The following is a 140601-nucleotide window of genomic DNA, read 5'->3' as shown; positions in this document are numbered from 1 at the left end:
GTTACTATTGCTTTGTACTAGAGTTGAAGATCTGGTATTGCGATACCCCCTGCTTCGCTCTTTCTGCTGAGGATTGCTTTAGCTATTCTGGGTTTCTTATTCTTCCAGATGAATTTCATAATTTCTTGCTCTATTTCTGTGAGGTACATCATTGGGATTTTAATTGGAATTGCATTGAATTTGTATAGAGCTTCTGGTAGTATGGCCATTTTGACAATATTAATTCTTCCTATCCAAGAACATGGGAGATCTTTCCATCTTCTAAGGTTTTCTTTAATTTCTTTCTTTAGTGTTCTGTAGTTCTCATTGTAGAGGTCTTTCACCTCTTTTGTGAGATTGATGCCCAAGTATTTTATTTTTTCGAGGCTATTGTGAATGGGGTGGGTTTCCTAACTTCTCTTTCTGAAGATTCATCACTCACGTATAAAAATGCATTGGATTTATGAGCATTGATCTTGTAACCTGCTACTTTACTGGATTCACTTATGAGTTCTAAAAGTTTTCTGGTAGAATTTCTGGGTTCCTCTAAATATATAATCATGTCATCAGCGACCAGGGATAGTTTGAGTTCTTCTTTTCCTATTCGTATCCCTTTAATTTCTTTGGTTTGTCTAATTGCTCTGGCTAGAGTTTCAAGGACGATGTTGAATAGAAGTGGTGAAAGAGGGCAATCCACAGAATTTCTGAAAAATAATTATGTAACAGATGTGTTCATGGGACCTGGTCCAGAGCCACTTGCATTTATTCTGAGTTCAAGGGTATCTGGGAGCCTTTGCACATTTTCATCCAAGGGTGGACACTTGCCAGTGATTTCCCTCCCTGCATGTCTTCTGACAGGACAAGTGACGGGACGGAAAAAACTGAATAAATTCTGATGACGTGTAGGATTTTCTGCATTTATTTGTGTTTTTCTTTTTGTTCATGTTTTTAAATTTAACCATCTTTGTTTTGAGAGAATTAAACATGTATGGAAAATCAACAAGGGAATGAAGCAATATATTTCAATAAGATAAGATTATTGTGGGAGATTACAGATGAGGTTGTGGCTTGTAAGGAAGCCCAAAGGCCTCTAGGTCAAAAAACTGTGTAAGTTAAACACACACATCCACTAACAGTCCAGTTTTCCAGTTGGACTTCTTTACATGTGCAATAAAGCTATGGTCTCCTGGCAAAGTGGAATATTCTATTACTTTATTTCCAAGTTAGTCATCAGAAATTTTTTTTTGTTTCAAAAGGTCATAGTTTTAGCATATATTTTAATTGCATGTGTTTTGTCTAAACATACTGAAGGTAATTTAATTTTTTATTGATGATATAGGATTATTATTCTATTCACAGGAGAAAATTTTATTTTTCTTATATAGGAAAATTCCATCATATGGCTATAAGTGAGGTTTGAATAAAATCAATCAGAAAAAGGAAGACTTAGTTTATATGTAAGGAAAATGAAATGACAGTGTTAGACCTGTGCTGACTGGGAGTTCCACTGGCCCCAGAGATGCTTCCCGATTACATTTCCATAGAATTCTGAATTTACTGTGGGTAATGCCATCAGTAACTTTGTTTTATCTACTTGATTATTGTTTTTTTTTTTTTTTTTTAAATAGTACTAGGGATTGAACCCTGGGGTGCTCTACTACGGAAGCACATCTCCAGGTCTTTTTATTTTGAAACATGGTCTTCTAAATTGCTGAGGCTGGTTCCAAACTTGGAGTCTTCCTGCCTCACCCTCCTGAGTACCTAGGATTTTTTTTTGTTATTTTTGTGCTGTTCCTTAATCTTTTTTAAAGAAGGGCTATGAAAGATAAGTCTATGATCTTCAAACTGAAGAGCAGAAGTCTACATGTGACATTTCTTTTAAACAATAGCACATTCAATCCTAAGAACTACATTTAGAGCTATAATTTATCATTGCACTTTAGAAGTTGGACATGGGCCCAGAGAACTAAATATTTTACCCAAGGACATATAGTTAATATGGAACGATTCAAATGAAAACCCAGATATGCCTGACTATAAAGTCAATATTATTTCTGCTATATCACATTGCAAAGGCAAACCAGTTTTCTACCAGGTCTTGCTTAATATCACCATCTCAATCATAATTTTATTTTCTATTATGACTGTGTTATTAATTATTGGATTTTTCATATTGCCCTTTCTCCTCTTCATCCACAGCTTCCTCCTCCTCCTCCTTCTTTTGTAGTGCTAGAAATTGAACCCAGGTCTTCAGAAAGTGTCAGACAAGTGCTCTACCACTGATCTACATCCCCAGACCTCAAATCACCTTTACCTGTGATTTCTCTCACATTTGTTCATGTGTATTTTGTTTTGCTTCTTTGAGCAAAAGAATGTTCATTTGCAGGGTCACATTTTCTACTTTTCTAATTATACATCTCCATAGTGATTGGTGTATCTCTGCTTTAACTATACAGATGAGGCAAGAAGACTGTGAATTCAAGGCTAACTGGGGCAACACAGCGAGATCCTGACTCAAAACAAAATAATCCATAAAAGAATCTTCACAAAAAAACTGGTAATAATTACTGTATTTCGTTGATTTATTTATGTATTTTGCTATTGGGGATTGAACCCAGGGGCACTTTATCACTGAAGTATATCCCCAGTTCTTTTTATTTTTGATTTTGAGACAAGGCCTCCCTAGGTTGTTGAGGCTGGCCACAAACTTGTGACCCTCCAGATTCAGCCTCCTCCGTTGATGGGATTACATGCATGTACCAGCTACAATGACTGTATTTGGAAAAGGGAGTTCAGGTGTTCAGTGGTAATGTGAGAAAAAGGTCCACGTTTCTTTATATAACTTTTTGTTCCTTTTGAAGATTGTATTATGTGCATATTTTATTAATTGAAAATTTTTAAATATTTGTATTGTGGATTTTTGAGATATGGTTACTAAACACCATTAGAACCTGGTTTTAATTTACAAATTCAAAACAAATTAAAAATTTTAAATTGTGGCTGTTATTTATGCTTTCACTGTGATATCAGACTTCTTTAGGTGCCAGATTATCTGAATTCTTTGGATACCTGGGATTTAAATAAGAAAAGAACACACATATAACAATAACTGCAACTCAGAATTTTAGAATGAAAAGATGTCCTACAGATCATTCATTCTAATGCTTTTATTACTTAGGAAGAAACTTCTACCTTTAAGTGTCAAAGCCAAGAAATAAAACCCCATGTCTCTGGATTCTGTCATAGAGTCTAATTCTGCTATATGGTAAGGGTTTGTATGTGAGATTAATTCATAGGAAAAAAAAGACCTAGAAAATGACTCTTCTACTCTGAATATCAGATGTCTTCTCTTTATCACATCTTTAGGAAAGGATTTGAATGAGGAAGGATTTGCAGCTCGACAATAATTTGCTTCATTTTCTGAAGGTTCTGACTCTGAGGATGCTTTATGTAAACGTTACTAACTTCGGAAGGAAATATTTCTTAGCAATATTGTTATTACCAACCAAGTTAAATGTGCACACATATCTGTACATGTGTACACTTGAGAAGGGTATCATTCTACATTATCGTAGTCACAGTGCCTACAACATCATAAATTGACAAAGGACAGCAATGTTCATGGTGGCTAAAGATACAAAATAGCAATGCCAGTTGTGTATTGATTATTTTTTAAGAATATTTGGAGTCAGAGAATCAGTAAGTGGGAATGCTTGCCCAGATGAAAATTCAACCTATTCACTTTATTTAGCTTAGGTATTTCCTGGTCATTTAAAAACATCCTAATTTCTTTCACTTGATATGAAATATAAAGGCATCAAATGTTTGCAATAAAATACATCAACCTTGTCCTCAGATGTTGGCAGCATGAACATTTTGGTAGGCTCTCTATTTTCTTCTGTGATCATCTTTAATAAGTCATATCCACTATAACAAGAATAATAGCTAAATACAAGAAAGTCATTTGTAGATTCTGCAGAACAGGTTGGTTTATTGACACGGAAAGAAAAAACGAACATGTGCTATGATTTTCACATTTGTAGACTTACATACATGAGTGCTAGGGCCCCACTAGTTCCTCATCTTTGCCCACAGCTTTCCACTTCTGTGTTATGCCACATCCTGAGTTTCCTCACACCTTGGCTGAACTTTCCATCTTGTTTCTTTCTTTGTCCCTGTTCTCACTGGTGTGTAGCCTAACCGCTTTAACAAGGATAGCATGGCAACAATTCTTGACCTTTCCAAAGCCATTTTCTATGCAATTCTAGTCAATGGACTTTAGTTACTTAAAGAAAAGAAGAGGTTCAAGGAAACATGGGCAGCTTTATATTTTGGCAACTATTTATAAAGAGTAGGTTTAGTTCAGTCTAGTTCATGTCTAATTCTTTGACTTTATGTTAGACCAGAGATAGCATATTTTGCAATGACTGTTATAATGCTTTATTTACTAAAATAACCTTGTGAAATTTCTCTTTAAAAGATAATAAGATAATAAGATCCTAAATTGAATTCTATGAGGAATCTCAGTACAGAAAGTTAAATCATTCCATCTAGGGTTTTCTTTTTATATATTGGCACATTCAACTGACTTACTGACTTTGTCAATTTAAGAAAGAAAGCTGGTTTTTAGAAAATAGCTATTTGGCACATCTGTGGTCTATTAAATAATGATTAATTAATGTCCAAAAGGGGAAAAACACAAAACAAAATTTATGGTTAAGTCATGACGGCTCTAGTTATTTTTATCAGCCCAAGTTTTCATACTTGTGACTGTTCTCATTAGTAAAATATTCTCATTATGCTGGCATGTTATTACGTTATCCTCAGAGGTACCTTGGGATGGGAGTCTACAGATGATGTAAGTCATTTGAAGAAATGCAGTACTCCTGGAATATACAGAACAACCTCATTTTAGAAAGTTTTCTTTTTCTAAAAAGCTTTTAAAAAGGGTAACTACAATTTCTTCACCCAGATCATAGCATGCCACTTTAATCCTTTTAAAACCAAAAATGTGTTTGAAGAATCAGCTAAGCCATGAATGTTTTGTGTTATGGATCAAAGTTATATTGGCAGTATTTTCCTCTGTAATTTAAACTTGCTTTTGTTTGTACTTATGATAATTTTAGTAATTAAGAAATTTTAATTGGTGTTTGAACATGAATTATTTTTTAACATGCTAGAACTCAGGGATGAATTCATTGTATTATCCACTTCAGATTTTGTATCACCAAATTTAAACTATCTGATAATTAGAAAATTAATATTTAAATTTTGAACATTTAGAAAATTGGTTTAGTTCTCTTTTATTTTTACATGAGAAATCAGTACCGGAGAAGACTCTAGTACACACACAAACCTACACATTTGTCTGTGTTCTTAGTTATGATTGAATAAGTACCATATTTCAGGCACTACACTAGGTGTTGGTGGTCCAAATAAAACAACAACAACAACAAAACAAACAATACTAAACAAAATATCTGTGTCTTCCCTCAGAAGATCTCCACAACGCAGATGAGAGGGAAACCTCTGCAACTCCATGGCAAAGCTGTTGTTAAATTCAAGAGCAAAGCTCTACAGGAACATCTATGTGAGGTGCAAAGGGAGGGTGGCAGGGATTTACAAAGGAAGTTAAACCCGTGTGAGACTTTAAAACCTGAACAAAAATAGCAAAAAGAGCCAGGTGCCGTGATGCACGCCTGTAATCCCAGTGGCTCAGCCAGCTTGGCAAAAGCAAGGAGCTAAACAAATCAGTGAGACCCTGTCTCTAAATGTAAAATATAAAATAGGGCTGGGATGTGGCTCAGGGGCCTAGTGTCTCTGAGTTCAATTCTGGGTACCCCCCACCAATCCCTTCACAAAAAAATCAACAACCAAAAAGAGCATTTCATGCATGGCAGCACATGTCTATAATCCCAGCAATTTTGGGAGTCTGAGACAGGGGATTGCAAATTTGAGGCCAACCAGGGCAATTTAGGGAAGCCCTGCCTCAAAATACAAAATAAAAAGGTGTGGGGCCGTAGCTCAGTGGTACAATGTCCCTGGGGTTAACCCCTAGTACTGGAAAAAATACCAGTAAAAGAATTTTGGACTGGGAGGGATACCACAGACAAGGCAAAGGTTGTGAAACTACAAAAGAACTCCAAATGGCTCAACATGGTGAAGTTGTGCAATTTGACAAAAGGTGCATGAAGGATGAATTGGGGCATTTCATATACAGTGTCTCATTAAAAAGTCTGGATTTTAGCCAGACATGGTGGCTCATGCCTGTAATCTCAGCAGCTCGGGAGGCTGAGGCAGGAGGATTTCTAGTTCAAAACCAGTTTCAGCAATTTAGCAAGAACTTGTCTCAAAGTGAAAAATAAAAAAAAAAAACTGGGGATGCAGTTCAGTGTCAAAGTGGCTCTGGGTTCAATCTCCAATAGCAAAGAATGAAAGAAAGAGAGAAAAGAAGGAATGAATTTTCTGATGTCCTTGTTTTATACTTTCATGAAGGCTAATTTTAATTTCTACTTTTTTCCATTTAAGTTAAACTAGCCCACTGTAGTCAATAACAATGTATTGTATTCTTGAAAATTATAGGGACAGTAGATTTATTTTACATATTTTCATCATAAGAAGACACGCATATAAAGTAATGCAATGTTAGTTTGATTTAGCCAAATTCACAGTGTGTGTGTATATATATATATATCCATTTTTTTCCTTAAGACAGGGTCTTGCTTAGTTGCCCAGTCTGACCTCAAACTTGCAATCTGAATATATACCTTTTTTATTTGTCAATTAAAAATAAATAAAGTGGTCAGGGTGCAGTGATGTATGCCTGTCATCTCAGTGACTTGGGAGGCTGATGCAGGAGGATTTCAAATTTGAGACCAGCCTCAGCAGTTTAGTGAGACCATCTCAAAAAAATAAATAAATAAATAAAAAGGGCTTGGTGGTAGAGCAAACGTGGGTTTATTCTCCAATATCACAAAAATAAATAGGTAAATAAATAAACTGCCCCGAAAAATAAGAGTAACAAAGAAATTGAACCAGCGAATTCCACATTTGTGAAACTTTTTCTTAGAGTACCTCTTATAAGACCATCATAAGAGATTCTTTAAATGGTACATACTGATTTTCTTCACTAATGTGCAGTTTGAAAGAATTATGCAATCCCTTTTTTTTTTTTTTTAATTCTGGCAAAGTATGACCATGTTTGCTATATTTAATGCTGTGAATAACATCAGTGAATGAAATCCATTTGCTGTCGGTGGCTGGCAATTCGAGTTTGTGAAAGCTGGAATTACTTGGGAGTGGCCAGTCAAATGTGTCACAGAGGAGATAATAACCTCACTGTTTCCCTTTAAAATCTGGTCCACATAAAATGCCAAAATGCTTATGATACATTCAAATGAAGTCTGCTTTTGTAACAGTTTCTAAAATCAGAGAAATGATGGCATGTTGCAAAATTTACTGAAATGGTCTCCGGAATGAGATGAAGCATTTCTATTAAGTACTCAGAACTCCATCGCTCTCATGCTTTTAATTACAGAAATTCACATAAATCCTGAGTTACATATTGTAGGGACTCAAAAGATCTCTTTTCCTTTAAATCAGAGAAATATTTTCCCTTATTTCTCAATACTTTGAATTTGCAGGTGACTGCAATGTCAGGTCCAAATTCCTCTCCAAAGCACAGAAAATATTTTTATATGGAACAGCACTAACACTAAAAATAGAAAAGCTTTTTTGGCATATAACTGCTGAAAATTATAACATTTGAAGAGAGAAGAGTGTATTAAATTGCTATGTTAGCTAAAATCTTACTTTGTCTCTACAAATACGTTATATTTACCCTACAAGGATCTATTTTTATAGATTTTTAAATGAATTAAAAAGCTAGTGCTATTTTTCTTACTCTTTGTGTGAGTTGGCACTAAATATTTTTTTTTTTTTACAAATGCAGGAAAATATTTCCTATAACTTCAAGATGCATCATCTGTTTCGGTTCTTAGTCTTCATAAGTGGGAGTCTTTACATTATTTTTTCTTTTTTTTATGAATAGTTCATTTCTTACCAAATTTCTTTTAATATACTTTTTCATTTCTTATATTTTGATCATATAAGGTTGTGATGAGAAATTTGCGTATCTGTTCTAGCCTACTGATATTTACCTCCTCTTTTCATTTCCTAATCAAGTAGGATAGGTTCCTGTTTATAGAATAAATATTTGCACATTGTCAAAGAAGATTTCCAATAGTCTTAGAAACTTATACACCCACAAATTTTACCTTTAATGAATAAAACTTTTCACACCCCATAAACACCCTTCACATGTAATCATCAGACTGGGAACTGAAATCCTCACACATAACTTTTCAAACTCTGAGCACAAGCAGCAGCCAGGTGAGGAGTAAATTCCTTACAGGGGGACCTTCCCGCACGGGGCGCATAGAGATCCTCTAAAATGGGAAGAGAATTGGGAAAGTACATGCTTTTCCCTTGAGGTCGTTTAAAACTAGCTAAGACAAATTTTAAATTGGAACATCAAGAAATATGAAACTGTTGGAAGTGAAAATGACACACATATTTGGCTCAGAATTTCAATCAAGTGCTCTGGACAAAAGTTCTACCTCTTGCATATTTAAGGTCTATGTGGGAGGGACATTTCGACTCCACAGAAAACAAGCTTGACAAGATTTAAAGAGCCCAAGATTTAAATACTGCATGATTCATTTTCTTTGAGTAACTTTAGCCCATTTGTGAACGTGCCTTGATGCACGCATTGACTAAAGCCCAGTGGGTGAGCTTGCCTCCACACCGCTGACTCAGAAGCGTGTGCAGCAGGGTTGGGTGGATTCTAACTCATTTGTTTTTACATACACTAGGGACTATTATAATGTATTAGTAACAAAATTAACAGGCATCATAAAACAAAGAAATAAATGGCCAGTATGCCAACAACTTAAACAGCTCCTCATTTGCCAATATTGCAAACAGAATCAAAATGCTGTTTCATGAAAAAGTTCTCCAGAAATTTTATTGGATTCTGTTTTGACATAAAACAATCTTTGATGCTTATTAAAACTTAATTTAAACTATGCTAGAAGCCAGTATTTTAATGAAAAACATTCTTTTCAATAATCTCATGCAAAATCAATGATCCCAAGATTTTTTAGTGCAGAACTCTTTTTATGTTAGATTGCCCAGGAACCAGATCTGATATATTTTGGGGAATTTCATGTATAGAGGAATAGTGGCATGTCATATGTCTAATAATCTCTAATTATGTTTACTTCCATGAACAATAAAACATCTTCCTGTATTCTTGGCATCCTATGTAGATGGCAATCAGGATACATCCAAATCAAAGATTTGTTAGAATCCTTATTACCTCAATGATGATTTGAAACTTTTTTTTTTGTATTTTCTTCCCCATTTTCCTACCCCCCCATCATGTTTTTTTTCCAGGTTTCAAATACACGTTTTATGTACTATTTTTGATGCCTATAATTCAGTGTTTCCACTATGAAAAAGAAAGTTAGCACAGTATATTTTTATGATTGGAGAATGGATTTTCTCAAGTCATTTTCAATAGGGAAACAACTTAAGAAAAAAGTCTAAATGTTGAAATTCCATTCTTTATATCATAAAGTCCCTTATGAAAACTTAACAGAATAAAAATAAAACCAAAAGGAGGGGCAGGGCAAAATTAAAAATGAAAAAGGAAAAGAAAAATTTTAAAATATAGTATGTATGCCAGACGTGGTGGCACACACCTGGAATTCCAGCTCTGGTGGCCGAGGCAGGGGGATTCCCAGTTTGAGACCAGTCTTGGTAATTTATGAGACCTTATCTTAATATAAAAAGAGGGGGTATGTGACTGGGGGTGTAGTTCAGTGGTAGAGTGCCCCAGGTTCAATCTCCAGTACCATTAAATAAACAAATAATAAAAAACAAAAATACAGCGTATGTTACATCTACATTGTTAGTTCATATAAACCATAACTAACTGTATTCTGTTCCTTTTATCCACTGTTTAGAGTATTGATTCCATCTAATCATTTGGTTTCCTGAATCTCATTCTTTAACAGATCCATCAAGAAATGCTAGTGGAACACTGTTCTCTGAGTTCTTGCATGTTCATAATAGCTTGCCTGGCTTCTTTACACTTGGAAGTCTGTTTCGTAGGATGTAAAATCCTTGACTCATTTGCTTCTCATGAATATTTCAAATATTCTGTTTCCTTCCAGCATTAGAGTTTCCTGAACTGTCTATTGAAAACCTAATTTTCTTTCCCTTATGTGCTACTTGCTACTTCTGCCATTTACCAAAGCTTTTTCAAGTCCAGTAATTTTACCAGAATGTGTCTCAGTGTTGATTACTTTAGATAGATGTTTAAAAGTATGGATTATGCTCTTTAAATTCAATTTCAATTTTTTCCTGTGAAACATTTTTTTTTTTAATTTAAAAGGTCTTACTTTTTCCCCTCTTGCTTTGCTTTTCTTAACTACAGGCTCCTATCAATTCACATGTCAGATTTTCTGTTCTCAGTGTATTTATCACTTCCTCTTCAGTCTATTTTCCTTCCTTTATTTTTAATTTTGAATATTTTGCTCCTTTTAAAACTCATGTTTCATTTAAGATATTATGTGTTGTTGTTACTTGTTTTGTGCTGTATTTTTTTTTTCAAAAAATTATTCTTTCCTAAATTCTGACACATTATTTCTGATTTTTCTAATGTAAGTTAGAATTTTTTTTCAAGTCTTGGATAATTATTACCTTTAGGTTGTTTGAACCTAGAAACTTATGGTTTTGGTATATTTTGTGGCATGTCTTTCTTGGGTTCTTGCATTTTCTGTACACATTATTCTGCACCTTCTCCTCTTTTTCTTTTTTGGTATTGTACAGAATTTACTTTGATCACTTAGTTGGTTGAAAGTTCCCTCCTCCCCATCCCCAGCTCAATTTATTTTTACCCAGAACCTTAGAAAGAGACTTTATTTACATCTTCGGAGATGTAATTAGGTTGTAATTATAGAGTATCCCTGACTTACGATTTCTTTACTTTTAAGATGGTGTGAAAACAGTAAGTGTTTGCTAGAAAGTTTACTTTGAATGAATTTTGAGTTTTGATCTTTTTCTGAGCCAGTGAAATGTACAATATCTGGTGGCATTGTCGGTGGCGTTCAGTCATGTAGCCATGCAAACTCAAGGGTAAACAATATACTCTACAGTGTAGTGTGTTCCCGTGCTTTGATGTTAGGTGAATTAATGCAGTTTTGACTTATGATATTTTCATATTACAATGGGTTTATCTGGACATAACCCTCTCTTGAGTCAAGGAACATCTCTTATTAAGTACCTCTAGCTGAAACCATCCTGAATTTAAAATGATTGGTGTCCTTATCAGAAGAGAGGATAGCTGGATAGTGACTCAGGAGGTTGAGGCAGGAGGATCACGAGTTCAAGGCCAGGCTCACCTAAACAATTTTTTTTTTTTCAAATATTTTCTTTTTTTTTTATTGTAAACAAATGGGATACATGTTGTTTCTCTGTTTGTACATGGTGTAAAGGCATACCATTTGTGTAATCATAAATTTACATATCACCTAAACAATTTAGAGAGAGCCTGTCTCAAAATTAAAAAAGAAAAGGATTGTGATATTGATCAGTGGTTAAGTGCCCCCAGAAGAAGAAGAAGAAGAAGAAGAAGAAGAAGAAGAAGAAGAAGAAGAAGAAGAAGAAGAAGAAGGAGGAGGAGGAGGAGGAGGAGGAGGGGAAAAAGCAAGAAAAAGAGAGAAAACAGCAGGGCAAAAAGGGAGGCAGATGCTGGAGTGAATAGTCTACAACTAACTAAGGAATGCTAACGAGTGTCAGCAACCACCAAAAACCAAGAGAAAGGCACAGGAAGGTATCTCTCTGATAGTCTCCAAAAACAAACATACAGAGCCAACATTTTTGATTTTAGATTTCTGGTTTCCTAAACTGTGAAAGATTGAATATCTGTTTTACAAGTTATCAAATTAGACAAAATTTCTCATAGTAGCTGTAGGAAGCTATTGCTTATTGTTCTTTTCGTGTAAAATTCATTTTTCTTGAAATTCGGAAAACTTGGGTCACTTTTGTGACCTCACGGAGCTCTTGTTTCTGTTGTTGTGTCTATGTTCAAAAAGATGGCAACTCGATTTCTGAGATTTTATGACTCTGTGGCCTTACTTCTGTTTTCACCTTCCCTTTCCATCACATTCTGTTCAGTTTTGTTGGTCCCTGTCCTAGAATGGAGCTCTGGTGGCTGAATTTTGAGGGTTCATGGAGCTGGCCTGCCTTGGCCGCTTCAGGCCCACTGGGCACTCTGCACTCCGGCTATTGCTGGCGCTTTTTATTGACTGTTTTCTTTTTCTGTCACAGTTGCCAATGGCAGGCAGGACTTGTGACCACGGGATTTTTTTCCCCACCCTCTTTCTTATTCTGGAGCTCGTGAGGATACCTTGTCACATGGTTTTCTATCAAATGTTGTTTGTGGGTTTTGGGTTTTGCTATATAATTGTCCCATCTATTTCTGTAAGAGGGGCTCCAGGAACATTTAAACTGTGTCATCACCCATCACCATCAACTTCCAAGAATTTTTTATGTCTAAATTTAACTGTAAACCGTGTTGGTTTGTACTTTGTGCTTTCCATATAATGAGTATATGTTTTCAAATACTGTTTAATTTTTAAATAGTAACATTCCCTGCACTGGATAATTTCTTAAACTGAAGTCAGTGTGTTTTTTATTTTTATTTTTTCCAATGAGGTTCATTTAATTAAGAATAGTTTAAACTGGGTGCAGTGGCACATGTCTGTAATCTCAGCAACTAAGGAGGCTGAGGCAAGAGGATCAAAACTCAAGGCCAGCCTTGGCAGTTTAGTGAGACCCTGTCTGAAAATAAAAATTAAAAAAGGGCTGGTAATATAAGTCAGTGGTAGAACATCCCTGGGTTCAATCCCCAGTGCTGCAAAAACAAACAAAATACTTTAACTATGAAAACTGCAGTATACCTAAAAGTTGGGTTTAGTGTGGTGTTTTTAAATGACTCACATAATCCTTGACTATTGTTGAACTTAATAAGGATGTCTTTCCTTTCCTCCTTACCTATTTTTAAAACAATATGTTTTTTCCTAAATACACATATTTCCCCAAGGGAGACATAAGGATGGGCAACAGGTATATGAAATTTATGTGTATTTTTGGGAATTGAACCCAGGGGTACATAACCACTAAGCCACATCCCCAGCCCCTCCACCCCTTTCAATATTTTTTATATTGAGACAGGGTCTCACTAAGTTGCTTAAGGTCTTGCTAAGGTGCTGAGGCTGGCCTTGAACTGGTGATCCACCTACCTCAGTCTCCTGAGCTGCTGGGATTACAGGTGTGCATCACTGTGTCCGGTTGGCAACTGGTATATGAAAAGGTGCTGTTATGGTTTGGATGTGAGGTGTTCCCCAAAAGCTCATGTGTGAGACAATGCAAGAAGATTCAGAGGAGAAATGATTGTGTTATAAGAGTCTCAATCCCATTAGTGAATTAATCCCCTGAAAGGGATTAACTGAGTGGTAACTGAAGTGGTAGGTGTGGCTTGAGGAGGGGGGAATTGGGGCGTGGCTTTGGAATATATATTTGTATGTATGGGCCAGATACATACAAATATATACATACAAATACATGGAGTCTCTTCTCTGTCCTGTCTGCTTCCTGATGATGTGAGCTGCTTCCCTCTACCACACTCTCCTGACATAATGTCCTATCTCTTCTCAAGCCCCGAGGAATGGAGCCAGCCTTTTATGGACTAAGACCTATGAAACTGGGAACCTCAAATAAACTTTTCCTCCTTTACTACTGTTCTGGTTGAGGTCCTTTGGTTACAGCAGGAAAAAGCTGACTAAAACAGGTGCTCAACATCCCTAATCATCTAGGAGATGCAAATCAAAGTCATTATGAAATAACACCTCATACCAGTCAAACAACAAGAAGAGTTGGCAAGGGTGTGTATAAAAGCAACAATTGTACCTCGTCAGTGTGAATGTTGATTGGTGCAGCCATTATGGAAAACAGTTTGGAGGCTTCTAAAGAAATTAAAAATAGAAGTACTACGAGACTCGGCAATCCCTCTGCTGAGCATGCACCCAAAGGAAATGAAATCAACATTGCATGAGGATATGCTCTCCTGTGTTCACCGTTGCATTATCTATAACAACAAAGATATGGAAACAACCTAAGTGTCAGTGGTAAATGAATGAAGAAAGCATGGCATATAAATAGAGTATTATTCAGCCTTAAAAATGAAGGGGATCTACCATTCACAACTACATGGATGAATCCACAGCACATTATGCCAAGTGAAATAAGCCACACACAGAAAGAAGACTATTGCATGATCTCACTTACATGGGGAATCTGGGGAGTGTGGGGGGGCGAGAATCGAGTACAAAGACTGGTAATAAAACAGTTGTCACCAGTATTGGGAGTGTGGCAAGTAGGAAATGGGAGCTGCAGTTCAGGGGATACAAAATAGCAGATATGTAGGGTGAGGTCAAATGTGAACACGAGCACTGTAGGAACTAAACGTGTACTGCATTTGCGATTCTTGTTTTAAATGAGTAGATTTTAGCTGCTCTTGTAACAAAAACAAACAAGGGTAACTGTGAGATGATGGATGTGTCTATTTGCTTCACTACAAGAACCATTTTACTATCTGTATGTATCTCATAATATGCTGTGCATCTTAAATAAACACATTCATTTTAGAAATACATTTTCTTCTTCTACATGTGAAGTTTTGGGAAAAAAGTCGTAATTTTATAATGCTATTTAAACATCATTCTCTCCTCATTCTCATTTTTACCATTCTGGAAAAAAATAATTTTTAATCTATTAGAAGATTTTTAAAAATGTTTTAAGTTGTTGATGGGTCTTTATTTTATTTATTTATTTATTTATATGTGGTGCTGAGAATCGAACCCAGTGTCTCACACATGCCAGGCAAGCGCTCTACCACTGAGCCACAACCCCAGCCCCAGAAGATTTTTATCTATTGGCTTCCATGTCTCTAAATTCTACACTTCCACTTTGGGCATTTTCTCCTGACCTTCAGACAAAGTGTGAGCTGATTTTTATCACTCGGTGGACTCCTTCATCCCCACTCTCATATTGGCGTTCTTCCTGTTTCCTTACCCTCCCTATTTAATTATATGATACTTTTGCTGGATTGAATGTTTATTAGATCATTGTCTACATTATTATGGCAATTTAAATACTGTTCATAACTTCCTCCCCAGAATTAATAATTGTCTTATTATTTTCTTTCCTGTCCTTATCAATTATTTAAACCAAGAGCATATCAATTATCTAAAGTGTTCAGATTCATTAGGGTGTTCATTATTCTCAGAGACCTTTAACTTGGAACCCAGTATGCTCGGTGCACAGAGGTAGACCTGGGCTATCCCATTACCATTACTCTGGAAACCCTATTCTCTCTTCTAAATCAGATCTCTTAGTTCTGGCATCCACTCAGTCTTTTTAAATTTGCTTTCAGGTTAAGTGGCTTAAGATTTTCTGCTGACTTTTTCAGTCATGAAGCATAGAAGATTAAATATTTGATTGGATTTTCTGACTTTTGATAATGTCACTTATTCATTACACTCCATTAATAGTTTGCCTGGGTATATAATTGTAAATTGGAAGTGATTTCTTTCCACAGTATTGACGGCATTGCTATACTCTCTTACACCTTCTGGTGTTGCTACTGAGAAATCTAAAGTAATGCTTACTCTTCAAATTTTATGTATAAACCAGATGTGGTGGCATGTACCCGTAATTGCAACTCTCAGGAGGCTGAGACAGGAAGATCACAAGTTCAAGGCCAGTCTAGGGCAACTGAGTGATACCATGTCTTTGAAAAAAAAAAAACAGCACTGAGGAAGTAGCTCAGTGGTAGAATGCCTCTGGTTCAATCCTTAGTACCATACATAAAATAACTGTTTCTCCCTTAAAGTTTAGGATCTTCTGTTTGCCATCAGTATTCAGACAATTCACACATGTTATTGGTATACTAATTCATCAAGCAAGCACTTAAATGTTTCTTTGAATATGGGAATTCATGAATTTTAATTCTGGGAATGTTTTTTGAATTATTCATTGATTCTTTTCCTCTCATACTTAATTTTTTCATTCTCCTGCTGGAATTTGTAGACTTCCCTGCAACTTTCTTTTCCTTCTAATAACTCTTTCTTTTTACTGTACCATACACAAAATTTCATGAGCTTTAACTTTTAACCTTTCTATTGATATATATAAATATATATATATATATATATATATATTTTTTTTTTTTTTTTTTTTTACTTTCTACTTTGTTTTTACTACCCCAAACTCATTTCTGTCCTCTGAAATTGTCTTTTTCATAATAGTCTGTTCACAAGCCAGATGTGCTGGCACACTCCTGTAATCCCAGCAAATTGTGAGGCTGAGGTAGGAGGATTGAAAGTATGAGTCCAGCCTCAGCAATCTAGAGAGACCCTATCTCAAAATAAAAAAAATAAAAGGATTGGAGATGTAGCTCATGGAAGAGTATCTGTGGGTTCAATCTCCAGTAAAACCCTCCCCTCCCCACAAAAAATTATGGGAGGCCACTGCTTGAACTAAGCTAAGCCCCTGCACTACACACCAGTAGTCCAGACTGAAAAACAGAATTGAGTCACTCATACTTGATTTCCCAATCACCAAACTAAAAGTAAGTTTTATTTGACCTTCCTAGAAATTGGAAGAGAGCAAAGTAGCCAAATTTCTTGATAGACCAATTTCAATCAGCATTATTTGAAAGTTCCTTCTGCTTTAAATCTTACGAAAAAAAGGTAAAGTAACCTGATATTAAGTAATCAATTATTTTTCTATGCTCTCTCCCTGTCTCTGTCCTATAAAAAAGTAACTTTGAAATGAGCAATCTGCTTTTTGTTCTGTTACTGCTTTTCTTCAGCACACTCTCCCCAGCTTTTTCCCTATAAAATTGACCTTTTCTGCTCAACTCATCGGAAAGCTTATTCTAGACTATGCAATGAATGTTGCCTGGTCTAGAATAGCAAGTAAAGACAATTAGGGTTTTTAAACTAAATTTGTCATGTTTTTGTCTTTTGACAATTCTTGAAATGACCTTTTTTCTAATTTGGCTCCTTCCCAGTTGTTTCTTTTGCTTGGTCCCTTCTCTGTGCATGTCGGGAAGTCCTGATGGACCCCTGTGGATGGACAGAGGGACTGAGGAGCTCTCAGTACAGAGGTGGGTCAACTTAGAGCTTGACAAACAGGATCACTTACTTGGGTAATTTGTCTGAACTTTTTATTCTTTTAAAATCTGCTGGAACATTGTACACATTCCTCCCTTAGAGTGTATGTAAATACTTATCCCACTTTTGTTTGAATGTACCTTGTGGGTTCTCTATTCCATCGTCTTTTGAGAATAAACCTTCAGTCTCCTTTTAGAGAAAGGGAGGTCAGTCACCAAAAGACAGGGACTAAAGAAAGCGATTTAGAGATTTAACTGCTTTCACATACTTTGCCTTGTAGCTCTGCCCCTTCACTCTACTTCCAGAGACAGACTCATACTTCTAATTCCCGAGCACTGGAAGATTCCACAGCATAACTGGTGTTGTGTCTCAGTTATTTTCTTTTACTGGCTTGGATTTTACCTTCTCAGATCTGTTATATCAGTTGCTACTCTTGCGTCTGCTTTCTAGCTTCCTAAAATTTATATTTACCTCTACTATTTTGTGGTTATAACTTAATAAAACATTTTTAGCATAGTTTTATTATTTATTTTTTTGTGTGTGGTACTAGGGATTAAACCCAAGAGTACTCTACCACTGAGTTACATCCCCAGTTCTGCTCTTTTATTTTTTTAATTTTATTTTTTTTATTTTTACACAGGGTCTCACTAAGTTGTGGAGACTGACCTCAAACTTGTGCTCCTCCTGCCTCAGCACCCTGAATCTCTGGGATTTCATAAATGTGCCACTACACCTGGTTTATCATAGATTTAACAGATGCTCAGAGGTAAGAAAAATTAAAATCCATGGCCACTAAACCCCCACTGAAATAGTGGCCCTGAATGTTTTAGATGTTTGTTAAACTAATAAAACTTTCCATTTCTGTTATAATATTTCATTTTCTTTCTTGTGGTAAAGTGATTTCTGTCTCTTCTATTCTCTAAAGAAGGTATTGGGTCTTGATAAAAATTTCTTCTATACTTAGCAAATTATATTGCATATCTCACTTAATAACAAATTTGATGAATAAAAATTTTTCTATTATGTAAATAGTCGAAGTTTTCTATCTTCACCTTTGGATATTGGGACATTTAAGTGCCTCCCCTTCTGGCTAACCAGGATGATTTTATCCCCTAAGTGACATTTGGAAATGTCTGGAGACATTTTATTTTGGCCTCAGTTTTGGTTGCCACATGGGAGTGATACTTGCTTGCACTAATTGGATAGATTCCAGGTGTGCTGCTGAATACCCACAAAGTGCACAAGACTGCTCTACAGTTGAGAATTATCTGGTCCCAAACATCAATAGTGCTAAGGCTGAGAAATCTTGCTCTAAACTGTGCATTCTCAACATGGACAATAGTACCCCCCCAAGGTAGCAAAAATTGATTCTGGAGGCGGGAGGGCAGGTGTTGTCTTGGCTATTTCAAATTGAGCAACTCTAATCTAAAATCTGAAATCCAAAATTATCCAAAATTAAAAAAATTTTGAGTGTTGACATGATGACACAAGTGGAATATTCCACACCATGAAATTCTGTTTTGTGCACAACATTTTTAAAAATATTGTATAAAATTACCAGGGCTGGAGATGTAGCTCACTGGTGGAGTGCTTGCCTAGCATGTGTGAGACCATAGGTTTGATTCCCAGAACTCCCCCAAAATAAAGACATCAACAAAATAATGATAATAAAATAAAATTGCCTTCAGGCTATAGGTATGAGGTGTAAAAGAAATCTAAATGAATTTTGTATTCAGACTTGGTATCTGATCATGTAGATGCTAATATTTCAAAATCCGAAACATGTCGGGCCTGAAGCATTTTGGATAAGGGATGATCAATCTGTATAATGATTTGAGGTCTTTCAGGGCCACAGTACAAAAACATACATTGTTTCATTCAGCTGCCAGGTACAGTGGCACATGACTCTAATCTCAGTGACTCAAGAGACTAGGTCAGGAGGATTGAATGTTCAAAGCTGGCAGGGGCAACTTGGTGAGCCCCCATTTCAAAACAAATTAAAAAGTGCTGTGGATGTAGCTCAGTATGTAGAGTGCTCCTGGGTTCCATCCCTAGTACTGTAAAAACAGAAACAAAAACAAAGCAAAAAAAAAAAAAAAGAAAAGAAGAAAGGAAGGAAGGAAGAAAGGAAGAAAGAAAAACTTATGGCAGGGACAATTGGAATAAAAAAATGAGTGAAAATGTTTCTTAGGGGGTAAATAGTAAAAATTAGGTCAAAACACTTCCAAACTGAAGAAGGTCTTGTTATTACTTGTCAATTCTGGGGAAACTACATTTGTGATCCAGAATCAGGAGGGAGGGAGAAGGTAGAAGAGTGATACGATACAGATGTAGAACCCGTGGAAGGGCGTTTCTAGGTGACCATGGAGAGAGAGCTACTGGAGAAAATATAAAAGGGTGAGTGGAATGGAACAGAGAATAACATGAATTACTCTATACCACATGCCCCTTTCATGGTATTTGGAAAATTAGAATAAAAACAGGGAATTATTTTGTTGATATTTTTGGATCCCAGCCCATGCTTTTCGATTATTACATGGTTCTCCTACAGAACTGCATGTGTCATGGAGGTAGTGATGTTAAAGAATAGTAGTTGCTGTTTCTTTTGTCTGTTAAAGAAATGCTTTATTAACACAAACATACACAAACTATAAAACACTGAGAAATCTGCATAGTAACAAACAGGTGGCAATTCCACTTCTAGGGTTGACAGAATGCTTGAAGGGGACTGCGATAGATTAGATGCCCATGGTGGAGATGGCATCTGCATAGGGAAGGGAAGGCCCTGCTGCAACAGTTTTTCAAGTCCTCTCTCCTCGTCAAGGATCATGAAAGGCACTCCACTCAAGGGGAGGTGTGCAAACTGGTGCTTTGCAGGCAGGTCAAAACTCTCAAAATCTAAGGAATTGAAGGGAAAGACGTTTTCCCCTTCTGGATAGGGGTCATCCAAGGCAGGAACAAAGCTTTCTGCTTTGTCTTCATGGTCATCTTTTGACAGAGAAGGTAGGTTGTTTTGTTTGAGGGGTCCATTAGCCAGTACTTGCTTTCCTGTAACTCTGTCGACAGATCCCAAAGCCTTTCTGGCAGTTTTAGGCAAGGTTGGTGGAACATCAAACATTTGCCAACATGCAGTTTGCGGATGGTTCTCCCTGAGGCTTCAACTGCAGGCCCACAACCCTCATCTCATCCTTAGGAGCCACAGGGGTACCTAGGTCTCTGTTTTCCTTATCAGCAAAGATTAGAGTAGCCCTTCTGAATTACTCCAAAACTGCACCAATAGCTATTGTTTCTTAAAGATAAATTTTAAAATAATTCTGTCAAATAGTAAGTATGACCCCTTAATCTTTCAACAAATATGTTCTTTCATAAACCACAGCGATTTCATAGTGTCCAGCCCAGGTTCCTCCTGAGTGGCACAGCCAAGTGAACTTGGAATAAATCTGGCTCTACCACTTATTAACTATGTGGACTTGGAGATGGCACTTGCTATCACTGAGTTTGAATTTATTCATTTGAACAGGGGGATAAGAATCCCATCTTCCTGAATTGTTAAAAGGATTTGCTGGGCAAGGTGGTACATGCCTATAATCCCAGCTACTCGGGAAGCTGAGGAATCACAATTCCAAGTTTGAGGATAGCCTCAGCAACTTAATGAGAATCTGCCTCAAAGTAAAAAATAAAAAGAACTGGGGATGTAGCTCAGTGGCAAAGCACCCTGGGTTCAATCCCTAGTACCCCCACACCCCCCCCAAAAAAAAAGAAAAAGAAAAAAAAATAGAGATGATATGTATGAGATGCCTTACTTAAAAAAAATGAGAACCATAGTAATATCATTTTATGGGCTGAACAAGGTGGCTCACTCCTGGAATCCTGGAGACCCTGTCTTCAATTCCTACTACCTCCCTAAAAATGTTATTTTATGTAAATTGTGCCATTGTTATATCACTTTGAATACTTTAACATTACAAATAATAATATTATCACATATAAAGCTTCCTTTGAGTCTCTGTTTTGAAAAACTGCTTCAGTTTTTAAACTCTACCCTTACTTATTAATTTAGTATTCACATTAATCATTTTTATATACTCTCAAAATTCTACTTTAACGGTTTTCAATATAGAACAGAGTCTGTGTCTTTTATTTCTGTGTAACTTTCTTTATAGCATCCAAATTCCAGGACCATGGTAGATGTACAGGGGTCCAGAGGGGTTTTTATATTACACATTAGTTTTAATTAGTTTAGGACTGTTATCTGGGATAAAAATAATTCCCTGAAGGAGACTGAATTCTTTTTCAAGAATATCAGAAATCAGCTGGGTGTGGTGGTGCATACCTGTAATTCCAGCAATTTGGGAGGCTGAGGCAGGAGGATCCCAAATTCAAAGCCAGCCTCAGCAATTTAGCAAGGCCCTGAGCAACTTACTGAGACCTGTCTCAAAAAAATAGAGCCAAGGATGTGACTCAGTGGTCAAGTGTCCTTGGGTTCAATCCTCAGCACCAAAAGAGAGAGAGAGAGAGAGGAGAGAGAGAGAGAGGAGAGAGAGAGAGGAGAGAGAGAGAGAGAGAGAAATCAAGATTTGTTTAAAAGGCAAAACATTGAAAACACAGATTAAATTGTTATAGTATGATTTAATGTAATATAGGAACCTCATCTGGACCCAATATATCAAGGCACTACAGACAATTGTGTTCAGCTTGCTTTGTTCAATATGCTGATGCAAGTTATATTAGAATTCAATATAGTCTATGGGAGAGTCTTTACTTTTGAAAGGTGTATGTACCTGAAATCTGCGGCATAGCAGGAAGGTAATAGAGTGTCTTCATCAATCTGGGATTGCAATAAGGAAGTGGTTAAGTTTATTGATTCAGGTGATGAATATACAAATAATAATACGGCACTTGCATGGCTCAGTTCGACCTTTCTCCAATTATCTGTGCACTGATTCTGGTTCATTTCCACAAAAGAATTTACTTTTGCCAGTTATGGCAGCACATGTCTATTATCCCAGCCACTCTGGAGGCCAAGGCAGGAGGATAGCAAGTTCATGGTCAACCTGAGCAACTCAGTGAGACCATGTCTCAAAATAAAATTTTAAAAGAGCTAATGTTAGCTCAGTGTAGAGCCTTGCCTAGCATGTACAGGCCCTGGTTCAGCGGTGAGGGGTGGGGGGAATTTGTTTACTTATTTTGGTGCTGCACTGAAGAAGCTCAATGCATTTATATTGTGAAGGACACTTGTGTTAGTTTCAGTTCCACCAGAAGGACAGAGATAACTAAAATCCAACAATCATTGTGTATGCTGCGCAATTGTTTCCAAAGGCTGATCTCAAATCCTTGAAGCTGTGATGCAGCTAGACATGACCTTGATAACTCGAGGTCTTATTTGATCACAGCAAAGCCCAAGGATATTTCAGTTCATGTCCCTTGAGAAGTTGTTGTTACAAAACATTCACCCACATTCCAAATATCCGTGTCAAAAGCCTAACAGAGTTGTCAGATGATTAGTAAGACTTATGCATTGGAATAGCGAAAACCACACACAACAGAAGCTCTAGCTGATCTCTGTTAAATTACTTACTCAGTTCCTGAGATGAGTCAGAACACCTTATAATCATGTGGGAGAATTCTTGTTTAGTGAATCGTTGCATCTCACTATATGTTCAGCCTTTTTAGTTTCATTTGTGCCATCGTTATGTTACTTTGAATCCTTTATTTTTTTTAAACAGTTCTGCTGAGATATTTTAATGTAGTCATTTGAAATTATTGAGTGCCCATTGTATGTAGAAGTTGTGTTTGAGTTGTGGATCATAAAAGTTATAGAAATCATAAAAGTTATAGAAATCTTGATCCCTAGACTGAACAGAAAAGAGAGGGCCCTACTATTTGTGAAGGCTCTTCTCTCCACCAACATTGGTTATTTACGTGTTATCTCAAATAATTTGTACAGTAAGCCCCCCAAACCAGATATTACTCCCCCTGTTTACAAATGGGAAAGCTGAATATCACAAATGTTAGTCAACCAACATCACACAGCTGAGTAGAGGCTAAATCAAGATTCAAACTCATGTCAAAACCTTGCCTTTTCCATTAAAAACAAGGAAAACTACATTTAGACATTTTATAAGATTATAGCTTTCACAGAGCAAAAGATAAATATAGATAACATGAGTTAGCCTGAGTTAGCACTGGTCCAGGGAGACTCTTTGGAGAAGGCATTACAAGCACCTTACTTAAATATTATTTCCCTCCTCTGCCCAGCTACATTACTATTCTGTTACTTGGGTCTTCTTCCTGGTAGAATCTTTGTGCTAATTTACTAATAAAGCTCAAGGATGGCCATTTTTCTGAAATTATAAATGTGAAAAAGCGGTTTCTATTTCTGGAAGTCCCTAAGTATCCACGTTTTCCAATTTCCATTACAACTTTACAAAAAAAAAAAAAAAACAGAAAATCATTATCATTAATAATAAATAGATTATGCACTTTTAAGGGGAAATGGGTTATCACTGAACTAACTCACACCTATCTTAGTGATACCCAGGTACAGTTCATTTCTCTCTTCCTAAGACACATCAACAACTTTGATGGGTTTATATACTTGGTTACTATTATGTGGATTTCTCAAAAATGTTAGCAAACCAAATTTGAAGTGATAATTCTTTTTTTTCTAAATTTTTTTTTTTTAATTTTTACAGGCTACATTTTGATTCATTGTACATAAATGGGGTACAACTTTTTGTTTCTATGGCTGTGCACAATGTAGATTCATACCATTCATGTAATCATACATGTACATAGGGTAATGATGTCTGTCTCATTCTACCATCTTTCATACTCCTGCTCCCTCCTCCCTCTCATTTCCCTCTATGTAATCTAAAGTTCCTCCATTCTTCTCTCACCCTTCACCCCCACACTCCCATTATATATCATCATCCACTTATCAGGGAAAACATTTGGCCTTTTGGTTTTGGGGGATTGGCTTATTTTACTTAACATGATATTCTCCAATTCCATCCATTTATCTGCAAATGCCATAATATTATTCTTCTTTATGGCTGAATAGTATTCAGCCATATATATACCACAGTTCCTTTATCCATTCATCTGTTGAAGGGCATCTAGGTTGGTTCCACAATCTAGCTATTGTGAATTGAGTGGCTATAAACGTTGATGTGGCTGCTTAATTGTAGTATGTTACTTTTAAGACCTTTGGGTATAGGCCAAGGAGTGGGATACCTGGGTCAAATGGTGGGTCCATTTCAAGTGTTCTAAGGAATCTCCACACTGCTTTCCAGAATGACTACACCAATTTGCATCTCCTTCAGCAGTGTACAAGTGTGCCTTTTCCCCTGCATCCATGCCAAAATCTATATTGTTTGTGTTCTTGATAATAGCCATTCTAATATTACAAATGTTCCCACAGACATATGCTAGTTCTTTCATTCCTTTATATCTTTGCTCAGAAGTTATTTCCTCAGCAAAAGCTCGTCTTACCCCTTAATCCAAAATTACAGACTTTTCTAGCACTACATATTCTTTTATTGCCATTTTGTTCTTCACTGGGTAGCATACCCCTCCCTGTGTTTATTTCGTATTGTTTATCACTGGTGTCCTCTGCTAAAATGGGGTTCCCATGAGGACCAAGTTTTCTGTTTCGTTATTGCATTCGCAGTGCCCAGGAGAGTGCCTAGCATGTTGAAGACACTCTGTACCTACTTACTGAATGAATACATGTGTGCTTGATTGATCTTAAAGGAATGGATGAACAATAGGCTTAGTATCACTATTCACTAAAAGCAAGAAAGAGGCAAGTGTCCAAAGCACGAATTGGTACCATATGGGACAGGTACCAATTCATTTATACTGAGCTCCTATGGTGCTAGAAAATCATCAGGACTTTTGTGGCTGTAACACAAAGCGATATCATGTATTTTCATGACCACTGTGGCTGCAACGTCATGTACTTGCCACTGTGGAATTGCCTACAAAACAGAAGGGTGTTTAATCTGTTGGAGGGAGCACACTAAATGTCATCATAGATCGTGCTTTGGACACTTGCCTCTTTCTTGCTTTTAGTGAATAGTGATACTAAGCCTATTGTTCATCCATTCCTTTAAGATCAATCAAGCACACATGTATTCATTCAGTAAGTAGGTACAGAGTGTCTTCAACATGCTAGGCACTCTCCTGGGCACTGCGAATGCAATAATGAAACAGAAAACTTGGTCCTCATGGGAACCCCATTTTAGCAGAGGACACCAGTGATAAACAATACGAAATAAACACAGGGAGGGGTATGCTACCCAGTGAAGAACAAAATGACAATAAAAGAATATGTAGTGCTAGAAAAGTCTGTAATTTTGGATTAAGGGGTAAGACGAGCTTTTGCTGAGGAAATAACTTCTGAGCAAAGATATTAAGGAATGAAAGAACTAGCATGTGTTTGTGGGAAAGGAATCCTAAGCAGAGGTCACTCAAGTACAAAGGTTCTGAGGGGGGCACATACTTTGCAATTTTGAGAAAAATGAAGAAGGTAGAGTTGTTGTAGTGCAGTGAGCACAAGGTAGAGTAAGAGGAGATGAGGTCAGATAGATAAGAGAAACAGATCTGGAGGTCCCTTCAGGCCATAGAAAGGTCTGGTTTTGATTATATCTATTATATTCAAATTGTTCTTTTTCTTTTTACCATTTCTCTAATAGCAGAATCATCCTGGTATCCTCAAGAAGAATTTGTGGTAATTTTAAAAAATTTTAAACAAATTTAACTTAATTTTTAGAGAATGCGTATTGTTATAGTAAGAATGAAAGATGGAAACAGTTTTGTTTATTTTATTTTGAGGCAGAGAAGGTGTTCTGAGACAGTAATAAAGCAGGAATGCAGAGAAAAAGGAAATTAATATTCAAGGTTTTTGTTTTGTTTTACTTTCAAACAAACTCCTGAGTAACAATAGGAAAGACCCTGGGCTAGGAGTGTAGCTCAGCAGTCAAGCTCAGGCCTCAGGCGTGCTAGAGGCCCTGGGTTCCATCCACAGCACTGGAAAAAGAAAGACAGACCTGGAAAGGGAGTAAAGAACCAAGCACCATATAGGCTATTACCAAGACTCTAAAGAAAATAAGTAAGAAACTGAAGATTGCTCTCTGTACCCCAACTCTGGACTCAGGGAGATCAGGGTGGTTGGGTCTGCCCTCATAGGAGTGTGCGTTGGGAGAGGCATAGGAGAGGCCTGTGCTTGTGCAGAGCTGGTGTGTGCAGTAGACTCAGCATGTTGAGTACCCTTGGAGGACACAGACAGGGACACACGCAAGCCAGTGTCTATGCAACCATTGGCCGTGGGCCCTCCATCCAATCTGCCTACTCCCTGGGTGATTATCCAGGGACAGACATTTATGTGCATTCTAAAACTTTGCAGAGCAACCCCCTTCCCCTTTCACAATGTGAAGACCCGAAAAATGGTCCTGTTCACAGCCTGTACTGGGTCATAATCCTGTAAAAAGGAGATGGAGTTGAATTGGGTGTCAGTTTGGACCTCAGAGAGGGAGACCAAGTGGGACCAACAGTGTGGTTATAACTCATTAGATGGAGGGTCAGCTTCTGGTGGTCAGAGGTTCACTCTATCTTAAAAATACTTATGAATGTGAATGTGACCTGTTCATTAATAAGAAGAATCATCCATGGGGCTTCAAAAGAAATAAGGATTATTATGATAGGAGTGTAAGAAGAAGAAAGCAGTATTATTTTATTTAATTAGTCAGTTTAGTTTTTGTGGTGCTAGGGATAGAACCCAGGGCTTCATGCTTGCTAGGCAAATGCTTTACCACTGAGCTACCCTCCCTTAAACAGTATTCTTTAGGGGTGGGCACATTTCAAATTAGTAATACAGAAGAAATGCACAGAGAAAGAAATGATAATTTTGTTGGTCACTAAAATTAGTAATTCAATTTTTCATTTAAAATACAGATAACTCATCTTTTGTCTATGCTATATGGCAGGTTTGTCTGGACAGGATGTTTATTTAGATATGTAGGTAGAAAAGTATAATAACTTTAAAAGATTTTATTGGGAAAATTTAGGAGTTCAGAATTTCATTAGGTGAAGAAATAGCTGATTTGTAAAATTTTATTTACTCCTGTATTTATTAAGTAATATGCATAATACCTATCATGTGCCAGGGACTTTTCTAGGTTCAAGAAGCACAATGGTGAACAATGCAAAGTCATTGCCCTCATACATTTCGATCAATTATTACATAAATACTTCAATGATATAATAACAGACTGAACTGAGTTCTAGAAGTTTTGGGTTTACTAATGAACCTGGATTGTATAAACTATAGTATTTATATGAAAAAAGGTCTAATTAATTTGTAGATTTACACATTAATCAAGGGGTCAGCCCAAGAGACAGCCAGTGAGCCAAATCTGTCTTGCCACCAGTTTCTGTAAAAGTTTTTATTGGAATACAGACACATGTTTATATGTTTATAGGTTATCCACAGTCATTTTTGAGCTACAGCAGTGGAATTGAGTAGTTGAAACAAATATTCTCTGAATTGCAAAGCCTACCATATTTACTATGTGAACCTTTACAAAACATGTTTGCTGACCTGTGATTTAATTCAAATGTAATTTGAGGCAAAGAAGTTTAAAAGTCTCTGGATTAGTCCAGGCCTGATTGAGCATGGTGGCAAACTCCTGTAAGCCCAGATATCTGGGAGGCTGAGGCAGGTGGATCGCAAGTTTGAGGTCAGCTTGGGAAACTTAGGAAGAGCTATTTCAAAATGAAAAAATAAATTAGAATGGCGATTATCAAGAATACAAGCAACAACAGGTGTTGGCGAGGATGTGGGGAGAAAGGTACACTCATACATTGCTGGTGGGGCTGCAAATTAGTGCAGCCACTCTGGAAAGCAGTGTAGAGACTCCTTAGAAAACTTGGAATGGAACCACCATTTGACCCAGCTATCCCACTCCTTGGCCTATACCCAAAGGACTTAAAATCAGCATATTACAGAGATACAGCCACATCAATGTTCATAGCTGCTCAGTTCACAATAGCCAGATTGTGGAACCAGCCTAGATGTCCTTCAATTGATGAATGGATAAAGAAAATGTGGTATATATATACACAATGGAATATTACTCAGCCATAAAGAATGATAAAATTATGGCATTTGCAGGCAAATGGATAAAATTGGAGAATATCATGCTAAGTGAGATAAGCCAATCTCAAAAAACTAAAGGACGAATGATATCGCTAATAAGTGAATGATGACACATAATGGGGGGTGGGAGGGGTTAGTGTTAGGGTTAGAGTTAGGGTTAGGGAGGGGGGCAAGAATGGAGGAAGGAAGGACTGTATAGAGGGAAAAGAGGGGTGGGAGGGGTGGGGGAGAAGGGAAAAAATAACAGAATGAATCAAACAACATTACCCTATGTAAACGTATGATTACACAAATGCTATGCCTTTACGCCATGTACAAACAGAGAAAGAACATGTATCCCATTTGTTTACAATAAAAAAAAAAAAAGAAAAAAGAAAAAAAAGGTCTGCAAATGTAGTTTGCTTGTAAAGCAACCTACAGTTCAATCCCCAGTAAGACAAATAAAAACCAAACCAAACAACCCAAGTATCTGGCTGTCCAAGCAGTATCTTTTCTAAAGCTAAGATAATGTAGGAGGTGAAATTATATTTGTTTTCATTAGAAGTTCAAAAGGCACATAAATGTATGTGATGACAAGTGTATTTGAGGCTTCAAGTTGCTTAAACTCTAAATAAATGAGATAGCAGAACAATTATTGTGTCAGTAATGCATTTAAAAGCACATCGTATTTCTTGTTCTTCAATTATTGGCGCTCACCTATACCTCTAGAGGAATCCTGCTGGTCTCCCAGGTGCTGCGGTTGCTCCACCTTAAGGCATCTTTTCTAGGAACTCTGGCTGCTCCCTGTGGAATGTTATGCTGACCACATTGTTCACACTTAACTTCTTTTCATCCTATTTACCAGATGTTCCTTTCCCCCACATTCCTATAGTACACTGTACATACCGTTAAATTAAAAAAATGACTCATGACACTTGTTGGTTATGGTTTGGATGTGAGGATGTGAGGTGTCTCCCAAAAGCTCACAGGTGAGACAATGCAAGAAGGTTTGGAGGAGGAACGATTGTGTTATAGCCTTAATCTAACTAGTGAATTAATCCCTGATGGGATTAACTGAGTGGTAACTAGAGGCAGGTGGGGTGTGGCTGGAGGAAGTGGTTCATTGAGGGCATGGCTACAGAGTATATATTTTGTATCTGGAGAGTGGAATCTTTCTCTCTGCTTCCTGCTCTTCATGTGAGCTGCTTCCCCCTGCCACACACTTCCGCCATGATGTTCTGCCTCACCTTGAGCTGGGAGCAATGGAGCCAGCCTTCTATGGACTAAGACCTCTGAAACCCCCCAAATAAACCTTTCCTCCCCTACATTTGTTCTGTTTGGATCTTTTAGTCTCAGCAGTGAAAAAGCTGACTAAAACACTTGTCAAAGATGGTAAGCAGACTTTATTCAAAGGAGGACATGGTAATGAGGTATAGGGGCCCCTGCACAAGGTAGCAGAGAGAGATTGAACTCAACTCTGACTCCAAAAAGAACAAGCAGGGTAAGAATCACTGGGGGGAAATTATTAAAGGGAAACCTTGAGGATAAGTGGTTTGTGTCTACACTGACTTGATAGGGTCACTGATGATAAGGGCAGTTCAGGTGATGAGCTATTGAGGATATTCAGGTACCAAGGGCGGGGAGTTTTCACTAAACTGATTTTCACTAATCAGCCTCCGAGTAGCTGTGATTACAGGCCTGTGTCACCACACCCAGTGACTTCACAGAACTCTGGCTTCCACAAGGAAGGAAAAGGAAGCCCAAGACCAGTCATGTCAGAAAGAACTCAGAAGCCAGAATAAAGATTGGGTGAGAGAGTCTTTGTCAGTACCAATTTATATTTTATTATATTATATTATATTATATTACATTATATTAATCATTTTATATCATGTCATATTTAAGAAAAAGGAAGAAAAGCTATTAGTGTTTCTATATTCTTGTGCCCTTTTACTGTTTTTATTCACATACAAAAGTTTCCTTTGAAAATTTCTTGAACTTGTGACCTCTCTTTTGCTTTGGTTTTATTGTCATTCTTCCTTTCATTTCATTATGATATGCTCCCTCATGATCACAGCAGTTCCTTTTAATTCCCGTATATTAGTTATAGCACCCATCATTTTGGTGATACCACACAAAGGCTCTGGGTATGTGATTAGGGAATAGCGGGTGGGAGGGAGTTCTAAGATTACAAAGCCTTGTTTTATAATCTGCCTGACTCTGCAAACTTTCAGTCCACGCTGGAAGTCATTTAATTCCTATCTGTAAATTCAACTCGACCTCTCAGACCAATCTATTCCTTAAGTGATAGGAATTTAGAAGAACTGGACCACCGATGTTACATCAAGTTAACCTAGCTTCATGTTCTCCGACTTTGCCTAACAGAGAAAATGTTATTCTCGTGACTGAATTAGTGCTAAGAATGGGTTTCCCTTATTCTCGAGTAAGTGGTGTGGAGCTCTGTGTGTGTGCTGTTGTCTCTCAGTTCCCCTGCAATCGGGGGCACAGGGAACGTCTTGGTGGTTCAGGCTTTGTCCCTTCACCCGCTTGGTAGCTGAGACTATTCTCCTTGAGGCAAAACCCCCTGACCTAACTGACCCTGCTTTTAAGAAGAAGCAACTTAATCGATTTTTATGCATGTAAGAGTTTGTCAGGATCAATCCAACTATTATACATAACCATAAATCTCTAATAAATAAAAAAGAAGAAGCAACTTAATTAAATGGGAAATAATCTTTAAACATCAATAATTTTTTTTTTTTTTTCTGATGGAATAGGTTGACCCAGGGCCTCCCACATGGTAAGCAAGTGTTCCACCCCCAGCTTTATTTTATATTGAGGCAGGATCTTGCTGAGTTGCCCAGAGTGACCTTGAATTTAAGATCCTGTCTCAGCTTCCACAGTATTTGGGATTACAGGTGTGTGCCACCATGTCTGCTAGTAATCTTTGTCTTCTCTGGATTCTATCATTATTTACAATCTATAAAACCTTAAATAAGTATCTCCAGTTCAAATCTCAATCCTGACCTCTAGGCCTATAAACCTAATGGAATGACTTACACTTCCATTTTGCTGGCTTTTAAAGCACCTCAAATTCAATCTGTTCAAACCCAAATTTATCATTTTTCACCCCAATTACCACCAAAATTGTACTCCTTGCCCTCTGTTTTCTATTTCATTACACACTGACTTGTTCAAGTTGCCAAAATGGGGATTTTTCTTGACTATAGTTGGTCCTTCAGATCCATTGTTTTGCATTCAAGAATTTAACCAACTGTGGATTAAATATATCTGGGGAAAATTTCCTGGTCATTATTACCTAAGCAGTACAGTATAAACCATTTATATAACATTTGCATTTCATTAGCTATTACAAGTAATCTGGAGATGAGTTAAAGTATACAGGAGGGTATGCATAGGTTTACAGAAATGCTATGCCATTTTTTATAAGTCTTGAGCATCCTAGAGTTTGGTAACTAGGGAGTCCTGGAACCAGCTCCTAAGGCATATTTAGGGACAACTGTACTTACACTTATCTCCACACTCCAGCAGGTCAACTTGAAGCTGTGTGGGGAGCCTACCTTGATCACTCAGGTTTTGTCCTTTTACCCAATGTGGTAACAGTGACCACAGACTTTTGAGCAAGACTTCTGTGACCTGACATTGGTTTCAAGGAGAAACAACTTGGTTAAATTGAAGTGAGTCTTTAAAAGCAACAAAACTGTTATTCCCCTGTTAGGATAAATCCGTGATTCAAGAGAATGGCTTTAGAATGAATCTTAAGCCAGAAGTTACCTCCTCACAACTGAGTTTGGAGAAAGTCATGAAACTGCATTTTTTTCTGAGCCTTGGAGCACTGCTTCAGAAATGTAAATCCAGTTTTAAATTTCTCAGTACAATAGAAGAGGCAAAATTGACAGGATTTCTTTCTCTGCCACTGTTGCCACCTGATTTCCTGGCCCTTCTCAATTCCAGACCAGAGCTCTGTGTATGTCTCACTCTCTTTTTACTTTTCATTTTGATTTCCAATTTCCAATTTAAGTATGTATTTTCTTCTACCAATTTGTGAGTTTCTTGGTTAGAAACTGTGTTTTATTCATTTTTATATTTCCAGATAGTTACTTATTTCCCTGCTTGGATTTCAGAAGGAAGTGAATGGACAAGTAAATGACTCTCCTAAAATTCAGTGGTCCGCCTGCTCTGGACTCTTTCTATGCCTGCCATTTAGAAAATCTAAGACTGCCTGACCATCCCATCTCCAGGCCCCACGTATATTTAGTCTAAATTATACAGATGTCTGGTAAAATTGGGATTGACAATGAGGTAGATTCTCAGCTCCATTTTGCTATCATGTATATTCTTTTTTTTCAAACTCTCATACTAGATGCCCATGACCTATGTTTTTGTGTACGTGAAGCCATGAGACACGTATCTTCTGGTAATGTCAGTTTGGGTCAATTCTTAGTTCTTTGAGACATAATATTTATATTAAAGCAGGGATATATTATATAGTCAAAGGCAAAATTTGAAAGAATTTACAAAATATAGGATTTCAAGGCATGAAACTTCAAAGCAATTTCACGGTGGGATAAAACAGTCTGCTAAATACTCATATCCTTTCATTCTTCTGCTTTGGGATACTGACCTTTAGATATAAAGTCTGAGGCATGGTAAACATGTGGTGTGTGTGTGTGTGTGTGTGTGTGTGTGAGTGGTGTGTGTTGGAGAATTTTTTCATGAAAATTCTATAAAAGGGATTTTTGAGTTTCAATGCTAAAAAAAACACATTAAGAAAATCATGAATCCACTTCAGAATTTAGTACCCCAGAACTAGTACTAAACATCTCAGTTTACTTCTGAATCCCTGGCTTTCCTAATTTCAAGACATATGTTTTAATAAAGAAATATAAAATTGCTTAAATTGTCCTTCCCAGCAGCCACAATGGAGCCAAATTCTCATTGCCTTCTTTGCCTATAAAGGAATGTGGGAGTCATCTCTGGGGCACAGAGCTAGAATCTCTCCTGATGTGTCTAGATTCAAGACAATAGATTTTAAATTGTATTGTATTAGCAAACAAGTAAAACCCACAGAGCATCACAAAATTAGTGGCAGTAATTCAGTTTAAGGAATTTCCATGAGGGTTTAAAAATCCCTTTAGAGAAATTAATTACAAGGCATGCTTCTGTGTTTTCTGTCATGGTTAGCCACAACAAAGTTTGCATGTGTCTCATAATTTTATCAAAGGGAACAGATGGAGACCTGAATTTAAGGGCTTTGCTTTTTTAAGGCGACCCCAGTATGAAAATGATTTAGATACCCATATATTAAAAATAATCATTTTCTTCCATGTGAAACTAACCATGAATTTAACTGCCCTTTCAATTTGGGACAGAGTATTTTAAATTTATGCAGTCTTTTTTTTTTTTTTTTTTTTTTTTTAAGGAAGAGCTCTTTGACAGACCATTAGAGTACAGAGAACAATGAGTACCTAGAAATTCTTCCTTCTACTTAGTCTTCGGTTACTGCATTCATTAAATAAGGAACCATGTACATTCTCAAAGTCCTACCTTAAATAGGTTGTGCTACTATTAAGATAAAGTCTGGACTGAGGCTTCCCAAATGTAGATTAGGAAAACAAGGGACAGCTTTTGCTTCTAGATTGTTCAGCAAAGTTTGTGTTGTATATTGTACACAAATTTATCCAACGAGAACATATTTGATATGAGAAAAAATTAAGGTCAATTTCTGCACTTTTTAGTAGTTTCTCTTTTAAAAGAATTTTATTCATGGAATGGAAATGATAGAAGAGAAAATGAAAGACAAATATGGTTCCTAAATCCTTCAATAAAACAGAGCGAAAGTGTTAGAAAAAATCTTTCAGTTCGTTGCTGGCTAACACAAGTTAGTGATTTACTTGAAGGAGGCCCTGTGTTCCTATTTTGTTGTGTCTAGACAGCCAAATTCTTTACTGCAATTCAAAGAATGTGCAGTCAGTGTTGACGCCGTAGTAAAGGGGGAAAAAGAAATGTAATAAATTTTCAAATTTTCCTTTTTAAACTCATTGAAAAAATGAGGCTAAGAATAATTTTTAGAAAAGGTACACACACTTCTTTGACAATATGACCAGAGTGTTTTAAAATACAGAAAAGAAAACCAAAACTCTGATTTTATTTGTACATAATTTTAAAATGAATGCGTGCACAGAAAATATTTTTATGATTGAATAATGACATTAAAGCAGTAACTCTTCAACACTGGCAATGGACTCAGAGGTTGATATGAATTTTGTGGATTAAACAAAAGAAAATTTGTAAAAAAAAAATCAGCGAATTATATATAGTAAGGAGTTAGTCATATATTTGGGAGAAAAGGTTTGAAATTGCATGCACACAACAGATGATGTTAAAAATCTAGTTTACTTAAAAAGAAAACTGTTTGTAAAAAAGTTATTTTGAAATATTATAATGGCAAGAAGTAGATTTTTCTGCAGTGATCCAGTGGGTTTATTATTCATCACTTACATCAAATAGAACAATGCAATAGGAATGGCCTGAACCAATAAAACCTTAGTTCAAGTTCTGAGAAAGCAGTCTGTTAAAGTATTTCCTATGTACACAAGTCTTTCCTATAAGTCGGCTTTTTTTTTTTTTTTTTGTATTTGTTACATGTGACTTTTCTTTCGGTATGGAAGATTGAACCCAGGGTGGTTAATCACTGAGCCACATCCCCAGCTCTTTTTATGTATTTATTTTTATTTTGAGACAGGGTTTTGTTAAGTTACTGAGGCTGGCTTTGAACTTGCAATCCTCCTGTCTCAGCGTTCCGAGCTGATGTGATTACAAGTATGCACCACCAAGTCAGGTATTAGAACGCTTCCTTAAAAAAAAAATGTTAAAGCCATGTGAGTAAAAGGACAGGAACCAGGCACAGTGGTGCATGCCTGTCATCCCAGTGACTCTGGAGGCTGAGGCAGAAGGATGACAAGTTTGAGAACAACCTCAGCAATTTAGCCAAATCTTCAGCAACTTAGTGAGACCCTGTCTCAAATAAAAAATGAAAAGGACTGGGGATGTAGCTCAGTGGTAAAGCACCCCTAAGTTCAATCCCCAATACCCCAATACCAAAAAAAAAGGTAGAGGATCAGATAAAGAATTCCTGTGTCCTCATCACCCCAACCTCCACCATTATCCTGGACATTTTTCTATTTTCTCAGTAAATATTTCAATATGTATCTCCAAAATATAAAGATTCTCCAAAAAATAGCCATCGTCACACTGAAAATTTTGGAAATAGTTCAAATGGAAATACTTAAAGTATATTTAAATACTTAAAGTAAATATACTTCAGATATTTCATTTGGCATGGAGGAAGTATGCCTATAACTTAGAGAAAAACATGAGGCTGAAATAAGCCAGTCCTCTCAGTTCTTTCCAGAAGCTCAGTTCAGTTGCACAGAGACACAAACCAGGTCACTCCAGTAAAACAGTGGTTTCTTTTTTGTTCTTTTATAAGCCTCCAGGTATATGAATGCAGATGTGCAAGAGTTAAGAAGATAGAGTTTGTATATAAATTGGCTTCCCTGAGATTGGCATTTTGATCATTCATACTTTTTTGGAGAGGTGCATGGTGGTACACACCCCTGGGAAGTGACTCTTAGAAGATGGTAGTGAATGTAAAAGGAAGTCATCTTTGTCAGCAAGCTCTAATAAAGCTTTACACATTCCAAAATACATTACAAATTCAAAATTATTGTTTTAGGAATATCAAATAAATTTATATAGCTAGAGTCCTTGTAGACCTATTTGACGAATGAAAATCTTGGAATACCTAGAGAAGAAATCTTTGAGGTTGTACCATTCAGGTGGGAATGCTATATGATGCCAATTGGAAGATAGCATCATGTGGTACCAGTGTTACTCACTTAAGGGTACTATGACAATATTAATGGTTAATTTTATGTGTCAACTTGGTTAGGTTATGATACTGAGATATTTGATCAAACATCAGTCTACATGTTGTGCAAAGATATTTTTTAGATGTAATTAACATTAAACTCTCTTTTTTCTTTCTTCTTTTTTGCGGGGGGCGGGTGCTAATGGGGATTGAACCCTGGGAGTCTACCACTGAATTAGGTTCCCAGTCCTTTTTATTTTTTATGTTGAAACAGGGTCTTGCTAAGTTGCTTAGGGCCTCACTAAGTTGTTGAGGCTGGCTTGGAACTCGTGATCCTCCTACCTAAATCTCCTGAGTTGCTGGGATTGTAGGCATGTGCCACTATACCAGGTTCTAAGTCAGTATATTTTGAGAAAAGTATACACCCTTCCCACCCACTCACTGGTCTGTTTCTCTGGAAAACCCTATCACAGGGATAAAAGAACTCTTTTGTGATATAGAAAAAATTTACCTTTAAACAATGTTATATTTTTAGACTATCCAGAAATCAGAAATCTAGGACCTTGGAATTATAGAAGAATTTAGAACTAATTTCATTAAAATTTCCACCCACATATTGCTAAAAATTATTATAAGGACCAAATGATTCACATGTATTAATTATGTATAATCTTCACAACCAGTCAGGATAATATCCAATTTTATATAGGAAGAGATGAATCTCAAAGATGTCAACAACTTGTGCGTGGCGGTGCATGCCTGTAATTCTAGCAACTTGGGAGGTAGAAGCAGAAGGATCCCAAGTTCAAGGCTAACCTGGGCAAATTAGCAAGACCCTATCTCAAAATAAAAAAAAAATAAAAAGGACTGTGGGAATGTAGAGTGCCTTGGGTTAATCTCTAGTACTGAAACAAACAAACAAACAAAAAAGTAAATAACTTCCCCAAGGTGACTTAGTTAAGCCAATATTGGAAATTAGTTCTATTATATCTGAAATCAATTGCTTTCTATAAGGTTACATAGGTTTTCTTTAAGGCATGTCCTAATTGTTTGGATATTTTTGGCAATACAGAGGCCATTCTATATTTTATATACATATTTGCATATATATATTATATATAAACACACACACACATATATGTATTTTTTTTTCTTTTTGCCATCTTTGTAGAAAGGTCCTTATGGTGCTGGGACTGAACCCAGGGTAATGAGCACACTAGGTAAGTGCTCTACCACTGAGTCCCACCCCTTCCCCCATCCTCTTACCATGTGTTTTGCACTTCATAGCTATATTTGCACATGTCAGCTCTTCAAACACTTGAAGCTAGCCATTTGATACAAAGTAGTTCCTCTTTTATAAAAAAAAGTTTTGTCATAGGAAACAATTTCCAGGCTCCTTCCCTTTTGATTGTTTTTACTGGTATTTCCTGGCTAGCTGTCTGGTGTTAAGTTCCAGCAGCTCTTTCTCTTTTTCTCTCTCTTTCTCTCTTCCTTCCTTTTCTTTCTTTCTTTCTCTCTTTTTCTCTTCCTTCCTTTTCTTTCTTTCTTTCTTGCCTTTTTTTTTTTTTTTTTTTTTTTTTGCAGGGGAGGGTTATTGGAGATTGAACTCAGGGGCACTCAACCACTGAGCCACATGGCCAACCCTTTTTTGTATTTTATTTTTAGACGGTCTCACTGAGTTGCTTAATGCCCTACTTTTGCTGAGGCAGGCTTTGAACTTGTGATCCTCCTGCCTTAGTCTCTTGAGCCACTGGGATTACAGGTGTGCGCCATGGCACCCGGCTTCCAGCAGCTATTTCAAAAGATTGATTCTAGTATCATCTGCCTAGAGAACAATGACATACCTTCCCTCTTGTTCTAGGGACTATGCTGTCTTCATGTGCTCTAAGACCTACTAGCTTTTAAAAGTAGACTTACATCCCTTTTTATAGATTCCTTTTTAAGAACTGGTCTCACATTTGTTTCTGTGCCATAGTTGGTGGTAGGGCTTAGCATTTACCCATATTAAATATCACATTATTAGCTTCTACCTAATGATCAAGACTATCAAGGTATTTAATACTGTATGCTTTGTCTTTATGAACACACAATTTTTTTTTATTGTAAACAAATGGGATACATGTTGTTTCTCTGTTTGTACATGCAATAAAGGCATACCATTTGTGTAATCATAAATTTACATAGGGTAATATTGTTTGATTCATTCTGTTATTTTTTCCCTTCCCCCCACCCCTCCCACCCCTCTTTTCCCTCTATACAGTCCTTCCTTCCTCCATTCTTGCCCCCCTCCCTAACCCTAACTCTAACCCTAAAACTAACCCCTCCCATCCCCCTGAACACACAATTTGTCAAGTATGCTCTGTTACTTTATAGAGAGTTTAGTTTAAGTCTCTTTGTTGTTTTGTTTGTTTGAGATACTCAGGATCAAAGCGAGGGCCTCATGCATGCTAAGCAAGTGCTTTACCACTGAGCTACATTTCCAGTCCTAGTTTTAAATATGTTGAATATTAAATATTAGAGTGACCAGGCGCAGTGGTGCACACCTGTAATCCCAGCAGCTCAGGAGGCTGAGGCAGGAGGATCACAAGTTCAAAGTCAGCTTCAGCAAAAGTGAGGTGCTAAGCAACTCAGTGAGATCCTGTTTCTAAATAAAATACAAAAAAGGGCTAGGGATGTGGCTCAGTGGTTGAGTGCCCAGGAGTTCAATCCCCAGTACCTGTCCCCACCCCCGGAAAAAAAAAAAAATATTAGAGTGACATACTGGCAGAAAACATTTAGTAATACTGATAAAAGAGTGCTATGGTTTGGATAAGAGCTATTCCCCCCAAAATTCCTTTGTTAATGCAAGAACGTTCCAAGATAAATGATTAGATTATGAGAGCTACGAACTAATTGTTGGATTACTTCATTTGGTAGGTTAATAATACAAAAGGACTACTATACTGGGTGGTAACTACAGGCAGGTGGGTGTGACCAATGAAGGTGGGTCACTAGGGCTGTCCCTCTGGCTCCTCTCTCTATTTCTCTTCTTCCTGGCTGCCATAAGCTGAGATGCTTTCCTCCACCATGCCCTTCTGTCATGATGTTCTATCTCACCTCCAGCCCAGAGCAATGGAGGCATGTGACCACGGATTGAACCTATGAAACCATGAGCCAAAATAAACTTCTCGTCCTTTAAGTTGTTCTGGTCAGGTATTTTGGTCATAGCAATGAAAAGATGAATAATGCAGAAAGAAACAAAGTTTTGGGTCTTACTTGAATTGAAGTCCTAGTTGAAAACTCTCAGTTGTAGTTATAAATATAATACTTTAAGCATGACCACCACCACCAACAACAACAGCAAGAACAAAAAATGAGAGAGAGAGAGAGAGAGAGAGAGAGCAGAATGTCAAAGACTGGTCTTTGGAAAACAATTCACTTAACCAGGACTACTTCTTTAGGTAGGGAAGAGAAAAAGCAAATTCATTACAGATGAGGAATCAGCCTTTTTCTGAAACATGGTAGGGGATCAATTCATATTTTCAGAGGTAAAATCAGTGTAAGAGGCAAAGAAGGAGGGATTTGAGAGGAAGGGAATGAAACAGCACAGTATGAAGAAGAGTGTTGTCTACATGACAAAAATTGCAGACATCAAAGGAAACTGCTAGATTTGGCAATCATTAAAAAAAGGTCACCAGTGACATCAGAGATGGCCAGATTTGGGACAGAAGTCAGATCAGGAAGTATGAGGGGTGAATCGAATGAGGATATAGATTACTTTTTCCAGAAGTTTAATCTTCCTTCCTCCCTCCCTCCCTCCCTCCCTTCCTTCCTTCCTTCCTTCCTTCCCTTCCTTCCTTCCTTCCTTCCCTTCCTTCCTTCATTTCTGCTCTCTCTCTCTCTTTCCTTATTTATTTTGCCATACTGGGGATTGAATTCAGTGCCTGGCACATGGTGGGCAAATGGTCTACCATACAGCTGCTACATGTCTCCGGCCCTTCTTAAAAGTTTATTCTGTTTTGAGAAATGGTCTTGCTCAGTTGCTGGGGCTGGCTTCAAACATGTGATCCCAGTCTCCTGAGTAGCTGGGATCATAGGCGGGTATCACACTGCCCGGCAGAAGTTCGGTGCTTCATTGGCAGAAATAGTGAGGATGCTAGAAAAGAGGGAGTCATCAAAGGCGTGTAATCTTGAGGAAGCCAGAGGAACTGCATGAAGACCCAAAGGTGAGATTTGCTAAGAAGGCTGAGTCACCACAGAAAAACAGGCAAGATGGGTTATGGCTCTGTTGCACTGAAGTGTAGATCAAGAGGAGAGGGACAAAAGTAACTAAAATTGGGTCCGGAGGCCAGCAGTAGCTAGATAATGATGGGAGTGTGGTCACGGTTGTCTCAAATATGTTGAAATCGCCTTGGGGAATATGTTTGTGTCTTGAGCAAATATCATACAGCACCTCAGACTAAAGGGTGAAAACAACCTAAGTTTATTTTCTCACACTTCTGGAAGCTGGAAGTACAAGATCCAGCCATTGGCAAGGTTTTTCTCCTTGGCTTAGAGATGACTATCAGGGGGTCTTAACTCTGTGCATGTCTGTGTCCTAATCTTCTCTTCTTAGAAGTATACAAGTTATATTGAATTAGGGCCCATCCACATGGCCTCATTTTATCTTAATTACCTCTTTAAAGGCCCTATCTCTAAATACAGTCACATTCTGAAGTACTAGGGGTTAAGACTTTGACATTAATTTTGCCAGGAGACATAGTTCAACCCATAACAGGAAGAATGCAAGCTGACAACAGATGAAAGAATGTTGTGGGACTGGAACCTCTCCATCTTCACTGTGTGTGGCAGGCAGAGTGATGGACCCCAAAGATGTCCACGTCCCCATTCCCAGAATCTGTGAATGTTACTTACACAGGAAAATAGACTCTCAGATGGAATTAGACAAGGATTTTGAACTGGTGAGATTCTCCTAAATAATTTGAGTGGGGCTGGCTTAATCACATTGATCCTCAAAAGCAGAGAACCTTTCCTGACCGAGTTCAGGATCAGAAGAAGATGTGATCATGGAAGAATGGTCAGAGAGTAGTGGCACTGCTAGCTTTGAAGATGGAGGAAGGGAGCCATGAACCAAGGACCATGGGCAGCTTCTAGAAGCCAGAGAACACAAGGCAACAGATTCTCCCAGGAGGGCCCAAAAAGGAATGCAGGCTTGTTCCCTCCTCTTCAACCCAGTGAGAACCCGGTGGCCCCTCAGACCTATAGAAATATAGCACAATAAATAAATTTTGCTTTCTGTTCCTAAAATGGTGGGGATTTGCAGAGCAGCAATAGAAAATTGTGGTGCATACAAATCACCTGGAGATCTGTTTAAAATGCTGATTCTGTTTCAGGGCTTGACTCTGCATTTCTGGTAGGCTCAGGAGGGATCCCAGTGCTGCTGGATTGTGGGACACGCTGAGTAGCAAGGCTGATATTCAACCCCCCTGGTATTATAGATGGAGGAATTGAAATTTAAAAAGAATTTCTCCACATTTTCCAGATAAGTATTAGTAAAGCTGTCTTCTGTTCTCAGCCCACTACTTTTAATGTCACTGTGCATTATGCCATTACTTTAAAAAAAAAAAAAAAAAAAAAAAGGCCATGTGGGAATAGCAGGCAAGGAGAGGTGCCAGTGTTTGGAATATTTGGCTCCAGAGCGTCTGTGTGTTTATGGTGCTTGCTGAGGTGGCCTGGCGACACTTAGCTGATACAAATTGTTTTTCATTATCAACACCTTAGTAGACTAGCAGCTGTTTGCTGTGAGCAACAGGCCAAAAGCAGTCTTCTTGCTTCCCAGGGGTCTCTGATTTCTTGAGTGTCAGCAAGTTCAAGACAAAATTTTCAGGGCAAATGACTTTGTGTTGTGACAATTTAATGGGATAACTTCCAGGAGGAGGCTCAAAAGCCATAGATTATCCGTAAATTCAGAACTGTATACAAACACAGAGGGAACTGTTCCCAGTGACCTGAAGGGTATGTTCCATGTTTATCTTGTTGCCCGCAGCACTCTGAAATTATGAGAGCAGAATGTCAGCCCATCTCCTTGCAGATGGCAGTCGCATAAGGGTTTGAGAAAAACTATTAGGCTTGTTAAAGAGCATGAAGAGGTCCCACAGAGCATGCAGCCAAGGCCAAGATGGAGTGGGTTCAATCCCCAGCACCAAACAAACAAGCAACAAAAAACCCAAAGGGAAAATCAGAGAGGAAAGGATTCTAGGAATGTGGCAGGGACTTGTGATGAGAAGTTGTTATGTCGAAGATTATAAGGAGGAGTGAGCAGACACTGCCCAACCAAAGCCGTGTGGAAACTTCATGCTCTTCAGAACAACAAGGAGATTCGCAGGCTCTGGAACAAAGGTTTCCATACAACCTAGTACATGAAAATCACATCGGGGTCTACTGAAAATGCACATTGTCTGGGTCCTGTGCTACTGATTTTTTTGAACTTTTCATTGTGGAAAATTCCAAACATATTAAAGAACATTTTATATTGAACCTGTATACACTCATTCTCAGACTCTACCTTCTTAATGCCTCCTTCTTATTTTCCTTCTCTGCTGGATTATATTGATGAAAATCCCATTATCAGGGACAAGCATTTCAGGAAGAGGTAAGAGCAAGTACTGTTGCCTTGAGGGCTACACTTTCTTGATAATCAAGGACACTAAGGAGGCCTATATAGATGGAATGGAGTAAATTGAGGGGAGGTTGGTAAATGAGATCAGAGATGTCACAGGGCAAATAGATATAACAGACATGTCGCTATTAGGTTCTTGCAGTGCCTTACACAACTTCAGCTTTTACTGTGGGATTTTAGAGCAGAAGAAGGGAATAGGAATTGTGGGAAGCTGAAATTGAAAAATGGCCAGGGGATGAGATGGTATTACTGCAGTCACATGAGAAAGCTATAGTAGAGTCAAAAGCTATAGTCATGGTGGGTCAAGCACTTTTCTTCAGATTAGGAAAGAGTAGAATTATCACCCAGTGTCCATGGTAATAAGAATCAGTCTCTCCAACTGATTTCTGCCCTTAGATCAGTGGTAGAGTTAGTATTATCTCTGCTTCTATTTAAGCAAACATGATTACCTTCCTCATTAGGAGGATTTTTATCTTGGCAAATAAGACCTTCAAATAACCAATCCCAAGGCTGGAGGTCAAACATCTAAAACTTCATAATGAGAGGGATCCCACTCCACCCATCAGTTTTTAGATTTGTAATTAGATGATGGAGATGGAGGGAACAGGGCTGCTATTGCTCTTTTTTTTTTTTTTTTTTTGGTATTAGAGGTTGAACCCAGGGGCACTTAACTACTAAGTCATATTCCCAGGCCTTTTTTTTTACTTTTTATTTTAAAACAGGGTCTTGCTAAGTTGCTGAGGCTGACTTTGAACTCATGCTCCTTCTGCTTTGGCCTCCTGAGATGCTGGGATTATAGGCATGTGTCACCTTGATTGGCAGAGCAGTGCTTCTTGGTCGGGATTTCTCCAATGAGATAAATCAGTCATTTAGCCAGCTTGGGCACAAGTATAGGGGAAAGAGGAAATGGTTCTTGGTTTTATTTCCTTGATGTGTTAGGCTTAACACTCACACTGTGGTTACCTATGCATATGGTGATTTATCCCAGAAGAGACAAGAAATATTCAGGGCAGTCTTGCTCCCATATTTCAGAGGCTGCACCCCTGGAAAACACCACAGCATATATTCCTGTATGGTTCAACTTTTGTTCTTAAAAAACTTTTTAAACATGAGTCAGAACATACCTGGTATTAATTAAAAGTACTTAAGGGCCAGGCTATACTCCAGACCAGAAGCTTTCCATGGAGGGGGGGGGGGCAGGTTTGTTCCCCTAGGAATATTTGACAATGTTAGAGACATTTTCTGTTATCACAAATAGGGAAGGGGCAGTGTTACCTGTACCTAGTGGATAGAGGTCAGAATTGCTGCCATGCTTGGTACAGTGAACAGGACATTCCCTTACCCTAGAATTAGTGCTGATGTTGAGAAACCTTACCCGTGGCTGAAGAATTCACTATTCATTTTATTTCCCTTCTGAAATTTTGCCAAGCAAAATGAAATAATGTATGCAATATAATTTATCTGAAACTAAGGCCAGGAACCTAAAGGATGGAATACAATGAATGAAAGACAAAGTTAGCAGTATAAATCTGCTTTAAACTTGAATAAAACTCCTCCTTCTATTATTGTATTTTCAGGGAGAAACTAAAGGCTCAAATTAAACCCTTTACTTATTTATGGTTAAGCTTGTGGAAATTAAAGGTGACGGTTATTTTCTGTCCTGTCTCAGCAACAGAGGTCTCAGTCAGAAGCAGGTGTGTTCAGGGATTCCTTCTGCAACTGATGATGGAAACATCCTTCTTGAGACTTCCAGTTCTTTTGCATTAGCTGTGGTTAACTGCATTACTCCAACCTCATGCTTCCTATGTGTCTGTCTTGTAAATAGTCTGAAGGGTTAATAGAACCCCTAAGGCTGTCACAGTCCATTCCCATGCCCATAAACAAGAAAATCTCTAATGTCCAGTAAATGATAAAGTAAGGATTCATGTTATTATCACCACCCAGGGATCCCAGGAGGTCCCTACTAACTTCTAAATGAAAACCTGGTGGCACCCTGATCCATCAGGTTCTTATCTGAGCCTCCTTCTTCTCCATCTTTCATGTTTAAAATTATCCTGACTTCCTGTTTTTCTTTTAATCCCTGTCTTCCTAGCAGTCCTGAAGGGAAGATTAGATTTCTGAATTGAAGATTAAACTGTTTAATGGCACCATCTCCACACACTCTTTGAGCAGGCTCCGCCCCTCTCATTTGTAGCAAATTTCCTATCCAGACCCTTAACCTCTAAAGCCCGTGCTGGATCCCGTATTTCACAGTGCTTTCCTCTGTCACGGGGTATTCCTCTGGAAATCCTCAGGCCCATGCTATCATCTCTCCAGACTGCTTTCCTGCAGTTCAGGCCAACACACATTTGTGTCACTAAGGTGCCAAATACACTCCTAATTTTTTCTGAGTTTCCTCTTAAATTTCAGCATTTGACATTTTTGCAGAAACTTCATCTTGTATTTACTCTTCGTGTGTGAATATCATTATATTATTTTGGGGAGTGTTTCTGACATCTATAAAATTTTAAAACCTTTGCTTATGGCTCTTCTAATCCTTTTCCCTCTTCTGGCTTTAGTGTAGATGATACATTTTGACAAACTCTTGATATTGAAATCTTATTTTTTTGGCTTAGAACATATATGAAAATTTGTAACTTGTCAAGACTTGAATTTCTCAATGTGTTATCTTTTCTCTGAGATACTTGCAGATCAATGGTTTAAAGACTACAACTAAGAATGAAGGCTGATGTTGCTGGGAAAGAGAATTTGGGAGAGGTTCTCATTTTTTTTTTTTCTTCTCCCCCAGGACTAGAGAATGAACCTCAGGGTGCTTTAGTACTAAGCTACAGTCCAAGTTCCTTTTATGTTTTACTTTGAAACAGAGTCTCACTAAATTGCCCAGGCTGGCTTAAAACTTGCAATCCTCCTGCCTTAGCCTCCTGCCTTGGCCTCCCAAGTCCCTGGGATTACAGTGTGCTCCACCGTACCTGACTCTGGGAAGGAGTTCTGAATATCAGATTAAGTTTGTTGTATGAACTTATTGACATTAACCCTGCCAAGGGCACATTGCAGAAGGACCAGTAATGATGTTCATTGTAGCAAATATTTACAGAAATAGTCAATTTTGATATATTTGTTTAGAGAAAGGAGGATGTAGCAGTTAAAGGAAATAGAGACTCACATAGTGATTTTATATTTTATTTTATTTAGTACTGGAGATTGAACCCAGGAGCACTTTGCCACTGAACTACATCCCTGGTCTGTTTTATTTTTTTTATGTTGACACAAGGTCTTGCTTAATTGCTGAGGTTGATCTTGAACTTGGAATCCTTCTGCCTCAACCTCCCAAGTCACTGGAATTACAGGTGTGTGCCACCACACCTGTCTAATATTTTGAGCATTTTAAATCTGTATGCTAAGTTCTTTTTACAAATAGTAACATTAAGACAAACTAAACTTTACTAAAACCAACATTTATATGACTATGTCCAGTCTCAAGAATAGTAAGCAAGTTGGAGGTATCTTTGAAAGGATATGTGAAAGTTTATTGCATCATTACACATACATGTGGGCACAGAGGAAATGGATGGGTCAGTTTGATGGTCAAATGTTACACATGTTTATACTCATCAAGATAGTGGTTTTTCCAACTTTGTATTGGTTATAAACAAATTTTATATATCTATGTACACATATATATGCTTTTTTTGTTATTGTTGTTGTTGTATTGGGAACACAGGGTCTTTCAAAGTTGTTGAAGTTGTCCTCAAACTTGTGATTCTCCTGTCTCAGCTTCTTGAATAGCTGGGATTATAGGTGTGGGCCACCACATCTGGCTTGTGTTTTTTTGTGACTGGAGATTTAACCCAGGGGAACTTAGCATTGAGCTACATCCCCAGTCCTTTCTCTCTCTCTTTTTTTTTTTTTCAATTTGTTTTTATTTTGAGAAAAGGGTCTCCTTGAGTGGCTTGGGGTCTTGCTAAATTGTTGAGGCTGGCCTCTAATGTGTGATCCTCCTGCCTCAGCCTTCTAAGTTGCTGCGGTTGCAGGTGTGTGCCACCATGCCCAATTCTGGCTTGTCTTTTATATTTAGTAAAGTCATATTAATTAATATTTAACATAACTACAAACCAACTTCTAATTATGGAGGCCTTCTAGAAAAGAAGGGTGCTTGCAAAACTAGATAGGATTGGGAGTGTACGGAGATTTTTGCTGAGAGTGGGGCTGGACAGGGCCCTGAGTCTTTAAAGATCTGACAGATAGTATTCAGTAGAGAAAATGTAGGTGAAAGTCCAAGCAGTCATTCCAGCCAAAGGATTGACCAGAAGGACTGGGCGCGGAAAACAAAAGTAGACACAAGACAGTGGAGTAAGGCAAGTAAACCAAATCAGGGGTTGCTGCTATTGTCCTGTGAGACTTAGGTGCTGGGGTGTTTCACCCTCTGTCACTCCCCCGTAGGTGGTGACAGTTGTTAAGGTGCCAAGATAGTCCATTGTACACCAGAGGTGGCCAGGTGTAGTGTTTGTTTGCTCTGTATAGAACTTACCCACAGAGTCATTTTAAAGGCATTTGCCTTAATTGTCAACATTTTGCATGAAGATATTTTGTTTATTTATTTTGATTTATCTTTTAACGTTAAAAGATGTCACATTACCCGCCACGTTGTCATACAGGATTTCCACACCCTTGTGCTGAGTTATTTCTGCCTCTTGCAATGGGCATGTACTTTCCTGTCCAGCGGTCCCCATCTGGCCCTGCCATGCCCAACCAACTGGATAGGAGAGAGATTTTTTTCTTCTGATTTCATTCATTTTGTTTTACCTGCTTTAGACTAGGATGGAATTGAGATATTTCTTAAATCCATGCTGTAGATTCTATTTCAGAAATCATTTTTCAGTTTTGTTATTTATTTATTTTTCTTGGTGGAGCTGGGAATTGAACCCAGGGACTTGTGCATGCAAGGCAAGCACTCTACCAACTAAGCTATATCCCAGGCCCCTCGTTTTTCAATTTTAAAAGGCATTTTATTATGAACAATTTCAAAAATATACATATATAAAAATAAAAGTTATAAAGTAGACATGACAAACTAACTGAACACTACTTCCCTGTTTTAGTTTTAGCTATCATTGCTTGGTTCTAATTTTGTTTCATCTACACCCTACCCACTTCTTTCCAATAAATTATTTTAAAAGAAATCTCTGAAATGCTATTATTTTATCTGTAAACATATTAGCATATAACAATAAAGGATAGCAACCCTTTTATAAAACCTGCCATGGTAAAATTTAGCACACTCCTCTATGGTCTATATTTCTTATAAATCATCTTAAATGGTCTGTAATTCTTATAAATCATCAATATAATGTTCTAATGAAGACATATTTTATAACAGAGTAAGAGATAAATGACCCAAGTTGTTACTCTATAATAGAGGAAAGAAAAGAAGAAAATAGTTTAAAATCGTGAATGCTTTTTTTTTTCTACAAACCTCAGTTCGATCTGGTATTTATTAGTATCCAACCTTGCAGACACAGTTGATTCACTTGTGATATAAACCATGCTCTTCATGCCCAGGTCTAATTGCTTTATTTACTTTGAATTTCAAAGGATTTCTCTTGAGATTTTCCATGTGGAAACACCCTATTCAAATGGCTTAAAACTAAAATGATGCTATATTTATCTGAAATTTTTGTTTTAAGATAGAAAGGTAGAAAGAAAACTAATAATTATTATCTATAATATGCCACTCCAAACTTTTCCCACAATAACATTTTGGGACTCCAGAGGGGAAAAAAAGGAAGGAAAAATTGTTTTCTTAGTCATCAAAATTAATATCATAAAATTTCTGAGTTCCATTGGTATGGGATAATGCAACCTCCCAAAAGTATTGATTTTTATTCATAAGCAAGAAAATGTATCATCCAAAGAGATGAATATGCTTATAGGGATTGTGTTAGCTAGGAGAGGCTTATGGCAATAATTAGTTAATCCCAGGGATACGGATGTAGCTCAGTGGGTAAAGGGCTGACCTAGTATTGAAAGTCCTGGGTTCAATCCCCAGCACCACAAAAAATAGAAATAAAAATAATAAAATGACAAGTTCATCCTGAAATTAGTGGTTTAACCTAAAGGTTTGTTTGTCTTTCCCTACTGCAGATCCAGTCTAGGTTAATAGGCGGCAGGAATGAGAAGGTTCTGCTCCATGTGGTCACTCAGGGACTAGGCATTCCAGTCCATAAGGTCTCACTCTATAGCTTACTTCAGTCTGTGTTTAACTAAATACCCAAGACTGGATAATTTATAATGAATAGTGATTTATTTTTTACAATGCTGGAGGATGGGCAGCCTGAGATCAAAGTATAGGCATTGGTGTTCGGTGAGAGTCTTCTTGCTGCATCTTCACATGGAATAAAAGGGGAAGGACAGAACAACAGCAGCAGCAGCCTATCTACTTCCCTTGAGCCCCTGTTAAGAGCTCACCATTCTCAGGAAGGCAGAACCTTTGTGATTTAGTCACACTTGATATTATTGCATTGGCTTAGGTTCCAGACATAAGTAACTGAAGCTTATTCAAACCACACAGAGCTGAGGTATCTGAAAAGGGGCAAAATTAGTGAAGAATTTGCATCCACAATTCAATATCTAGGACTGGGAATGATACACATCTGTCAAGATCACAGCCCACTGTCCAGATTAATCAAATAGCTCTATCTAACTCTAAGGACTCTAGAAAGTGTAATTCTTCCATGTGCTCAGGAAGAAAAGGAAGTTGGATATGGTTTTCATGGGTAAGGTTCCCTGGACACAAACTCTGAGATGAAGGTTTATATTAGCTAAGTTCACTGAAAAAAAGCTCACAAAAATACCTGTAAGATAGTGAAGGAGGCAAGTTTAAAATGAGGGAGAGGTTGAACCCTGCGCTAGTTGCAGTAAAGGCTAGAGGTGATGATTTGGGGACCTGTGAAGCTGAGGTGGCCCTTCAGAGTTGTCCTGAATTATGAAAAAAGGGCAGGATCTGTGTACTCCAGCATCCAGTCATTGGCTACAGGCCACCTGTAGCATCAGGTTTAATAGGACTGCACTTTGTTCCTTAACAGGACGTTATATTAACCTTAATACATCAGAATAATCTAACCGATTTTTAGGTTGATTTTCATCTTCTCCTTTGGTGAAAAATTTGGGAACTGATTATATTAGTTGTAATCACTAAGAAATTATAGTACAAAAAATATTAAGATTTTATCGTTACATGTGTTGCAGAAGAGAATTTTTATGAAGTTTAATCTTTTAGATAATAGTTTCTCTTCTTGGAAAGATTGATAACTCAGTGATTTTCTTTTCTTTTCTTTTTTTTTTTTTTGCACCAGAGATTGAACCCAGGGATGCTTAACCACTGAGCCATATCCCCAACCCTTTGTTATATTTTAGAGACAGGGTCCCACTGAGTTGCCTAGGGCCTCATTAATTTGCTAAGACTGACTTTGAACTCATGATTCTCCCGTGGAGCTGCTGGGATTCCAGGCATGCTCCACCTCACCAGGCTAGTGATTTCTAATCTCAGAAATTCCAACAACAGAGATGTTGTGTCATCTACATTTGATGTTGTCTTTCTACTTTTATTTTCAGAGTGCACCTCAATAATCATAATTGGAAGTGTGTTATCACAGCAAATGATGAAGAGAGAAAAATGATGAAAATGATGGAAAAATGCTGCAAACCTAGTGATATATTTCTTATGGTTTGGAAACTAGGTTTTCTGTTTTTTTTTTTTTTTTGGAAATGTATGCTCTATTTTGTCTGTAACTATGGAAAAATAAAGAAGAATGGGGGAACAAGAGTTAGTAGCTTTTTAAAACTGTGGTTTAGAGGTCCTTATTTCATATTCACCTGTTGAATGATTTATTTCCTTCTTCCAAAAGTAAGCAGAACCTTAATAGAATACATATTTTTAAATATATAGAATTTTATGTGATTTTTTTTATTTGGGAGATTTACTGGAAAATTGTGGCAATCTATTACATTATGATTCTCCCATGGAATTATTTTCTTTTATTGTATTTTCTTTATGCAGCTGCTTAAAATAAATGTATGCACATGACAGCCAGTATATTTTTATGAAGACACACACTGCTAGTAAAATAGTCAATGGTCACACGTAGCTATTTTATACATGAAATGTGGATAATCCAAATTGAGCTGTGTGTAAGTAGAAAATACACACTACATTTTGAAGACTGACTAAAAAAAATAAAATAAAATAGTTCTTTACTTTTGCTGATGACATATAGAAAGTGATACTTTATTATGTTTGGTTAAATAAAATATGTTATGATTTTTACCCATTTCTCTTTTTTCATGTGACTATCGGAATTTTTACATTATATATGTGGTTTGAATTTGTGACTCATTATATTTTTACAGGACAACATAGTCTAGATTCCTTAATTTTTCCCCCAATTTTTTTTATGAATTTTTTTTTATTGTAAACAAATGGGATACATGTTGTTTCTCTGTTTGTACATAGAGTAAAGGCATACCATTTGTGCAATCACAAATTTACATAGGATGATGTTGGTTGATTCATTCTGTTATTTTTCCCCTTCCCCCCACCCCTCCCATCCCTCTTTTCCCTCTATACAGTCCTTCCTTCCCCCATTCTTGTCCCCCTCCCTAACCCTAACTCTAACCCTAAAAACTAACCCCTCCAACGCCCCATTATGTGTCATCATCCACTTATCAGCGAGATCATTCTTCCTTTGGTTTTTTGAGATTGGCTTATCTCACTTAGCATGATATTCTCCAGTTTCATCCATTTGCCTGCAAATGCCATAATTTTATCATTCTTTATGACTGAGTAATATTCCATTGTATATATATGCCACAGTTTCTTTATCCATTCATCAACTGAAGGGCATCTAGGTTGGTTCCACAATCTGGCTATGGTGAATTGAGCAGCAATGAACATTGATGTGGCTGTATCTCTGTAGTATGCTGATTTTAAGTCCTTTGGGTATAGGCCAAGGAGTGGGATAGCTGGGTCAAATGGTAGTTCCATTCCAAGTTTTCTAAGGAATCGCCATACTGACTTCCAGAGTGGCTGCACTAATTTGCAGCCCCACCAGCAATGTATGAGTGTACCTTTCTCCCCACATCCTCGCCAACACCTGTTGTTGCTTGTACTCTTGATAATTGCCATTCTGATTGGGGTGAGATGGAATCTTAGGGTGGTTTTGATTTGCATTTCTCTTATTACTAGAGATGTTGAACATTTTTCCATATGTTTGTTGATTGTTAGTAGGTCTTCTTCTGTGAAGTGTCTGTTCATTTCCTTAGACCATTTCTCGATTGGGTTATTTGTAGTCTTGGTGTTGAGTTTTTTGAGTTCTTTATAGATTCTGGAGATTAGTGCTCTATCTGAAGTATGATTGGCAAAGATTTTCTCCCACTCTGTAGGCTCTTTCTTCGCATTGCTGATAGTTTCCTTTGCTGAGAGAAAGCTTTTTAGTTTGAATCTATCCCAGTTGTTGATTCTTGCTTTTATTTCTTGTGCTATGGGAGTCCTGTTAAGGAAGTCTGGTCCTAAGCCGACGTGTTGAAGCTCTGGACCTACTTTTTCTTCTATAAGATGCAAGGTCTCTGGTCTGATTCCAAGATCCTTAATCCATTTTGAGTTTAGTTTTGTGCACGGTGAGAGATATGGGTTTAGTTTCATTCTGTTGCATATGGATTTCCAATTCTCCCAGCACCATTTGTTGAAGAGCCTATCTTTTCTCCATTGCATATTTTTGGCCCCTTTGTCTAGTATGAGAAAATTGTATTTATTTGGGTTTGTGTCCGTGTCCTCTATTCTGTACCATTGCTCCACCTTTCTATTTTGGTACCAATACCATGGCGTTTTTGTTACTATTGCTTTGTAGTAGAGTTGAAGATCTGGTATTGCGATACCCCCTGCTTCACCTTTCTGCCAAGGATTGCTTTGGCTATTCTGGGTTTTTTATTCTTCCAGATGAATTTCATAATTGCTTGCTCTATTTCTGTAAGGTACATCATTGGGATTTTAATTGGAATTAAATAGTATGGCCATTTTGACAATATTAATTCTTCCAATCCAAGAACATGGGAGATCTTTCCATCTTCTAAGGCGTTCTTTAATTTCTTTCTTTAGTGTTCTGTAGTTCTCATTGTAGAGGTCTTTCACCTCTTTTGTGAGATTGATTCCCAAGTATTTTATTTTTTTCGATGCTATTGTGAATGGGGTAGTTTTCCTAATTTCTCTTTCTGAAGATTCATCACTTATATATAAAAATGCATTAGATTTATGTGCATTGATCTTATATCCTACTACTTTACTGAATTCACTTATGAGATCTAAAAGTTTTCTGGTGGAATTTCCTGGTTCCTCTAAGTATATAATCATATCATCAGCAAATAGGGATAGTTTGAGTTCTTCTTTTCCTATTCGTATCCCTTTAATTTCTTTGGTCTTTCTAATTGCTCTGGCTAGAGTTTCAAGGACAATATTGAAAAGAAGTGGTGAAAGAGGGCATCCCTGCCTTGTTCCAGTTTTTAGGGGGAATGCTTTCAGTTTTTCACCATTTAGAATGATATTAGCCATGGGCTTAGCACAGATGGCCTTTACACTGTTAAGGAATGTTCCCACTATCCCTATTTTTTCTAGTGTTTTGAGCATGAAGGGGTGCTGTATTTTATCAAATGCTTTTTCTGCATCTATTGAAATAATCATGTGATTCTTGACCTTAAGTCTACTGATATGGTGAATTACATTTATTGATTTCCTGATATTGAACCAACCTTGCATCCCTGGGATGAAACCCACTTGATCATGGTGCACTATCTTTTTAATATGTTTTTGTATGCGATTTGCTAAAATTTTGTTGAGAATTTTTGCGTCGAAGTTCATTAAAGATATTGGTCTGAAATTTTCTTTCCTCGATGTGTCTCTGTCTGGTTTAGGTATCAGGGTGATATTGGCTTCATAGAATGAGTTTGGGAGGGTTCCCTCCTCTTCTATTTTATGGAATACTTTGAGAAGTATTGGAATGAGCTCTTCTTTAAAGGTTTTGTAGAACTCGGCTGAGAACCCATCTGGTCCTGGACTTTTCTTTGTTGGTAGGCTTTTGATGACTTCATCTATTTCATTACTTGAAATTGGTCTATTTAAATTGTGTATGTCCTCCTCGTTTAGTTTAGGCAATTCAAAGGTCTCTAGAAACTTGTTGATATCTTCGAAATTTTCTATTTTGTTGGAATATAGATTTTCAAAATAGCTTCTAATTATGTTTTGTATTTCAATCGTGTCTGTTGTGATATTTCCTTGTTCATTTAGAATTTTGGTGATTTGGGTTCTTTCTCGTATTCTCTTTGTTAGTGTGGCTAAAGGTTTATCAATTTTGTTTATTTTTTCGAAGAACCAACTATTTATTTTGTCAATTTTTTGTATTGTTTCTTTTGTTTCAATTTCGTTGATTTCAGCTCTGAGTTTAACTATTTCCTGTCTTCTACTACTTTTGGTCTTGGTCTGTTCTTCTTTTTCTAGGGCTTTGAGCTGTAGTGTTAGGTCGTTTATCTGTTGAGTTTTGCTTCTTTTATTGAATGCGCTCCATGAAATAAATTTTCCTCTAAGTACTGCTTTCATAGTGTCCCAGAGATTTTGATATGATGTTTCTTTGTTCTCATTTACCTCTAAGAATTTTTTAATTTCCTTCCTAATATCTTCTGTTATCCATTCATCATATAATAGCATATTGTTTAATCTCCAGGTGTTGGAGTAATTTCTGTGTTTTACTCTTTCATTTATTTCTAATTTCAATCCATTATGATCTGATAGAATACAAGGAAGTGTCTCTATCTTCTTGTATTTGCTAACATTAGCTTAGTGGCATAATATATGGTCTATTTTAGAGAAGGATCCATGTGCTGCTGAGAAGAAAGTGTATTCACTCTTCGTTGGATGGTATATTCTATAAATGTCTGTTAAGTCTAAATTATTGATTGTGTTATTGAGATCTATGGTTTCTTTGTTCAATTTTTGTTTGGAAGATCTGTCCAATGGTGAGAGAGGCGTGTTAAAATCACCTAGTATTATTGTATTGTGGTCTATTTGGTTTCTGAGATTGAGAAGGATTTGTTTGACATACATGGGTGAGCCACTGTTTGGGGCACAGATATTTATGATTGTTATGTCTTGCTGATTTATGGTTCCCTTAAGCATTATGAAATGTCCTTCTTTATCCCTTCTGACTAACTTTGGCTTGAAGTCCACTTTATCTGAAATGAGGATGGATACCCCAGCTTTTTTGCTGGGTCCATGTGCAGGTAAGTTTTTTCCCATCCCAGGCTGAGGCAAGGCCTGTTTGGGCCTGTGTCTGTGGTTTTACTGTCCTTGTGGGAAAACCTCACCTGGCCGGGAAGACTCACCCGGTGGGGAGGTCTCGCTTGTCAGTTCCCCTCCTACAGGTTCCCCTCAGTCCACAACTACCGCCTGGGCAGGGCAGCCTTCCCAGGCAACGTTCCCAGGGGCCCGGACCTACCTCCTGGGCCTGGGAGCCCTGTCCTTCGCAGACGATTCTCCTTAGGTGGCCCCTCCTCAGAGAAGCTGCCCGCAGTCCTGGAACCCTCGCTCCGCCTCTCAGCTTGTCTCTGTGTAGCTCTTTCAAGAAAAGGTGCCTAGGTCCCCGGACCGGACCGTGCTTTGCACCTAATCGCCTGGCTATGCGACCCCTCCTCTGAGCAGTCACTTGGAGCCTCGTACATATGCTCCAAGCCCCAGTGACCCGCCGCTCACCTCTTCCTCCCGGCAGCCACCCGGTGTTCTGTGTGGGTGCTTGGAGACCAAGCAACTCACTGTGCACCTCCACCTCCTCAGGACAGCCCCCTCCCTGTTGTTCAGGCGGTTGCTGAGTCCAAATAGCTCGCTGCCCAACTCTTTCTCTTGCAGCCGCCGGAGCCTCGGAAGATTGCTCCAAAACCAAGCGGTGTGCTGCGCGGCCTCTATGATTGTTTTTAAACAAGTAGAAAAGTTGAAACGATTTTACAGTGAACATCTATATATTCTACAATGTTTTCTTATGTACTAGCCATCTATTCTTCTGTTCATCTACCAATCCATCTTAATTTTTGATGCATTTCAGATTAAATTGCAGACATCATCATACATTCCTCAATGTAGAAGCTTCAGCATGTAGAATCTTTAGTTTTTAATCTTTTAGAAGTTGAAAAGTCCTTTAGACACGTTTCAGCATCTTTAAATTTGCTTGTGTTGGTGTAGCGAGACATAAACAGACTAAATGTATCAAATTAGGTTTAATAATTCAAAGTAAACAGAACACTTAATCTCTGTTGACAGTACAGATCTAGATTACTCAACAAATATTTGGAAACCGTATAGCATTAAATACTGATTAGGGGGAAAAATCGACTTTCTTTTGAGCAAGAGGTACAAGTGCCAGGATGCGTTAGTTCCAAGCCCATCTTGTGCCCGTGGATGGTCATGTAGACTCTCTGAGCTTAGTTTTCAATATGATATTTATTTCACAAGACTGTAGAGCTGAAAGGAAGCAATATTTGTAACTGATTTACTGAGATTTATGGCACTTACTCACTTTTAAACATGAGATGAACTAGATGGAAATCGATGGAAAATGTGCCGAGTGTTCTTTGCAGGTAGAGCAGGGGCTCCTTTGGCAGGGTGGGAGTGTCTGTAAACAGAGAAGCCATCATTCCCAAGGCACATCCTCGGCAGACAGACTCAGAAAGACAGGCTGAGTAATACTCTCAGAAGAAAGATACATTTGTTTCCTCACGTTACTTATAAAGTTCTTAAGGAAATATCCTAAGATTTCTGTCAATGTTTACCAGATAGAACTTTCTAAACAATTTGTGCTGGGGTTGGAAACTTGAAGAGGAGCGTGTTTACACAATCACTGGTGATTCATAACAGAGGATGTACTAATTAAAAGGCCAGCACAACCAGGAAACTGATACAGTAAGAGTTTTAACTGTGTTCTTTTCTACTCTCTGTATCTATATGGTCAAACTATATTAAATAATCTTAACATTTTTTATTATGTTTAGAAATATAAATTTTAATCAATGAAACACATGCTTTTTTTTTTTTTTTTTTGGTACTGGGAATCTGGGAATTAAACCCAGGGGTTCTTTTCCCAGGCTGACCTGGGACTTGTCCTCCGGCCTTAGCCTCCAGAGTCACTGGGATTATAGGAGTGTACCACCACTCCCAGCTACTATCCTGCTTAAGTTTTAGGACTATAGTCTGGAAGCTACATAAAATTATTCAGCAAAGCATTGTGTGGGGTCACTTTCATAAATGAATGAATGAATTAATTAATTCTGGGGATTGAACCAAGGGCACTCCACCACTAAGCCGTGCCCCCAGCCCTTTTTCTTATTTTTTATTTTTGAGACAGGGTCTCTGCTAAGTTGCCCAGGCTGACCTTGAACTTGCGATCCTCCTGCCTCAGCATGTCAAGTCTCTGGGATGATAGGTATGTGCCACAGCTCCCAGCTTGATTATTCTTAATCCTAATCTTGTTTCACAAAAATACAACTGTCTTATTTCAAGCATGTGAATCAAAGTTCCTTCACTATTTCTTTCCCCCCACATCAGCTTAGTCTTTCTGAAGAACATTTTACAGTTTGTTTTTGTCATCATCTTTGTGTTTCAGACTGTCTCTCAATGTTCTCTTATGATCAGTACATATTCAAAAGTGCTACACCAATAAAGAAAGGGCTTTAAAGCTCCTGGGACATGCTGACCATTGGAATGGAGGATTCATTGTCTTTTTAGAGTTCCCAGAACACTCCTGCTTTGAGGCATTTTGAGACTGGGGAGGTCCAGGAACTATTTAACTCAATTTAGTTTGTGTAGTTTTATTAAATTCTCTCACATTCTCTCCATCACCATCCATAAATTGTCTAACATGTTACTGTAGAATTGCTTTGTGTCTTGTTTTCCAACTCTGAAACAATTGAGGCTCAATTCTCTTGGTGGATGGTAGAGAGGAGGAATACATTTTTTGCAGTGCACCAGAGTGTTTAGTTACCTAGTAGCATAGCTGGAGCAAACTGAGAGTCTCCGTGCTCCTTTAAAGATCCCAAATATTCCTTCTACCTTCAAACCCTTGTCATATCTACCTTCAGAGATACCTGATGTCTCCATTACTGAGACTTGAGAGCAGCAGAACAATAAACAAGGTTATTTTGCATCAGGATTTTTTTTTTGTCCTAAGCACATGGATTTGAACACTGTCCTCTGCTAAGTCATATGCCATTAAAACAAATTTGCTTTCTAAATTTAGATTCAGTTATGATGAGATTAAATATCTTAGTTTTATTGAAGATCAATTCATTCTTCTGTTTCTTGTTCTTTGATTTTGGAGGTTGTTTTTTAAGAAATAAAATATCGACAACTTTTTTCTTTGCTCTTTCTGTTTATTTTTTCTTAGTACTTTTTTTTCTTACTTTAAATGTTGCATTATCTTAAATTATTTCCAATTCTTATCAGCTAAATAAATATTATCTCAAAGGAAGATTATGGGTCACTGGTCTTAACCTGCTACCTTCTTTTTCAAAAATAATTTTTACTTGTTCTTTTTAGTTATACCAGACAGTAGAGCATATTTGACATATTTATGCAAATATGAAGTTTATCGTACTCTACTTAGGATCCCAGTCTTGTGGTTGTACATGATGTAGAGATTCACCGTGGTGTATTTATATATGTGTATAGGAAAGTTACCTCAGATTCATTCCACTATCTTTCCTATTCCTGTTCCTCTTCCCTTCCCTTCCCTTCATTTCCCTTTGTCTAATGCAATGAACTTCTATTCTTCCCACTCCCTGGTTGTATGTTAGCATCCACATATCAGAAAGAACATTCAACCTTTTGTTTTTTGGGATTAATTTATTTCACTTAGCCTGATAGTCTCCAGATCCATCCATTTACCAAAAAATGTCATAAAATCATTCTTTTTCTGACTGAATAATATTCCATTGTGATATATACACCACATTTTCTTTATCCATTCATCTGTTGAAGGGCACCTAGATTGGTTCTATAGCTAAGTTATTGTGAATTGAGCTACTATAAACATCGATATGGCTACATCACTCACTGTCACTGTAGTATGCTGATTTTAACTTCTTTGGATATATATACTGAGGAGTGGTATAACTGGGTCAAATGGTCAAAACAATCTGCAGACTGTTTACACCAGAGTGGTTGCACCAATTTGCAGTCCCACCAGCAATGTATGAGTTCAACCTGGTACCTTCTTTTGGACACTTTTCCCAAACCTTTAAGATTTCTAACTAGATAGATTCTATTCTCACATATAGTCTTAATACCATGATAGCATTTACCATGCTGTATTGAAGTTGCTGGTTTATTTGTCTTCCTGAAATTTCAATCTAAGTAAGGGACTGCTTCTTTGTTTGAGGCTCTGCCCCCAGTGTTTGGCTCAGAAACCCCAAATATCATAGGCACCTGAGAAATATTTGTTGAGAGCTAGGTGTAGTGGTATACATCCATAATCCCAGTTACTTGGGAGGTCGAGGCAGAAGGATCAAAAGTTTGAGACCAGCCTGAGCAACTTAGTGAGAACCCAGCTCAAAATAAAAAATAAAAAAGGGCTGGGGATGTAGCTTAGTGGTAGAGCAACCCTGGGTTCAATCCTCAGTACCAAAGAGAGACAGTGAAATATTTATTAAGTTGATGAATATCAAAATGCATAATTTTCATTAGTATAGGATAGTGAAACATTTAGTATATTAGATTTAACTATCATCATTTAGATGAAAACTAAACCTTTTATAGATCATATCCCAGCACTAATTATCTTTTATTGTAATGAATGAAAATGAGACTTCTTGAGTATTCTTGTTTTTAAAGAATACCTGAATAATTCCATTAATACTTTTTACTAGTTTTTTTAATGGTTATTTTAGCCTAAGTTGTTTTAAACTTATATAACACTGTTTTTCTACTCTTAACTGTAGGGCATTTCATTATTTACATATATTACATGCTTGGGCAGAGAACTTCATGAGAGAAGGAAGACAGGTATTATTATATACTCCTTTAGACTGGGATAAAAATAACTGAACAGCAAGATTAATATGCATGACATAATTAGGGTAGAAAGAAGAATTGTATTATCACTTGTAATTATGATTAACTATTCCAGATTAGTTCTAGGTTTCCAAAACAAAATACTTTTTCAGGCTAAACTTTAAAAGTAGATAGGAGTTTCAAAGGAATAGAAACAGCACACAAAACACAAGAAAACAAGGTGACTGAGAGAGGCAGGGGAGGGGGCTCGGGTAGGAGACATGACTGAACACGTGGTATTGGCCTCTGTAAGTTTTATTAGGAGAAGTTTGGAAGTCATTTCAAGAGATGGGATGCTGTCTGAGATGGTGGCTGTGGGGACCCGGGCAGAGCCTCAGGTACGGGCTCTGGAAGCCCTGAGAACTGCGGTAGGATACTATGAAGACAGAGAAGCAAGATTGGGGATCGTGTGGTTGGGTTGTAGTCAAGTGGATCTGTGGGTTTAGGTGCTGATATAAAATATTGAAAATGACCCTTTTTGTTGGGGGGAGGGGAGGAGGGGGTAAACCTTGAGATAGAGGAGGAAGGGTGAGCTGTGGAGTTTGCCTTTGAGGCAGCTGGAGAAGCTATTGCATTAGGTCTTGTTTCTACTTTAGAATTTGGTTCTGTTTCCTTTTTCTTCTCCTGGTGGAGTCAGTGGTGGGCTAGGGATAGAAGAGAGTCCTTTGCTTTGGTTTGTAGTGGGTAAGTTGTGAGAATGGATGGCTCTGAAGTTTTATACCCAAGAAGAGGGAGATCTTGGGTTTAGACCATGTAATTCTGGTTACCACCATTAGGGAATAGATCTCAATACTCTCAGCTTTTTAAGTGTGGTCTTCCAGTTTTCTTCTCTGCCTACTTTTTCCTGTGCCTAAAAGATCTCTTTATACCTTTATATTCTCTTCTTTCAAACAGTACTTATCCTGGCCTCTTAAGAGAAGTCATGAGACTCAGGTGGAAAAAAAAAGTCATTTCAAATAGATTATGATACTTTGGAAAGGAGTAATCAATCACTCATATTTTGTTAATGCTTTGTGTTTTTATACTTACTTGAACTTTTAAATTGAGATGAAAACACAATAGAGTGTATCATAGTCAAAATAAATAACTAGGAAGATGACTCAGATAAAATAGTTTTGGATTTTCACTAATGGAAATGCCTTAAGGGATGTCCAAAAAGATTTTTAAATGCATTCATTTAAGCAACTGGAATATTCATTTCTGATGTTATCAGCACCACAGGCAGGTTGTCTCTTGAATGTTTCAGCAAAAACATAAATAAAATAAAATAAAAAGTTTGACTTAGCTTAGTGTTTTCACTTAGTGTTTTGTTCATTTAAGAATAAAGCATTATTGACATTTTCATGAGTGATTTTTTAAACACCATGAATACAGTTAGCTGTGACCCTTCCCTAAAGTAATGTTTGCCAGTTCCCCTTTGGCATATATATGTACATATGTGATGGCAGTAGAGTGAAATGATGTCTGAATAGTCCAAAACACGTGCTGTGTGTCTCTTGCCACACGATGCCCTGTGCCACCCCAGGACTTTCACAGCTAAAAGGCCTTCACCAGAACTGAGCAGACGGCAGTACCATACCCTAGGACATCCCAATTGTGAGCTAAATAAACCCATTTTCTTCATAAAGTTTACCTGCCTAGGGAATTTTGCCACAGTAATGAAAAGCTGACTAATCTATACACAAATTTGGAAAAATAATATAGCAGGAAATTTAGACCTGAAAAAAGTCTCAGAAAGGTCAGAGGTACCTGGGAGATTCCTCTCCATTCCCCAAATTCCTAAATTAGTCTGATTTTTTTAAATCAATGAAATGCTTATGCAAACACAGCACATTTTTATGGCAGGGGCTTAAGGATTAAGAAGAGTACTTGCCAAGCCCCAAACCATTTATATTCTTCACCTAAAGTTCCACCCCAACCAAGATGGGGATGGAAAAACACCTGGGATTCATTTAATTTTAAAGTACAGCTAAGGAAAGAGCGATAGAACACATTTCAGAAAATTAACCCCCAAATATTGTTTCTATCATACATATACTATATGCTTATTAATAAACATTTATAAAAAACAAATCAAAAAGAAAAAAAAAAAAAAGCCCAAACACTGTCAACATTTTGGCACATTTTCTCTAAATTATGTTTTCTATAATTTATTACTGATATTTATTTTAAACATCTCTTTTTGATTATAAATAAGTATGTTTTAACTATGAAAAAGAGCAACATAAAGAAGAAAAATAGAAGAAGAGATCATGAAGACATGGGTCAGGGAAGGGAAGAGAAAAAATTTTCTTTAGGTACTTTCTGAACACTGAACATTATTTTCTAATGAAAAATCTATAAAATGTGAATTGAGTGCAGAGACTTAAAGCTATGAAACTACTGGGCAATGAAACCTGCAGAATTTAAATCCAGCTTTATTTGGGCTTTTTTTTCCATTAGAACAAAATAAAATGTGCCTCATAAAGTAAAATGCATATCTGAAGCACCATTGACTGACTCCACCTATATTCAACATATCATGCGGCTACACTATTTCTAAATCCATAAGTGTTTATTATTCTACATGTAGTATCTGACCTAAAGTAGTCTCTAAAATAATACTTCTTGAGGAAGTGAGTTATGTTTTTATCTGAAATAGACTGTAAAAATTAATATTTGATTTGAGCTCAAAAAGCTCTAATAATATTGTGGAGAAGATAAGCCAATGCATGAAAATGTGGAATGTGTTGAAATAAGAGTAGAGAGAAGCTCAGAGAAGGCAGTGGTCATTGGGGCACAGAGCTAGGAGAGAGAATTCCCAGGAAAGAAGGATTTAAGATAGGCCGGAGAGCTGAGTAGAATTTTTATTTTTACTTCAGTGAATTGATGAGGCAGAGATACCACAGATGGGAACAATAGTGGGAGCAAAAGTTAAGATATTGCACATGAGGTGTTCAGAAAATACTATGGGAAAAAGACAAATTAAAGAAGGATACAAATGGTCTCCTGATTTAATAGTTGCTTGACCTTTTTTTTTTTTTTTTTTCTTAACTTCACCATGGTGTTAAAGTGACACATTCAGTAGAAGCTAGTTCAAATTTGTGAAGTTCATTTTTTCCCTTCGTTAGAATATGTGGTATGAAACTGTCTCCTTTCTTCCCTCATTCCTTCAATCTCACAAAATTTAATTTCTGCATCCACTGCTCCGTGGGAACTGATCTTTCCAAGGTTACCAACAACTTCATTGCTTCCAAAGAAAATGAATATTTCCCAGTCTTTCTCTTCCTTGCCTTCTAATAAACCTTAACATTGTTGAGCCGTCTTCCATTCTTGAAATGTTTTTTTTTTTTCCTTTTTTCTTCTGTGAAATTACCCTCTGCTCTCTTCAGTAACAAGAGTCACAGCTCTCAGCTAACTGTGAGATAACAAGGGTAGCAACTGATATGCCGCAGTGGACTGTGTTGTTAAATTGTGATGTTCAGTAGGTTGGGTGCATTAAATGAATTTAAGATGAATGGATATAATCAACTTGCCATGGGCTTATTATGTAACCATGAAGAGAGAGAGTGGGAAGAAGGGGCCAGAGACAACATATAACCTTAGGGGACATGACCCAGTGACCTACTTCCTCCAACTAGTCCCCACCCCCTACAACTTCCACCACCTCCCAAAAATCCATTCAATTACAAATCTAGTGATGAATCAGAGCCCACTTAATTCACTCACTTTCCAAAAGTCCTACCTCTAAATATTGCTGCATTGGTGACCAAGCTGGGGCATTCAGACCCAGCCCATAATACTCTTCATTGATGGGTATTGGTCTCACAGCCCAGCTATTCCCAAAAAATCATCTTCAAGCATTATTTCTCTCAGTATGCTTGAGGAGTTAAGGATTCATGAACTGATTTTGATATTTTTTTCTTTAAAATTTTGCATTTTGGATGGCATCTTACCATTTTAAGGGTTTAGCTACTACTACCTTTTCATTTTACTTTTTTGGTAGCACTAAAGATTGAAACCATGGCCTCTAACATGCTACAAAAGCACTTTACCATGAGCTACACTCCCAGACTTATAACTTCCATTTTTAAAAAAATTATTTATTTATTTATTTTTAGAGACTGCATTTTGATTCATTGCCCTCAAATGGGGTACATCATTTCATTTCTGTGGTTGTACACGATGTAGATTCATACCATTTCTGTAATCATACATGTACATAGGGTAATGATAGGGTAATGATGTCTGTCTCATTCTACAATAACTTCCATTTTTAATTCCTTTTCCAGAATAATATATACGAATGGGGCCTAATACAGTCTATAAGAACAGGAACAATATTTCTGAGAAAGTGGAGAGGGTAATTTCACGGAAGTAAAGGGAAAAAAAATATTTCAAGAATAGAAGATGGCTTGACAATGTTAAAGGCTTATTAAAAGGTGAGGAAGAGAAAGACTGGGGATTATTCATTTTCTGTGGAAGCAACAAGGTTGTTGGTGACCTTGGAAAGAACAGCTCCCATGGTTGAAGGAATGAGGCAAAGAAAGGAAATAGAGAACACAATTGTAAGAAAAGGAATACCAGAAAACCTTCAAACTTCAGAAAATTTTGAAGTGAAGAGGAGGGGAGAGTTGGGATTCTTTAGAAACAGGAAAAGCAGAAGACATTGAAATGTAGAAAGGAGTCTGTGGATTAAAAAGTGGTTAAGCCAGGTGTGGTAGCCAGCGCCTGCAATTCCTGCAACTCAAAGAGGCCCAGTAAGGAGGATTGCAAATTCCAGGCCAGGCTAGTCAATTTAGCAAGACCCTGTTTAAAAAATAAAAATAAAAAAGTCCGGGGGTGTTGTTCAGTCATAGAGTGCAATTTCTAGTACGGGGCTGAGGGGAAGGTTCAGAGGTTGGGTACAGTGGAGGAGGCCTGTAATCCCAACTACTTGGGAGTCTGAGGCAGGCATATTACAAATTCCAGGTCAACCTGGGCAACTTAATGAGACTTGTCTCAAAATAAAAATAACATGAGAAAAGGTGTGGGATTGTAGATCAGTGGTGAGTGTTAGCCTAGCATTCACAAGACCTGGGTTCAATTCTCGGTACTGTGGGGAGGAAGAAAATAAGTGTGTCAGGACAGCACAGAGGGAGAGAGAGGGAGAGAGAGAGAGAGAGAAAAAGAGAGGGAGAGAGAGATACACACATGATAACCAAGCAGAGACATAAGTGGGTTTCGGAGGACTGGAAGGACTGAAATCCAAAGTTGAGGTAATAACTAGCTTTGAGCAGGAGAAATGCCTATTAGTTATATATCATGAGAAAATAATTAGAATTTAGGGAAAAGTTGAAGATTTAACATTTGGAAGGTGAAGAATTCATGCCCTGAGATCTGAAAGCTTTTTTTGCTTAATAGAAAAGTCCTGGATTAGAAGGGTTTTGGTTGGGTGGAATGAAAAAAATTAATGAACTTGAAAAGTTCTTAGAAGGCTTTAAATATCCTATTTTGTCTGGATTTGACATGATTCAGAGGAAATTTTTAAAACAAATTTGAGAGTATTTTGATTAATAGTTTTAATTAGTGATAATAGTTTTAATTAGTGTTTATATTCCATAAGAATCTGTGCCAAGCACTTTATAATATACCCTTATCCATTTCTCTATCTCCACTCAACTGGTCTATTGACTTTTGACCCCTTATTGCTCCCACAAACCATTCTCTGAACAGCAGCCAAAGTCAGTCTTTTAAAAAATGCAAACCATACCAGGTACGTTGGCATACGCCTACAATCCCAGCGACTCAGGAGGCTGAAGTTGGAGGATTGCAAGTTTGAGACCAGCTTCATTTATTTAATGAGACCATGTTACTGGCCCTCTTAAGCACTTGTATGATGTCCAAGAACCTGAAGATAAGTCTATCACATTCTAGACCCTGCCAATCCCACTAACCTCACATTTTCCTTTCTTGTGTGGCACATTGTTTTGAAGTGATTGTAAATAGAGCTATTTTAACTTTGCTTACATTGTCAAATAACTTTCTTCCCTGGGATATGTAATAAAGCTATTGGTTTTAATTTCAGACAATGTATAACAAGGTAATTATTTCAGAATGTTATTTAGCTTAAATACTTTGAATGAATATTCACATGGAAGGAATACATTGAAACAGACAAACTTCCCCCAAATCCTAAACTCATTTGTCATATAGCTTGGACTCTTACTGTGATTTTAGCAAGGAAAAAAGAAAGAAAGAAAGAAAGAAAGAAAGAAAGAAAGAGAGAGAGAGAGAGAGAGAGAGAGAGAGAGAGAGAGAGAGAGGGGAAGGAAGGAAGGAAGGAAGGAAGGAAGGAAGGAAGGAAGGAAGGAAAGAAAGAAAGAAAGAAAGAAAGAAAGAAAGAAAGAAAGAAAGAAAGAAAGAAAGAAAGAAAGAAAGAAAGAAAAGAAACTCTGAAAGGTTCTATATTCTTACTACCTATGTAGGGAAAGAGAAACCAGTGCATGGAATTCTGGAGTAGGCTGACACCTTATTTCCTAGTGCCCTATTTATTCACTCTTTCCCTTTGATTTCATTTTGCTTTTTATGCCTTTCTCAGCCCAGTGAATGTGTATTGGGCAGAATATCAAGATAAATTTTCTATTATTTGTCATAGTGGTGCTTTTTGTACCACTACAGTTAGCCTTATTCCGTATTTAAATGAACCCATAAATTTAGGGTAGTTTTACTAAGCCATTAACATTTTCTGTGGGGATAAAACATGGCCCATGAGGTTTTAGCATGGAAATATTTTTTCTTTCTTTCCTTTTTTGAAAAAAAAAAACTGAGCTAAAAAGAATTTGTCTGAGCCTTTGAGTCCTAAGATTACCAAAACAAATAAACAAAGAAGATGATAAAAGACATTGGTTTGGTTCTAGTGGTTCTTTGTATTCTAGTAATTACACAATGAATATGTAAAACAAAATAATTTCTACCTTAATATTTGGGAGAAGATCCTTAGGAGATATTTATTAATTTAACATTATCTATTCAAACCGACAACTTTGGCTATTTTGAAAGTTATGCAGTGGGCTAATAGTTTTCTAATTTACATGTCTTAAATAGAATATTAAAAAAATGTAGACAGTCAAGTAACAAAATATCTCACATGAAAGTATTTTATTTTATTAAAAAAAATTTTTTTTATTGTAAACAAATGGGATACATGTTGTTTCTCTGTTTGTACATGGCGTAAAGGCATACCATTTGTGTACTCATAAATTTACATAGGGTAATGTTGTTTGATTCATTCTGTTATTTTTTCCCTTCCCTCCCACCCTTCCCACCCCTCTTTTCCCTCTATACAGTCCTTCCTTCCCCCATTCTTGCCCCCCTCCCTAATCCTAACTCTAACCCTAACACTAACCCCTCCCACCCTCCATTATGTGTCATCATTCACTTATTAGCGATATCATTCTTCCATTGTTTTTTTGAGATTGGCTTATCTGACTTAGCATGATATTCTCCAATTTCATCCATTTGCCTGCAAATGCCATAATTTTATCATTCTTTATGGCTGAGTAATATTCCATTGTATATATATACCACAGTTTCTTTATCCATTCATCAATTGAAGGACATCTAGGCTGGTTCCACAATCTGGCTATTGTGAACTGAGCAGCTATGAACATTGATGTGGCTGTATCTCTGTAATATGCTGATTTTAAGTCCTTTGGGTATAGGTCAAGGAGTGGGATACCTGGGTCAAATGGTGGTTCCATTCCAAGTTTTCTAAGGAGTCTCCACACTGCTTTGCAGAGTGGCTGCACTAGTTTGCAGCCCCACCAGCAATGTATGAGTGTACCTTTCTCCCCACATCCTCGCCAACACCTGTTGTTGCTTGTACTCTTGATAATTGCCATTCTAATTGGGGTGAGATGGAATCTTAGGGTGGTTTTGATTTGCATTTCTTTTATTACTAGAGATGTTGAACATTTTTCCATATGTTTGTTGATTGCTTGTAGATCTTCTGTGAAGTGTCTATTCATTTCCTTAGCCCATTTGTCGATTGGATTATTTGCATTCTTGGTGTAGAGTTTTTTGAGTTCTTTATAGATTCTGGAGATTAGTGCTCTATCTGAAGTATGATTGGCAAAGATTTTCTCCCACTCTGTAGGCTCTTTCTTCGCATTGCTGATAGTTTCCTTTGCTGAGAGAAAGCTTTTTAGTTTGAATCTATCCCAGTTGTTGATTCTTGCTTTTATTTCTTGTGCTATGGGAGTCCTGTTGAGGAAGTCTGGTCCTAAGCCGACGTGTTGAAGCTCTGGACCTACTTTTTCTTCTATAAGATGCAAGGTCTCTGGTCTGATTCCAAGATCCTTAATCCATTTTGAGTTTAGTTTCGTGCATGGTGAGAGATATGGGTTTAGTTTCATTCTGTTGCATATGGATTTCCAATTCTCCCAGCACCATTTGTTGAAGAGCCTATCTTTTCTCCATTGCATATTTTTGGCCCCTTTGTCTAGTATGAGAAAATTGTATTTATTTGGGTTTGTGTCCGTGTCCTCTATTCTGTACCATTGATCCACCTTTCTATTTTGGTACCAATACCATGGCGTTTTTGTTACTATTGCTTTGTAGTAGAGTTGAAGTTCTGGTATTGCGATACCCCCTGCTTCACCTTTCTGCCAAGGATTGCTTTGGCTATTCTGGGTTTTTTATTCTTCCAGATGAATTTCATAATTGCTTGCTCTATTTCTGTAAGGTACATCATTGGGATTTTAATTGGAATTAAATAGTATGGCCATTTTGACAATATTAATTCTTCCTATCCAAGAACATGGGAGATCTTTCCATCTTCTAAGGTTTTCTTTAATTTCTTTCTTTAGTGTTCTGTAGTTCTCATTGTAGAGGTCTTTCACCTCTTTTGTGAGATTGATTCCCAAGTATTTTATTTTTTTCGATGCTATTGTGAATGGGGTAGTTTTCCTAATTTCTCTTTCTGAAGATTCATCACTTATATATAAAAATGCCTTCGATTTATGTGCATTGATCTTATATCCCGCTACTTTACTGAATTCACTTATGAGATCTAAAAGTTTTCTGGTGGAATTTCCTGGTTCCTCTAAGTATATAATCATATCATCAGCAAATAGGGATAGTTTGAGTTCTTCTTTTCCTATTCATATCCCTTTAATTTCTTTGGGCTGTCTAATTGCTCTGGCTAGAGTTTCAAGGACAATATTGAAAAGAAGTGGTGAAAGAGGGCATCCCTGCCTTGTTCCAGTTTTTAGGGGGAATGCTTTCAGTTTTTCACCATTTAGAATGATATTAGCCATGGGCTTAGCGTAGATGGCCTTTACACTGTTAAGGAATGTTCCCACTATCCCTATTTTTTCTCGTGTTTTGAGCATGAAGGGGTGCTGTATTTTATCAAATGCTTTTTCTACATCTATTGAAATAATCATGTGATTCTTGACTTTAAGTCTACTGATATGGTGAATTACATTTATTGATTTCCTGATATTGAACCAACCTTGCATCCCTGGGATGAAACCCACTTGATCATGGTGCACTATCTTTTTAATATGTTTTTGTATGCGATTTGCTAAAATTTTGTTGAGAATTTTTGTGTCGATGTTCATTAAGGATATTGGTCTGAAATTTTCTTTCCTCGATGTGTCTCTGTCTGGTTTAGGTATCAGGGTGATATTGGCTTCATAGAATGAGTTTGGGAGGGTTCCCTCCTCTTCTATTTTATGGAATACTTTGAGAAGTATTGGAATGAGCTCTTCTTTAAAGGTTTTGTAGAACTCGGCTGAGAACCCATCAGGTCCTGGACTTTTCTTTGTTGGTAGGCTTTTGATGACTTCATCTATTTCATTACTTGAAATTGGTCTATTTAAATTGTGTATGTCCTCCTCGTTCACTTTAGGCAATTTATATGTCTCTAGAAACCTGTTGATGTCTTCGAAGTTTTCTATTTTGTTGGAGTATAGATTTTCAAAATAGCTTCTAATTATGTTTTGTATTTCAGTCGTGTCTGTTGTGATATTTCCTTGTTCATTCTGAATTTTAGTAATTTGTGTTTTCTCTCATCTTCTCCTTGTTAGTGTGGCTAAAGGTTTATCAATTTTGTTTATGTTTTCGAAGAACCAACTATTTATTTTGTCAATTTTTTGTATTGTTTCTTTTGTTTCAATTTCGTTGATTCAGCTCTGAGTTTAACTATTTCCTGTCTTCTACTACTTTTGGTGTTGGTCTGTTCTTCTTTTTCTAGGGCTTTGAGCTGTAGTGTTAGGTCATTTATTTGTTGAGTTTTACTTCTTTTATTAAATGCGCTCCATGAAATAAATTTTCCTCTAAGTACTGCTTTCATAGTGTCCCAGAGATTTTGATATGATGTTTCTTTGTTCTCATTTACCTCTAAGAATTTTTTAATTTCCTTCCTAGTATCTTCTGTTATCCATTCATCATATAATAGCATATTGTTTAATCTCCAGGTGTTGGAGTAGTTTCTGTTTTTTACTCTTTCATTTATTTCTAACTTCAATCCATTATGATCTGATAGAATACAAGGTAGTGTCTCTATCTTCTTGTTTTTGCTAACATTAGTTTTGTGGCATAATATATGGTCTATTTTAGAGAAGGATCCATGTGCTGCTGAGAAGAAAGTGTATTCGCTCTTGGTTGGATGGTATATTCTATAAATGTCTGTTAAGTCTAAAATATTGATTGTGTTATTGAGATCTATGGTTTCTTTGTTCAATTTTTGTTTGGAAGATCTGTTCTGTGGTGAGAGAGGTGTGTTAAAATAACCTAGTATTATTGTATTGTGGTCTATTTGGTTTCTGAGATTGAGAAGGATTTGTTTGACATACATGGATGAGCCACTGTTTGGGGCATAGATGTTTATGATTGTTATATCTTGCTGATTTATGGTTCCCTTAAGCATTATGAAATGTCCTTCTTTATCCCTTCTGACTAACTTTGGCTTGAAGTCCACATTATCTGAAATGAGGATGGATACTCCGGTGTTTTTGCTGAGTCCATGTGCATGGTATGTCTTTCCCCATCCTTTCACCTTTAGTCTATGGGTATCTCTTTCTATGAGGTGAGTCTCTTGCAGGCAACATATTGTTGTATCTTTCTTTTTAATCCCATCCGCCAGTCTATGTCTTTTGATTGATGAATTCAGGCCGTTAATATTCAGGGTTATTATTGAGATATGATTTGTATTCCCGGTCATTTGGTTCATTTTAAAATTTTATTTATTTATTTATTTATTTTTTTGACATAACTTGGTTCCTCCTTTATTTGACAGTTCCTTTAGGATAATTCCTCCCTTTGCTGATTTGTTTCTTTATTTTTTATCTCTTCCTCATGGAATATTTTGCTGAGAATGTTCTGTAATGCTGACTTTCTTTTTGTAAATTCTTTTAGCTTTTGTTTATCATGGAATGATTTTATTTCATTGTCAAATTTGAAGGTAAGTTTTGCTGGGTATAAGATTCTTGGTTGGCATCCATTTTCTTTCAGAGCTTGAAAAATGTTGTGCCAGGCCCTTCTAGCTTTTAGGGTCTGGATTGAAAAATCTGCTGATATCCCTATTGGTTTCCCCCTGAATGTAATTTGGTTCTTTTCTCTCACAGCCTTTAAAATTCTGTCTTTATTTTGTATGTTAGGTATTTTCATTATAATGTGTCTTGGTGTGGGTCTGTTGTAATTTTGTGTATTTGGAGTCCTATAAGCCTCTTGAACTGGATTTTCCATTTCATTCTTCAGATTTGGGAAATTTTCTGAAATTATTTCATTGAATAGATTGTTCATTCCTTTGGTTTGTTTCTCTAAGCCTTCCTCAATCCCAATAATTCTTAAATTTGGCCTTTTCATGATATCCCATAGTTCTTGGAGATTCTGTTCATGATTTCTTACCATCTTCTCTCTTTGTTCAACTTTGTTTTCAAGGTTAAATATTTTGTCTTCAATATCTGAGGTTCTGTCTTCCAGGTGTTCTATCCTATTGGTTATGCTTTCTATGGAGTTCTTAATTTGGTTTATTGTTTCCTTCATTTCAAGGATTTCTGTTTGGTTTTTCTTCAGTATCTCTAACTCTTTATTGAAATGATCTTTTGCTTCCTGTATTTGCTCTTTTAACTGTCGATTGGTGCTATCATTCAATGCCTGCATTTGCTCTTTCATCTCATCATTCAATGCCTGCATTTGCTCTTTCATTTCATCGTTTGCTTCCCTGATCATTTTAATTATGTACATTCTGAACTCCCTTTCTGTCATTTCTTCTGCCATGCTGTCATTGGATTTTATTGATGTAACATCTAGATTTGTTTGGGGCATTTTCTTCCCTTGTTTTCTCATATTATTCAGGAATCAGTGGGTCATTAAGATATTGCAGATTTCCTCTATTGACTTATAATGTCCTTGAAGATTTCTAGTATATCTCCTCTTATCCTTCAGTAGCCTGCAGTCTTGAAGGAAGTTGATAATGTGGTGCTCCACAAGGAAGCTGCCTCTCTAGGGGTGGTGACCCTTAGGTGGGGTATATTCCCTGATAGTGGGCAGAGGTGCTTCCACTTGTTGACCAATGGTCATCGAAAGGGGAAGTAGGCTGCGGGCTGAGGCAAGGCCTGTTTGTGCCTGTGTCTCTGGTTTTACTGTCCTTGTGGGAAAACCTCACCCGGCAGGGAAGACTCACCCGGTAGGGAGGTCTCGCTGGTCAGTTCTCCTCCTAGAGGTTCCCCTCAATCTACAACTACTGCCTGGGCTGGGCTGTCTTCCTCTGCAACGTTCCCAGGGGCCCAGACCTACCTCCTGGGCCTGGGAGCCTCACCCTTTGCAGTCGAGTCTCCTTAGGCTTCCTCTCCTCAGAGAATCTCCCCGCAGTCCTGGAAAGTTCGCTCTGCCCCTCAGGTTGTCTCTGTGCGGCTCTTCCAGCAAGAAGCCGGTCCTGGGACCCTGCTCTGCACCTAATCGCCTGGCTATGCAACCCCTCCTTTGAGCCGCCACCTGGAGCCCCGTACAATAGCTCTGAGACCCAGAGACCCGTCACACACCTCTTCCTCCAGACAGCCGCCCGGTGTTCCAACGCAGTCACTAGGAGTCCAAGTAACTCACTTCGCATCTCCTCCTCCCGCCAACCTCCTGTAGTCCTAGGCAGTCACTTTGAATCCAAGTGACCCACCCTGTTCCTCCTCCTCCTCGGGGTAGCCCCCCCCCAGGTGTTCAGGAGCGGTTGCTTGGAGACCAAGTGACCCACCGCGCTCCTCCTCCAGGCAGGCCACCGGTGTTCAGGAGCAGTCGCTTTGAGTCCAAACAACTCACCACTCGCCTCCTCCTCTGGCAACCACCTGTGGCTCTGATGCAGTCACTCCTAGACCAAGCGACCCGCCACGTTCCTCCTCTTCCTCCGGGCAACCCCCCAGTGTTCAGAAGTGATCACTCTGAGTCCAGACAGCTTGCCACGCAGCTCCTCCTCAGGCAGTCACCCGGAGCCCCAGTAGTTGCTCCGAGTCCATGCGCTGTGCTGAGCCACCTCCTCTACGATGATCCCAGTTGTCCGTGTTTACCGCTCCAGTGGGGGGAGGGGCGTCTCGCCGAGCAACTCTACTTCACAAAGTTCCCTGCGTTCCGGGCTACCGCCCCATGCGGGACGCCTCCCCAACGGGAGAGACTCACCTGGTGGCTTTGAGTTGGTCCCAAGTCTCTCACTATCTCCTCTTTTGAATCCTGCGTCCTGGAGCAACATGAAATGCAGCCGCCCTCTAGTACGCCATCTTGAAAACCATGAATGTATTTTAAATATTCCATGTGTATTTATCTGATTTTATTGGCTATGCTCATTTACATGAGTTTTTAAAAACTTTCTTTCATTAGTACTACCTTCAAATGTTCCTAGGGTTAGGGATATAGCTCATTTGGTAGAGTGCTTGCCTTGCATGCAGTAAGGCCCTGGGTTCAATTCCCAGGATCACCAAAAAAAGTCTCAATCACTTGAATAACTTTTGAAAATAACACTTACACAGTAATTGGTGAGAAAATAAATATCAATCACAAAAGTCAAAAAATAAAACCCAATTCAATATAGTTAATAGTTTTCTTACACTTTTAGAACAGAGTGACTTTTCCCCCTAGTTACTGGGTATTTGCTTCCAAATATATATTTTATTCTAACCAACATTTTCCTATTCTACCTTGGTAGTTTTCATGACCTTTAATGACTCAATGGACTATAATGATAGATGCTTTTGTCTTACTGATTTATAAAAATTGTTTGCTTTTGAGAAAAATTAAAGAATAGAAAGAACCAGGAAGGATGATATAACCAAATATCTTTTAAAAAAACTCATCTGATACATGATAAGATGAGGTCCTAATTAGTCAATTCTTTCATCTTCAGCAAGCTACTCTATGGTTTAGAAAGAATTCCGGAAGACACAGGCATCTTTGTTCCCCTGTGTACTCTGTAGCTAGGATTCCATGCCTTACAATAGTGGCTCTTAAGGGGGGATTTAGGGACCAGCAGCATCAGCATCTCCTCAGAACTTGTTAGAAGTGCAGATCTGTGTGTACCTCCCCAGACTTGCTGTGTTAGTCAGGTTTCTCCAGAGATAGAACTAAGAGAATCCCTTGCTCCTCCCGCTTCCACTCTTTGTTATGAGGAATTGGTCCATGTGATTATGAAAGCTGAGAAATCTCTCTGTCTGCCATCTGTACCCTGGAAACTCAGGAAAGGCCATGGTGTCATTTAGTTTGAGACTAAAGATGGGAGAACCAGTGGAAATGATGGTATAAATCCAAGTCCAAAGACAGGAAAAGGTGAGATGGGATGTGCTGGATTAAGTAGCAAGGTAGGAACAAAGGGGCAATTCTTTCTTCCTTTGTTGTTTGTTCTATTCAGGCCCTCAATGGATTGGATGACACCCAGAGACTTTGCCAAGGAACATCCACCTTACTGATCCATGGATTCAAGTCTAATTTCATCCAGAAACACACTCATGGATACCCAGAAACAATGTTTAATCTAGGTAGCCCATGGCCCACTTGAGTTGACACATAAAATTAACCATCATGCTTATTTAATAAAAACCCAAGGGGGTGAGACCTGGTAACTTGTATTTTAACAGAGCATCCAGGTAATTCTGAGAGTTACTGACCAACAAGCTGCACACAGCTCTGGCATAGTTAAATGTGGGAAGGGCAGTGCTCCTTGCAGAAGAACATGATGGCTTATTACACCTGACCATGTTTGCCTCTAGCTGACTTAGTCATGCATTTTCTTCCTTTGGGTAGTATGACACATAGGACATAAATATGTATCCAGCTCTAGATGGGAGCAGGAGGATAATTCTCTTTCTGCTCCATGTGTTCTATACTAGTTAACATTTGTTGTTGTTGTTGTTACATGAGACAGAAATTCTAGAATAAACAGTTTAAGTAAAAAGGAGTATTTAAATATTTGATTACTAATAATTTAGAGTAATAGGTAGCATCTATTGAGCACTGTGTGTCAGGTACTGTTTTAATTGTTTTGCATGGATTAACTCCTTCTCAACTTGCAAAAAATCTGATTATGGTAGTAAAATTATCTCCATGTTTGAGATGCAGAAACTGAGGCACAGGAAAGTTAAGTTACAGAATAAGGATTCAAGTCCAGACAGTGAAATTGGATTCATGCTGGCCTGGTCAGAGATTAAGCTAGGTCACCAGAAATCTTCCTGCTCCCTGAAGTTAAGAAGTCCTGTGTGTGTGTCATATTGACTCTGTGTAAACCATCTGACCCAATCACTATGGCTCATCTCTGAACCAATCACACTGGCCAGGGAATGGGATGTGTTGATCAGCTAAGAAAGATCAGGGCCCATCTCCAGAGCTGAGGGTTAAGTGAGGAAATCAGCCTCATTCACAGGATGCTGTTTTATGAGAAGAAAAAAGGGTAGTGGCTACCACAAAGGCACAGAGGAGAGTATCAAAAATGCTCCTTTACTACTAAAGACCTGATGGGTTCAAAGAGCATAAGACTCATGAAAACTAACTTTAGCAAAGAATCACATTATTGAATCACACTATTGAGGCACAGGAAGGGGAGAGTCGCACAAAGATCCCAGGGACTGCTGTGATTGGCATCAGGTGGTTGCCAGAACTCTCCCTCCTCCCCTCCCCTTTCCCTGTTGCTCTACCCCTCCCCCATCCAGTGGTGGCTATCTTCAATACCAATTATATTTTCTGGTTCTGAGCTCAAAGATCCTAGAGAATTACTCATATAATCTAAGCTTGGGTGATTAGTCTAGTCCTGAGAAACTCTGCTGTGACCAGAGAACCAAAATCAAACAAGAGCAAAGGTGTGTCTTATAGCAGAAGCCACTGGATTTTCCCTAACAGCCATTCTCCCGCTTTTCCTTTCAAGTCAAACCCTATTTTTGTTCAAGCATCTGCTTTCCTCTGGGTAAATGTAAACCCATCTCTGAGGATTGGTTCCAGCCCCAGGTGGTAAACCACAATTGATAGAAGCTAATCACTCATAGATATTGTTTTAGGCGTGAGCATATGCCTGATATGGGTGATCAAGTCAGCCCCAAGAAATAGAAGTGGAATCTGCTGAAGCCTTTCTAGGGTTGGATTTTCTCACTGGTGTAAAGGAATTTATGGTTCTTGAAGGTCAGGGCAGGTTTTGACAAACAGAGATTTATCAGGTATAATGTTGTGGAACACACTGAAATATTTAGGGAGTAGGTAGTAGTGAATTACCTGGTGCATAATACACCCAGAAGTTGACAGTCTTCATATAAACACTTGATTCATGTAAGTAAACTTCTTCAAACATGTAAGTTTGCTTAGCAAACCATTTATTTATTTACTTTTTTTTCCAACAGGATCTTAATTAAAATTGATGACATTAAAATTATAGAACTTAAATTTAATTATTTATTCTTTAAGGGAATACTTTGACATTTAATGAAATCCTTTGGCAATGTACATAAACCACCCCTCCAGAAATGTCATGAGCTATGCAGTATATTATATGAAATCATCTTAAGTGAAGTTTAAGAACTATAAAATTTTATGCACACAAAGCAGTGATTCTAATACTCTAACATTGACTCAAATAAGAAAATAGTGACTTTTTTTATAATAATCAAATACTTTGTCATAGAATTATATCATAATATTTTTATTACTATCTCTTTATGTTTGCTTCCAGTTATTATTTAGTACATATGGTAATACATGGAAAATCTTTTGATATTTGGTAGCCCTACTTAGCAATAGTCTATTACTATCAAAATTATCTGTGACCAAAGAGTTGGAATTTTATGCTGATAAAGTAAAATTCTAATGTTTGTGACTGTATTAATAAATAATTTCTTATAATAGAATTCTATGACAAAAAATTTCATGCATCAAAGAATTTGATAATCATATAAACACTTGATTCATGAAAATAGAGGAAAGGCTTTTATGTTATCAAACCATTTGTTTAAAAGAATTCCAGCTGTTATCTTTGTTCTGCTGTAGCTCATAGACTTCACTGGTTAATAAAAAAATGGATCCTCCTGCCTTTAGAGGAAATGGAAGCTCAACATTAATTATCAGAGTTTTTTCCCCCTTTGTGGCTCTGAATCATTCTAAAATGAAGGAAAAGAGCCAAGAAATGTGCTTAAAAAAACAAAACAAAAACAAAAAACCAACCCCTAGAAACCTTTCCTAGTTAATGTGAAAATAACAGCTGAAAACACAATAAAGGTGCTACCTGAAGTGACCTTGTTCTTACCTGAATTAGGTATTGCTCTTGATTTGATCACTCAAGAAACTGTCAATGTCTGTTTCTCCAGTGGGTGCTCATTTCTCTTTGCCTTCAAATGCCCTTGTGTTGTGTTTCATTTTAAACTTGTGGAGGAAAGATTCAACAATGACTGTGTGTGATTGGTATTGTTGTCTCCAGGTTCGCCTCCACCCATAGTTCTGTTAGTGGAGTCTGGTACTATTCATGATTTTTCCCCACAGCCATGAGATGCTGGACAGTTCATTTTTAGTTTTTACAGAATTTTCTGTTCTATGAGTAACTGTCACCCAAGACTTAATAATTAGGATGTACTGGTTTAAGTGACCATTCTGTTCCTGTATTTCACCTTTGTATATAACAGCTCTTCTGTGCTTCCTCCTTCATGATCAGAGCATGAAAACTAAGTAACAATAAGCCTGGTGATATCCAGAAATAATTTTCAAGAACATTAAAAAACTGTGAACATTGTACAAATGCTATATGTGTCAAAGATTTAACTTAACTCACTAATTAGGGGAACAGGAAGATAAACTGACCCAGTGAGCATTTGAGGAACTGAATATTGATACGTATTGAATAAAAAGTTGGATATCTAGGTTAGATATAAAGGTGGTTATTATCCTAACGTACAATAAAGTCATATGTTGTGGGGTTATAATTCCAACCAGATGGACATTATTTGATTTTATTATTTCGTCTATACAAGACGAAATGTACAAGGTAGCAGGTAGCATCTTAAGAGTCTGAGCTCTAATCAGTGATAAACATCATGTGAAAAAAATGTTCAATAATTCTTTATTGAGCTTAAATAACAGTGCTCCAGTTTGATATCAAAATCTCATGTACCCATCCTTCTACAATTTCCAATTTTTTCATATTTTTTTTTGTGACTAGCAAGATCATTATGAACCAGTTGTGCTGAGGAACCTGGTCACTGATAACGGTGGTCCTTGTGAAACATACATGAAAGTTCATTATTGCAGTTCTCTTGAGATGTTGAATTCACAAAGTGCAAGTGTGTGGAATTCTTATAACCAGATTCTATAAGTGTAAAGAGGTATTCTAATAACATGGCTAAAAGCATATACTTAGGAACCTAAGCATCAGGGTATAAATCTGGTCTCTCTCACTTAATGATTGTGAATTTGGACAACTTCTTGAAACTTTTTGGTTATGCAGTGTCCTCAATTGTAAAATGAGCTAATAACAGTGCCTGTCTTCTTGATTGGTGGTGAGAATTAAGTGAGTTAATTTGTTAAAGCCCATATAACTGTGCTTATTCCATCAGGTCTGCTGTGTTCACATGTGAACCTGGAACTGCTTCTAGCACAGAAACTTTATTTGGTTTTGGGGGGGATATTAGATTTAGTTTAAGAGGCTGGAAGAAAACCCTATAGACAAATTACAGGGAACTTTTAAATTAATTGCTCCAGAATATGCATATTCTATAAGGGGAGTTAGGGGAAAGAAGATGGAAGACTAAAGGAGAAATCTATAGAAAGTGGATTCCATATTGGTTGTGAAATATTTAGGGAAATGAATAATGGACTGTAAGTCAAAGATCTGGAATTTGGGGTACAGAATCTGCTATACAAAGTTCATCTGTGAGATTTTAAACAAATCTCTTGACTGATCTGGGCCATTTAACTTTACGTTTGCTAAAGACATTGTTCCTTTACAGAACACAAGATGCAAATATAGGCTTAGTTTAAAAAAAATTTTATTTGTTATAATCAGTTGTACACGACAGAATGCATTTATACATTTTGATAAATCATACATAAATGGAGTGTAACTTTTCATTTTTCTGATTGTACATATTGTAAGATCACATCAGTCATGTACATGTACATATATGTACATATGAGGTAATAATGTCTGTATCACTCTATTATCCTTCCTACCTCCAAGCCCCTTCCCCTCCCTTCACCCCCTCAACTTAATGTAAAGTATCTCTATTCTTCCCTAGTGCCCCCTACCACCTTATTGTGAATTAGCATCCACATATCAGAGAAAACATTCACCCTTTGGATTTTTGGTTGACTTTTTCACTTAGCATGACATTGTCGAACTCCAGCCATTTACCAGCAAATACCACAATTTCATTCTTCTTTAAATTTGAGTAATATTCCATCATATATATATATATGTATACTACATTTTCTTTATCCATTCATCTGTTGAAGGACACCTAAGTTAGTTCCATAGTTTCGCTATTGTGAGTTGAGCTGCTATGAGCATTGATGTGGCTGCATCACTCTAATATGCTGATTTTAAGTCCATTGGGTATAAATTGAGGAGTGGGATAGTGGGGTCAAATTCCATTCCAAATTTTCTGAGCAATCTCCATACTGCTTTCCATAATGGTTGCACCATTTTGCGTTTCACCACATCCTTGCCAACATTTATTGTTGCGTGTATTCTTGATAATTGCCATTCTGACTGGTATGAGATGAAATCTTAGGCTAATTTTGACTTGCATTTCTCTAATTGCTAAAGATGATGAACTCTAGTAGTGAGAGAGGTCTGTTAAAGTCACCCAGTATTATTGTGTTGTGGTCTGTTTGATTCTTGAAATTGAGAAGGGTTCGTTTGATGTACATAGATGTTCATTATTTGGAGCATAAATATTTACAATTTTTATGTTTTGCTGATGTAAATTCCCTTCAGTAGAATGAAAAGGCCTTCTTTGTCTCTTTTGATTAATATTGGCTTGAAATCCACTTTATCTGATATGAGAATGGAAACCCCTGCTTGTTTACGCAATCCATATGAGTGATATGTTTTTTCCCATCCTTTCACCTTCAGTCTGTGGATTCTTTGCCTGTGAGGTGGTTCTCTTGTTGGGTCTTGTTTTTTAATCCAATCTGCAAGTCTATGTCTTTTGATTGATGAGCTTAGGCCATGAACATTCAAGATTATTATTGAGATATAATTCATATTCCTGGTCATTTTGGTTTATTTCTGGCTTTTAATTTGATTTAGTTTCTCCTTTGACTATTCCATTAGTGTAGTTCCTCCCTTTGCTGTTCTTCACTATTTTTTTTTTTCACATCTTCATAGAATATTTTGTTGAGAATGTTCTGTAGTGCAGGCTTTCTAATTTTGAATTCTTTTAACTTTTGTTTATCATGGAAGGTTTTTATTTCATCTTCAAGTCTGAAACTTAATTTTGCTGGATATAAAATTTTTGGTTGGCATCCATTTTCTTTTTTTATTTATTTATTTATTTATTTATTTTTTTACGTTTACATAGGGTAATGATGTTTGTTTTATTTTTCCCCTCCCCCCCACCCCTCCCACCCCTCTTTTCCCTCTACACAGTCCTTCTTTCCTTCATTCTTACCGCTCTCCTTAGCCTAACTCTAAACCTAACCCTAAACCTAATGCTAGCCCCTCCCACCCCCCATTATATGTCCTCATCCGCTTATCAGCGAGATCATTCATCCTTTAGTTTTTTGAGATTGGCTTATCTCACTTAGCATGATATTCTCCAATTTCGACCATTTGCCTACAAATGCCATAATTTTATCATTCTTCATTGCGGAGTAATATTCCATTGTATAAATATGCCACAGTTTCTTTATCCATTCATCAACTGAAGGGCATCTAGGTTGGTTCCACAATCTGGCTATGGTGAATTGAGCAGCAATGAACATTGATGTGGCTGTATCTCTGTAGTATGCTGATTTTAAGTCCTTTGGGTATAGGCCAAGGAGTGGGATAGCTGGGTCAAATGGTGTTTCCATTCCAAGCTTTCTGAGGAATCTCCACACTGCTTTCCAGAGTGGCTGCACTAATTTGCAACCCCACCAGCAATGCATGAGTGTTCCTTTTTCACCACATCCTCGCCAACACCTATTGTTGCTTGTATTCTTGATAATCGCCATTCTAATTGGGGTGAGATGAAATCTTAGGGTAGTTTTGATTTGCATTTCCCTTATTACTAGGGATGTTGAACATTTTTTCATATATCTGGTGATTACTTGTACATCTTCTTCTGTGAAGTGTCTGTTCATTTCCTTAGCCCATTTGTTGATTGGATTATTTGTATTCTTCGTGTAGAGTTTTTTGAGTTCTTTATAGATTCTGGAAATTAGCGCTCTATCTGAGGTATGGTTGGCAAAGATATTCTCCCACTCTGTAGGCTCTCTCTTCACATTTCTGATAGTTTCCTTTGCTGAGAGAAAGCTTTTTAGCTTAAATCTATCCCAGTTGTTGATTCTTGCTTTTATTTCTTGTGCTATGGGAGTCCTGTTAAGGAAGTCTGATCCTAAGCCAACAAGTTGAAGATTTGGACCTACTTTTTCTTCTATAAGATGCAGGGTCTCTGATCTGATTCCGAGGTCCTTGATCCATTTTGAGTTGAGTTTTGTGTAGGGTGAGAGATAGGGGTTTAATTTCATTCTATTGCATATAGTTTTCCAGTTTTCCCAGCACCATTTGTTGAAGAGGCTATCTTTTCTCCATTGCATATTGTTGGAACCTTTGTCTAGTATGAGAAAATTGTATTTATTTGGGTTTGTGTCCATGTCCTCTATTCTGTACCATTGATCTACCTGTCTATTTTGGCACCAATACCATGCCGTTTTTGTTACTATTGCTTTGTAGTAGAGTTGAAGATCTGGTATTGCAATACCCCCTGCTTCGCTCTTGCTACTGAGGATTGCTTTAGCTATTCTAGGTTTTTTATTCTTCCAGATGAATTTCATAATTGCTTGCTCTATTTCTGCAAGGTACATCATTGGGATTTTAATTGGAATTGCATTGAATCTGTATAGCACTTTAGGTAGTATAGCCATTTTGACGATATTAATTCTGCCTATCCAGGAACATGGGAGATCTTTCCATCTTCTAAGGTTTTCTTGAATTTCTTTCTTTAGTGTTCTGTAGTTCTCATTGTAGAGGTCTTTCACCTCTTTTGTGAGATTGATTCCCAAGTATTTTATTTTTTTCGATGCTATTGTGAATGGGGTAGTTTTCCTAATTTCTCTTTCTGAAGATTCATCACTTATGTATAAAAATGCATTGGATTTATGAGCATTGATCTTGTAACCTGCTACTTTACTGAATTCACTTATGAGTTCTAAAAGTTTTCTGGTGGAATTTCCTGGTTCCTCTAAATATATAATCGTGTCATCAGCGAACAGGGATAGTTTGAGTTCTTCTTTTCCTATTCGTATCCCTTTAATTTCTTTGGTTTGTCTGATTGCTCTGGCTAGAGTCTCAAGGACGATGTTGAATAGAAGCGGTGAAAGAGGGCATCCCTGCCTTGTTCCAGTTTTTAGGGGGAACGCTTTCAGTTTTTCACCATTTAGAATGATATTAGCCATGGGCTTAGCGTAGATTGCCTTTATAATGTTTAGGAATGTTCCCACTACCCCAATTTTTTCTAGTGTTTTGAGCATGAAGGGATGCTGTATTTTATCAAATGCTTTTTCTGCATCTATTGAAATAATCATGTGATTCTTAACTTTAAGTCTGTTGATATGGTGAATGACATTTATTGATTTCCGAATGTTGAACCAACCTTGCATCCCTGGGATAAAACCCACTTGATCGTGGTGCACTATCTTTTAATATATATTTGTATGCGATTTGCTAAAATTTTGTTGAGAATTTTTGCATCGATGTTCATTAAGGATATTGGTCTGAAATTTTCTTTCCTCGATGTGTCTCTGTCTGGTTTAGGTATCAGGATGATATTGGCTTCATAGAACGAGTTTGGTAGGGTTCCCTCCTCTTCTATTTCATGGAATAGTTTGAGGAGTATTGGAATGAGCTCTTCTTTAAAGGTTTTATAGAACTCGTCTGAGAACCCATCTGGTCCTGGACTTTTCTTTGTTGGCAGGCTTTTGATGACTTCTTCTATTTCATTGCTTGAAATTGGTTTATTTAAGTTGTGTATGTCCTCCTCGTTCAGTTTAGGTAGTTCATATGTCTCTAGAAATTTGTTGATGTCTTCGAGGTTTTCTGTTTTGTTGGAGTATAGATTTTCGAAATAGCTTCTAATTATGTTTTGTATTTCACTCGTGTCTGTTGTGATGTTTCCTTGTTCATTCCGAATTTTAGTAATTTGAGTTTTCTCCCTCTTTCTCTTTGTTAGTGTGGCTAAGGGTTTATCAATTTTATTTATTTTTTCAAAGAACCAACTATTTATTTTGTTAATTTTTCCGATTGTTTCTTTTGTTTCGATTTCGTTGATTTCGGCTCTGATTTTAACTATTTCCTGTCTTCTACTACTTTTGGTATTGGTCTGCTCTTCTTTTTCTAGTGCTTTGAGCTGTAGTGTTAACTCGTTTATTTGTTGATTTCTACTTCTTTTTTTGAATGCACCCCATGAAATAAATCTTCCTCTAAGTACTGCTTTCATAGTGTCCCAGAGATTTTGATATGATGTGTCTTTGTTCTCATTTACTTCTAAGAATTTTTTTATTTCCCTCCTGATGTCTTCTGTTATCCATTCATCATATAATAGTGTATTATTTAGTCTTCAGGTATTGGAGAAGTTTCTGTTTTTTATTCTGTCATTTATTTCTAATTTCAATCCATTATGATCTGATAGAGTACAAGGTAGTATCTCTATCTTCTTGTATTTGCTAACAGTAGCTTTGTGGCATAAAATATGGTCTATTTTAGAGAAGGATCCATGTGCTGCTGAGAAGAAAGTGTATTCGTTCTTTGTTGGATGGTATATTCTATATATGTCCGTTAAGTCTAAATTGCTGATTGTGTTGTTGAGATCTATAGTTTCTTTATTCAATTTTTGTTTGGACGATCTATCCAGTGGTGAGAGAGGTGTGTTAAAATCGCCTAGTATTATTGTGTTGTGGTCTATTTGATTTCTGGAATTGAGAAGGATTTGTTTGACGTACGTGGATGAGCCAATGTTCGGGGCATAGATATTTATGATTATTATGTCTTGCTGATTTATGCTTCCCTTAAGCAGCATGTAATGTCCTTCTTTATCCCTTCTGACTAGTTTTGGTTTGAAGTCCACATTATCTGAGATGAGGATGGATACTCCAGCTTTTTTGCTGTGTCCGTGTGCATGGTATGTTTTTCCCCATCCTTTCACCTTTAGTCTATGGGTGTCTCTTTCTATGAGATGAGTCTCTTGCAGGCAGCATATTGTTGGATTTTTCTTTTTAATCCAATCTGCCAGTCTGTGTCTTTTGATTGATGAATTCAGGCCATTAACATTCAGGGTTATTATTGTGATATGATTTGTATTCCCAGTCAATTGACTCATATTTCTTTTTGACATGATTTGGTTTCTCCTTTATTTGGCTACTCCTTTAGGCTAGCACCTCCTGTTGATGATTTGCATCGTTGTTTTTCATCTCTTCCTCATGGAATATTTTGCTGAGAATGTTCTGTAATGCTGGCTTTCTTTTTGTAAATTCCTTTAGCTTTTGTTTATCATGGAAGGATCTTATTTCATCGTCAAATTTGAAGGTAAGTTTTGCTGGGTATAAGATTCTTGGTTGGCATCCGTTTTCTTTCAGGGCTTGGTATATGTTGCTCCAGGCCCTTCTAGCTTTTAGGGTCTGGATTGAAAAATCTGCTGATATTCTTATTGGTTTCCCCCTGAATGTAATTTGATTCTTTTCTCTCGCGGCCTTTAAAATTCTGTCTTTATTTTGTATGTTAGGTATTTTCATAATAATGTGCCTTGGTGTGGGTCTGTTGTAATTTTGTATGTTTGGAGTTCTATAAGCCTCTTGTTCTTGGTTTTCCATTTCATTCTTCAGATTTGGGAAATTTTCTGTTATTATTTCATTGAATAGATTGTTCATTCCTTTGGTTTGTTTCTCTAAGCCTTCCTCAATCCCAATAATTCTTAAATTTGGCCTTTTCATGATATCCCATAATTCTTGTAGATTCTGTTCATGATTTCTTACCATCTTTTCTGTTTGGCCAACTTTGCTTTCAAGATTAAATAATTTGTCTTCAATGTCTGAGGTTCTGTCTTCCAGGTGTTCTATCCTATTGGTTATGCTTTCTATGGAGTTTCTAACTTGGTTTATTGTTTCCTTCATTTCAAGGATTTCAGTTTGGTTTTTTTTCAGTATCTCTAACTCTTTATTGAAATGATCTCTTGCTTCCCGTATTTGGTCTTTTAACTGTTGATTGGTGCGATCATTTAATGCCTGCATTTGCTCTTTCATCTCCTCCTTCAATGCCTGCATTTGCTCTTTCATCTCCTCATTAGCTTCCCTGATCGTTTTAATTACGTACATTCTGAACTCCCTTTCTGACATTTCTTCTGCTGTGCTGTCATTGGGTTTTATTGATGTAGTATCTAGGTTTGTTTGGGACATTTTCTTCCCTTGTTTTCTCATATTGGTCAGTTGTCAGTGGGACCCTGAGATATTGCAGTTTTCCGCTATTGGCATATAGTGTCCCAGTAGATTTCCAGTGTATCACCTCCCAGCCTTCAGTAGCCTGATGTCTTGGAGGAATCTGATAAAGCAGCTCATCCGAAGAAAACTGCCCCTAGCCCCCTACTGGTTCCACGGTTTGGAACTGGCTCTGTGCGGAAATGCTCTCCCTGTGGGCCTGCACCGTGCAGCTGGCCGTGTGGGAAGAGCCCACTGCCGGAGTGTGGAAGGCTACCTTGGGAAGACTCTAGCTGCCCTGCCCGGCTCAAATAAGCCACCTCTATCTGGGCCTGCCACCCGGGCTGAGCTTTACCCAGTGGGCAGACTCACCCGTGGCTCTATTTCAGTCCGAGTCTCTCAATGCCTCCCCCTCTTAACTCCTGGGTTCTGGAGCGACCAGGGGTGCAGTCTCCCTCTAGGCCGCCATCTTGGATCGCCCTGTGAAGAGAGCCCACAGCCAGAGTGGGCAGAGCCGCCTGAAGAGGTCTCTGGCTGCCCTGCCCTGATCCCTGAGGCTGCTTGCAGATCAAGGCTCTCCGCTGGTTCGTTGCCGGAGTACACTGCGCTGCAGTGGCTCCGGGACTCGGAGCCTGCTCTGGTCAGAAAGGCTCTCACTAGCGGGCCAGTTCCGTTCTGAGAACCTGGAGAAGCTGGCTGTGTGGGCGGGGCCCACCGCTGGAGTGCGCAGGGCTGCCTGTGGATGACTCTAGCTGCCCTGCCCGGCTCAAATAAGCCACCTCTATCTGGGCCTGCCACCCGGGCTGAGCTTTACCCAGTGGGCAGACTCACCCGTGGCTCTATTTTAGTCCGAGTCTCTCAATGCCTCCCCCTCTTAACTCCTGGGTTCTGGAGCGACCGGGGGTGCAGTCTCCCTCTAGGCCGCCATCTTGGATCGCCCCGTGAAGAGAGCCCGCAGCCGGAGTGGGCAGAGCCGCCTAAGAGGTCTCCGGCTGCCCTGCCCTGATCCCTGAGGCTGCTTGCAGATCGAGGCTCTCCGCTGGTTCATTGCCAGAGTACACTGCGCTGCAGCGGCTCCGGGACTCCGGCATCCATTTTCTTTCAGAGCTTGACATATGTTGTTCCATGACCTCCTAGCTTTGAGGGTCTGGGTTGAGAAATCAGGTGAGATCCAAATTGGTTTCCCCCTACATGTAATTTGCTTTTTTTTTCTCTCATGCCCTTTAAGATTTTATCCTTCTTCTGTATTTGATTCATTCTCATTATGATATGTCTTGATGTGGGTCTGCTATAATTTTGTACATTTGGGGTCCTGTAAGCCTCCTGTATTTGATTTTTCATTTTATTCTTCAGGTTTGGGAAATTTTCTGATATTATGTCATTGAAAAGATTGTGCATTCCTTTGGTTTGTATCTCTGTTCCTTCATCTATCCTGATAACTCTTTAATTTGGTCTTTTCATGTTATTCCATAATTCTTGGAAGTTCTGTTCATGGATTCTTACCATCTTCCCTGCATGGTCAACTTTATTTTCAATACTAAATATTTTGTCTTTATTGCCTGAGGTTCTATCTTCCAAATGATCTAGTCTGTTGGTGATGCTTTCCATTGAATTTATAATTTAGTTTAATGATTCCTTCATTTCAAGGATTTCTGCTTCTTTTTTTTTTTTTTTAACAATCTCTCTTTATTGAAGTGACCTTTCACTTCCTGCATTTTCTCTTTTATTTCACTGTTTATACCATCCTTTGCTTTACAGATGAGTTTATGTACATTCTAAACTCCTTCTTGGACATTTCTTCTACTGTGTTTTCAGTGTATTCTCTTACTGGTGCATTTTGGATTGTTTGGGACACTTTGTTCCCTTGTTTCTTCATGTTGCTTGTGTGTTTTCCATCTTATATGTATTTGAGGCAGTACAGATTCTACCCTGTAGACCTATATTGTCCCTGAAGATTTCCAGTATCCCACCTTTAAGAGGGAGATCCATATCAACAGCATCCAATGCAAATAATACACAGCTTCGAATCTAAGAGTTCCCACCTAGGCGTCCACTGCCCTCTTGCTATAAACAGCAGTGATGAGTTCAATCACTATCCACAATGTAAACAGAAAATTTGCAAAAAGGATTTACAATCTCAAACAGTGAACAGAGAGAACAGAAATAGTGCAGGACATGATGTTCATGAGGGAGAAAGAGAGAAGTCAGAAGCAAAAATCCACAGGAAGAGCAGAAGAGGAACTAACAGAGATTGTCTGTTAGGTGGAGAAAAGGTAGAAAGGGAATCCAGGAAAACAGTCAAGTGAGAGGAAGAATACACTTAAAGAGGAAAAAAAAATTAAAAATATAAGACTATATAGCAGAACTGCAAAACACCATGCATATATCATCGTCCTCACCAAACTGATGCATGCAAAACACCCTGCTCCAAATATGGTGAAGAGAGAGGTCAGAGAAGAAAAATATAAAAATAAAATAAATCTCTGTGGAAAATTGAAGAACTGACTGTTGGCATCCAAAAGCTCTAGCTCTGACTTCCCACAAGACTGCCTAGCCCAGACCAGCCCTGGCAGACCCAGTCACTGTCCCCGCAATTTGGGCTTTGTATGTCCTGGGATTGGCCACACTGCAGTCCCAAGATCTCAATGCCACTGGAATTTGGAGAGACACCACCAGGTATGAGCAATCCTGAGAAACAGTATCTAGATAGCAGCAACCAGCACTCCCAGGAGGAAGACCCCAGGTGCAGCCAAACCCTCAGGCACCCTGACACTGAACCACTAGGTTCTAGCTGGTGTCCTCAGACAGGAGTGGTTGTGCCCCAAACTTGGTGTGGTGGCAGCAAACCTGCTGGTATCCCAAGCCCCAGGCTCTGGCCAGCTTCTCAAGATGGAGGCGGCCACATGCAACCAAACCTGTAGACTCCCTGGCAGCGGACCTCTGGGTGGTGGGGAAGTGATGCTGGCAGGGGTCGTTGGCAACAGGCAAGGCGTCAACAGCAGCAGTGGTGGTGGTGGGTGTGGCCAGTGGCATCCAGAGAGAAGACCTCCAGGTGACCTCAGGGGCAGCTGTGCCCCAAGAGAAGACCACCATGTGATGGCAGTGGCATCTTGGACAGAGGTGTCTGCTAGGCTTATTTTGTAAGGACATTCACAGGTTCAAACTAATTCAAAGCAGAGATAATCATAATTCCTGATTTACCTACATCTCAGAGTCATTATGAAGATGAAATAAAATGATATGCATGAAATACTTTATAAATCATAAAATCTCAAACCTAAAATAATGTTTTTGTATATTATTACTTTAACTGTATAATCTCCCAAAGACAAGCTTGACACAAAGGAGTCAGAGTTAAACTTTGTATTATTTTCCTGGAATCCTAAAACAAAGATATTGGTGCCTCCAAACAAAGCATAAGAATGAATTTATGTCCACTGAGACATTATATGCACAAAACAGTCTTTTATTATCTTGGGGGAAAATGTTGCACAATAAAATAGAATAAAATTAAATGAAATTAAATTGTGTTCCTTTTTTTTCCCTGGTTTAAAGATGATGTTTAGGAAACACTAAATTTACTACTTTATAAACTCAACAAATAATGTGTTGGCCTGGACTAAGTGCTCTGTGTGTCCAACCATGGGGACAAAAAGGGAGGAAGAAATTCACTCTCTCCATAAGGATCCAGATTTATCAGCAGTGGCAACAATAGCAAAAATAACTACAGTATAATTTTTTTCTCTTTTTCTTTCTTTTTTTTTTCTTTCGGTGGGGGGATTGAATTCAGGGTGCTTAACTGTGGACCCATATCCCCAGCCTTTTTTAATTTTAAGGCAGGGTCTTGCTAAGTTGCTGAGGCTGACTTTGAATTTGTGATTCTCCTTCCTCAGTCTCCTGAGCTGCTGGTCATAATATCATTTTCTATTGGAGCAAAGAGAGGAATAATAATACTTTGAGGGCAACATGAACATTTTATTAATTTAAGCACTGCTTATTTAATTATTTGTATGACTAGTAGCACTATTTCCTGAGTTTTACTGGATATTAGTTATACTGAACTGCATAGGAAATTCTCTACTGCTCTGTTTTTGTATTTCATGCTTTCTTTCTCCTTTCCTCCTTTGTTCTCATGTTTTCAGATATAAAATAATTGAAGAAAAATAGCAATTAAAAGTTTCTCTGTAACATTTCTGAATTTTGGGGAATAACTTAAGATTTAATAAGTCTAACATAAATGTTACCTTGTTAATGCTCAGCTTTAAAAAGAAGAAAGACCTATATTTGAAGGACCAAACTGAAATGCCTTCATATCTATAGATTTTTCCAGTGATTATATAAAACTTTGAGTGTAATAGTAAAAACAGTATTTTTTTACTATAAGTTAATAGATTAATATTAATATAGTTAAACTAAACCAGAGATATAACCACAAAAGAGAAGTCAAGCTATTTTAATGAAAACAATGAGAAGAAAGGAGACTTTCTGAAATGCAGTGATTCTTAAAATTAAGTGGTTATCATAACTATGTGTTTCCTTTGTATTTATGAAGCCTCCAGTATATCTTTTAATGTTTTTATAGAAAAATCTTTAGACTAATAATTACTTGATATTTCAAATTAATTCAATTCTGGTTATTAAACTACACTATTTGGAAAGGCCAAGAGCTGCCTGGAGGAAGGAATGCAAGGTTAATCAACTCCTTAAACTCCAAGAAAAGGAATACCACATACTGTTTATAGTTTGCCACTGTTTGTTCCAGACAGACATTTGTGTATTATTGCTGTTTACAAAGAGAAACCCTTAAGGCAAACAACTGGTTTCATCATTAGAATAAAGTTCAACCTAATAGATTTCCAAATAGCTTTAGTGAAATACTTAGATGCTATCTGTACTAGAAGGGTAAAATTGAAAATTCTCATTCATCAACACTGGTAGTTCCATGTGCTGACCTGAGATGACTGCCAAGAAACATTATTTAGTCAAAAAGCAAACTCTTGGATCATAAATATATACTCAGATATCATTTATATTCAAACCGTAAGTGTTTAAACTTATATACTATATATGGAATGGAAATTGGTGTGCTTTTCTTTTACTCTTTTTTCTTGGGGGTGGGTACTAGACACTGAACCCAGGGGCACTTAACCACTGAGTCTCATTTCCAACCCTTTTAATTTTTTAAGTTTGAGACAGGGTCTTGCTAAGTTGCTTAAGGCCTCCCTTAGTTGCTGAGGCAAGTCTTGAACTTGTGATCCTCCTGCTTCAGCTTCCTTACAGTTGTTCATCACCATACGCAGCACCAGAATGCTTCTTTATTATCAGCCAGAGGCAGTGGAAACACTTTTCCCTGTCTTTGAATTCACAGCATTGTAAATACCTATGTACCTACCTACACACACACACTTGTATGAGTAAGTTTATGTAAATAGATAACAGGAAAAAGAGACAGATCAATGGAAGGGGATTCTGACTTTGCTATGTATGAACTTTTGTGTTGATTTTAAAATAATGAGCGTGTAATTATGAATATTTTAAAATTATAAAGTAGAAAGACACAAGAAAAACTATTTTTTAAAAAAAGTGAGCTATACATACTGGCATGGAAAAATATATATCAGATACATATATAAATATGTATTTTATATGAAAAAAGACAGTCACTGAATAACAGTATTGTCTTAATTATGTTAAGGAAACAAAAAAGAAAATTGTATGTTGAGACACCTTTTCTTATGCATACTCAATGTTGAAGTTTATGCTGTCAGTATATACCATATGTGTTATTTACTCAAAATAAATTTTTTTGTAGAGAATTACCTGATCATTTTCTTTTTGCTCAAGGAGTCATAAAGAAAAGTTTGAGGAACCATCTAACTGTATTCAATGACCAAATAGGAATGGAATTTCAATAGTAATGGAATTTCAATATTAATCAATGGAGCCACTTGTGAACTTTGTGGAATCACTTTTGATACTTTCTTTTCTTCACCTCCCTAATAAATTAAGTCCTTTATTTCAATATCACATTTTTCATGTCTATTATCTCTAATTAGATCTTCTCAGCTGATTTATGTTTAACAATATTTTATCCTTGGCAGGAATGTTATTATGAGTCTTTTAACTGAATCTGTTACTTTTTATTCAGTCTGGTTATTAATTTTTCTTTTTCATGGATAAATTGATTTTTTTTTCTCATAGAGCTTGCACTTAGGCTCTTCAGATGTACTTTTTTTGCTGTGAGTTCTTATTTGTGGAATGTTCCCTTCCTAGGCTTCTGATGTGTCCTGGAGGGAGGGATGACTGTTTAGATCCTAGTTGACCTCCTCTTGGTAAATGTGAAAGGTGCTTGTATGGTGGCTGGTGGTTACTGTAGGGAGAACAGCCTCTGGTGTTGTTGCCTTTAAGGAGACACCAGCCCTGTCCTAGGGATTTCTTTTCCCAGGGCAGCTTCTTCCTAGGGTAGCTGCCTGGTAAGTGCTTCGTGGTGGTGTTAGGGAGCCACTTAGTCCTTCTCACCTGGTGGCTATTTCATAGTTCTACTCACCCAGAGTCCAGTGTGTCCTGATGAACTGACTGGACTGAAGCTTGTTTTCTACCAGGTGTAGCAGAGTAAGCACCCCACTGCCTGTGAAATGTGAAGAGCAAAAAGTTCCAAAGTAGAGTATGTTCCGGCTCAATAGGGCCTGATCCATCTTCTGGTTCTTCATGGGCTTTTCCAGTATTTAGTTTAGGTGCTGAGATCTACCAAATGTCATTTTAAGTCTGTGGCATCTCTAGGTTTGGGTTCACGGGGGAGGACCAAGCTATCCTTTCTTATTTGTGATTCTGACCACGGTACTAAACTTCAGTTTGGAATATTCATACCCCCAGATTCCCATCTACATCTGGCTTTAGTTTTCTTATAATTCAGATCCCAGCCATGCCATTTCCTAAGGGAAGACTGGACTTTCAGTTTAATGTGTATCTACTTATACTTTTATAGCATGACAGTGACAATTGGAATTATATAAAGATTTCTTCTGGTAGATTTCATCTGGCAGATGCGAAGGTTCTTAGGAGAAAAAGATATGTCTGTTTTTCTTGTTTATGGCTTTATGACATCTAGCACAGTGCCATGAATATTTTCAAAGGAATAAGGAACAAAGGAGAGAGAAGTAGATCTGTTTTCGTTAAGCTGTAATGGATGTATATCTATTCAAGAGTAATCTACTTCTGAATTATAGCTACATCTGTAATATATAAAAATCATGAAACCACAGACTGGCTTTATCCTAGATGCTAAATAACATTTGACTTTCTCATTTTATGAATATCTCAAAATAGACCAAAAGTAGGTGAATTTTCTGGGGAAGAAATATTACAATATCAAATAAAAACTAATTCCATATTATTCACTGGGAATGAATAAGTGATAACTCTATAGTAAATTATTATTAATGAGCAAAAGACTGTAAGATTACCCAGATTTGAAGCATTCCTTACTTAAAGATTTGAAGATCTCTGTGAAATATTCAGCAAAAATTAAATATTCCTTCCCGAAAAACAAAACAAGCAGAAGAGGAAAACCACTACAGAAAACCAGTGAAGGTTAAATCAAAATGGAACAATAAAGAAGAAAAGGAAATGACAGGCACACTTTCAAAGTCCTTATTTTAAAAGCTTTGATAAATATGTTCTCCTCCTGTCTGTTGTAATGTGTAAGTGAATTATTGGACCATATGTGCATGTTTCTAAGCCATACATTTTTGTTCTGGGTATATTTCATAGGTCCTCAGGTTCTATTAGGCAATAAGGTCTTTCAGATATTGTACATCATCAGGACATCAAATGATTCGCAAGCTCAAATTATTTTTTATCTAAGGTACCAGGATATGTTAGAAGCACTTGGTGTTTGCATATTATCTTTTTATTTAATCTATTTTTTCCCCTTCCTGGAATAATAATTTATCTCGACAACACATCTAGTTATGAATGTATGGAACTTCACCTGTTACTTTGGGACTTTTTTTCTTTTCTTTTTTTTTTTTTGTGGTATAGGGGATGAACTCAGTGGTGATTTACCACTAAACTACATCCCCCACCCTTTTTATTTTTTATTTTGTGACAGGGTCTCACTAAATTGCCAAGGTTGGTCTCAAACTTGCAATCCTCCTGCTTCAGCCTCCCAAGTTGCTGGGACTACAGGCATGAGTCACCATGCTTGGCTTCTCCTATTACTTTGAAAAAAGAAAAAGAATCCTCCTATTTCCCCCTCCTTTTTCTCTCAAGTTCTTTAGGGCTGTCATTTTCATTTGGTAATCTATAATTAGAAGGTAAAGTTAATTGCTTTACAATGAAGCAAATAAGAAACATTTTATTTACAAAATCTCAGCTTTGCACAGCATTAGTCTTTCACAGTTTCTATTTAGTGCCAATTTGTTTTGTTCCTTTTTGCTTGCTCTTGGGCCAACTTTCACTGTGCTCCTTGTGGAAGTTATCAACTACCAATTAAGGGAGTTCTAAGGGGTAGGAAGGAAAACCAAACAAAGCTCTCAGCAGGCAGGGCTTATGCTGATAACTGGAAAGCACCAAATTAAGACTAATTCACATAACTTCAGTTCATGACTCAGATAGAGAGATCATGAGTCATGGCCTTCCATTAAGATCCGGCTGGCAACACACATGGAAGAACTCAGTTTATGCACAAAAGAACTAAAAAGTCCTGGACAGATTATCCGGTTGCAAAGATGGGCCTGGGACTGTCAATAAAGGATAACACACCTGTGAGAAAATCAGTGTTCAAGCCATTCAGATGCTCTGTAAAATAGATGTTCTGTTTATATTGAGCTTGTCACTATGGCTATGAATTTCCAGTCTGGGGAAAGTTTTTCTAGCTTTATGGAACAAATAAGCCATAGTTACTAGGGGACATGCCAAGAGGAGAAAAGCAAAGCAGGACTCTTCATGCCACGTCATCTGTGCTCATGGGCTTGTTCACACTCTCTTCCTCGCCATGCAATTGACCCACAGCCATGGTTATCAGACTCATCCTGTCCCCACTCTGTGTACCTTGGAAGGCTTTTTCCAATTCTTCTCTTTGTCATGCTATAGACCATGTTGCTCATTTCCATCTTTAGTTCTATTGTCTGCCAGCCTTGTTGGGGATGTTAGTGGAAATCTCACTCATGCTGGGGTTTGATTTCCATTTTGGTTTGCTGCTTGCCTGCCACACTGCTTTTACCCTCTAACCTTTACAGGTACACAAACACTTTTCACTTTACCTTCCATGTGCATGAGGTGTGTTACCTCTCAGCCAGAATCAGAGGTGAATTTATTACAGGTCCCAGTGGACAAAAGTCTACTGGTGGGAGAAATGAACTGAAGGGCATTGATTCCTAGGAGACCAAAATGTAAAATATGAATTCAGTGCAATGGAAATAGTGACTCTGGTAATTGGACATGGAGATAAGGAAGAGATATTTTTAGAGTGTAATGGGTTAGATATGACATGTCACCCTGAAAATTCATGTGTTAGACAATGCAGGAAGGTTCAGAGGTGAAATGATTAGATTATGAGAGTTGTAACATAATCACTGGATTAACCCATTTGAAGATTAAGAATTTGAATGGACAGTTGAGTGAAAACTATAGGCAGTTGGGGCAAAACTGAATGAAGACTTTCACTGGGGATGTACCCTTGGGGATTATATTTTGTCCCACACAATCTCTACTTCCTGGCTTCCATGCACTGAAGAGCTTTCCTCTACCACATCCTTCTATTATGATGTTTGGCCTCACCTCGGGCCCAGAGTAGTAAAGTCAGCCAACCATGGATTGAACATCTGAAACTTTGAGCCAAAATAAACCCTTCTCCTCTAAGTTGTTCTTGTCAGGTATTTTGGCCACAGCAGAGGAAAACTGACTAACACAGAGAGGAAGGAGACACATGAGTGATGATAAATAGTTACACAGAGAGGTGACAAGAAGGTTGCTGAGAAATGGCGCTAAGAAGTGAGAGGAGAACATACGTTGTATGAAGCTTTAGAAATATTGGTTTGGATTCTTGGTAGGAAAATACAGAAGACAAGTAATAAATGGTCACCTCTCCTCCAGGCTGCTTCTTTCAATGAATTATTATATCTGCAAGGAGAGCAGATTCCAAGAAGTACAGGGTAATAGGGAAGAGGGAAGACTAGATTCAAACAACCTGCCTTCAGGTTCCAACTCTATTGTTACTATTGTATGACCTTGTACAAGAACAAAACCTCCTCTGGCCTGGTAAAACAGACATTATAATTGTACCTCTGAAAGACCTGTCTATGCTCAGAATCTCTATCTACCAAAACCCCTCCCGTTGATTTTTGCTCCCATCGTTCTATTCACTGTTGCTAGGGTGACCAATAACATTCATGCTGCTAAATGCCTTGCTCAGTTCTTGGGACTTATTTTACTTGGCATATCGGTTGCATTTGGCTGTATAGTTAAAGATTCCTTTTTATAGACATAATTCTTTTCTCTGATTTTCAAGGCCACCATACTCTTCTGATTTTCCTTTCATGCCACTGGTTGCTGTCTACCTTCAAAATATCTTGTTGACTTTACCTTCAAGAAACACCTGATGACTTCTTTTTTTTTTTTTTTCATATTTCTGTTTTTTTAAGCAAATGACAAAGACTCAGTTTACCAGCTTTTTTAAACCTAAGCTTAACATTACATATTTAAACAATTGTCAAAACTTTACTAAGTTGCCAGCATTCATGCACAACTAGAAAACATTCTTAAATTTATATTAAACCAGAAATGCATTACTATTAATGCACTTATATCTTTTATTACTAAATACTGAAAAAAAACCTAGTTCTATAGGAAACTCATCCTGGCAATGTTAACTCACAGCAGGCTGACACTACTCGGCTCACATGTCAAACACAATGGAAAGCAGATTCATGCTGGTGTTAGAATACAATCTTTTCCTAGTACTACTTACAGAGCTCACCTTGGATTACATTAAAAAAAAAAGCAAAGTACATACAGAAATTACAACAATTTTAAAGACACACACAAACAAGGTCCTATTGTGTGGTCCCATAAACTTAAAAGCCTATGACAAACTGGGGCTCCAATGAACTGTATTTTTAAACGGCTTTTAGTTTAGGTACGATTATACTGAAAGTTGAATTCAAGTTTGTCTGAAATCATCAAAAAAAAGTTCCTATCAATCTTTAAATGGTACTTGTTATGTTTGCATTTCTGTTAAATGCATGCATTGAATTACTTGTTATACAAGTGTAGCAGCTGCTCTTTACCAATTATCCTTAAGGACTTTAACTGGCCATGTTCTTCAACTTCTATTCTTTCTTGACCATTCTGGATAATTATTTTTGTAGTGATTTTTCTGCCATTTACTATCTTGGTAGAAGTTTCTATAGATTTGAAGTTACCCATCCCACTACCACAAAATGATGTAGAAGAGAATGAAGTGAGTCCACCATGATCTAGTGACCCAAATGAAGTAAATCCTGTATCAAATGAAGAAAACACACTGCCAAATGATGGAAATCCACTGAAAGCAGAGAAAAATGAACCCGCACCTCAGTTTCTGCTTCCTGGGGAACCCCTTCGGTTCCCAAAATGTCTTCAAATGGGTCTTTGAAGAAGTCGAACAAAAATGGGTCCCTTCCACCAAAAAATTCCCTGAAGACATCATCTGGGTTCTGGAATGTGAAATCAAACTCAAAAGGACTGTCAAAATGACTTCCACCTCCACTCCCACCATTTAAGCTTTCTTTGCCATACTTGTCACAGATGTCCCATTTTTACTTGTTTGAATTTTCTCTCTGCTTCTTTATCCTCAGGATTTTTATCTGGATGCCACTTTAGTGCTAGTTTCCGATATGCCTTTTTGACATCCTCAGGTGAGACATGTCTCTGCATGACTAGAACTTCATAGTTATCCACCATGTTTTAACAGATGTTAGAATAAGTCCGAGGGGACCAAGCGGGTTGCTGAGTGTTCACAGTCCAGCATGGCTAAGCGGGTCTCCTGATCACTTCTTACCACTTCCTGTGGTTCTACCTACCCCTGCCTGAAGACCATCCGTATTCGCCTAGATTAGTGCATAATTTCCTAACTGGTTTCTCTAATGCTATCCTTACCTCACGATGGTTTAGTCTTATGAAATGGGCAGAATGATCTAAGTTAGAGCATGTTGGTCCTCTGCTTAAAACCTTCCAGTGGCTTCACATCTCTCTCAGAATCAAAGTCAATGCCTACTAATCCACTCCATCTGCCCCTCACCCCATCATCTCTCTGATCTTGTTTCCTTTCTCTGCCTCACTCATTCATTTACAGCCTCACTGACCTCACTGTGCTTTTCGAAATGCCAAACATGTGCCTTAGTGTCTTTGATTGGTTGTTCATTCTACCAAAAACACTATTTTCTCCAATTTCCCTAACACTTAAACCTTTGCACAAATGTGCCTGCTCAGCAAAGCTTACCCTCAACCTATTATTTAAAATTGCAACCTGTGGCATACATGTGTCCCTGTGTTTAATCTCCAGCAGAGGAAAAAAAAAAAAAATTGTAACCTTCCCTGACTCTGACATGCTTGATCTCCATCTTAAATCATCCTCTTTTCCCATGATGCTCATTATCCTCCAAAAAACAAAACAAAACAAATGTTGTAATTGATTTAATTTTTTAAGTCATTACTGTTTATTAGTTTCTTTCCCCCTTAGAACGTAAGCTTGAACACAAGAAATAAGAACCTGTTTAGTTCACTGATAAATCTCAAGCATTTTAGAACCACTGCTGCCTAGCACACAGTGAACATTTAATAATACCAGTTCATATGAATAAATAGATGCTGTATTGGTTTGGGGGTATTAACATGCTTTGGACTTCACATTAATACAGTTAACGGGCTAAAAATAATGATAGCTGTAAGCAAATCTGTAGGGTGAGAAACCTATGCTCACACTCTTCCGCTCAATAGGCTGCTTAATTTGCCTTTCTTAAAACTTATCTAGTCAGAGGCTCCAGGGGAAAAGTCCAATAGATTCAATCTTCAAAGCATTTGTATAAAGTAGATGATCTACTCATTTTTTTATTATGTGATAATGTTTGTAATTTTCCACAGGCTTTTCCTTTTGAGAGATAAAAGTAATCTTTAGTCAAACTGCATATAGGAGCTTCAGTAAGCTCAATAAAAGGTATGCTGGGACAGTGATGTTTTTATAAGATGTCTATAATCGTGTTATGTTTGTAGCAGGAAGGGCCTGTTTTACTTACGGCAAGAATGGTCTTAAGTATGAAAAATAACTTTAAAGAACATTGATCCAAACAGATTACGTAATTATAATTATAAATACTTTATCTGTTCATATATAGCCTGATAAAATTCAGGCAATTTTGAATAAGCAGGTCTATAGTTTGGCATCTTCTCTATAAAATACAATAAATTAAGATGCTTTTTAAAAAGAACATATGGGAAGATATACTGGGAAGAAATTGATCCATACCATGAAAAATTTATTTTCTGTGAACAATTATCTTCACTCTCTATTGGCTCAAATCCATTTCACTGAATTTTAACCTATATAAAGATTCCAGATGGGTAAAAACGATGGGTAAGACTGGGTGCAGTGGTGCCTGTAATCCCAGTGGCTCAAGAGGCTGAGGCAGGAGGATCAAGTGTTCAAAGTCAGCCTCAGCAACTCAGTGAGACCCTGTCTCTAAATAAAATATAAAAAAAAGGGCTGGGGATGGGGCTCAGTGTTTAAGCAACCCTGGGTTCAATCCCTGGTACCAAAAAAAAAAAAAAAAAAAAAAAAGTAAGCACTGTGTGTGTCCACTGAAATTGTTATTGAACATTTCTTGAGTTCTATTATATTATAAGCATTGTGTTAGAGAAGTAAGAGATGGCTCTTGGCCTCCTGTATATACAAGGTGCAGCAAGTTAAATGTGCGCTGATATATGGACATGAAGACAGGCCATGGTTGCCTCTGATGAGAGGTTAGAGAAGGTGTTGATTAGCTGAGTGCAGGAACATGACAGAATTTCACCCAGGACAAAGGAAGGAGGGCATTATATCTTTAGGAAAGCAGCAAGTTAACTCTACAGAAAGCATAAGGAAGAAGTTCATATAAAAAAGGGTAGGAGTAGATTTCTGATGAGAAATCAGAAAATCATAGAACAGACAAACAGATTGTTTAGTACTTTGGAAAACAAAGTATATGCATTTCATATCTAAATTTAATGGAGAAGTGGGGAAAAGCACATGTGCTCCAAATATGGAACATAGAGGAAATAAATACAAATAAGTGGAAATGGAAGAAATCTTATGAGGTTATTTTGTTCCATTCTCAGTTTTATTCAAATAAATTTGAAAATCCAGATCAATAGGATAATTTTTGGAAAAATATCATTCACCTAAAGTTATTCTAAAGAATTAGAAAGCACTTGTATTATCTTCAAAAACAATTGAAAACTACAACAAACTGCATTCTTTCTGGGAGGGGTTGAACTCAGGAGTACTCCACCACTGAGCCACATCCCCAGTCCTATTTTGTATTTTATTTAGAGACAGGGTCTCACTGAGTTGCTTAGTTTCTCGCTGTTGGTGAGGCTGACTTTGAACTCACAATCCTCCTGCCTCAGCCTCCTGAGCTGCTGGGATTACAGGAGTGCACCACTGCATTTATCATAAACTGCATTCTTGATAAAAATTTTGAAAGCAGAAATAGGTGGCTGCTTTTATGACATGTAAATACTTTCTTCAACACCAAAGCCAGGATATGTTTAATGGACTAGGAAAAGTTGCATTAGAATCAGGGATATCTGCTATTATTGCCATTATTTAACATTGAACTAGATATCCTAGCCCAGCTCTTAGAGAAAAGGAAGGAACTGGAGTTATACATACTGGAAAGGAGGAGACAAAGATACCAATATTTATAAATCATTTGATTATCCATCTGGAATGCTCAACTGATTTGATAAAGATCAAAATCTTTAAACTCCAGTAAGTTTCTCAAGAAAAATTGATAGTTATCATTCAGACAACTATCAGAAAACATATTTTAGAAGATTTTTTTTTTACTTTAGTAGCATCAAAAAAGATTAAGAACCTAGGAATATATTTTATGCAATATGTATAAGATTGATATAAAAAAACTTCATATCATTGAGGAGCTCTTAAAAAATTAACAAGTAGAAAAACATAATATATACTTAGATAATGAAATAGAACATCAACTGAAGTAGAATCCATGAATTTTCTATAATTCAAATAAAAAACAAGTATTGATACTAGACAAGATAATTCTCAAGCTTACTGAAAAAAACATATAAACATTGCCATAAATTATTAGGAGAAGCTAGGCTGAAGCAGGAAGATTGCAGGTTTGAGATCAGCCTGGGCATAATAGCCAGATCCTGTTGCAAACTAAAAACTCAAAAGGGCTGGGGATGTAGCTCAGTGGTAAAGTACCCCTGGGTTCAATTCTCAGTACCTAAAAACAAACAAACAAAACAAACAACAAATAAAAAACCCCCAACAGTGGGTAAAACAATGTAACAATCACTTAACTGGACAAAAAAAGAAGTGTATGTGTGTATATATACACACACACACATATAAACACACATATATATAAATTAAATATATAAATATAAATAAATATATATGTATACACACACACACACACACATATATATATATATATATATATATATATCACACTGTATATATAGGCAAAGGTGACTTTTTTGTACAAAGGGAAAACATTATTTCCTAGGTATAATAGTTTTAGAATAAACATGTATTTCTGAAAAAAAAAATTTCCTAGGTATAAATCACCTTGGTTAACTTTTGATATCTATCTGAAGAGGTCAAATTCACACAGACTTCATACTTTATATCAAAATGAATTCTTGATGTTTCATAGTTTGAAATGTTTTTTAAAAATCATAACATAGCACAGAATCTTACCATAAAACAAATAGCATACCTAAAATCAATTATTTAAATTTGATTGTTTTAAGTGTGCATAGCAGTGAAGTTAATGAAGTAACTGAAATTGGAAGGAGACTGTGGATCTTGGAGGTCAAGCGTTCTGTGATGAGGGCATTGCTGCCCAAACCGAGTATTGACCTTGGTTCATGACCCCTTATGAGAGTTGATCATGCCAAGTTAAATATTGACAAGGAAGCTTATTGGTTTATGTTTGGCAGCAGCTAGTCAGACTCTGGAGAAGAGATGGTACCCATTTTGTGAGCTCTCTCAGAGGAGAACAGGAGCAGAGAATACTTCTAGAGGGAGTTGCCTGCTATTCCTTTCCCCAGATTTGCTGTCCTCCTTGTGCTCAACTGATATTTAACTTAGAGTAGGGAATTAGTCCATCCCTATTTGAAAATGCAGCTAAGTGAAGATGGGAATCCAGAGTCATAAGAAAATATTGAAAATAACATTTTTGTGTGAATTGTTGTAGGATTTTATTATATAGAAAATCATGGAGAGGTTTTAAAAATATTTTTGGAATAGGGAAGGCCTTTCTAAGTATGATATAAGCCAGATGCAGCGATACATACTTGTAATCCCCTAGATTTAGAAAGCTGAGGTAAGAGAATGGCAAGTTGGAGGCCAGCCTCTGAAACTTAAGCGAGACTCTGTCTCAAAATATAAAATAAAAGAGGATGAGAATATAACTCAGAGGTAAGCATCCCTGGGTTCAGTTCCCAGTACCTAAATAAATAAATAAATAAATGAGTAAATAAATAAATAAAAAGTAGCAACCAAGTATGATATAATGCCAAGAAGGTGTTAAAAGGTAAATCAAAAAATTTGAGTAAAGGCAGAATCCACCATAAACAAAGTCTAAAAGAAAATAAACTACAAAAAAATCTGAAACTTAAATAAATGGCTAATTTTATCAATATAAAGTATCTGAAATACTGAAAACCAACAATTAGGTGATAGGAAAATATTTAAAGGGTAAGAACACATGGCTTAAAGAAAAAAATTAAAATACAGTGTATATATATAAATTATATACATATGTGCTTGTGTGTCTGCCTGACATCAGTCAGTTGGAAGACCCTACTTAATGCTGTCAAAAAAAGGATCTAGGAGTCATCTGTATGTGCTATTAGTTATAGCATCAACATGAAGAAAACTTGAACTCACTACTGAGAGATTCAAAGACCTTAATATTTAGAAAAACAAATTGTGTATTTAGATAGTAAGATTCAATATCTGTTGTGGTTTTGATGTGAGGTGTCCCCCAAAAACTCATGTCTGAGACAATACAAGAAGGTTTAGAGGAGAAATGATTAGGTTATGAGAGTCTTAATCCAATCAGTGAATTAATCCCCCAATGGGATTAACTGAGTGGTAACGGAAGGTGGGTAGGGTGTGGCTAGAAGAGGTGTGGGTCCTTGGGGGATCTTTGGTATATATTTTGTATCTGGTGAGTGGAGTCTGCTTCCTGATGATTATGTGAGCTGTTTTCTTCCACCATGTTATTCTGCTTCACCTTGAGCTCTGAGGAATGGAGCCAATTGTCTATGGACTGAGACCTCTAAAACTGTGAGTCCCTACATAAACTTTTCCTCTTTTAAAATTGTTCTTGTCAGATCTTTTAGTCAAGCAACAAAAAAGCTGACTAATACAATATCAAATATGTCACTTCTCACTATGATATAATTCATATATTTAATATGATTCAAATAAAAATAGGGATTGAAAAGGAATGTGTATACGTGTAAATTCTAATCACTTATTATCAGTGAAATAAAATTAAAACAGCACTGATATTTTATTTACAAAATTGCAAATACAAAAATGTTTCATGATGTACTATGTGGGCACAAGTGTAGAGAACCATTAACTCTTGTACATTTTTATATATCCCTGCTGAAAATGTAAATTGGCAGAGCTTCTATTTGGGAAGGCCTTCAAAAATTACAAACCCACATATTTTTTGACTGGGTAATTTCACCTCTGTGACTCTATTCTGTTGCATACACTGGTGGAAAATGATTTATATACAGATTTACTCACTGAAATGTTTGTAATTACAAAAGATTGAAATAATCAAAGTCTATTATACTAATGGGGACCTTGTTAAATAAATCATTGCATAGCCATCTGATGCACTATCATGCAGCTATAAAGAACAATGATTAATACACAGGCTGATAGAATTTCCAATATGTATCTTTGAGGTTAAAGAACAGGGCACAGAATAGTGTGAATAATGTACTAACTGTTTTAACTAAACAAAAGGAAAAAGTATGCAAATATATTTTATAAATACATTTCATATTTGTGCTTAGAATATCACTGAAAAAATACATGAGAAACTGGGATCTTATTCAGTGGGGAACTGGATTTTTAAGGTTCAGGAGGAAGGCCAGATTTTTCGCTTATGTCTTTCTTTACATTTGAATTCTGAAATATAAGCCATAAAAATATAGCATGTAAAGGATTCTATTGCCAACAGCTTATAAACTACTGATTCTAATTCAGTTTATTTAAAAGAAGAAACCAAACTCAGGGCAGTGGAGTCAGAAGGTCACCCAACACTCTGTAGGTAAATTTGGAGGTAGATTCTCAATATTTGGCCTCCCAGTTCAGAGCAGAATCCACAACACCAGTAGAAAGCAAACATGTTTACCTGGATATTAGGGGGAAATCAATTAAAGAAAGGAAAACCAAAAACTGATAATTTATTTTAATTTTAGGATACAATCTATGGTCTGGCACAAAATATTCTTGCAAATGTTGCTATCTCTTTTCTAAGATAATGTGAACTACTTCTTCATCTTCTACAATGGTCTTGAGTAGTTATCCTCAACACTGATGAAAGAAACTCAGCTTTCTTATTGGTCACAGCTTCTCTTTTGTGACCAAGATCTTTTATTTGTGTGATAGCTGCCTAAGGACAGAAAAGATTACTGTATCTCAAACAGAGATTTCCTCAATACCATGCTGAGTGACACCATTTCCCTTAAGACTTGGAACCAGATTCCTCTTCAAACACATCAGCTTTCTTTTCTTTTCCTGAATTATTTCCTCCCAGATTGTGCCTCGATTATATATGTCACTTTGACTCTTAGAATTATAATTTTGTTGCAATTAAAATAGTGTTTCCTTCCTGTAGATTACAATTATATGAGCATTTAATTATGCTCCCACTATAGGAGGAGAAGTCAGGAGATGTATACAACTTTCTACCAAATGATTCAGGGGGAAAATGGTTTCCTACAGTCTTCATCAGGAGAAACACATTCAAATGAACTTTTAAAGCCATTTTTGAGTTCTTTTTTGTGATCAAGTGGTTATATATGTTATATAATTTGCACATAATTAGAAGAATTTTTTTTTTTTTACTTTTTAAAAAATTTGTTCTAATTGGTTATACATGACAGGAGAATGCATTTTGACATATCATACATAAATGGAGTATAACTTCTCATTCTTCTGGGTGCATATGATGTAGAATCATACTGGTTGTGTAGTCATATATGTACATTCCTATGAATATGTATGATTTATTCTACTTTCCTTCCCACCCCTATACCCTCTTCCCTCCCTTCACAAGTCCAAAGTACCTTTATTCTTTCCTAGCATACCCCCTAACCCTTATTGTGAATTAGCATCCTCATATCAGAGAAAACATTCAGCCTTTGGTTTTTGGGGATTGACTTATTTCGCTTAGCATAATATTCTCCAGCTCCATCCATTTACCAGCAAATGCCATAATTTCATTCTTCTCTAAGGCTAAGTAATACTCCATTGTGTTTATGTACCACATTTTCTTTATCTATTCATCTGTCGAAGGGCGACTAGATTGTTTCCTTATCTTAGCTATTGTGAATTGAGCTGCTATAAACATTGGTGTGGCTGTATCACTGTAGTATGCTGATTTTGAGTCCTTTAGGTATAAACCAAGGAGTGGGATAGCTGGGTCAAATGGTGCTTCCATTCCAAGTTTTCTGAGGAATCTCCATACTGCTTTCCATAATGGTTGCACCATTTTACATTCCACCAGCAATGTATGAGTGTACCTTTTTCCCCACATCCTCACCACCATTTATTGTTGCTTGTATTCTTGATAATTGCCATTCTCATTGGAGTGAGATGAAATCTTAGAGTAGTTTTGATTTGCAATTCTCTAATTGTTATTAGTTATGTTTATTATATAACATAAGGACGTATGTAGCTATATCTGTTTCTGGAGAAATAGACAAAGCAACAGTGGCAACACATTAACAATCATTGACTCTGGGAGGGTTGGTGAGATTGTTCTTGTATAATTCTTTAGGTTCTTTGTTTTTTGCACTAGAAATTGAACCTAGGTGCACTTTACCACTGAGCCACATGCCCCGTCCCTTTTTAATTTTTAATTTTTAGACAGGGTCTCCCTAAGTTGCTGAGGCTGACCTCAAACTTTCAATCCTCCTGTCTCAGCGTCCTGAGTAGCTGGGATTACAGGCATGGTCACTGTGCCCAGCAAGCTTGTCTTTTGTATATGTGATATTTTTCATTCAATAAAGAGTTGGAAAAAAATCTTAGTCCACTGGAGTGTACATTCTAATTGGAGGGAGAAACATAAAGAAATGAATAAGCAAATATGTCAGATGTTGATAAATATGGAGAATCATAAAATAGGAAGGCAAATGATACGTACAATTTGAACAAAAATAATTTGTAAATCTATATATTCAAATAATATTTAAAGTGTCAAAAACACAATGACTAAGGAGTGATTTCTACTTTGTGAAGCATGTGGAAAAACCCTTCAGAAGGGACTATGTCAGCAAGACCTCGAAAAAATAAGAGGAATTTTCCAGATAGCAAGAAGGATGGAAGTAGAGCCCAGAGAGATTATTCTAAATCAGGCTAATAGTGAAAGTGAGTGGCTCACAAGCTCTCATAAGAAGGTTCTGGTAAAAGGGACCTGGAATTTGCATTTTATTAAGCTCTCCCTAATTCTATGTTCTCCAAAAGTTGAGATTCTTAGCACAAAACTGGGATAGCCTGTGGGAAAGGAGACAATTGCCAAAGAGGCTAGAGATACAGACGGCAGAAAAGAGATCACAAGATGATCAAGGCTTATGTAAATTCATTCTGGAAGCACATGGGAGCCATCGGAGGCTGGCCATGGGAGTACATGAGTGATCATATCTGAATTTGAGAAAAGTAACTGAGAGGACAAATTTAGGCAGATGGGAGAAGGGAGACACTAAAAACAGAGAGACCAGTGAATAAGACTACTCTAGAAGTTAAATGAAAGTTGGGGAACTCTGCTTTAGGACCTGAAACTGGCAATGGAGAGATGTTTGGAGGGAGACTGGACAGGTCTTCATAATGTCATGTGAAACAGGCTTGTGGAAGGTAAAAGATACAGATGGGAGGGGTTAGAGAATATATATCAACGTGCAGTGTTCGAAGGACTTGGGGAACTTATATGTACATGGATCTGTCCAGAAAGCAAAAGAAAATGGTCCTGAAGCTTCAGCAAGGGTCTGGGACCAGAAATGGAAAATTTGGATACTTTAGCTTGTGTGTGGTAGTTGGAGCCCTTGGGTCTGTTCTTGATGGGAAATGTTACAGATGCTCACACAATGTACTGAGCAAAAGAGTAGTAAATAAGGGAAGAAGTGAAGAACTGGTTAGAGGAAGAATGGGTAATGAAAGCCACTCATTCTCTTATGCCACAGAATTCACAAGTTCCTCACAGACAGGACAATGTCTTTTACTTCTTTTTTATCCATTGTCAAGGCATTACTGCAGCAGATACCTCAACTATTTAGAAATTACTTGAGTGAAAGTCCTGATGGCATGTATAAAAGTCAACCTCATACCTATTAGCAATATCCAGAGTCTAGGTGAAGCCTTTCTTAGGACTTGAGAATTCCTAACAGAAGAATTTAGAGCTTCCTATCAAATGCCTCTACCATTATTAAGGAATAAAGGAAAACAAGGAATAGTAAATACCAGTCCTTTGAGTTGTTTTATTCAGTATTAGAATGCAATCTAAAATCTAGTTAATTAGAAAAAGATTTTTCACACACAAAGTGCTTTTCAAAGTCACAGATATTTTCCATGTGAGGACCGTATGTTAGCATTTCTATGGATATTAGACTCTTTTTTCTTTTTGCGTGATACTTTAGGCTCTTTTTATCACACTAGGTTATGTTAGAAAAACATTAAAAAAGTAAAAAAATATTAAAAAAACACTGGACTTTTGTGTATGGTACCATTTATATGACTCTTACCAACTACCAACATCATGTAAAAATCATACTATAAACCATGTAGTAAGTACCCTTGTAGGTATATAGCAGGCTTCGATTACAATGACTCCCAGCTACCTGCAGCTTATTTTAGCAACCAGGCTAATTAAGGGAAAGGCAGCACTCTTACATTGTAAATTGTCTGACCTCTGCCTCATCAGATCATATAGGAAACCAGAGTGAACAAAAGATGAAAATTCTACATGGATTATTAATTAAGTAAAAAGAGGAAAACTAAAATCAATAACAGGAAAGATTAGCAGTGGTTACTCATAAAGCAGCTGGGTGACCTTCAAACCGAGAAGACGATGCAGATGTGTTGAAAGAGATGGAAGACGAAAAGCATAATATTTATTGGACCCAATGGCATCTTAACAGGACTCAGGCTCATAACTTCCTATGTGACTCAGCTGCCATTGCACAATCAATGCTGTGAAAGACCATTTCCTCAAGACAATTCCAAAGTGCTAAATGGGGCTTCAATGATCTACCTTATTAAATCCTACAATTTGCCAAAATGAATTCCAGACTGTTTTTCACCTGCTGGATTGACTAATTTCTGTTTTATTAAAAAAATGTCCTAAAAGCCCTTACCCGACACCCCAATCCATTTCATTTCTTTCTGTAAGTTTAGAGAATTGTAGGAATCTGAGCCATTAGCCCGGCAGTATTTCCTGTGTTATTCTGAGCTTCTTCAAAAGAAGTTTTGGTCGTGTGCTGAAAATAAACTTCAGTCAAATAATGATTCTTCATTCAGGAAGAGGCTAAAAGTAGGGGGACCTTCAAAATAAGGGGAAAAAATAGCTGTTGTAATCCCCACAGGCAAAAACTTTAATCCAGAAAAGTGAATTCTTTTCCAATTTACAACATAAAAAACAACCTTGAGAAAATAAACATTGTGGCCCAGACAAGTTTCCATCACTAAAAGTTGTTCTTCGCTAAGAAAACCAAACCAAAAATGTGTGTAAGAAGTGATAGGGACAGGGTTCTAAAGAACGGGTGAATTAATTCTAAAGCTTATTTGATGGATTTTCTAAGTTTTTGTTGCCTAATACACAATTAGTCAGTAGGAACTAGAAAAATGTGTAAATATGTTCATGATTAGAAGAGTTACATTTCGTTGCTAAGAACTTAGCACCCGGTAAATCTGTGGTGACTGGTAATTAATAATTTACAGTTAAAAGCACAAATCATGTTCTTCCACATGTTTAACTTTCCTGGGAAGTACACACACTACATATATATATATAGTACTGTGCCATTTACTCATTTATCTTTGCTATGCTAATAAAATTTAGGATGCTGTCACTAGAAGCAAGTGTTTGCTAACATTCCTTTAGAAATCACACTATGTTTAGACAGAGTTTTAAAACAATCAGTATCCGGACCAAACATCTGATAAACTGTAAAGCAGGAATAGGTACTTTAATTTTAGAGTAATGATGACTTATTTCCGCTCATCTCAGGTCTGTGGTTGCTTGTTTCTAGGACCTAGTGTTGAGAGGCAAGAAGTTGCAACTGGACTTTGTACAGACGGGGAAAAAGGTGTAAGTAAAAGAGCATTTTTTATCAGAGTCATATTCACACTTAGTTTTTTGGTTTAAGTAGCCCTCTTTTGTAAATAATTTATAATTTACTGTAGGAGTCAACTATGTTTTTGTAAACTAAAAGTATGATTTTGGAACAACTTATGCTTGAAATGGAGCCAGTGTAGGGAATCTGAGGATATTTATGCATACAGTAGAGTAGGTTTTAGAGATATATTTGAAATTTATGTTAGAAAAATATTTTCAAGGACATTTATATTTTTGTTCCTTTTTATTGTTCTTGCCCTAAATGATCATAAGGGTTTCTTTGCTTGGCATGAAGAAAATGAAGAACAATAAAATCAGATCATGATGTTTCCATTTTTTTTTCATTCACTTCAAATCTCCATTAAAGGCTATTAAATAGTACAAATATTAATTTGTGACAAACTTCTGTTGTGTTTGCTGATATCTAACAAAGTTCAAATGATTGTGTGAAACTTCTAGTCACTATTGTTTTGTTCCTTTATTGGAAAATCTTTGAAAACTAAAATGATTTTTATGAACTTCAAAAAGGTGTGATGGCCAATTGTTTAAACGCCTGTGAGAGAATTCTCCCACGCATTCACAGAACAGTGTTGTGATGTTAGAAACTCAAATGCTTTTCCACACAGGATGTTAGTCCATGCACATGTGCCTGCTGCCGTGGGGTGGGGAATACAATACCTCCAGGTTTATAAGGATGTTGACTATAAACAGGATGCTGGTAACTGACAAGGACACAGTGCCTCTCCTTGGACAGAGAAAAGGTTTGAAGGTATGAAAAGCAATATTCTGCAGGAATAAATATTAAAAAAAGTAGATATTCACATTATTTCCAAATATCTTTTGTAACTTCTATTAATGCCCCAAAGACAAAAATCCTATTTTAAGCAATAGACATTAATGAAATGCTAAAGCAGCCTTCAAATATTCCAAGTACAATGCACATATTAGTTTTTTTTTTAATTAAAAGACCAGCTTCATTTTATGATGATAAATTTAAATAAAAAAGAGATTTTATCTGGTTATTTTTGAGTTCCCTTCAGATCAAAGATAAAAAAAGTGTATGCCTATGCAGTATATAGAAATTACTTCTTGATTAATTAATTAAATAAAAATATTTTTAGTTGTAAATGGATGCAATAACTTTATTTCATTTACTTATTTTTATGTGGTGCTGAGGATCAAACCCGGTGCCTCACAAGTGCTAGGCAAGTGCTCTACCACTGAGCCACAACCCCAACCCCTTGATTAATTTAAATGCAAAGTTTTTCTGGACATTAATTTTACAGAAATAAAGCTGTAACATTATGGCAAAGTTTATGATTCAGCAGCATTCATATTGCCATGACCATTGAGTTTGTAAGTGTTGAGTTTTCTATCTTGTGGAAAAATAAACACTAAGCAACACATTAATAATTGTTCTGGTGGGAGCTGGATGCCTGGGAAGTGCAAAGGGGACCTCTGTGAGGAAGTACACACATTCTGTTATGGGTTGTCTTTATGAGGTCCTAATCAAAAGTGAAAGTAGTCAGCAGTGCAGCTGTCTAAAGAAATGCTTTGTCATCTCCAGTCCTCAGATCATGATTTTTCCTAGGTTTCTTTCCTATCTCTACACCTAACCACAGTACACTGCTCTTAGCCCTGCCACTCCCTTGAGGTGAAACCAAAAGCAGTCAGCATGAATCCAGACTCCTCTCCAGCTCAGCCTTACCCATATCTTCATTAATATTCTTGGTGTTTTCCCCAAATGTCTTTTTGATCCATTTTTCTCTGCTTGCAGTTCTTGCTTCAAGTATGAGCTTCTTTTTTCAAATGCCTCTTCAGTTTATACGCTGGACAGGGGATGGTGGTACACATCTATAATCCCAGTGATTCAGGAGGGAGGCTGAGTCAGGAGGATAGCAAGTTTGAGACCAGCCTCGGTAACTTAGTGAGGCCCTAAGCAACTTAGTGAGACTCAAAATAAAAAATAAAATGAGCTGGGGATGTAGCTCAGTGGCAAAACATCCTTGGGTTCAATCTCCAGTACTAATAAATAAATAAGTTAATTAATTAATTAATAAAAATACTCTATCCTTAAAAGAAAAATACAAAACACAAGTACCAGCCACTTCTGTATGCTCCTTTTTGCCTTACTTCTTCCTCTTCTAATGGCCAACCTCCAGCAGTCCCTCACTGTTTCTATGTCATAAATGCCCATTCACTCTCCAATGTGCTGAAAACCAGGGTCAGTCCTTCCATCTGCCCTTCACCTAGGTTCAGCTGCCATTGTGGTCATCAGTCAGGCACTCATAGTTAAAACTGGCACTTGTGATACAGAGTCTGGGTGTTCCTTGACTTTTCTGAAGCATTTGAAGCTGCTCATCATCCCTTCCTTAGGAACTTTGAAGTATTTTTGTTTTGGTGATGAATTAATTACTTTTGACTCTTCTGCTCCTTTCCTGTTGATCATTTTTGATCTCTTTATGGTCTCCCTTTTCTCTAGGATTTCTAAATACTGACGATTCTCAGGTATTTGTCCTGTGTTCTTCTCATTCTTCATACCCTTCCTGGATGTTTCAGTTAGATAACTCTGGCTGGCAGGTGATCTGAATGCAATTTTTAGGTTCCTTTAACTAGATTATGTTTTGGGAACATTGAAGAAGTTTTGGGAACATTGGCAATTAGGTACACTCCATCATTGCTAGTAAGTAATAAGGAAATCAAGCTTCATGAAATTCTGTTACACAGCCAAAGTATTTATTGTCTAAATATTTATTAGAATGTGATCACAAAATAAACAATCTATGCAACCTGTCCTGCAGACCTGAGGAAATTCCAGAGGTGCTGGTTCTGTCACCTCTGTCATCAGCATCTGGCAGTCAGAATCCTCCCAAGTTTATGGCTGGCACTTGCCTGTAGCCTCATCCTTGAGAGTACTAGATATTGACTTTGCTGGTCTTCTACCTTTTTTTTTTTTTTTTTTTTTTTTTTTTTTTTTTTAATACACTCATAGGAATAGGAAGGGAGAATTTCTAACATTATTAGTAGCTTTACTTTCACTGAAAGCACATTTCATGGAGACAATTAAAAGTCACTCATATCACCAATAAAAACCAGTTTCAGACATTTACTATGCAAATTAACAAAGCATTGATTTTGATGGAGATACATTGATTTTGATGACAAAAGTGTTGAACTCACAGGAGCCACTTCTGAAATGCAGGGATTTAACCAGATAGCTATTCCTCCTAGACTGTGTGTGCTTTGATTAGAAACATATAGCACCTGTCTGAAAGTTTAACCTAGGTATTTTCCATAAAATATCACACCGTCTGTGTAGAAGTGTTTTAAAATCTATTATAGATAGCCATAGTAATTCTAATTTCGAATCCTTATCTTCATCTCAGAAACTTTTAATCCAATTCCAGGCTCATATACAAATGATTCCTCCAAAAACTCAACCTGCTAAAACTGAATTCAGATTTTCTTCCCCAGCCCCCAAATTTTCCTCCTTGATGTTTCTTATTCTGTTTTCTTAGTGTATGACCAGTTATCCCTTTTCCTAGCGTCCTACACACATGATCACTCAGCAAATCTGGTCATTGGTGGAGTCAAAACATTTCAACTCCCAACTTTATCATTTACTATGAGTGCTGTATGACCTTGTGCAAGCTTCTTAATCTCTCCAAATCTCTGTTCTCTTATCTGTAAAACAGGAATGATAACATCTGCTTCACAGGCCAAAGTGAGGATGAAATGAGATAAAGTGCCTGCATAAGACTTGGCAAGTAATAAAGGCTGCAAAAATATTAATTCCCCCTACCTCTTCTCCAAACCATTGGCAATCTTGTTGACTGTGCCTGTATCTTTTAACTAGTTCCAAATTCATTCATTCAACAAATATTCGTTTGGTCCCTTATGCGCTCAAAAGACACCTAGGAAAGTGTTGACGACACCATTGTAACAAGGAAGACCTTATCCTGCTCCAATGGAAACACATTTTAGTGTAGAAAACTGATATGAAAACATTAACAAATAAATATGATAAGGATTATGAAGGGAATGCACGGTAAGCTGAAACAGAAGAGGTGGTGGGGAGGCAACAGAACTCTACATCAGGGCCATATGAATGGCCATCTGTGCAGTGGTGCCGTCTGCCTGTTGTTTATTTCCTGTCTGCAACAAAAAACGTTCAGATGAGAGTAGGTGTTTAGATGCGTTTACAGCAGTTTGACATGGCTGCAACAGTCCCGTGTGTGTTAGAGGACTAGTTAAACAGAATACAGACCATCACACTCACCTCCCTGGAGCTGCTGGTGGTGTGCAAGTCCTGTGCTCACAGAACCACTTCACGACTTGTGATATCTCAAGGTTGGTTGGTTTGTTGATTATAAGCTAAATGGGTATAAAATCCAGAATCTCTTTCTTTCACTGAAAGATAACTCCACTGTAATTTTTCAGGAAAAAGAATCGGAACTGGTCACCAATGAAGGAATAAATATAAACTTTAAAATTACAGTGGCCCTTGTTTCATTTTGCTTCAGTTAAAAATGAACACTTCTGCATATGCTGAATGACTCTTTCATTCCCATCAACATACATCTGAGATGTTATCATTACTGGGAAATGTAAGTAAAACAAAATGTGGAAGCAGTTTTAAAATATATTATTCCCTGAAAGTAGAGTTGTCATCAATTCAACCTAGATTAGATAATTTAACAAGCAAAAAGCAAGCTCATTTGTCATGTTAAAAACCAAGAATCAATACACATTATTTTTTTAAAAGTGTGGGAATAGGCTTTTATTGTTGGGAGTGACTATTTCACTAATAATTTTAGTTTAGTCATAATGGTGAGTCAAAAAAAAGTTATGAGTATAGTAGCAATTTTCTACATTGCCTACATGCACATTATTAATGAACAAAATTTATGGTTTTTTTTTAACCCACATTAGATTTGTTCTCATTATATTTACTAAAATATAACCTTATGTTTGATGAATTTCATAATAAGAAATTAGGACTTTATTTTAAGAGTGTTTTTTTTTAATTTCATTTTGCTTCTAATTTATTTTTATTGCATTTTACAAAACTATTAGTCCATGATGGATTGGGGAAAGTAAATCTAGTCCATGCCACTTGAGAAGCATTTCTGTGAATGGGTGGTCACAGACAGCTCTCCAGGGTAGGGACAATAAAAGCATGAGAATTATAGCCTTTTATTTCCCAAATGTCTCCAAAATTCATACCTTTATGTACTCATCCTTGTAATCATCACCTTGGTCAAATTCTAATCACTTACAACATGTGCATTAGCAAAAACATATGAAGCCAGGGAAACTCTTCCATTTCTCTTTTTCTTTGCATCTTTTGTTTCTGTTTTATCTCTACCTTGAAAAAAATACACATAGGCCCTTCTTGAAAATGCTGGAATGGTTACTGTTTTTACTGACTTCAGAGTATTTCTTTCTTTCTTTTCCTTTTTTTGGGGGGGGGCGATGGTACTGAGGCTTGAACTCAGGGGCACTCAACCACTGAACCACATCGCCAGCCCTATTTTGTATTTTATTTAGAGACAGGGTCTCACTGAGTTGCTTAGTGCCTCACTTTTGCTGAGGCTGGCTTTGAACTCGAGATCCTCCTGCCTCAGACTCTCGAACAGCTGGGATTACAGGCATGTACCACCATGCCCAGCTTCAGGGTATTTCTTATATGCTGCCTTCATTTACTGAGTTTGCACATGTGTGTATTTTTATATGCAAACATGTTTACTTGTGCATATTTGTGTCTCTATAACTATGTAGAGAATGACAGAGAGAGAAAGAATTGGAGAGAGTGGGAGAGGCAGAGAGAATGAGTTGCCTATTTCATGTTCTTAAACTGAATCATGAGTTTAGCACAGGTATGGGTTATATCTTATATTTTGTATCCAACAGGACTAGTTAGTGTATTACTCTTCACACAGGAGGTGCTCAATAATCATTGTTCATGGGAGTGAGTGGTGGTTCTAACAGTGCAGTCCCTTCTGCTTATCCTTTCTTTCTATTTCACTCCTTACACAACAGTCAGGACAAGTTTATTAAAGCCCATTATTTTTGTTGGGGGAAGTAGCTTTGCGAGCTTCAATTATTGACTCAGCTAACCGCAGGATGTCTGTACATAGAGCAGACCACAGTGGTCTGGTGGTAAGCTTGTCTGGTCATGTATACCCTGGGACCCTCTTCATCTTCCAGTTACCCCATGTGACCTTTTGCCAGTTCATTGCTGACTTAAAAGAAAAGCAATAGACATTCCATCCCTGAAACACCCTTTGTATTTAACCATTACAGTTTCATAAAGAGAAATCCCCAAATTAAAAATGTAACTAACAGAAAATGTGTCTATCCAATGGTTGTAGTGTGAATTTTGCTTCTGTACTCAAGACCAGGTGAACACTCTTTTTCAAAATTGGAGTTACAGTTTTTGTGATGCTAGAACAAACCATTTCAGAAAAGGCCATCTGAATGCACATTCACTACTTTTCTGGAATTTACAAAAGCATTTTTCTCTCCCCTAGAAAGTATCTTATGTTTAGAAAGGAATTCGAGAGGTTCTTTCTGATGGAGAAAAAGAACTACCTCCCAAAATAAAAGATGAAACAGTTCATAAATTGAGAAATAATACTTAGGAATAAAGATCCAAACTTCAATGATATACTACTTCAAAAGGTGATTTTTAAAGTGATTTGAAAAGAGCCTAATGCTTTTTGTGGTACAAGGTTATCAAAGAAACTTGTAGGTTCGGGATTTATTAAATTTCAGAAACAACTTCTTCCAGACCTGATTTTCAATATCGTTCTCATCACTCTTTCATATGTTGAGTTCAGGAGTGAAAAGCAGTTTGCAAGAAGAAAATTCTCGGCAAGAGATGTGGAAGGAAGAGATAGGCATTGGATTGCAAATGCTTTTCAGCCAACCAAACCCAAACCAGGTTCCCTTAGTGTTTCAAAACTTGTGTATTTTAAGAAAATTTAATCCACATGTGCCTTACTCACTCAAAATGGAATCATGGAATTTCTAAAAACAGCTGTTTAATGTTCAAAAACTCATTTCAATATTGTAGCTTTCTTCAGTCAAAACCAGAGCTGCATTTCTCCATCAGAAATTGATTTGAGGATCAAAGACTAAAGTTCAGTTTGAAACTCTAAACTGATTCTTCTAAGGTGAGTGTTTAAAATCCATCAGGAGTCGTCCCTCCCAGAGAATTCATAACTTAGAGAAGGTTTCACTCACTTAAATCGGTTTCATAATCAGATTGAGATAACTTTTACACACACGCGTGCACACACACACACACACACACTCTCACACACACACACACACATGAATGAGAGAGATTTATTATAAAGAATTAGTTTATATCATTATGGAGGTTTAGAAATCCAAGGTCTGTACCCAGCAAGCTGGAGCTCCAGAAGAGCTGATGATAGAGTTCTAGTCCAACTTCAAAGGCTGGAGAACTGAAAAACCAATAGTGTAAATTTCATACTCAAAGCAGAGAGGTTTGAGATCCAAGGTGGGAAGACCAATGTTGCGGTTCAGTAAGTCAGGCAGGTGGAATTCCCTCTAATTCAGTCTTTGTTGCTCTATTCAGTTCTTTGGTTGATTAGATATGGCCTACACATTAAGGAGGACAATCTACTCAGTCTATGGATTGAAATATCAATCTCATTCCCAAAACCCTCATAGACACCAAGAATAATGTCTGGCCAAATGTTGGGACACTCCATGTCTCACTCAAGTGGACTAATCAAATTGACTATCAAAATATATGTCCTGACACAGCATTAACCATTGGAAATGCCATGCTAACAGTGTATGCCCTGTTCTGAAAAGCTCATCATCTAGGAAAGGGAGGCAGGGATGTAAGCAAAACCTTTCAGTACAAGATGCAGAGGAAGAGCGAGAGGAGAGTGCTTAAAGAGAGTCAGTTTCCTCCTGGAAAAAAATTAAAAAGTAAAATTTTGTTGCAATGCTGCTCTGTGGATCAAGTAAATTAATAATAATAGTTTTGCTTTATTAAGTCACTACTCTGTACTTGGTAGAATTTCCTGGCAATTCATCTGAATCCTAACAACCTACCAGGGATTTGTTATCATCATTTTGTAGTTAAACAAAATAAAATCAGAAGGGTCACTTGGTTGATTCAAGTCCATGCTCTTCTCATTATTCCATATGGTCTCTCATTCCAGATTATTTACTATAAGATTTGTAGATTTACCTTTATTTCATGACATTAAATATCATTGTGATTCCATTTTTCCATTTCAATTGAATTTGAAAGATACTCTCTCAATAAAAAGTGCTCTGAAAGTATAAGAGACAATCTCCATAAAATACCAGCTCTGTTGGGGAAGAAAGTGCCACTCTATTATTTTCATAGGTATCAGGGTAGGTTTCTTAAAGGTAAGATTGATGGTACTCTAAGGAATGTCTAATGGCAGCACCAAGATTGTCCACTAGAAAGTGTGTGTATGAATATAGACTGCAGGGTAGAAGACTGTCTCTTAAATAAAATGGCAGAAAGAACTGAAGGGAATTTAAAAAGTTAGTCAAATAATATTGAAAATGAATGGTGATATCCTGTGTGGATGGTTGCTCACAAAATATCTGATTCCACTTTTATCTTTTTCCATTTTGAGCTCTTGAGGTCCCACTGCTTCCTACTGCTCAGTCTCTGTCCCTCTTCATTACTCAATTCCTACTCATATTCCCCTCTAGGCCACATAAAGAGGAGAAATCTCCCAGCATCCAGAACAGTATATGTAACTAATACTTGAATTTTACTTTCGGAAACAAACAAAACAGAAATACCTTTTGTCAAATCATTTCAAACACAATGTATCTTCACATTCACCCACTCATGAATACACAAGTATATAAACCATGCAGATATAGAAGTCTGTGTTGCAACAGGGGAAAAAAGATAATCAATACTTAACAGGAAAATGAGTAAATGATACATGAAAATATAAACTAACGAGGAACTAGGAATTGGAGGAAAGAAAAAGTGTGGCGATAAGGGCGGGTGCATGGAATCTGGTTGGTGTTAGCAGCACAGTGTCATTTCCAGCCACTTTCTGCTTGTGGGAAGATTTCCAAGTAATGGCAATAATATCTAACCCATCTACCGTCCATACAATTCGCTAGTACTTTCCTTTCTTTTAAACTCTCAGCATTTGAAATAGTGACATTAAATTCTTTTAATCTGGCAAGTCACAGGAAGTTGCTTGAGATTTTCCATGGCAGACAGGAAATCATGCACTGAAATCTCAGCATTCTCCTTTTTTCCTTAATGAGGTGGCTGTGTTTCAGTAGACTCATTAGTTATTGCTGGGAAAAGAATGATGGGTAATAGTAGCTACCTCAGGAGGTTTTTGAGAAAAATAGATCACCTTATAATAGTCAAAAAGGGCAACTGGGAGAAATTATTACTTGTAAGGTGACCAATACCAGCATATGAGAGAATGCTATGAAAGTAACTCAACAGACCTCAACTTATTTTTTTTTCTCCTAAAAAAAGAAGCAGCCTAGGAAGAACAAGGGACAAGTGCTTCCTTGCTAGCAAGTAATTTATGACAGTCACAAACCCTCTGTCTGCTTTGGTTTGTAAAGAAAAAAATCTTTCTTTTTTCTTCTTTGCTGAAATAGCCTTTAAATACTAACAATGTCCTTTCTTTATCCCACATATCAGTGGGAAATTCATGCTTAGAAAAACTGACTCCTTTGTGATACTAAAAGCCAAACTTTTGACTCTAGCATGTAAGTCCTTAAAGGATGACCTTAAATTTACTGAAGGCAGGAATAAGAAGAAATTAATGAATTAATTAGCTATAAATAATCTATTTTCAGATTCAATATGCCTTGGCATAATTTATATACATCTATGTAAATATATAGATCTATATATTTGTTATATATCTTATTTTTTTGAATATACGTATGATGTTATCAATGTCACTACTATTCTGGAATAGATCCCTATGTGATTGTCATTTCTCTTCACAGAAGAGAAACCTTGGTTCATCACTTAACATCTCTGAGCATTAGTTTCTTGTCTAAAACTTGTAAGTAACAATACCTCTTAAAGTTATTGGGGATATTAATAAAATAATTGTAAAAATATTAAGCATACATATTTGCATGCTCATAAATGTTGGAATATGAGAATAATAACCTAATATCTTGTTAGCTTGCCTTCCTTCTTAGTAGATTATCAAGAATATAATTCAAGGAAACATTTAATATTTTATCTCTGTGATGATCAAATCAAATAATTGAATGTCTTGGACAACTTTCTATAAAGTATCTTTCTTTAACTTCTTTGGGTGACATCCTAGATCCTGCTTTGAATTTAGGGGTCCTTACAGTTTAAAATAGTCAAAAAATTTTGAGGAGACATTATGATTAGAGACAAATGCACACAAAAAGAAGATAAGGGTATTTTATTTATGAAGAAAATTTAAAAGCGAATATGATCATTTTAAACCTTGACTTCTAGGAATAAGATGAGTGTTTGTTAGAAACACTTGGACCGTGTAGAAAGAGAGAGAAGCATTTCTTTTCTGTCAGGTAAATGCCAACATTCTTGCCACAATCTTCTGATGGTAAGAATCACAGCTGGGTTGAAACTAGGCATTATCCTACCTAGGAAATGATTTTAGCTTCTGATATCCTTCATTTCCTTGACTCTTGCAATGGGGTGCTGAGTCCCAGTCTGTCATGTAGAGAAGTTTGAGACAAAGGGGAGAATAATTCATTTAAAAACACAAGCTATTGGGAATCTTGGGTCAATCTCTTAAGAGATTAAAAAAATAAATAAATAAAACCATCCATTTCTTCCATCGATGTAACTTGGAAAAGTTCAAATTAGTAGGCTGGTTCTGCTGACTGGTAAACATTATATAAGCATGGGTGGCACCATACCAATACAACAACACAGAAATGTCCGGTTACCAGGGTATAATTCTAGGTGATTTTTATAAAGGCATTGATAAATCCAACAAATCTACAAAAATCTGCCTATTCAGGTTGCTTAATTGTGTGAGGGGATTGAGAAAATAAGTTACCATACCTTGTAAAGTTATAAGAACTTTAGTCATCCAGAGAGACTGCCAGTTGGAAATCTGGTTCAGATCAAAAGAAATCTGGCAGAAATAACTGCTGGGAAAGGGGCTGTTGAAGTTCTTTTTCTAATTCATGTTCAAGAGGGCAAATAACAAGCACCCCCTTCAACTCAAAAGGAGAGAAGCAGAGTCCAGGATGTTTAACATTCATTAGGCACCCGATACTGAGCAGATCATGTAAGAGATGTGTATTTATTCATGTGAGCAAAGCAGGTAATGTCTTAAACATGCTACATAATTTGAAACATGTTGAAGAAAGTTTGATTTAGTAAATGCTAACAAAAAGGACCGTCTTCAAATGGGGGATGGGTGGAGGAAGGAGCTAGATTTTTCTTTGTGCTCCTGTGTTTCTCTAGGATCACAGCAGTTATCTTTTAAAGGCAGGCAAATTAACTTTTTTCCACGACTTCTTAAACTTAGGAAATGGCCTTCAAAGAGCCTCAAAGCAAAGAATTGGGTTAATTAAGATAAAGTTGGATTCTACTGCTATTGCATTCATCTGTGTAAAGGAACTTACATAAGGACCCTCAGAAAGACAGTGCCATGGGAGGGGTTCTTGTCAAGAAACCTGCTTACATATTTGCTTTTCAAATAGATAAATTGCCTAACTGTTTTTGTATACATTTATTCCAGGATGAAAAAGAAAATCTTGAATATTTCTTTTTATACTGTCATATTTTTCAGCAGTTTGAAAGGACTGTTTTATTTTTGCAAATATGACATTAATTTTCCAAAGATCTGTACAACTAATTTTTTTCTTTGCTCTCACTCTTAAAAATTATTTTCAGGATCAAATAATGGTTCTGTTGATTTCTCCAGGAAATACAAGTTTCAAGATTACTGTAATTCTAGATGTTACAACTTAGTAGCTTTGATAATTCTTTCCTAACAGCCCTTTGAAAATTTTGGAGATGAAATCTGTAAAACTATGTGACTAGTGATTTCTGTTGCAGGATATGTAATGCGGTTACATTCCTATAAGAGCAAGATAAATCAGTACTCCTGGGGCAGATGAACTTATCAGGCAGTGATACCCACATCTGCCTGCCAGTTCCAGTACCTTTTATGGAAAAAAGTGTCTAATGCTATGTGAATCTCAGGCACAGATTGCTACCCAATCACGTTGGTCCAGTCAGCAAGAAGCTAAATCCCAGATGGTGACTCTCTGACCCGGTCAACCCTTCAGGGTGAATCAAAACCTGAATCAGCAATCTGTGCTTGAGCAAGTCTTCCAGGTGTGTCTGTTACAGTTTGAGAACCACAGCTCTGGACTGAAGCACAGAGAAGCATTTAATTTACCCTTGGGCAGTCACGAAGCTTCAAGAAAAAGTCATTAATTTGTATAGAAATTTGTTTGTCAGAAGTGGGGCAGTGGGTGGGAGGGAGATTGGAATGAATATGCTGCAAAGTGCCAACAGTTTAAGAAAAAAATATGGAGGATATTAGTTTCCTAAAAGATGTAGTTTCTGGCAATGGAATATAAAGTGTGAAGGCAAAATAGTGAGAAAGAAGGAAAATTGGAAACAAAGACTTTGCTGACCTCATATGCTGTGTAGTCTTTGCATCTTCGATGAGCCACTTAGAGCAACATGGAGTGGGTAGTTTAAAGAGAGACCAAAGAGGAGCTTGTTGTAAAGGTCAAGGTAGAGCTTTAAGAGAAGGGATGCGATCAGCAGTTCCTTTTGAGGTATAATGAGCTGTGGTTGGTGTTTGATTGAAAGAAGCAGAGGAGGAATAATAGGATGACTCCAAGCCTTCCAGGAAGCATGAGAGGCGGACCTGTCACAGGGGACATGAAAAGTAGGAGGAGAACGTGTGTATGGGCACATGCGCACTCGTAGGCTTGCTGTGTCTAACATTAGGAAGTCCTTGACAAGGGTGATGCTCAGTAGCAGATTAAATATTTCCATCTGAAGTTATAAAGAGAGAACAGGCTGGAAGTTAGGCACTGTGTAGGATAATTAGGACAGAATTCCTAAGCAGTACAATGTGAAGCTGTGGAAGTTTTCTTTGTAATTTTTAGTTCATAAATTCTCTTAATGATCCAAAGAAACTATTGACATTTTCCCCAGAGAAATGCATTTACCGGTAAAGTCATTCCTACAATCTCCCCGTTATGATCTCCAGAAGCTCCTCCTCCCTCATCTAAGGAGCTGGGTAAGGGACATGTGATAGGAAGTTCTTGTGGCCATGTGGTACCAGAAACTTAAAATGGTGATTAAAATAGTACTAGCTTACATTTTGTAGTAAATACTTAATACATGTTATGTAACAATAGTAACAAAATAGGTGTTTACTGTTTCAGTTTTCCAAAGTGCAAACTAAACCCTCTTATTTTAATGTCTTTCCTTTTAGCTCCCCTCTTTCTTGACTCTTTTCACAACATGTACCTTGCCTTCATTAGGAAAAAACAAAACCAAAGTAAATTGACACAGGCCCTTCTGTCCATACAATTCAAGCTGCTTTAATTTGTGCCCTTTAACTAGCTTTGTTTCTTAGGATTTCAACAGAGGACTAGCACCGTCAGGTGCAGCGTTCCTTGCCACATGCTGGGGCAAAGCCACGGACAATTGGCACTTCATGAAACCATGTTTTTTGAATCTAGGCTTTGTAATTTATAAATCATATAACCTGAACTAAAAAGTGTCTTGACTTCTGAAACCCAGTTTCCTCATCTGTAAAAAGGGTTAATGATTCCTATTTTTTAAGAATAGCAAATTGGGAATAAAAAAAATTTTAGACTCTGCAGAGCATTAAGCAGGTACCCTGAAGACAGCAGGTCTTCTCCTGGATATTAATCAAGGCTAGGACTTGAGGGAAGAGTCCATGGGGACTGATAAGATACTTCAACATTGCTGAACCATCCCACAACATTTAACAAAATGAAGAAATAAAATATTTACCAGACCTCTTCTCAGAGAACATATTTGTCTGAGGTTGGAAGGAAATACTCTGATAAACTGCGAAGAGTGTGAGGTGAGATGCCGCTTTCCCCTGAGCACTATTTTGAGTAAAAACAGATGGTCATTAAACTATCTCCCACCGAGGGTGGGTCCAATTTAGAAGGGAGCTTTAATTTGTTAAGTGAGTTGTACAGAACTGAGGCCAGCCCTAATGGCAAGCTTTAACCCCCAACCCTGCTCTGTGTGGCATGCAGCTTCTCCTCTGGATGAATAAATATTTTTTTAAAATATTGAATTGATATTATGCAGATTAGATGACCACCCAGCACTGAGTGTTTATTCTCATAATGTTAGTGTGACTAAATATCAGAGTGACGTGGAATTGAAAGAATTAATAACATGTTCTAGGAAGATTTAGGGATCAGAAGAAATCTCTGAGGACCAATACAGGTGGGAGTGTTCAGGTACTGTTGAAGCAGCCCTATCTGTGATTGGTTCTATTTTTTATAATTCTTGGTAATACTTTATTGTGAGAAAAGAGTACAGAGTTTAAAATATTTGAACACCCATTTGAAAAATGTGTGAAGTTTACACAAATTTGTGTGCAAAATAAAAGCCATAATGTCATTTGCCCAATTTACCTCATTGATTTCCCATATTTGCATTTCAGTTTTGGAATATTTTTAAGTCATAATTTTTTTCCAGAAATAGTTCCTCCTTATCATCCCACACCTCACATGTCAGACCTGTGATAGTTTTTTCTTCAGTAAGTAAATAACAGAAGCTCTGCTTCTGCTTTATAGATTTTTGTGGCTAATGCATGAAATTAGACTGCGTTGGCTTTCATTTTTTAAATCTGTTTTCTGATTCATTAACATTTCCCTATAGTTTACTCTTCCTCTTAAAGGATCACAAATATTTTACCAGTTACTGTCATGCCCAATCTGATCTACACATTTGGCTGTGATGGAAGGGAGAGGACTATTTTCTGTGTGGGACATGACATTCAGCATGAAATGCACACGTGATAGAGGAGCTTACACATCTGGGAGGACCAATGGGGGTTAAGAAGATATTGCTGGATTCTGTAAAAAAAAAAAAAAAAAAAAAAATGAAGATGGATATGTTTAATTTGGGGAAGAGAGCACAGAGAGGTTTCAGAATAGGATATTTGTTGGACTTACTATAGATTTACTGCAAAAGGTGACAAACTGCCTAGTGTAAAATGGAGCTTAAATCATTGGTGATCAGAGCATCATCTCAGGAAAAGTCTGCTCTGAAATGTGCACTATTATGTCCTCCCACAAATCACTGTGAAGATGAGGACTTGAAGGAATGTAAGACAAATGGCAACACATTGCTTGTAAATTCACCACACTCTTCTCCTTCAGAGTCCCTTGAATCAACTTTAGAACTCTTTTTGGATCAGTGCCAATGAAAAGATGCACACGGACCTCAAGTCCTCCTCTTAATTAGGGAACACGTGTCATCCAGGGAAATAAAGGTGAGTCTTGGAAACTCTGCTTAATGGTTATTGGTCATGGATCTCCTTTCTTCTATCAAAATTAGTCTGTGATAAAAAGCGAAGCTAATCTATAGTATAGATTAAAAGTCCTAAATTGGTCTCCTTTTACTTTTTCATCCAAGTTATAGGAGAGACTGAGTGTTAAAGCAGGAACTCTGTTGGATTTCCCAGCGTAGATGCATTTGGGGGCATAGCAGTAAAGGATCGTGGGGAAGGGAAACATCCCACAGCAATGCAGTAAGGAAATGAGATATGGGGAAACACAAGGGACAATGAGAAAATGGAAAAGTCTCATTGTTTTTAACCAATTTAAATAAGAACTGGTGAAATTTTCTCTGAAACACCACATACACACACACATATTCACAATCCAGTGGTTTTCATCAAAACTGGAAGTTAGAACCATGGCTAATTCGCAATGTAAGCACATGGAATCAAAAAGGCTAGCAGATTCCATAGTCATCAACCACCCTCCTGCTTTGGATCACAGACCAGGGGGATGGTTTAAACATGTGAAATGAATGTAGAGATTTCATGATGCAACTTTATATTGTGGTTCATTTTAAACAGACTCTTGTTAGCAAAATTTGTGTGTGTGTGCACGTGCACATACACAGACACACACACACACAGACACACACACACACAGGGGCACATGGTTTGAGGAAGTATGATTTATGTGATATGGGAAAATCCTTATGGATAAATTCCTCCCTATCAAGGAAATGCTGTGCTTGTGGCAGATGCACACTCTAAGTGTTGAATTACTACTCTATGATCAGTATCACTTTGCTCTTGTCTTATATACCAGCCTAATAAATAATAACAGGAAACCATTAAAATAAGGTTTTATAGTTAAAGCTCTGTTGGTTTTTTGGTTTTGCTCTATGGGAAGAATTATTCTAGAACACACCTTATATGGGATCATAGCATTAGTAAGACTTGCTTAACTAAGTGCTGTTTTATGTTTCATGAGGAAATGTCTCACTTCACAGAGCAGGATAGTGTCAGGAAATTGTACTGTACAAACCTGGCTCTCCTCTCTCTTTCTCCTTTCACTAAGGAACCTTACCAGTGCAATGCATATTCCAAGGAGTGTCTTGGTAAAAAGGGTGGACACAGCTCCAGAATGACGAAAGCAGGAGTCAGATAGCATTGGAGGCCACTGATGTATAAATTTCAGAATCCAGCAGACTTCAGGCAGTTGAAAAAGTTTCTTTTTATCTTTTTAAAACTACACATATACAAAATAAAAGTGAATCTTTCCTCTCTACTCTTTGGTTTCAATGACCATAAAACAAAAGGACATTTACCAGATTTTCCTTGGTTCCTATAACCAATGCATTGTGTTCCAAAATTTAGACTGTTCTGAAATTTAGACTGTTCAGAAAATCTTTAGTTTTTCTGGAGTTTTTAATACTATATGTCTCCAGGAAATTTGTCATACTAGGCCCGCTTAATAAAATGAATTTTTTAAGTAAACACTCATTTCAAAAAAACTATAAGTAAAGATATTAAAAAACATGCTATTTTCTAATGTATGATTGTCATTTTTTCATGTATACCTATATATTTCTAAATATTCAGTTTATAGCATTTAGTTAAGGAATATACTGTATTTCAAAAGTTCCTTGTATTTCTATCATTTTAATTGAGGGTGTATTTTTCATAGATAAAATTTTATAACCCTGGTTTGACTCTTGAATACTAATTAGTACATCAAATCTTATTTAGCCCAATGTGCTCATGAAAGAAATATTAATACCACTGTTTGATCTATAGTTACTTCATGAAACATGCATTCCTTGCTCTAGTGCAGATACAGCAATGCATCTTGTTTTTTCTTTTTCTCGTGGTTCTATCAACAGTTCAAGATGTGGGTCAAATACCAAAGATGAAGAAATTTCTGTGTGTCTGGGTAACATCTTCCTACTTGCATAACAAAAACCAAGTTGGTAGACTGTTCCTACTTATGTATCCTAAATTAGAATGGATTGGCATTTGAAAGTAGGCTATACCACAATATAGGAAATTTTAAAATGATAGGCATCCTAGTCTCAATCTCTTACCATCTACCCATCATCCATTCACCTAGTTCATTTTTGAAGTTTATCTTGTTTTTGCTTAGCTTGTGAGTTATTCAAAGAAATGCTAATTGTTCAACATCTGAAGGAACTTCATCTATCAGAGTAATTTCAATTTTCTTTTGAGTATTAAATTTCTGGTGGTAGGAAAGTTTAATTTGGCAACCATATGCATTCGAAAAGTTTAAAGTAGAGAACATAGATAGAAAACTACCAAACAAAGAACCATACTGAAACTGAAAAAATTCTAATTAAAAAATTATTCTTTCCAGCCCCCAGGATGAAGACAAATTGCAGTTAGGCAATGTAATGGAATAATTGCAAACATATTTTCTCCAAAGCCCTAAGAGGCTAAATGATTTTTTCCAGCAAAATGTTTTATCATAAGCAGAAGCTTTCAAATAAATGTGTGACATATGTGTCTTTATCTGATCACTGCTTAAGGAAAATTTACAGATTGTCTGAAAGTCTTAATGGATTTACTTCCACATTTTCAAAAGGGAGTTTTTCCTTAATTTTTTTGCTTGGGACATTGTTAAAAAGAACTAGTATTCCGCAACCTTAACAAGCAAGTGGACATTTTAAATTTGGAAACTGACTTTCATATTTGTTCTTGTGCTGGGTACTAATTTTGTTTTCTTAAAATTCTTGCTTGATTTTTATAATACAGCACATCCTTGTTTTCCAGCCACCTGTCTGATGTTTGTCTCTCTCTCTCTCTCTCTCTCTCTCTCTCTCTCTCTCTCTCTCTCTCTCTTTTATTCTCATACCTTTCTAATTTCTATTTGTTACGTATTCTCCCCAGGGTTCTGTCTTCTCATTGTTTTCAATCTCTTCCTCTTCACTCCAACAGTATTGTTTGCCACCTCCACTAGGATAATTTCCAAGCCTAAAACTTTTCATTTAACTCTTCCACAAGCACCATAAACCTGATATGTTATGTTCAAAAGAAACCCATCACATTTTCTTCAAAAGCATTCTGACTCTTCATGATTTTCCAGATTCTGTTAATAACAGAACTATCTCCTCATTTTGTCTCCTCAAACAGCTCAAATGTCCCTTACTTCCTCCTCGTCCCTAGGTCAACCACTGCGTTGGCACATCCATCCTCTCTTCGGTTTTTCTTTCTCAGCCTCATTTCAGGCAGTCATGATTTTCCCCCTGGAAAAAAATTCTCAAGTTCTTACCTTTTTTGAGGGGGCGGTACACAGTACAGTATCTTCATCCTGGTGCACCCAGACATGGGGCCTACCACCACCTTCATCCTTTCAGTCATCTGCTCTTCAGCAAACTTCGGTCAATGATTTTCCTAGAACAAATAGTGATTTCCCAACTTTTTGCCTTTATCAGTGTTGTTTCTTTCAGGATGAATTCCTTACCTTTCATCTGTTTCAATTTGTTAAAATACCACTTAGTCTTTCTGCTCCACTTCTGCATGAAGCCTTCCTTCATGCCCTAGCTGGACACAATTCCTTCTGTTTATCTTTCTCTTCCCGTAGCACTGTTTTTGTAGGTTTCTAGTGGTATCTACTTTGCTCCCCTTTGCACTTTAGTTATTTGGGGGAAATGATGATTTCAATTCAACACAATTTAAAGTTACATGTGAAATAAAAATAAAATGTACCTATTACAGTGTAAGAGGCCTCTGAAGGAAGGACTGATTTACATATTTGTCATTGATAGAGAAGGCAACAGAGGTACAGGCAGTGGAAGATGCTTTCATTACTCCTGTTTTTACTGAACTGTGAAATGAAGACACCAGGAGCATAAGCACATGTATGTTTAGATATCAATTTGCTTGTAGTTATTTCAGACATCTTGAAAATATTCCAAGATTTTAGTCCTAAAATCATTTTGCTTCTCAAAATCTAGAAGTCAAGATGATTCAAGTTTTGAATTGTTCTTTTAATAAAATGAAAACAAATCTAATGTCATTATTTATGCCCAGTAACAATTTCTACCTCTAAATTCAGATAGTTAAAAGAATAGAAAAGGATTATGGGGGTGGGGTGGGTCTTCATATCTTCATGCTTTTTTTTTGCATCTGATCACTTTGCCTCATTTTCTCATCTCAGTTGAGGATAATATTATCTACTTCCTATAGTGGTTGTGAGATTTACTTGAAATAATAAATGCAAAGTATCCAGAACGGTGCCTGTCATAGCACAAGTACTGGAGAGCATTTACACAGCATGATCAGTAGTCACAAGGGAGACTGCTCTTTCAGGGAGCAGCCCAACGTGGCTGCAGGGCACACATCTGGAGTCACACATGGCCTTGCCTTGCACCCAATCTCCATCTAAGTCCACCTCGATCCTGTAGATCTTGGCAATAGGAGCTAGAGTAAATTTTGCCTGTTTCCCTCTTTCACCTAACGTATCAGTCAACACTTACAGGTGAATATTTGTTTGTGCATAGATAGGGGATTCAGTGCTTCCTGGTGAATCAGATTCTATATCAACTGCTCAGTTAATATTATGAAAAAAAATGTAATTTTCATGTAAGAAAGACTAAATCTGACTTGTACATCCTTGTACCACAGTCTGTGGCACACTGTCTCTTATATTGTGGGCACTTGAAAAATTTTTGTTGAGTAAAATATATCCTAGAACCCAGTGTGGTGATCTCCCAGTGACTCTGGAGGCTGAGGCAGGAGGATCCCAACTTCAAGGCCATCCTCAGCAACTTAGAACCTATCTCAAAATAAAAATATATAAAGGGCTAGGAATGTAACTTAGTGGTAAGTTCCCCTTGGTTCAATCTCTCGTACCAAAAAAAAAAAAAAAAAACTTACAGTTGGTTGTTTTACAAATATAAACTACCCCTTATTTTGTGTTAATTGATTTGTTTTTGCAACAGAATTAATGTAAAAAGTTGAAAGTATATTCTTATTTTGCAGAAACATTCCATCTCACCTATATGAAAATGGTCTTATAAGATTAAATGACATTTAGCAAATGATTATTATGTGTCAGATCCTGTTTGAAATGTTTTAAAGAATAAAATAAACATTTTCCTACATGTAGTGTGGTATATTGGATTGAATTCTGGTATAGGAAAAGGACATTAGTGGAAAAACTGGCAAAAATCTGAATAAGGTCTGAAGTTTTGTTGATTGCATTGTTGGTTTCTTAGTTTTGTCAAATGTATGGTGATAATATAAGAGGATGACATTAGGGGAAATTGGCAGAAGGGAACTTTCTGTACTATCTCTGCAGCTTTTCTGTATGTCTAGTATTATTTCAAAATGAAAAGTTTATTTAAAAATATGTATTCATTTGTCTATCCTTTAGAGCAATACTTTCATATTTAACACTTTAAGTCATGCAGTAGATATTAACAACTTGGGAGATATTTCTGTCTTCTGAGGCTCAGGTTATATTGTCCATGGGTATCTTTACTTTTGTTTGTTTTTCCAGCAGTGGTGTTCTCTAAGAAGTCTAGGATGGACATTTGATTTTCTGACTTCAGAATGTCACACAATCAACCACGATTGTGATGACAAGTTCTAAATTGGATACATTTAAATGGACTTCCTTGATAATAACTTTAATTCCAGAATCCCTGACTGAAATGTTGAATTCTGCAGTTATTTGGGGGTTATGAGGAAAGTCATTGTCCTAGTTCCCTTTAATAATACAAACCCTATGACCTTTGGTGCAGGTCAAATCTGCACAAAGATTGCACTTTTGTGCTTTCTCTGCCAAGTTGTTTATATAAAATACATTGTTTTTGGAAAGAATTAAAAAAACATGTAGAGAAGAAAATGATACTAAAGCAAAAGCTCTCCAGAAAAAGGTAAATTGAAAAAATCACTCATAAACTTTAAAGACTAGGGCCAGAACTTAAGCTTAGAGGTAGCTAATATGTTCCAAATAATCTCATTGTACACAGCAGTCAAAAACCTCTTTATTCTTTAATAGGCATTTCCAGCTCCCTTCTTACACCCTTGAAAACTTTATGTCTTGCCTGCACAGCTGCAACTATGACCACAGGCCACTTCTTTTTCTCATTATATGGCCTACCTATTTGTAACAATATCCTTTATTGTTTCCTTAACCACAAACAGCACTGTGGGAGAAAGAAACCCTTGCCCTCTTATTTATTTCAATATGACAGATGAAAATGTGTGGAGGAGAGAGAACAGGAAGGGAACACTTTTTTTCTTTGCCTTCACTCTTTGATGCTACTATTTCAAAGCACATTTGCATTTTTTTTTTCTTGGTTTTGTTTTGCGTTTTAATTGGACCAATGAACTTTTACAAGATTGCAATGTAGTGGGAAGGATGAAATAGTTTACGTTTAAAAAAAAAATTCTGTCTAGGACTTCAAACTTTAATTTGTCTTAGACTACATCATTTATTCCTAGATTTTGGATATTGATTTAAACATTTGATACATTCCTATTTTTCATATTTCTTCAGGAAATGCTTCTTGGTTTCATCTAAAATATGGCAAAAATAACTGCTTATTGCAAGCATCATGATATTTATGTCTAAAAAATACATTTCCTGTTATGTCTCTCAATTATTCTCTTTTTGGACAATTACTTAAAAACTTCTGAACCTGGATATTTATATTTTTTTGGTTGAATATGTTTCAGATGATTTTGATAAAAACTGGAATATAATTTTATTAAAGTTTATTAGCAATCAAGCAAAACTGAGTGTAATATATAAAGGAAACTTCAGATATTGGTAGAACCACCCCTATTTGGAGCTTGGTGGGAGACCTCCTGGTGTTGCCTCCACTCCTTTTGCCACAGCCTGCAGAGTCCTTGGGTTCTGCTTTCCTGGCCTCTCCTGTTACTTTCCTTTCCCCATCTTCTTTCTCCCTTTTCTATATATACACCCTGGCTAAAATGGAGAACAGGGAGAGGACAGTTCATTCCCCTTTGCTTTCCTTCTTTATTTTTTATTTTCTCTGACAACAAAAGAGTTAAAGTTGCCCGATATAATCCAATATAATTTTTAAGTTTTGTTTTGTCTTTGTCCAAAATAATGCTACTGATTTGCCCAACGTTTGTATGCTGATGACTGCAAGTTTGCACAAACTGTAAGAAATTTTATAGAAAACTTTTGTATTTTTTTCCTCTCTCTGTCCTTAACACAATATTTGGTACAATCTGTCCTTAATTTACTATTTAACATATGTTTGTCAACACTTGTCATCCTGTACATATTGATAACTGGAAAACATACTAAAAATATGAGTCTACTTTTTCATGGGTTCATTTAACTTTCACTATTAAGTTTAAGGCATACATCCGTATTGCTTTGTCTCCCACTACGCATATCTAAGCCCCACCCAACTGTCACAACCCTGAGCTCCACTTTTTCCATTAAATGTCACTGGTCCATACCAGCTCTCATCTTTTCCATTTCTCCCTCCTTCTCTGATTCACTTTGATCCCAATCCTTTGGCATATTGCTAATATATGAATAACTTGGATAGCACAGATATGAAAATCAAGCTTTATGTATCAAACAAAACCTTGAGTTTTGTTCATATGATAGCCATGTTTTACATTGGCTGTTGTTCTCTGAACCCTCAAAGTGGAAGGTGTCAGTTTATTATGATTGTTAATTATAAAACTTCTGTGGAGAGGAACAAAATAAGAAAAGATATTCTACTTGTTTATCTATGTGTTAACCTAGGATTGTTTAATATGATTAACAGTCATGACACAGATTGCACCATTATTTTGTAACAATTGATGGAAACCATGAACTACAGATAGAAAATGGCTCCAGTGTCCCTTTGCAGTTTCCCCAAGGAAACTGGTACTAGAAAGGAGACTTTCACACCTGGTGCTTTTAGATGGTATTAGCAGCCATCTGAGTAGTTTTGATGCCAGAGTGGTGTGTCACATGGGCCCATCGGGAGCTGTTGCTTCACAAGGTAAACAAGAGAATCAACTGCATGATGTCTGCAATTCTGACATATCCCTTGAAGATGAAAAAGTAATCACCAGTTCAGGGTCAATTTAATGGCTCAATTCTTGATAGATTGAAATGGAGAAGTTATAGATTTGGGTTGAATATGGTTTCCCATTCCATGGACTATTCTCATTTAAGTGCAAATAGCTGGACCAAATGCCTGGGCATCTGAGCTGTGACCAGAAAGTAAAGAATGGGCATAATACACACAGCTTCAGAGATAACAGCATCATCACAAAGGGACTTTGGACTTGGTATTTATGCCTTTTTGTGGACTAACAGCTGTGGAAATATTGCTGAGGAAGGAGAATCTCACATTTAGATTAGAATATGCAAGCAGTAAACAAGCAGCTATTACATTTTGTAGCATGAGAGTTACATTTGCAGCCCTGCCACTGAAGGTTAATAACTTGAATGTGAATGACCCTGCACAGAAAAGTTAATATATTTTCCAAGCATTTCATTTTGAATGTTACAGTGATCTATTGAAGGCAAAGTAAATAGTTCTGTCACTGTACTTGCATTAAAGTGCCCACAAATATGATATAGTATTATTCTTTATGCCAGTTAGTGTTCAAAATTTGGTCATGTATCTAGAGAACTTCAAAAATCATAAAAGCTGTACATTTTCAGAATTACTTTAGTATCTCACTGCCTTTGTTAAAAGAAAAAGGAAAAAAATGCTGCTTCTCATATGTATATAAATTGCTATTATCACAAAGGCAAGAGAATGAAAACATCAAATCATATATCTGCATCCTGTACTGTATCCTCTGTTATCAAACTAGCCGAAATGAGATACCTAGCTGGCTCATGGACATTTCCTAGGCAACAATCATTCTCTATTCTCAAGTTTACCAAGGTCTTAGAATTCTTAAGATAAATGACAAAGGTCAAATGGAAGCCTAGAAGAAGGGAAGAACAAACAACTTTTGGTATTTTTAGTGCCCTAAACCTGAGCTTGCATGATATTCGGAGACAGAGAACTCCAAATATTCACTCTGTGCCATCATTAGATTAGTGATGCTCTGGCGGGGTGGTGGGAGTAAGCAAGAAGGAATAGAAGAGATGACTTACTCTAACTATGCATTACCCCAATTAAAGAATAGCTTTTGTTTCATGTCCATAAATATTTACTTGAGTTTTTCAAAGCACAAAGAATAGTAAACTCTATTCTTTCCAGTATCATTTGGCACAGATTTTCTCTTGAGTTCTTCTCTTTATAGTAGGGGTCATATGACTGAGACAGTCCTTTGCACAAAGGAAATGCAAGACACATTCAGCTCCACACTTCTTGGCATCCCTTCCAGTGCTTTCCTGCTGCAGGAGCATTTTCATTTCTCTACAACCTGTCAATGAAGAGTTTATATTCCCCCTTATCCACAGGCATACATTCCAAGACCCCCAGGGGAAGCCTGAAACCATGAATGGTGCTGAAGCCTATATACACTGTTGTTTCAATAATACGTACCTGATGAAGTTTAAATTAGGGAGGTAAGAGATCAAAAATACTAATAAAACAGAACAATTATAATATATAGTAATAAAAGTTATGTGAATGTTTCTTTTTCTCTCAAAATATAATTTTAGTTTTTCTTTCTTTTCTTTTTCTTTTTTTTTTTTTTTGAGAGCACGTGAGTTAGCTTGTCTACTATGTTACTATGTTTGGCTTTATCACACACCCTGTAGTGCTGCTGCCACTACCAGAGTTCACCTCTCCTTCCACGTTTTATGCCCTTGTGCTTCATTTGTATTTTTATCAGTGTAGGTTCTTTCAGGCATCTTCTTCCAAAAGAGTCTGGTTTCAGCACAACTTTGGATGGAATCCTTATTCCTTAATCAGCTTCTTTAGCTCTCACAGAAATGTGGCAACAGGTCCTTTATCGACTGATGTAGCCATCTGGTAAATGTCATATTTTTTGTCCAAACCTGCTCCTGATCTGTGTAACCATCCCTTATTGTTTCAGAAGACCCCTTGCTGAAGTCATCACACGGGCTCAGTGCTTTCTGACACATGGTGTTGCTGTTAGAAAGATCACGTTTTCAGTCCTTGACTTTCACCCAGAAATCTAATGCCTTTTCCCTGTTAACTAAGCAATTACCGTGCACCCTGGCTGTAACTTTGCAGTTGTAGGCATGACAGCAAAATTAGCATGAATTTCTTTTTCCTTCTTCACAATTTCATGGATAGAAAATTCATTCTTCTCTCATCCCCACCCTCCCACCCCATTATATATCATCATCATTACCCTATGTACATGTGTGATTACACAAATGGTGTGCATCTACATCATGTACAACCACAGAAATGAAATGATGTACCCCATTTGTGTACAATGAATCAAAATGCAGTCTGTAAAAATAAAAAAATTAAATAGATAAAAATTGAAAACCAGAAAATTCTAACAATATAATTTACTTAACAACCAAAAAAAAAATCATTCTTACATATATAACTCTTAGAAAACTCAGTATATGATTTTTTTTCCCCTTATTAAGTCAAGAACTTTCACCTTTTTACTTAAAAGTACCTCATGACATACCTGAATTAAGAGAATCACTGCTCTTGCACCCTGTGGGGTCATTATTAAGTAAAACATTGGTTACTTGAATACAAGAACTGTGAGAGTGCAAAAAAAAAAAAAATTATCTGCTATTTGAGTAGTTAAGTGAGTAGTGGGTGAGTACTATGCCCAGTTGGATATGCTGGATGAGGGGATGATCTGGTACGAGATTTAATCATGCTACTTGGATAAGCACACAATGTAAAACTTATGAATAGTTCGTTTCTGGAATTTTCCATTTAATATTTTTTGGACTGTGACAGAGCTGAAACCATGGAAAGTGACACTATGGATAAGGAAGGACTACTGTATATTTGCAAATTATCAGAATACCTATTGTGCAAAGTTGATGATAAAACTTATTTGCTATGTCTGTAAATGTTTTCTTTCAGGTAGAATATTCAAATAAGGTTTCTTGACAGTAATATGTGTGATTATATTATCTCACAAGCTTATGATAACCAATGCAGTAGTCCAACATTGAGTCCCATGGTCTCAATTTTCCCCCCACATGTGGATCTTGGGGGTTTTAAATTATTAACAGCTTGGCTGGAAGGTACATAATAAAGTAACATGATATCACTGTTCAGAAATTAATAAGAAGAGATTAAACATTTGGTGGAATTTTATGTGATTCTCCTTATGCTAGGTGTCAACCAATATGGAACTGGTAAATTTTTAGTGAATGAATTCTTAGTTTTCCTAAACTTACTCTTCAAGAAGTGTGAGTTAATGGGTGTGGATGAAAATTACTAATTATTAAAACCTGGAAGAAGATTTTTTACAAACTTGCAACCTGTTTTGAGAGAGAAAGAAGAAAGAAAAAAAAAAAAAGGAAGGAAGGAATGACTGAATGGATGAAGGAAGGGAAAAAAGAACAAACCAAAAATTGAAGACTATGCAGTGTGTGTTGCTTCTGACTTGTGATACCATGGTTAGAAGTTGGGTGTGAGGTATGGAGGTTAGAGACTGCTGGTAGGATATGCCCAGGTCCTAAAAGAACAGTGAGTATGACAGACATTGGGATGAAAGCATGGTGATTTCCAACAAGTAAGGATGACCACAAACAAAGGTTAGGACCCACTTGCTCATTCTTACATCCAGATGAGTCCATCAGAACTGGTGTGTGACCAGCTTGAAAACTAGAACCTGTAAAGAAAACAGAGCATACTGTGCTGAAGTAGAAATTTAGGGATAGTGTTGAGGATCAAATCCAATCTTTCCATATACTAGGCTTAATCTTATCATATCGTTACTTGCAGTTGAATATAAGATCTAAGCTTCCAGACAAGGAACTGCAGAGGGATATCCCCTCCCCTGCTTACTTGGGGGTCATCTAATTATTAAACATACTCCAGGTGGCTTATATTTCAGTCATCTGCAGGGACTATAGGGAAGGGTAGGACTGAGAGATAACTTTTGACTGTTAGCTATGACTCAAAAAATATACAAGGTTTCGTTTCATTCTATCAACATATAAATTTGTATTTTAGATAAGATAACCTTACTTCATAAAAAGGTCGACTTGGCTTCATGTGCATGAATTTTATTGTTTTTCTGGTTCCAAGGGCTTGGCACCTGTGCTTTCTTAAAACACATTGAAAAACCGAAGACTCCAAAGGGATCTATTTTCTCTTCTGCCATCCCAGTTAGTCTCACCTTACCAACCAAGGAAACTATAAATTACCACGGTTCTGAAATTGGCAGACTGATGCAATTAGTTCTCCTGAATGCTTGACATTCCATGTCACTAAGTAGAAAGAAGAAAAAAAAAAAAGAACAAAAAAAACTTTCTTGCTGGGATCATGGTAGAAATGTTAGAATTCTTTCCAGAAGAAAAAATCTGAATCTACAACAGCACATTGTTTTCATGTTTTTCTAAGCTTTATTTTCAGCTGAAAACTTTCACCCAGTGCCTGGTGCCAGAATATGACATACACGAACAGGACTGAAACTAGCACCTGTGAAAAGCAAATCCATGACCGTTAAAATATTCAGTCCCTGGGTGGGACAAAACAAACCCTTGTCTCATTGAAGTTGTGCCAGGAACAGGGCAGAGTTGAACTGGCACTGTAGCTATGACCGGAAAGCAACTTACCAGGCACTTGAAATTCACAACTTTGCTTGGACTAAATTCAACTATTCTTTCTAGATTATAAAGATGGGGTTAAGTTCCGCTGGTACACCTCACATATGTAGCATGATGCTTATCTTGATTACATATGGTATACATTGTCTTGGTATTGCAATCTTCTCTTGGCTTGTCTGTTTGCCCTCTAGACCAGTATCATAAGCGAGTAAATTGAGGCCAGGCTTAGGAAAACTCACTCAATATTATCTTTCCCCACTTCTAGAAGTCCCTGTGTGCAGTGTCCATGTGTCACAAATAACACTTCTCACCATCTAGCTGACTCTCAGAAATGGTAGCAACAGATACAAACTGGAAAGCATCTATCCAGTATAAAGGCGGGGTGATCACTGAGTGATAGGTATGTATTGACACACAGGATCTCGGTCCTAGTGATAACTTCCCCTGTATTCTCATGAGAAGCTGTATAGTGTGGAATTATTTAATTTTAAGTATTACTGTGTGCTAATGCAGCCTGGTGGTATTCAAAAGTAAAAACTATGTCCTTTTACTCTCAAGTAGTGCCCTTATCTATTAGATAAATATGTCCTTCTCCCTTTCATAATCATTCAGTAAATTAATGGGAGTGATGGCCTATGTATTTTAAAGACAAGTATGTGATTTATAAAAATGTGATTATGCTACTATTTTGCTTATATTTTCCCTGTTGATGGAACATATTTTTTGATTAAATAGGATAAAATAGATACCGCAAAAGGGAAATTGAAGTATAAGTAAGAAATTTACAGAAAAAATTGATCTTATAAAATCTCAAGTTCTTGCATACATCATACATCATATCCCAGAGCATGAGGATGTCATCAGTCTGCCTGATAACTATTTAAATGAATGCATGAAATATAACTAGGGTGCAGGATACAGTTAGATAAATTGTAAGAGTTGTTGTTAAAAAGTTTCAGGCATATGCTCCAGCCCTTGAAGGAAATTTCATTGGTCTGAGAAGAAATGAAAAAAAAAAAATAGATATATTATAGTGTATGGGGTAGATTTATTTGTGCTTGGTTGTGCATATGTGCATGGATGTCTACTGAACTTTTATTTTTTAAGGTACTGATTTTCTTTAGATTTGTGTTTTTTCTACTTTTTTAAATATTAAAGTTATGATATGGTAACTGTAGATGGTAATGTTTTCATTTTCTTCAATATTTCTTTCAGCAAAATAAAAATTCATTAACTCTAATCAATTCCCCCAAATTTTTTTTAAGTTTTTTTTTTTTTAATCCAAGAAGTTGAAATATCTGGAAACCACTATATTGAAAGTTCTCCTGAGTAACCAATACTCATACATCTCTTATTTCATTCACTTTATTATCCATGATTGTCATAGTTTTAAGAGACGAGCAGGCTAATAGGTGGATGAAGAATCATATTACATGAATGAGAAGAGTCTACAAAAGCCTTAACAATTAGGAAAGAGAAGCCATGCTTCATAGGATGAATTTTAACATGAACAAGTGCTGTGTGATTTATTGAAGAATCAAGGACCCCAAACCAACTACACAATTATCTAATGGGGACAGGCATGGCCCAGCATGAGATCTAGGAACCATTAATAGAACTGCATAGAATATTGTCTCTCAGCTCTGACCCCTTTGGCAGATCAATGGATGTGGACGCTGCATCTGAATTTAGATGTCACTTTACAAGGATGCCTCTGAGCGAAGTGGAGCTCATACTGTGGAACAGGAGCAAGATGGTGGGGACTCAGATCCATACCAGGTGAAGAAGACGCGGGATGCTTGGTATAGAAAAGGAAATTCAGGAGGACTGTTATGAGTATAATCAAATTGCAGTCATGGAGATGATCTTAATGATACAAAGAATAGAATGAAGAACATGGAGACAAACTATGGGAGACAAATTTTGCTTTGATGTAAAGAAATGTTTTAAGTGGCAGAAAAAATAGAACACTGTGAACAGTGGAGACACAGGTGAACATGTGATGATGACAACATTTTTGTCCTTCATTTAATGCACAGTTTATTCTGGAACCCACATGTTATCATTCCCATTTTACCAGAGTCACAGATGAATGTGCAGGGTGTCTGAGGTAGGTAGAGAGTAGACATGGGTGAGCTCTGCTCCTACTACCTGTGGGGATTTTAGGTGTGGGAGCACCTCACTTCTCCGAGTCTCAGTATTCTCATTCATAAAATGAAAGCACAGAGCTCAATACCATTATTTTAGTTTTCATTACTGCTATAGCAAAGTACCACAAATTTAGTTGCTTGAAACAACAAGTTCA

The 140601-nt window shown here is 37.1% G+C and overlaps 1 protein-coding gene and 1 pseudogene across 1 annotated transcript; both read right to left on the bottom strand.

The window, feature by feature from the left end:
• Positions 1 to 19830: 19830 nt before the first annotated feature.
• Positions 19831 to 89223, bottom strand: LOC124989197 (securin-like). Its single transcript, XM_047559165.1, is given in 5 exon segments — positions 19831 to 20402; positions 20405 to 20464; positions 20467 to 20537; positions 26429 to 26643; positions 89038 to 89223. Coding segments are annotated over 5 exon segments (1104 nt in total).
• Positions 89224 to 97443: 8220 nt separating this feature from the next.
• On the bottom strand, positions 97444 to 98133 carry LOC124989621 (dnaJ homolog subfamily B member 6-like; annotated as a pseudogene).
• Between the last annotated feature and the right edge of the window lie 42468 nt (positions 98134 to 140601).

The sequence above is a fragment of the Sciurus carolinensis genome, chromosome 7 (genome assembly GCF_902686445.1).
Source record: "Sciurus carolinensis chromosome 7, mSciCar1.2, whole genome shotgun sequence".
NCBI classification, from domain to species: Eukaryota; Metazoa; Chordata; class Mammalia; order Rodentia; family Sciuridae; genus Sciurus; species Sciurus carolinensis.
The sequence above is the reverse complement of the archived record's forward strand: the minus strand, read 5'-3'. Positions and strand labels throughout refer to the sequence as shown.